General features: G+C 38.1%; 2 protein-coding genes across 3 annotated transcripts; one reads left to right on the top strand and one right to left on the bottom strand.

Moving 5' to 3' along the window:
• Positions 1–6,272: 6,272 nt before the first annotated feature.
• FSIP1 (fibrous sheath interacting protein 1) lies at positions 6,273–90,055 on the top strand. Of its 2 annotated transcripts, XM_082058787.1 has the most exons (13): positions 6,273–6,325; positions 7,386–7,517; positions 8,867–8,942; positions 9,958–10,056; positions 11,628–11,800; positions 12,730–12,814; positions 18,906–19,006; positions 19,726–19,833; positions 25,690–25,854; positions 33,381–33,518; positions 85,393–85,939; positions 89,240–89,265; positions 89,357–90,055. In XM_082058787.1, exons 2-12 carry the CDS (start codon positions 7,392–7,394, stop codon positions 89,260–89,262), a joined length of 1,641 nt encoding a protein of 546 aa, XP_081914913.1. In that variant the 5' UTR covers positions 6,273–6,325; positions 7,386–7,391; the 3' UTR covers positions 89,263–89,265; positions 89,357–90,055. The 2 variants fall into 2 exon arrangements, with proteins under 2 accessions (XP_081914913.1, XP_081914914.1); XM_082058788.1 differs by lacking the exon at positions 8,867–8,942 and having other exon boundaries at positions 6,315–6,325.
• A 5,676-nt stretch (positions 90,056–95,731) lies between these two features.
• THBS1 (thrombospondin 1) lies at positions 95,732–111,769 on the bottom strand. Its single transcript, XM_082057651.1, has 22 exons — positions 111,633–111,769; positions 111,386–111,477; positions 110,068–110,645; positions 109,429–109,504; positions 108,995–109,191; positions 108,707–108,832; positions 107,063–107,156; positions 106,564–106,737; positions 106,003–106,179; positions 105,507–105,680; positions 105,195–105,322; positions 104,917–105,069; positions 104,172–104,390; positions 103,492–103,599; positions 102,946–103,105; positions 102,465–102,583; positions 100,582–100,816; positions 99,989–100,216; positions 99,561–99,832; positions 99,057–99,154; positions 98,812–98,951; positions 95,732–98,120 (listed from the first exon to the last, which is right to left on the bottom strand). The coding sequence occupies exons 2-22, from the start codon at positions 111,450–111,452 to the stop codon at positions 98,113–98,115; spliced, it is 3,531 nt and encodes a 1,176-aa protein (XP_081913777.1). The 5' UTR covers positions 111,453–111,477; positions 111,633–111,769; the 3' UTR covers positions 95,732–98,112.
• Positions 111,770–124,797: the final 13,028 nt, after the last annotated feature.

Below are 124,797 nucleotides of genomic sequence, written 5' to 3'. Positions count from 1 at the left end.
TTCAAAGAGCCAAATTGCATAGAATTTAGTTTTATCCAATCTGGAAAGCGAGGCGTTTGTGGTGGTTTTTGACTGTTGAGACAAAAATACCTTTTTATTTCAAAGAAGACGTGTAAATTTGCTTGTTTATTTTTAGCAGATTGTGTCTGTCAATATTGAAACCTCTCACCATGAAATTAATTAAGGTGTTTTTTCATACCTGAAGAATTATTTAAGAATGTTTTCACTCTGTCTTACAACAGTTCATCCATGTGAATGTTTAAGGGATGTGGAAAAAATACACAGAAGCACATCTTTGCACCAAAAATTAATCTGTCTAAAATTCACAGCACAGCTTCTGTGCTAGAATTGTCATCAGAAAACAGTAATTCATGACTCTCTTTATGCAAGATGGAATATATGACTTGTAGAGCTTGATTTTTAACTTAATCTAAGACAGTGGTAATTTTGAATCACTGCTGCTGTCTGTTGGCTTGTTGTTCAAATTATTTCTACTGGGCAAAATGTTCTCCAGCATTCAATACGAAAAAAAAAAAAATCAGGACTTGTTCTTTATCATCACATTAAAGATAAGCAAAAGTGCTGTGGGGTTTTTGTTATTGTTGTTGTGTTTGGTTTTTTTTGTTATGATGATTTTTAACCACCACTGGTGTTGGTAAGATAATTGTTTTCTCTACAGATCATTGGTGAAAGAAAGTGAAGTACAAAGTAAAGCTGTGGGAATTGAAGAAGTGAAAGCCTGGGTTAATTTGGCCTGTGCAAATAGATTTAAAGGCTAAACCTTACTACTGGAAAATAAACTTAGAGGAAGGAAAGTTAAAACTCATTGTAGCACTCAGGGGAGAAAAATAGAAAATGGAGCTTATATTAAACACAGTAAGAAATCCTTTAAAAAGGGTGAAAAGACAATGAGGACAATGTCAATTTACTGTTCATAGATATCCTCAATAAATATTTTTAAATTCAAACAAACATCATGGGAAAAAAAGAAAAAAAAATAATGCTGTTTTGGTTTGCTACTTGGCAACAATGTATTTTGCACAATGGGATAAACTTCCAGAGAAAGCAGTTGTTTTCTAGAAACTTCCCAAGTATCCTACTCTATAACAGATCTCATTGTTATTAAGCTGCAGTAATTTAATGAATGCTTTTTTTCTGGTTTTAAAATACACATATAGATAATGTTCTGCAGAAAAGGCTGGCTGGATTTCTGTAGAGAGTTTTCTTCTATCCTGCTCCCTGTTACCTGGAAAATATTCCTGTGCCAGTGGCCTGTGTCTTGAAGAACAGAAAGTCCGGCTGTGGTTCCAGATCAGCAGGACTGGGACTTGGCAGATGGTTCCCACTAAACAGGAGCTGTCCCACAAGCTGCTGTGAAGATAATCAGCTCTGGAGGTGATGACATGTCCCACGAACTCAGGTAGTTGCTCTCATTCATGTCACCTGACATTCCTGAATACACATTTGTTAACACAAACCAGGATTTCTCTGCATGACTGTTCTTCTGCATCCTGAGGTTCCCCTATAATGCACCAAGATGTTCATTTACTCCAAAAGCTCCTTTGCGCACAGTACTTACGTAAGCAGTATTCTCTTTTTTGCCTCCATTTTCTGTAAAACTAAACCCTCTATTTTTTGCCTGGATTATATCCTAAACCATGAAAGAAGGTCCATAGACATATGTAAGATCTCAGTCTTCCGGTTCCCTTGCACCTGTCTGGTTGCAAACTCCGACACCGCACCCCACAACACTGAGACATTTCAGCACAACAGTATCTGCTTTGAGCTCCTGCTTCTTCTGTGCTGTTGGCCGGCAGAAGACAGGCATGTCACAGAAGGACCTTTCACAGTGCAAGTCAAAGCATGAAAACCTGGCTTTATTAAACACAATGGAAGTTTTACCATTGACTCTAGACTTAGCATTTTAGTTCAGCCTTGTGTCCTCAAATGACAGGTTACTACACTGTGTCACTATTGCTGATGGAGCACACTGCAGAACTCTGCTCACCACTGAGGGTTTCTGGAAGAGTTGGAATATGGCCCAAAATTCCTGGCTTTTTGCCCTTGACTTGGCACATGCCAATCAAAAGATATTGATACATAATCTGTCCTTTGCAAGAAAAGGGTCTGTTTATTCCCCTAACATTTAGGGGAATTAATATAATGAAAATTAGTTGTGCTTGTCCTGATCTGAGCACTAGAACTGTTACAGTCTACCTTAAAAATATTACCTGTGGTAAAGAAAAAGCTACTTCTCGTGAGTACACAAAAGAATATTTAAAATATCAAAGACAAATTATAAGCATTAAGCAGTCTTGATAATTTGCCCTCCAACCTGTATGAGACAATCAAAGTCTTTTGGCTACCTATTTGTGTATTAAAATGCTGTTCAGCAGAGGAGTATGATGATAAGCAGTAGCAATGAGAACAAGTTTTCTATATTCCTCCCGCCGCCCCCCTGGATTTGTGCTTCTTCTTGATTGGATTAAGGAGAAAAGGATAAATGAATTCTGTTACTATGGTGAACTGTGTTCTGAGTATCAAGACAACTTGTCTGTGTGTGTCTTCATCATGTTGTAACCTATCTTTTAGGATGAAAAGCACATCTTGGAGTGCTTTTCTTGCTGTGCCCTTCCTAAACACAAGAGTGTTCTCTAGTTCAACCTTTTTTTTTCCTTTAATCATGATACTTCAGAGAAGTATCTAGTTTATCACAGAACAAAACTGACCTGTTTCTAGAAAGGCAAAAAGGAAATTATATCCTTTTTTTCTGCTTTTCTAGTTCAAACTTCATTATAAATACACCTGCCACCTGTAACAATATTTGAGATTCCATAATATTTAATCATATTTACAAAGTTCAGTCCTCTTATAGGAGATGAAGACTCTTATGGCCCAATTTGCAGGATTTGAGATGAAGTCTGTGAACCCCTTGTTTTCCTCTCAGAGTCTTCTGGGACACATAGCACCCACAGATCATAAGATCAACGATGTTTGAGATATCCCTGCTAAGCGATTAAATGCTCTGCTCTGCACGGGTGTAGCCTCACCTGGAGCACTGTTCTGGGCGCCACAGGATGAAAAAGGTATTAAGCTACTGGAGAGAGTCCATAAGAGGCTATGAAGTTGGCGAAGGGTTTAGAGAGGAAGCTGTATGAGGAGCGGCTAAAGTCACTTGGTTTGTTCAGCCTGGAGGAGACTGAGACCTTATGGCGGCTACAGCTTCCTCCCAAGGGGAGGAGGGGCAGGTGCTGATCTCTTCTCTCTGGCGACCCATGACAGAACCCGAGGGAATGTCAGGAAGATGTGCCAGGGGAGGTTTAAGTTGGACATTAGGATAAGGTTCTTCCCACAGCAGGTGGTGGAGCACTGGAACAGGCTCCCCAGGGAGGTATCATGGCCCGAAGCCTGACAGTGTTCAAGAAGAGACTGGACAACACCCTCAGACACATGGTGTGAACTGTGGGGTTGTCATAAGCAGGGAGAGGAGTTGGACTCGATGATCCTTTCAACTCTTCTGAGGCTGTAGGCAATCTGTCATATGGGGAGCTGAGAGCAAGTCAAGCTCTGTCAGCTGTTAAGCATGTACATGATACTGTCTAAAGAAATAAATATTGGGGTAGTTCTTCCTAGCTGCTTTCCATACCTCATTATTCATAGCTAATATAATTCCTAATACAGCAGAAGCCAGATTTTAGTTTCGCCAGTTCTGAACTATTGTCCATTCCACTGCTTTCTCATGGTCATTACTGGCCTTAAATACTCAACTTGTGGATGTAAACATTCAGTCTTCTGTTTTTGCTTTAAATCATGATCTGCACTGTCTGGAAAGCACCACACATTCCAAACACCACTATGGTGTTGCGTTAGCAATCAAAGGATTTATGTTTGAATTTTAACATACCTGGAGCACAGCACTCTTAGGAAGGAGGCTAAAATACATGTGGTTCACTAGTGTATCTTCAGTATTAGTCTTCAGCTCTCAACTATAAACCACAGTGTATCATTACCACACTGAATACCAGGAAAAATTGTTCTTCCTTTATTGGCACTTCCAGAAGCATAACAGTGAAATGCCATACCCTGTAAACATCAATAAAAAACTCTACTGCAGACAGCAAGTACATGCCCCCAACATAGTAAGGTTTATTTTGGCAGAAAAATTTGTCAATCAAACCCTTATTTTGAACAAGATGTAGTTTGTTTCTTCAAACTGTTTCTTGTAAAAGCTTGCTGCCAGTGAAAGCCCGACTGTAACATCTATAGGTATCATAGGAAGTATCACAGGGGCCAGTAACGGTTTCTACAGTTTTTACATGTTAATTGTAACATGGGAATTAATCACAGAATCACAGAATCGACTGGGTTGGAAAAGACCTCAGAGATCATCGAGTCCAACCCTTGGTCCAACTCTAGTCCGTTTATTAGATCATGGCACTAAGTGCCATGTCCAATCTCAGTTTAAAAACCTCCAGGGACGGCGAGTCCACCACCTCCCTGGGCAGGCCATTCCAATGCCTGACCACTCTCTCTGTAAAGAATTTCTTTCTAATATCCAGCCTAAATTTCCCCTGGCAGAGTTTAAGCCCATGCCCCCTTGTCCTATTGCTAACTGCCTGGGAGAAGAGACCAATCCCCACCTGGCTATAACTTCCCTTCAGGTAGTTATAGAGAGTGATGAGGTCACCTCTAAGCCTCCTCTTCTCTAGACTAAACAACCCCAGCTCCCTCAGCCTCTCCCCATAGGTCTTATGCTCAAGTCCCTTCACCAGTCTTGTTGCTCTTCTCTGGACTCGCTCCAGCACTTCAATGTCTTTCCTGAACTGAGGGGCCCAGAACTGAACACAATACTCCAGGTGTGGCCTCACCAATGCAGAGTACAGGGGAAGGATCACTTCTCTTGTCCTGCTGACCACGCTATTTTTGATACAGGACAGGATACCATTGGCCTTTTTGGCCACCTGGGCACACTGATGGCTCATGTTGAGCTTCCTGTCAATTAGTACCCCCAGGTCCCTTTCTGTCTGACTGCTCTCCAGCCACTCTGCGCCCAGCCTGTAGCGCTGCAGGGGGTTGTTGTGACCAAAGTGCAGCACCCGGCACTTGGCCTTATTGAACTTCATCCCATTGGAATCAGCCCATTTTTCCAGTCTGTCCAGATCCCTCTGCAGAGCCCTCCTGCCTTCCAGCAGGTCGACACTCCCTCCCAACTTAGTGTCATCAGCAAATCACGTCCTATTTAAATGTGGAAAAGAAATAAAAGGGGATGGCATTAGGAAGGTAATTACACTCCCTTTATTAACTAAATTCCTTATTAACAGTGAATATTCAGGTACAAAACAGTCACCACAGTTTTAGTGAGTTTATTTAAAAGTCATTCAACTATCCTTGTTTACAAGTAAACACGATGCAATTTATTCAGGAGACTCCAGACTACCAAAAGGACCAATGATAATTCACAGCATAGATATATTTTTTAAAAGAATCAATAAAATAATTTTCTTCTGTTAAACACTTCTAAAATTGTTCCTTTACCGAAGTGGGAAAGACAACAGCTATGGGAATGATGCTATCACGAAAAGGGTTCCAACTCAGGCTACAACAACCTACAGGTTTCAACGCTGTTTCTGAAGGAGCCCCACGTTCCGACCGCGCTCCGCCCGGGCTCGGGGCCTCAGCCGGGACACCCGCACCCACCGTTTCTCCCCTAGATTTTGGGAAACCCAAGCTTTAAGCTCTGTATCTACGACCCACCCTTTCAGATGGTGTTCCCGTTATTTCGTCCCCAGCGGCGCTCCTCCCCGCTCCCGGGCAGCTGAGCGCCTCGGAGTCCGCAGGCATCGGCGCCTCCCCAGGGCACCGACACCGCCGTGCCCTGTGTCCCAGTGGCGGTCTAACCGGGCTCAGAGACCGACCCATGACCTCGCTGCCCGCTCCTCAGCGCTGACCAGCTCGGCTCAGCCCGACCCAGCCCCGCCGCACGGACGCGGCAGCACCACGGCCACGGGCGCGGCACAGCCCAACCACCTGCAGGGCGGGGCAGGAGAGGGACGCTGCTCATACGGCATTGCTGTCGGTCAGAACGGAGAAGACAGGCCTCAGTAGGTGACCTGGCGGCTCAGGTTTCGTCACCACGTGAGAGTCCTTTTATATTTGCATCCCTGGGAACGGCTAAGAAGAACTCGAACATTGTCACCCCCGTCCTGACGATGGTACCTCTCCAATTGAAAGCTAATCTTCTAATTATCGCGAGAGTTCGGCGAGTCGGTCGTCATGGGAACGGCGGCGGCGGTTGGGCTGCCTCCCGCGCTGCCGCCCCCCCGCGGTAAGGACGGCCCGGCCGTGCTGGCCCGGCGCCCCCGCGGGGTCCGTGGATTCCCGCTTGGTTCTGTGGGCGCGCCAGGGGCGGCGGCGCCTCGGGCCCCGGTTCGGGGCCTCCACCCGCCCTGTGCCGCGCCCGGGAGCTCCCGCCTCTGCTGGGGCTGCAGCACCAGCCCTTCGTGTGATTGGTGTACGGTGTGAACGGGCCTCTGCAGTGCATGAGCCTGAGGTTCATGAGTTGAAATGAGCAAATTAATATAAACTGCTCTTTTTCTTCTCTGCCTGCTCCCTTATGCTGTGTCGTGATGTGATGGGCCTGTGTATGTGACTCAGTTTGTCCTATTTCTTGTGCTGAAATAAGTTGAATTCTCTTGGGCACTCTGAAATTAATTACTAGTGCATGTCACATGCTCAGGTATTTAATTCCTGTGAATTCATGCAGTTTTTGCAGAGAACCAAGCATTTCTGTTGTTAAAACTCGAATTGGGACTGGGAGTGTGATTATTTGGATTTGGGAACTCCTCTCATTTAGAATTACTGAATATAAAAAGCTTTTGGCTGCTTTATTTGATGTGTTCAAGATGTCTATTAAATGCCCTAATTCTTTTGTTGATGCCAACTTTGCCAGTCCTGTGTTTTGCAGGAGGGTTGGACTAAGTGGTCTTTGAAGGTCCCTTCCAATCCAAACTATTCTATGCTTTTATGTTTATAAAAAACAAACAAAAAAAAAGAGCCGTGACATTTCCTTTATTGTGATATTACTTTTCACATTTAAGCCATTTTAAGTTTCTTTGACAATAAGCACATTTGAACACTTTGGCTGGCTTAATGATATAAATATATATTTGTACATGTGTTAAAAAGTGTTTACTTGAGTGTCAAGCTGGTCTGTACAGAAAAGACCTCTCAACATTGTATTGCTAGGAAGGATTTGAAGCTTGGTAAGTCTACATCTGAAAATCTGAAATGTGACTGGGCTTCTGTTGCTTTATTATGAAACTGATAGTTTGGAAGGTTGTTGGTGTGGGTTTTTTGTTTGTTTGTTTGTTTTTTCCTGATTTTAGGTCACAATGGATAATACAAGGGGGAGCTTGGATAGAATTTCAAGGCCTGCATCTAGCTCAAGTACTTATCCTAACGGTAGATCTTTAAATACATCTATGGAGTTATTAACACCAGAGCCATGTTTACCAAAGGTAATTATTTACATTGTTGGCGGGTTGGAAACTCTGTGCCTAATTCTTCTTAGTAGAATGCTGAAGAAATAAGATTCTACATTTTTAGCTTCATATAGAGTTCTGGGCTCTGCAGGTGTGCTAAGGGGTTACATGGAAGTTCATGAATGTGGGCTGCTCCTTATGCATGCATGGAATTATGTTTAATTTCATTTTTCTGATTATATGTTACTTATATGTTTGCCACAAAAAGGGCTATTCAGCACTACAACCTGGAAAACTTGGTTGCCTTCCTCTTTGTATTGAATCAGATTATTAAATAAATTCATTTTTAAGCAAAAAACATTTGAAATTCTGTCAGTAATGTGTAGACACACAGATATAGAGGCTGTTAATGGGTGAGCCAGAATGTGCATAATTTCACTTCCATCTCATTTGTGCTTTTAAGTTGGAATGAAAATTATTTTCCTTATTAGAAGAAAACATTTCATAAGTTGAATTTTTAACTACAAGGCTCTCCTGTGATATGTTTGAATCAAGTTTAAAAAACCAAAAGCATAGTATTCCAGGAAATATGTCAGCTCCAGAGATTCAACAAAATCCATCAGAAGTAGGTGTTTGTCTATCCTCTGAGAAAATTAGTATTGGGAATTAACTTAATTTTGGGAATGGGATATGTGATATAGTTCTTGGGATGTAGGAACTGGGATCTGACAATTAGAGATCTAGTTTGATTTGTTTAGATTAGTCCAGTTGTACTGTACCTCGGTTCACCTGTCTGTAGAATGGGATCATACCTGGGTGCTTCACAGAAGTATTAAAATATTTTTTAATAGATTGACAGTTAGGTGTTAAAGTTGACATCAGGTAACTCTGAATCCAGGTTCTGACCTGAACATCACTGGCTGTTGCATGAAAATTGCAGTCTCTTGAGACCGGTGAGTTAAGCATAAGCTTTTCAGTCCTTCAAAGACTATAAAAAACTCTATAGTGTGAGCAAGTGATTGGGATGCGATCTGGTGCAGAGCACCCACAGTGTCAGGAAATGGATGAGGCTGTCGTACACACAGACTCAGCTGGTTGGCTGTACCCTCTGCTGCAGCAGAAGTGGCATAAACACCTGGAATCACTTCCTAGCCTGGCAGTCCCAAATCTGGCAGTCTGTACAACAGTGAGCTTGAGAATCAATGTGATATCTAAGAAACATGACTCTTACTAGATCTAAAAATGGTGATTTTATTTAAGAAGTACTCTGCAGTCTTATATAGAATCATTGTTAGCCTTTGTGATAGTATGTGATTGTTGTGATTATCTTTTTCTCCCCTCAAAGATTTCTGTTTTTATGGTAGTAATTAATTTGCATTTCATAGGATGATTCACCCGTCAGTTTGGCTGCTAGTTATCAAAGAGGCAGTCTAGAAGACAGCTGTCCAGAAGAAAACAAAGGTGATTACAGAGAAAAATCTGATATCAAGGAAGTAAGAACAGATCAGCAAACCACGAAGGAGAGTTTGACCTTCTTTCTTCAGAAGTGTATACTGAATCCCAATGAGTTGTCAGCTGTGGGATTGACTAAAACTTGCTTGTGTTGTGGCTACACCAAATATCATGTTTGTATAGTCTGGGTAAAACTTTATTGGTGGAGAGAAAAGAGGATGCAAATAGGTAAAATTCTAGAAAAGAAGGAGGTTCAAAATTCATACTTTCACTTCTTTTCACTATTTTGAATCCATCTTTGAAAGAAATGTGTTATCACTGCCATTACCACTACAGCGTATGTCTCATGGCTTCTAAGCTGTGATGTGCACCTTGGTAATGACCTCAATGTTCAAGAGAAACCATCTGCATGTGTTTCATGGACCATGTTAGAAAGTGTTTTCAGGGAGTTTTTTTTACCAAACTTTTCACAGAGATCCTGATCATTTTCACAGAGATTCCTAAACACTTTTTATCCTAATACTGGCCCATCACTCCAAAAAAAGTTGAAATTATGGTTGTAAGTTATGGTATCTAACAACTGAACAATGCTAATACTAAAAGCATACTTTAAATATAAATATGCAAAATCTCATTTTAATGAAAGCACTTGTAGAAGTGCTTCAGATGGCATTTCTTTTGGCATTCTATAAATGGTAATAAATTAGCTTTCTAGAGCTTCTGGCTATTTAAAAACAGAGAAGCAAAGGCTTCACAGTATGTGAATCAGTGGGAAATTTGGGTACCTTCTTCATGACAGAGTTGGAGTCAAAAGAAATCACTTGATTCCTGTTCCCGTGTTCAACATGAGCCCTGATGTACTAGTAGGTATCATTGTTTAAACAGTAAGCACTGCAGAGGCTCCATGGTGACCCCTAACTGATAAAAATGTATTTTGATCTCTTAATTGTTATCATTTCCTACAGTATCTTTAAAAATTTATTTCACATCTGTTGTGAAAGGCTTTTTCCTGTGTTTTTTTCAGGATTTATCTCTAGTTCAGATTCTGGAGATGAGAGCACTGAAACACAGACTTCAAAATTCTGTGAACCTTCCCAGGGGACACTAAGTCTTGCAAAAGCAGGTATTGCTTTTCAGGTGTATAGAGTAAACAGTGCAATAAAACTTTTTCTCTTTTTTCCCTTCCCGCCCCCCTCTTCCCCATCCCTCCCCCTCTTGCCCCACCCCCTGTTCTCACCCCCTTTTCTCCCTCTTTTTTTCCCTTGTTATACTTCCAGGAGAGTTTGGGACCATAGTGTATTTATGTGTTTATAGTTAGAAAGAAATATTACCAATTGAAAATGCATATGTGTTGTGAAATTCAGGAGCTATTGGATTAATTCTTTATTTAAATATTATTTTATTAAAGGATATACACTTCCTCTAATGATATGATAGTATTTGAGTTTTACATAGATTTGATATATCTAATGAGGCAGACTCCAGGGGTGATTGTAACTAGTGCAGCAGTGCTGGTCACCCAAAAGAACAGAAATTGAATAGAACTCAACTTCAAAACTTCACTCAGTGGTTTTAGGTTCAAATCCATCTGCTGGGTTTGGGCCAGTCAAAGTAAGTGCTTTTTTTAATCTTCAGGCTTTGGAGCTTCCCTGGAGCACAGTTAGATTTGTGTGCTCTCCGCTTATTGTTTCACTCATTGCTTTTTATGGCATAAAGTAGACCAATGCGTCACAGTAAATGCTTGGGATCAATGGGTGTATAAATCATTTGACCTCAAAAGATTAGAAAATGAAAAAATATTGGAGGGCTCCAAAACCTGGAAGTCTGGAGGACAGGGACAGTGCTGCAAGTGTTTCCTCTACTCTTGCTATGGAAGCTAAGTTTGACCAGAAAAGAGGGTAAAGCACAAGGATGCTATAGGAAGGGACAAAGCTGAAAGTGATCAGAAATTGTAATCTGCATGTTTAGGAAAAAAGAGACAGTACAGAAATCTCTCTTAATGAAGTAATGGTAGTGTCCATAACATTTCACCATTTCTGTTTTTCTAAAAAACATTTCTCTGGAACTAGTCTCAGAATGTGATTTGGCTGAAATACAAGTCAAGACTCAAACTTCTGTAACATTTAAAAGTAGAGATACTGGAGAGTCTCTCTTAACCCCAGAATTATTAATTTTAATGAATGATATCTCAACATGTGTTCTACTAGTGAGGCTGAAGAAATTATTTTTGATTTTTAAGTTTATTTTGTCTGTGATTTTTGATGGTACTGTGGAGGTGTTGTCACTCTCCCAATACAAATCAAACAACCTGCCCATAATGGGGGGGCTCTTCCTCCCTCACACCCTTCTATCCAACTGCTACAGCTCAGAGTTTGATTCAGAGTTCTGTTAGAAAAATTTGTATATTTTTCCCTGCTATGAACAGGTTTAGAAATGAAAATTATATGTATGTTTGAGAATAATTGTATTCTTCTCTGTGGTTGTTACCAAATTACTTGTGTGTGTGTGTGTGTGGTGATGTGTGTTTTTTCTGTTTGTGGTGGGGTTTTTTTTGTTTGTTGGTTTGGTTTTTTTTTTGTGTGTGTGTGGGTTTTGTTGGGTTTTGTTGTTGTTGTGTGTGTTTGTTTTTGTTGTTGTTGTTTTTTTTAACTTGAAATGCTTCAGGCTAACATTAATTTAAAATATATTCTACAGCAAACTCTTCCAACTTGGAATATTCTGAAGAAACAGATGTAGATCCTCAGATTCAAGCAGCTATAAAGAAAATGAAGAAACTTGACACAATACTGGCAAAAAAACATTTTAAGGAGAGAGCAATTAAAAAACAAGGCAAAGAAATAAGGGCAAAGCTCTGGGAGGAACTTAAGGTTAGAAGCATTCTGCTTGTTTTATAAATAGTGTATCTCTGTCTTGCAGAATTATAGTATTTCACAGACATTTTTCATTAAATAACTCACAGTTGGCTGATGAAAGTGAAGAAATGGATCTTAAAAAGTAACTTTGAATAGGTTTTAATACCTGTTGGTTAGGCAGACTTTGAAAGAAGGCTGTGATCCTTAAAAATGGGTATGACCAATATCCAAATACACAGCTGTCCCGGTGTGGTTTACTAGCACAATCTTATGGTTGAGCTCATTACTTGCAGGTATGAAAAGGCGTGACAAGAGGTAATGTCTGTGCACCCAGATCTAAAAAGTGCTTATTCTGCTCTAGTGTAACTGTTCATAGACCCATCTATTTCAGTACTGTCTGTTATTGAGGAAGTCAGTGATGCCCCCAAAGACGGCATAAGAAACATACAGCACAAATTCCTTCACATTGTACCTATCCTGGTCTCTAGCAGTTAAATGTCACTTGAAGCCTTGAAACAAGAAAGTATTTCCTCTGAGGTTAAGCATTGTATAATTTACATGAATACAAAAGTCAGTTGCAAAAAAGACATGATGGCATTTGGTTTGACTACATCTCGTAATTTAATTTACTTTAATTTGGATTCAGAAACATATGTACATTACAAAACTTCTTTGTCTGGTGAAATGTGTCTCCATGTAAGAGATAATATGTAACAGAGGTTTTAAAGTTCCACCATGCCTTTCTCATAACTTAGGAGATGTTCAGGTAGCCTCAAGAAGAAAATTAAGCAGTAAGTAAACATTGCCACTGAGCATGGAATTTTTAATAGCGTCTGAGGTTCATTAGGCCTGATAAGCGGACAACGTATTTTGCTTTCAAATATTTACTTTAGAGTAAATATATACTTGTATCTGAATATTATTGCTGTATTTCTTTTGAGTAGTTTATCGGAACCACTGGAAGCCATGAGGAGATAGAAAACACAAAACTTTTTTTAACTTTGATGTCATCGTGGCAGGATACTGCTGGTAAGTAAGAAAGAGTAGCAAATACCCTGATATAATTATCCTGTATTTTGATTAATATTAATGTTTTTGTTGGTTACTATAAAAATAAAGCTTTAATAGCTTTCAGGATTCCCCAGGCTGGTATACCCAGCGTAGGAAAGGCAGGCAGTTAAAAAATATGAGGTGTAAAAATGTTACCTAGAAGCTCAAGGGATGTGGGCCTGGCCACATGTGCGTCTTGGAGAAAATTTTCATGTGGGAATGGGAGAGAGTTGGAAGGAAACAAAGGCAATGCCATGGTAAGGATGTCATAATAGGATGGGTCCAGAGGGAGGGAAATCCTGAGCCTTTTTAGAAATTGTTAACAAAAGACCTGAAGGAATGGGACCAAGTTATGATACTGAGTTATATGTTGGAAAACAATGCGGGAGGAGGTGTGCACAACCCAAGGTCTTGCAAGATGGTACAAAAAGGAGTATGGGTCATTTATGTCAAATTTGATACTGATTATGTTACATTTAATTCACTTCTAAAAGAATTTAGGATTCTGAACATGAGAGAGAATTTGAGCAAAAGTGATCATACAGAGTGTGATTCTATGGAAAAGGCACAAATATGAAACATGACCTGTGTTCTTTCAATCAGCTTTTTTCCTGAGAGTTCTAGGGAATAAAATTTAGGCTAGATGGCAGTTTTAAAAAGTGAAACTATGTTAAAAACATGCTAGCAGACTATTCTCAGGAAGAAAAGACCAGGAAGCTTAATAAGATAATTTCTGAGTTTCATCATGATATGACAATGAAGAGAAAAGTAGTCAAGGTGAGAATAAACACACTGACAAGAATGAACATTTGCATTTTAGTCTTTTAATAAATATCACTTCCATCTTAAGTAGCATTTAAAACAACAGATTTTATAACTGCATTAAAAGTAGAGAAATGACTAATGAAGGATATAGTTCTTTAACAGGAAAGGTAAATGAATAGTTAATGATACAGAGAAATGTATAATGTGATAAATAACAAAAAAATACTATGATCAAAATTACAGTGAACACCAGTAAAGTAGGTAGAATGGGAAAGAGAAGTTAAAAAAACTATTTAGAAATGTTTTCTCTACTGAATCAAAAGGACACAATTCTATTGGAATTCTAAAGCAAATGGTTGATATTCTGAAGTATCGGCAGTTTTCTTAAAGAATGCACAGAGGACGTGCATGCTCTCAGGGACCTGAAAAAAGAAAATATTTGGTATTTTAAAATCTCACTTTTCTTTCTGTGGCTAGATTCTTACTGGGGGTGATGGGGTGACACCAGAAGAAACTGTAGGCATCCTGCTCACAATGTCTTTATAGAGGGGGACAGGGGAGACAAAACCAGACTGAATTTCTCAAGATACACCGTGTCAAAACGGCTCAGGAGTGTGTCGTTGTTTTGTTTTGTTTGTTGTTTGTTTGTTTGTTTTGTTTTGTTTTTAAACTCTATTTGAATACTCTGTCTCAGTGCTGAGTTCTCAGAGATGTGTCAATCATCTGTACATTTTGTATCCTGTCTCTTATCTGTATACCTTGGTTGAAAGGAAACAGAATTGTCGTGCATTCTTCTTGGGAAGAGAACAAGGATTTGAGGTCTGAATGGTTATTGCTGAGCAAAAATCTCAGCTTGAATGTTGGAAGTATGTGCATGATAATGGTGGCAGTGTGTGGTTAAAAATTTCAACAGAACTTATTATTACAAGGTAACCTGCTTTTATTTTTATGCTGAAGTTTGGTTTATAATATTAAGGGAAGAACACAGAATTTCATATGGGTGATATTTTAAAAGTTTCCAGTAGATGTCAGGATATAGTAAGCAACCAGTAGGCCAGCAAGACTGTGTGGCTTCAATTCCTCTTATTTCAAAGGTAACGCCTTGTTGTAGGGGTTGTGTGCATTACACAGAATCACAGAATGGATGGGTTCTGGTGTACGGTACTGGTAAAACTCTGCATAGTTTAAATTTATGTTTTTCCTCCAGCTTGATCTTTATCTGGAACTTTCTGCGACATGCTAGTACCTTACTTTTCAGGTCTCATTTATCTAAATGAGTGCCCCAACAGCTGCCCGAGTTGATAGTGAAATGGAATGCGGTTCATATATTTTGCTTTTCAGAGCTTGAATTTGCTAAAGAGCTTTATTAGCTAAATTGTATAGGAAAGGTATTAGTTATAGCTTTTAATGTGGCTGTGAAATCGCACACATCTTCTGGGTACATAATCATGTGTCCCAGCCTCTCAGGCACAAAAAATCCTCTGATACACTCACAGTAGAAATGGAGATCAGGAGGTAAGTAAATGGCCTTAAATTCATTCCCCTGTGCTCTGTGTAACAAAATCATACTTTCAGTTGAGTCCATTAAACTTCATTATTCCAGGATGTTGGTTTTTCCATTATGGAAAAACATATTTTTCATACGTGATATGATTCTTTGCAATATAAATCCTTTTCTGTAAGTGCTAAGTGTATATACTGTGAGTTAATGTTCTTTTACTCCTACTTGATGTATATCAGTACTGTGACTGTTTTTTTTCCTTTGAGTAAATGAAACAGTTCTCACATGCTAGGATGTTTGAACACTTTTATTCTAGACTATACCCTTGACCTAAGCCACTTGGCAATCTAATAATTCATGCGCAGGCGGACACCAGCTGTGGAAACCTGGTTACTTTATTCCCATTCAGAGTTCTAGATGACTTGCCACATGGTGTCTTCAGAGACTTTTGAACTTTAAGACCTGGGGCTGTGTCTTCTAGAATGTAATTATTTGTCCCGTATGGGCAGTAGTTGTTAAAAACAAAAACACAGCCCTCTGAAACAGCATAATTATTCACAAGACACACCTTACACTTTTCCCTCTTCTTTATCTCTTGAGAAATATGGTAGTTATGTAACTCATCCAAGTAAATTACTTTAACTTTCATGTATGAAATCTTAAAGTATGATACACATGAGACTAGATCTTTAAATACATTTTAATTAAATTTTACTGAAAAAAATTCCTTGCAGTTCCCTTCCATGCTAAAGAAGATGAAATATGTACTTCAGTATTTCACACACAAATCAATCCAGAAGTTTACGATTGCCATAAAACCCTAATCAGGGTAAGGTCTATTAATTCTATTGTTGGTATTTCTAGATATGGCAAAACAACATGTACAATAGGTGGGTATTGAAGACTTGGCCTTTGTGGCTAGGCCAATGAAATCAGAGAAAACAAGGTTGCTTAGTGGAATGGCGACAGTTCTTATTTTTTAACAAATGATAAAAGAGAATAATTTTGTTTGTGATTTACCTAAAACGTTTTACTCAACACACTAAGAAAATTTTTACTGCTGGATTTATAAAACTTTTTTTCTTTCATTGCAAAATGGTGAGATGTATAACTGATTAACTGTAAAATGTATCATTAATTCTTCATAAAAATTCTTCAAAAAACTTGTCTTTGCTGTTATTCTAAGGTACTGTAACTCTCATTAGTAGGCTTATAGTCAAGAAACCATCTAAAAATATAGAGTGGTGCTGTATGCAGTTTCAACCGTTCTGTAATTTTTTTGTTTTCAGGAGGAATTGTATGGATGTTGTGAGAAACCTAAATCTTCAGACACCTAATTTTATATTTTGTTACGCTGATTATTGTAAAGGTGCATTGCTTTTATGGATTATGTACTTTCTGGCAAAAATCAAACATCTGTGCTGATTCTTTTAGACATCACCTCTTTATGTGCACTGTATAGAGGTTTCAAATGCTGGTAGTAGTGTAGTGTGTCCAACACTTCAAAATAAATTGAACTGTCCTTTCCCTATTTGAAATTCAAATTTGTATGGTTGAGTAACTTCTCACATGTGTTGTGACATAAGAAGAGTAGCTTCAGCTGCCCTTGCTGTCAGCTGCAATTGTTTATTTCTTTGTCATCTACCATATGTAAACAGAAGGAATCTGTCTTCCTGGTGACTGGTTAAGATGAGGAGGACATGATAAACGGCTGTTCCTCAAAGTTGAACCATTGATGGCAGCAGAATCTCTGCACTTTTTAGAATGTGGCTATGTTTAAAATTGTAAACCTGGACCTCAGCTCCCTTATTTTATCATTTGTCTTAGTCCACCAATATGCGACCTTAACTTTCTGTTATTGAATGTTTCTTCACACTGGGTTGGAGCAGTGCAGTGCTTTTGATTTCTGTGTTCCTACCATGTGTCTTCATTCCTCCCTTAAACTGAAGTTTGGACCTAAGCTTCCACCTTTACAATTTCTGAGTTGTGCTGAAGAGTCCTTGAATAGCAATGGCAGGATTCACTGCCAGTATTCAGGACTGCAGTGACTTCTGAAGCTCCCAGTACAGGCACAGTTGGGAGCTGCTGGTGCCTGCACTCTTTTGACATGTTCTACATTCTCCCAGTTTGAGAATGCATAAAATAGAGACCACTTACAACGTAAGAGCAACGAATTACCTAAATGGCATTTACTGTTTCTGCTCGAGGCTTTTGGTATGAATAGCTAAGACTTATTGTTTTGGTTGCTTTTGATTTCTGGGTAACAGTTGTTTTAAAGGCTGACCCTAACCAAGAGGAGCTTAACTTGTGAAGAAGAATGTATGGAGTTATATAATATTGCTTTAGCAGTCTCATCAAGATTTGTACCAAATCTACCAAAACTTGTATGCAAAATTTGTTGAGCTGCAGTCTGTCTTTTACTTACCCCTGGTAATATTCAGTGTATTCTTTGTCTCGGTGATCCATGTCTGTTCCTTCTTTACCTGCATGTTCACAGATGTTCTGTATGATAGCTCCCTCTCAAAAATGCTTATTCTGCAGATAGAGAATGATGTAGCTTAAAAGTAATGGTTCATATATGTTGCATGTTTTGTTGGTGTTTGATGTGTTTTGCTCATTTCAGGATACAACTTGTCATGTTTATATTGATTCATAAATTCTTATATTGTCCAGCTCCTTCATAGGTTCAAGATGCTACCTGGTAATGTTAACGATAGTTTGGGATGCTTTCAGTAGACAGTTGTGCATTTGAACAGTGACATGGTTTTCTTTTTCTTTTTCCAACACCTCAGTCCTTTAAGGTTTATTTGCAATTTGATGGTAAGTCTGATTGATAAGAATGCTGCAGAGTTTTTTGTCCATAGTGTGTAAAAGGCTGCATGGAATTTGTTTCATATTTTTTGGAATTTGCGTTCAAGGTACTCACTTAGAAAAAGATTTACTTCCATGTAAACTTCCACAGGCTATCTTCTGTCATCTCACATGTTAAATTGGATTTTTTTGTAGGCAGAGGCCACCCATTTTTCGAATCTCTACTTTCCAGAAAAGCAAAAAGTACCATGCCTACTTTTGAAGTAGTTTTTGGTACTTAGAAGTTGCTTGTATTTGCTTAGGCTTGTTATTTAATGTGATAAATATTTGCTGTTCATAAAGCAACTGCTGTTTTTGAACTGGTAAAAGTATCTTAAAACCTGAATATGTGCCCATTTTTGTATGATGGGTAGAAATCCATTGTTGAAAAAAACGTATGTGTGATACTGTCAGAATATCATGTGGCTGTTTAATAGCTTTACAGCTCTATGGCAAGTTTTATTTTTTAAACAAAATTTGTTTTATAAGCTGTGTTATAATAATATCAACTATATCATCTGTTCTTCAGCTGTTTTATTTTTAAAAATGTACTTGATATGTCTCCAAATAGTTCTGTGGTTTTTTAAAAAAAATTATTGTCTGGTTTTGTACTGATGGTAAAACTGAAACAGTGATAGGGTTTGAAGGAATGCCGTGGCTTTTAAAGCCGCCATGTTTAACATTTTTGAGGTCAGAAATCCAGAAGTATTTTAGTCTTTGCAACATTGATTGATTTCATATAATAAAAGCTGAAAATGAGATCAGATTTTGACAATAGTTATGCTTTAAATATAGCAATGTAGTTTGTATAAATAATGAAAAGAGCATATAAAAAGTTTGTCTATCCACTTTATATGTTTGTTAAAGATTTAAATGAGGTTGTTCTTACTACAGCTCTCATTCAATCAGAAAAAGAATGATAATAACTCAGCACTTTTATTCTTCAAACTTCAGATTATCCAAGGGAATTAGAAACAAACGAATTTCGTAGTCAAGCAGAAAAAATTCATAGCAAAAGTAAAAGCAACCAGGATTTCATTAAAAAGAACATTGAGGTAAGCATTAAAGCATAACATTATTAACATTTTTTAAAATGGTAAGTAAAAAATAGTACTTCTGGAGACAGGTGGCGTTTTTTTATCAGGAACACTAAAAGCTAATTAGGCATAAATTAAAAAATCTTGCTGTTAAGTGTGTTGTTTATGGCGTGATACTGTATAAGATAGTTCTCATCTTGGATGCTCATATTGAAACTGCTTCTACATACTTGCTAAAGAGTACCGGAAACTGAATTGTTCTGTTTGTGCCTGGCCGTAGCTTGTTTTGAGGGCAAATATTTCCTAAGACTTTCTTTAAATGTGTTTACCATTAGGTTAAAGGAAGATGTTTTTAGGTATAGATAAGGAGTAGATATGCAGGTTGTTCATGTATAGCCTGTCTGGGACCCTTATTTACAGAAGACTGCTTTCTGTCAGAAACAGATGCCTTGATTTTTCATGCCCCACCCCCCCCTTTTTTTTTTCAGTGAAGACATAGCGATAAAGATTTTTCATTCAATGAAAGACATCTGCCCCCCTCCCCTTGCTGTATCAAAGACTGTTACAAGATTATCAATTTATTATATATAGGCTGCTAGACTTTTCTGTCGGAGCAGTAATTTGGCAATAAGCAAGATTTGGATGTAAATTTCACAGAGTTTAAAAACTGGTTGGGTTCTGTTTGAGGTGATGGAGTTCTAAAGTTTGTTTATTTTTTCTTTTTGTAAATATTTCAGCTAGCAAAGGATTCAGGAAACCAGATTGTTATGCTTGAGGGAGAAAGGAAAAGGCTAATTGAACTTTTGAAAGATACAGAAGATGGAATTGAATTGCAAGGTCTTGAGGTATGGTAATTTTAATTTGTACTGCCCTGTTGTATTTGGTTTATTTTTACAGTAAATCTGAATTTGATTTGGTTTTAGTTCTACCATGAGCAACCTACTGAGACATGAAAAAAAAGCTGGACAAATCCTATTGGCTTTGTTTCCAAGACTGAACACCAAGCTTGCAGATTGACTTATTTATCTGTGTAAAATACTCATCAGTTAATGATATTGCACAGAGATGTTGGACTCCACTGACATAGTTTAGCATTAAAAAAATGCAGTGGAAGGCCTTTTGGTCTAATGTTGATCTGCTGCTTAGGAGAACTGATTTTTATTGTACTTTTAATTTCTTGCATATTAGAAGAACAAAGCTAAAGCTCAGTGGATCATTATTTAATTTATCTTTTGTCTGTGCATTTAAGAAAAAGTTCAAGTTCTTCTATTAGATATGCTTGTAACAGATTTGGCTTTATAATCTGACATAAGAGTGACAAGATGTTTAGCTAAAACAATTCTTCATCCAGCCTTGGAACAGGAAGAAACTGTAGGGAGAGGGTTGTGTGATTTTTGTTTTGTTGCTCTTTTATTTATCTCCTCTTGTTGGAAAGGTTGGTGTTTGATTAACAACACTGCCTCTTCTGTTCTTTCCTAATCAAGGCCATGTTTCCTTTTGAGGAGAAGGGCCTTCATTTGATAAACATCAGCATTTAAAGATAGGAAGATGTTTTAAACAGCTTTCTGTCAGTAAACATCATTGCCTTCTGGCCTAGAGAATAGTGGTGCCTTTTTCTTTTTTTTTTTTAAGAATTTATTATTTTACTGATTGCAAAAGTCTTCTCTCATAATATGTAGTTACTGGGTTTTTATTTTAAGCTAGTGTACTTCACAAGATTTAGAGGCATTTATGCAGAAGAGCTAATGCAAATGCATTGTGCAGATGCGATGTGTACCTTTTTTACTTTTCCACCAATTCTCAAGGCATTAAGGCAACGGGAAAGTACAATATTTACCCAATTTTTGTATTTGGCACATTTCACTATCATGCGGGCATGATAGAGGCTTTACTAGTTATATCAGATAATAAATAGATCACCACACAGGACATGCGTTGCTGTATGTTCTTGATACAATGAACAAGACTGGAAATGGTAATTTGTGGTCTAGTCTGTACTAGATAATCTCTTTAAAGAAAACAGCTCCTAAATCTACTGCCAAAATAGAATAAAAGAGAGGATAATACTTAGTTACTTAAACCTGTCTAGCCTGGAGATGGAGTCTTCCTCTCATTTCAATTATATTGTGGGTGAGGCATTTCCTGTGGCTGCCTTGTAGCAATGATCATGAGGAAATTATCAGCTAATGAGTAATCTAGACTGCTTCAAGCTGGCCCAGGTAACTGTCCAGCTGATGACCACTTTCATTGTATTTCATTCTGTCTTTTTAAAAGCTGGTGAAGCTACATTGGCTAAAGTAAATGTTTTGGAGGTTATCAATCAAGGCAGAGTTGGCAATGCTGTATGAATTCCTTTGTATAATATAATGGGGATTAGATAACTTCATTTGACTCGTACTACTAAATATGTCAAATGTACAAACAGCACTTCTCACTTTTTAGAAAAAGGGTTTTATGAGTATTTAAAGTATTTTAGAAGTACATATTCATGCTAATCTAATTGTCAAAGCTGCAGGGGTATAATTTGTTCCAGATGTTCCACAGTAATAAGTACTGACTGTGCTGTTATAAAAGTGTTGTTCTGAGTTAACACACAGGAAACATTGACAGGACAGAAGCTTATTTTCCAGGCAAAGCCATCTTGAAAATAAAAAAGAGAATGTGTGAGTCTGTTTAACCCTGGAGTAAAGCAACTACTGGGGCAATTTGGACACTTGCAGCATGGAATATGAGAGCATGGTGTATAGACACCGAACTGCAGCTAATGAGCCCAGTTGCAGCTTAACTGACTCCTGGAGAGATTTTTCTGTGTGTTTGCACTGTGCTCTTCAATGTTGCATTAGAGGTGGTCAGCATGGCATAAGTGTAGTACCAGATTGGACACTTGTGTTGTGATGGTCACTTCCACAAAGCTGGCAAACTTGTAGAAATATTTCTGAATTACTCTTCTGGAGTCAGGTCATATCTGGTCAGGTTTACCAGTTGTGTCATCATACTTGCATGAGAAAGCATTAGAAGAACGGATTTTATTTGACAAAAGAAATGACTCTTAAAAAAAAAATTAGTATGGAGGTAATTTATGACAGGTGTTTGGGGCTTTTTTTTTTCTATTTGCAATCGGTGTGCTTTAGGGTAATGGGAATGAACCAGGGATGACCTCATAGGAGTGGTATTGTAGTTGGAAGCTGATATTTCCTGCTCTGGTGTGGAAGTGGCTGCTTGAATAGCCAGAGGACTGATCTGGAACCTGTAAGGGAGTGGCAGACATGAATCCCTTGCAAAACAGATGTTGAAGTCTCAGGGCAAGGTGCTGGCCCTCTTTTGTTAGAAAAAAGAAAGGAAACCAGCAATAGACTCTTGTCCTCCCCCACATACCTGCCCTGCCCTCCTAAGGTCCTACCTGGTGTTTCTTTGTTGTCAGGACAGAGATATAATCTACTAGTGTCATTCCCAGTGAGTGGTGGTTGTGCAGACCTGCTTCCATGAGGGTGAGATGGGAGTACCAGGTTGCTGTGGAGAACCTGCATGTTTGTGAGTATGAGCTCATTGGTTTGGGTTACGTGGGCCAAGCTCACTCATAATATGCAGCTCTCTGTAGTATGAGCACTTAGCAATAACACCTGACTAACCAATATAACTATCAAGAGAAAAAAAGTCATGTAAATCAAGATCAGGAAAAGAACTCTGTGCTCTTTGTCTCTCCCAGTGCTTCTGTGATAACATACTGGGGCTCTAGAAGGGCGGCAGCTGCTCACTCCAGAGCAGTACCATTGGTTTCCTATGGATGCCTTGTTTTCTTCTTTGGTGATATATTGCAAGTGTCATATTACATCTCATACCCTCATGAGGGATGACCCAGGGAACTACAGGCCAGTCATCCTTACCTCCATCCCTGAAAAGGTGATGGAACAACTCATTCTGGATGTCATCTCTAAGCATGTGGAGGAAAAGAAGATTGTCAGGAGGAGTCAACATGGATTCACCAAGACGAAATCATGTTCAACCAACCCAATAGCCTTTTATGATTGTATGACTGGCTGGATCGATGAGGGGAGAGCAGTGGATGTTGTCTACCTGGACTTCAGCAAGGCTTTTGACACTGTCTCTCACAACATCCTCAGAGGAAGTGCAGGTAGGATGAGTGGACAGTAAGATGGATTGAGAACTGGCTGGATGACAGAGCTCAGAGGGTTGCGATCAATGGTGCAGAGTCTATTTGGAGGCCTGTAGTTAGTGAGGTTCCCCAGGGGTCAGTACTGGATCCAGTCTTGTTCGCCCTGTCCATCAATGACCTGGATGTAGAGACTGAGTGCACCCTCAGCAAGTTTGCCGGTAGTACCAGACTGCGGGGGATTGGTTCATACAGCAGAAGGCTGTGCTGTCATTTAGTGAGACCTGGGCAGGCTGGAGGACTGGACAGAGAAGAACCTAATGAAGTTCAACACAGGCAAGTATAGGGTCCTGCACCTGGGGAGGAATAACCCCAGGCACCAGCACAGGTTAGGGGCGGAGCTGTTGGAAAGCAGCACTGCAGAGAAGGACTTGGGAGTTTTGGTGGGCTACAGGTTGACCATGAGCCAGTAGTTTGCCCTTGTGGCTAAGAAGGCAAATGGTACTTGGGGAGCATTAGGAAAAGTGTGACCAGCAGGTTGAGGGAGGTTCTCCTCCCCCTCTACTCTGCTCCGATGAGGCCACATCTGGGGTACTGTGTCCAGTTCTGGGACAAGGGATTACTGGAGGGAGTCCAGCGGAGGGCTACGAAGATGATGAGGGGTCTGGAGCATCTTTCTTATGAGGAGAGACTGAGAGAGCTGGGTCTGTTCAGCCTGGAGAAGAGAAGGCTGAGAGGGAATCTCATCAATGCTTATAAATATCTTAAAGGCGGGTGTCAAGTGGATGGGACCAGACTCCTTTCAGTGGTGCCCAATGATAGGATGAGAGGCAACGGGCACAGATTGAAAGACAGGAGGTTCATCTAAACAGGAGGAGGAACTTCTTTACTTTGAGGGTGACAAAGCACTGGGACAGGCTGCCCAGAGAGGTTGTGGAGTCTCATTCTCTGGAAACATTCAGAACCCGCCGGGACACATTCCTGTGTGATCTGCTCTGGGTGAACCTGCTTTAGCAGGTGGGTTGAACTAGATGATCTCCAGAGGTCCCTTCCAAATCCAACCCTGCTGTGATTTTGAGATTTTGCTACAGGTGGTTTCTGCCATGGCATCAACCATTCCAAGTCTAGTTTTGGTCAGGCTTTCTCTCTTTTCACTCATTGTATGGAAAGTGGTTGTCCTTTTAGACATAGGTGCTGATTGTATTTCCTTCTTTGACTTGCACAGGAGTCTGTTGCTCACACTTCCTTCAGAGGATGATAGAGAGTAGTGTAGTAAGTTCCACTTTACTTGGACTTCTAATGTGCTGCTTGAGCGTATCCCAGAAGAGATGTCTCTGCATTTGCTGCCAGGCTTTGAGATGCGAGTTCATTGGGGAGTTTGACAAGAAGTGTTAAGTGTAGTTGAGAAAGTCTCGTTTTTATGCCTCTTGACTTGCATTTTTCTTTTTAAAAGTAAAAATATATTTTGCTGTGTCAAGTTTGCTATATGGTCAACTCTCTGTACAGTTCCTTGGACGTAAGCTGTAATAAGATGTCTCCACAATAAGAGGACAGTTATAGTGCAGTTTGAGGGCTGTGCTTTTCCATTTCAATATTAGTGTGGAAAATGTGAGCTTGCAGCATGTTCTTTATGTTTGCTGTCTTAGGACTGGTAGATCTGTGTCTGCCAGACACTTTCTTCTTCATCTCTATCCTCTGCACTATCTCGCCAAGGATCACAACACTCCTAAAATTGATTTTCGTGTCAGTGGCATCATGAAGTGATACTTACTGTGCAGCACTGGACAGCACGATCTTTATGCAAGTTAGACTATGTCAAGAAATTATCCCTTCAAAAGGGAGCTGGGACTCCTATATTGATCAAATTCAGAAACCACTTCAAGTGAAGAGCTTGCATTGATGGCAGGGAGCTGTGATTGGCATGGCATGGCATGAAACTCTCTTAAAGGTTTGGCTAACTTGGTTAAGAGGCTATAAATTGAGATGCATTAGTAAGGAAAAGGGGTTAGCTGTCCAAAGCGCTTCTTAGGCATAAAGAGAACTTTATCAAGGCAGCCGTATAACTTTCAGAAGAGCGCATGGGGAACCTGGGAGCTGGATGGTTGCTCTTTGGCCAGCTGGCATGGAGGCAAAGCATCTGGCTTCAAGCAATTTTATTTCAGGGCTTCTGAGTGGCTAGTCAGTGATGACACAAGCTTTTGACTTTTATAGGAATAAGTAAAATAATAGCAGAAGTCTGTTTAGGTTAACACAACACCTCTTCTGCTATTACATTTTCACAATGCATGTAGATACATGTGCTTTCTGAAAATCAAATGAAATATGTATTTTTAAGTCCATTTGAGTTACTGCTTGGTTATACTTAAAAATGAAAAAAAGAATGTCTCCAGTTGTTCTGTCCATATCTGCTTTTGAGTATGTTTGGTACATTAATATTGGCAGATTTCAACTGCATAATAAGATGGATGAAAACTTACATTTTATTCTTAAGTATGGTTATTTGAAGAATAAATACATTTGATGTGTAACTGCCTTTAGAGTCTGTTTCCCTTGGGAATAAGGATTAAATATTTTCCGTATCTTTCAATAGGAGGATGTATCTGCCTGGCTATCACCAGGGGAAGGATACACACCTGAACCGATGGAATTTCATCACCTCACTGAGATAGACATGAAGCTTCATTTACTATTATCTGATGGGGATTTTTCTGTCATTCCCAGCTCTTGCTCAAAATCTCCAAGCCAGATTTATCAGGTATATTACAGAACACAGCTTATGTTGTAGATCTCTTGTTTGAAGTGTGTGTTGAGATCTGATGTAATTGAAAATACAGCATGCCTCTGTATTTGTATTTTTTGCATTTTTCTTCAGTTATCATCTGTTTGTTCTCAAAATATATGTGTTAAAAGAATGAAGTGAAATCTTTGGCTATAGAAATCATACAGAGAAACAGTTGCTCTTTTGAGTGGTATATTAGTCAAGGACTGTCCTATTTTTAATATTTGCTGATTCCACACTTCCAACAACAAGTTTCATATGCAGGAATTGGTAACTTGGATGTTTTTAACTAGGTGAGGGCCTCAGTGGTTCTGTCAGCACAGTAACACATTATCCATGATAATTCATCTTTAGGAATTAGAATTAAGCTTCTTCTTACCTCAGGATTCCAAAAGTGCCTCTTAATTTATGATCCGAAAGATAAAGCAATTACTGGTAAGCAATGTTGAAAACTGTAGATAATAAATTGAAATTGTATGTTGCTCATTTTTTTTGGTCTTTGTCTTTTTCCCTTGCTGGCAGTATTAAGAACTTTTGGGGTGTCTGCCTTGAGAAACTATTGTTTGAATTTTGTATGTAGAAGACTCCAGTTCATGCCTCAGTAATACTGTTCCTGATATAATGGAGAAAATACAACATAAAATACCACAATTCCTATTTTGCACTAATTTGCACAAAACTTGTTTTCTTCTGTAAAATTTACGGTTTATAGACAGAGGCTCTGTAAGAGTTTATGTTGGCAAAGCTATGTTTTAAGTTACCAGTGTATGAGAAACATCTCTTTGAATGCCTAAAATAACTGTAGGGTTTTTCTCCTTTTTTCTTTTTTTGCTCAAGGAGTACTTTAATGTCATTTTTTTTGTATTGACTTGTTTCTGAACTTCAGGTTTTGTTTTACCTATAGTAGCACTTTCTATTGGTCTGACAGTTCCAGACAAGTCACATTTTGATGTTGATCATTTATTCTACTAACTGGGCTTTAATGTGTGAAACAGCGACTCCCTCTAGTGGGTAATCACTTACACAAATGAAGTTATAACCCAGTAACTTAAGGTTCACGGCCTGAGTTTCCAAAGATTGCTGGATCTTTTGTCCACTGCTGTGAAACATCAGCTTGAAGTCAGCGTAACTGCCTATCACAGCGAACACTCTGTTTGCAGACGTTTGTCCAAGTGGATGTAGCTTCCTTTTCAGGTAAAAGCTCAGAAGTATTTGAATAGAAACTTGCATTTATATATATGCTTATTGAAGAGTAATGCGTTCTCTTTTCAAGTAATTATTAAACTTAACAACCAAAAAGAGAGAGTCTCCATAAATTGCCCTTCATTAGTGAAAAGCAGTTGCTCTTTGAAGAACTTTGTATTGCAGCCTATAAAAGGCTTTAAGACATTGTAGTTCTGGGAAGCACTTACAGGATTCCATTGTCATTTTTTGTTTTGTTCAGTTAAACTTAAACATATGAGTAATTTTAATGAGAGCTACCAAACAATAGGACTATGTAAAGGTAGTTTTAGAAATTTAGAGAAAGAGCTGAACAGAATAAATACCAGTTGAAGTAAGTAGGGGGCTTTAGTTATTTATAACTGGATTTAGGACTCTAATTGCATAAATGCAAAACTATTACCCCGCCCCCCCCCCCCCCAAGACAAACAACAAAAACAAAAGCTCCCACTCTGCAGCCTCTGCAGCTAATTCCACAAGTGTCGTAACTTCCAGGTGCGAGTTGCCTCCAAAATCCCATAGGTACCTTTACTCCCACCTCTCTGTGTGTCCAGAGCTGCTTCTCTCAGCAGAGGACAGGATGTCCAGTGGTTGCCGTAATTTCATTGAGATCCAGACTTAGGGCAAGTCAGTGTTAAGTTCTTCAAGAAGCCTGGTTTGATTTGTGCAGTCTGATTGTATCTGGCACTCTGACACAACCAGGCTTGTTTATATTTACATAGAATTTCATCCGCTATTTTTTATTTTATGGTAAGTGGGAGAGAAAATAATTGCCTCAGCTTTTAGAAACTTGACTGCTTACTGTGGAGGCTTCGTACCAGGTCTAGCCTTTATTTCTGTGTTCTTGGTTATGGTTATTTTTGTTTCAGTAGGTAGAAAAGTCACTCTTCAGTTCATACATAGCAATAACAATAGGTCAAGTTCTGAATTTGGTTATGTGAGTTCATTCTCAACATTTTGTTTTCAAATTCCTACAACAGTTGCTTTTTCAAAAACCCATGAAGCAGTAGCTGGGAAATTAGTGGCTATGTTGAGTTTAGAGAACTTCCTGTCAGAAGGCATGAAAAATGACATTTTAATTTTTTTACAAGTAGTTATTTGAAGTTCATTGCTGCTCATGGTCTTTTTAAAACAGCCTTGGCTATCACAATCAATATAACCTAATATTGTTATACGCTGGAAATTTTAATGAATTTGCTTTTTAAAAAAACTATTATTCTTGAAGCATCAGTTCTGATATCAGAAAATGGGTGTGGGTGAGTCACAGAGCAATAGCATGATTTTTTGTACTGACTGTCTTTTGGAACCTGATGAAAGGCAACTGATACCTACCCAGAAAGGGTCTGAAGAAATAAACTGAATGATGCGTTTGCTAAAAAAAGGTCTTGTTTTGTGATATGTCAGGATGAATGCCACATGCAAGACAAAGGCAGTGGCAGTTCTGGTTGTCCGCACATTGTTTGGTTTAATTTCAAGTGTTTAATGACAAGATTTTCAACTGCTTCTTTAATTGACCACAGCAACTAATTGAGGAAGTGAACTGGCTATCAGCCCTGAAAGACTGTTATCCTGTGTTAAAATGCTCAGAAGTGGAACACATTTAACTTACTAATGGAGTGAAAGAAATATGCAGGAATTACCTTATTTATTAAGTATCACACATATTCTCTAAACATTGTGAGAGATTAAATATTTGTTGGTGAGACTGGGGATCTTTATTGTTCAAAACTGGTAGTGATCAGATGTTTCAAATAATTCATTTTACTCAGAGTTTCGGTTTAGATTGTATCACTGCTTCTCCCATAACCAAAGTCAATTCTGTAAACTTAATTGCTAGATAAAGATGTTGGCACAGGTGCTATGGAATGCAAATCTGAATGTCCTGCAATACTTGTTTCTTAGGAGTGATGGTGGCTGTTGTTGTTGTTTTTTAATTAAGGTGCCAGGAGAGGGCTAAAAAAATCCTGAAAGTACAGAATTTATTTTGAATGAGGGTAGTTGTTATGGGATGTTGATGAGTCTAGTTGTTACGGGAGTCTAATTTGGAACAGAATATCCTTTCCTTTGGAGAAGAGGCTGATTGCAGTGACATTGATCGTTCTTCTAAAAATCAGTACTGAAATTCTTTCTGATTTCCACAAGATGTGGATTTCATCTGTTGCGGTTGAATAGCGTATCATGCGTTAGTGATGGGGAACTCTGGGGAAAATTGTTAGCATGTAAATCATCTGCTTGAATATTCATTTGGAATTTTAGAAGTAATTAAAACAAAATTAGCTTAGAGTTGCATATCATAAAGCTGCACATTTTTTTTCTTCGAAGAATTGCATTAGCTATAACTTCCAAAATGCAAACACTTAATCACCACTGGCCCGGTGGGAGGGCTGCTTTCTGCCACTGGTAGATACTTTGGCAGGCTATAGGAACTATGCTCTAGCTCTGAAATCTTTAGCAACTGGCTTTAATTATCCTGCCATAGCTGAGCTGTTACAGAGGCACATACAGATTCATCTTTTTGTGCAGTGAGCCCAGCTGGACTCAAAATGCTTTTCCATGACTAATGTTCTCTTTTACATCGAAATGTTTTTCATCAGAACTGTATTTCTCTCGGAAACGTTTCTTTGTTCCAGTGCCAACTTAATTAAATATTTAAAATTGCTTCTGTCTTACTTAATATTTTTGGAGAAGAACAAATTAAGTTGAATGTAATCCCAGAAGAGACAGGAAAATGGTAGGATGAAGAGTATGAAGTGCAAGACTGTGTGTAATAAGTACCATTACCAACTTGAAAAACTGGAAAACTACCTGCAAATAAAAGGAAATTGAGATGTTGTTTTAAGAAACAATAATCTCTGTCTGCTTGATTGTCTTATAAAGATCATTATTTTAATATTGTATATTACCTTGATTATTTCATACCTGATTTGGTTTCTTTTATCAGGGAAATATTCTGTTTTTCAATTATAGCAGTAGACTGTAGTTAACAGTTTAAAAATAAATACTCAAAATGATACAAAATTCTGAAGATGCACTACTATTTCAGTTAAAGAACTCTTTGATAACATATGCACTGTGCCTCCACTTCACCAATATGGAAGATTTTGACAGGTATCTCTATTTCAGAGCATAGTTAGAAGCAGGTTAATAAACTGATCAGCCAGTTCCGTGTCTCAAGCAGAGTGTATGACACTAACTTTCATTAGGTGGGATTTTGTTTTTATTTATTTATAGAATTTTGGAGAAAAGGGAACACATAAAATAATTTTAGCCATTTCAAGTACTGGTTGTTTCTGTTTTGCTTGATTATCCTTACAGCTTTGGCTGTTGCTAAGTACTTATCTCTTCCCTTGTGTAGTGTAGCTTAACAGTTTTATTTTCTACCTCATCTTGAAGATTTTTAGATCTTTAATCTGAAATGGACTTCCACTACATGGTCATGCTATATAATTAAAACATAAAATGTTCTGAAGTATTTAAAAATCAACAGTGAAATGTTTTCCATGATATAATACTTCCTGCGTTTATTTAATGACATCTTGAGAAAAATATTAAAAAATTATGAAGTGGGAAAAAGTCTTTTCAAGGATGAGAGAAATGAAAATGCAAGAACTGCTGTGAAAGCAGCAGCATGATGCTCCACAGGGGGCAGATATCAAATAGAGTATTAGGAACAGTTATGACAGGAGTGCAGAATGAAACAGAAAGTTATCACTGTGGTGCTGTACACATCTGCTTCACTATTGTGCAGTTGTTGTCCCTGGATCTCACAACCAGTACAGAAAAATTAGAGAACTGGTTACCAGAATGCTCAGAAGCGTAGAAGGGCTTCTGTGCAAGGAGTGACTTACACAGAGCTTGGAAAAAGGGGCAAGAGGGAAGATGATTGAAATGTGATTGAGAGAATAAATAGTAACTTTTTTTTTTTTTTTGGTAGCATCTCATCTAAACAGACTTGTATACTTTTTGGATTTTAAAACAAATACTTTTTACTTTTGTTTTCTGGTAAATGTTCACAGTTCAACTTTTATCCAGTACACTCTGATAAGAATTGGTTAGGTATCATGGCAAGGATCAATATTCAGGAAAAATTTATGCAGAATAAAGTCATTATGTTTAGCCCAGTTAAGAATTGCTTTTGATAGAACTATATTGTCTTACTAGAGAAGCAACTGGGCTTAAAGTAATTTTGAGTGTGATAAAAGAAAAAATAAATTATGATACATAATTTTCCTAAAATTTGAAGAAGTTGCTCATAGGTGGTTGCAGCAGCTGAGCTGTCTGTCAAATAAAACGTGTATGCCTGAAACTATTTGAAAGACTAGGACAGAGATCTGCGTGAAACTTTGCTTCAGAAATGTGTGTGAAAAAGAAAATAAAAATTTGAAGGTAGTAATTTTTAAAATTTTATGACTCCTCTCACTGCCACCTTTTTAAATCTAGCTGGTACTGCTACAGTAATATTTTCATAGATGCTGTTTGCAGTTTGAGGTCTGTTCGTCATTGAAGGCTGAGTTCATGCATACAAGCCCCAAAATAAAATACTGGGGAGTATAATACAGTGTTTAGTGACTTCTCAGTACCACTAGTTGCATATTCATATAGGTGTATTCACAACATTGCTTGTTAAACTGCAGCTCTGATCTGTGCTGAGCACTAACTGCTCATGTGCCATTGTCTCTACACATGTGCAGATGAAAAGATTTGATCTAGAAATGTAATTGCAGAAATAGGTCTGTGGTTTTGTTGTTGGTTTTTTTTTTGTTTTTTTTTTTTTTTTTTTAAAGAAGAAGAAAAAATATGCTGCCATCATCTTCCTCCCTACCCTTCCATGAACAATTTATCTTGTACTAAAATCACTGGAAGAGCAAAGCTACAGAAAAGCATTTCCTCTTATTAGAGGGAGCTTCAGTTGTTATACTTGGAGCTGCTTTGCCAACTCTATATTTATGTTGCAGATAAGATATAAAGGTCGTATCTTTATTTCATGTATTAATAAACACAAATTTAAATAAGACTTTTAAAAATTTATTCTGCATAGATTTCAGTTATGCAGATTTCTTGCCAATGGGCATCACGTTTAATTAAAAAAACCCTCTCTCTGTGTTTAGTATCCTGGCTTTAGACAATATTAAGAATTTGGCCTTAGGTGGCCCACATTAAGCTTCAGTTCATTTGTGAGAGATTCTAGACATTAACAGGTGATACTATTTATATCTCTCTCTGTTACAGGGAAATTTGCTGGCATTTTGGTACTGCAGGTATTGATGAATGTAAATAAATATTCAAAGATTCATACTGTGTTAAAATAAGTTTATTTTCAGGCAACTAATAGTTTGGTTTAAATGTCAGAACTCAGAGGTTTATCTGATGTGTAGAAAAAGTTGTTTTCACTTGCTCACAGTTTTATATATAAACTAGTTGTAAATTTTTCCGTTGAATGTTAAATTGCAAAGGTTGTTTTTCTTTCCAGTTTGACACACTGCTGGAAAATTGTTTTATTTGTGTGTGTTTATTAAGATTACTTGAGCTGCTTCTGAAAATAAGAATGTATGTTCCTTTGTTTTTAATTGACACTTTTCCCCCCTCTACCATTATTTGGGTTCCTTGGGTTCTTCCATAGGATCTTTCATTTGCAAGAGAAAGTTCTGTTTTTTTCCAATTATGTCTTAACTTCACTGTTTTACTGATAATTTAGATCATTAAGAATTATCATTATGTGTAATATTGAATGCTGAATGTATTCAGGACTGATACAAACTTCAGAATCCAATGCAAAGCTACTGAAGGATGTGAGAATGCCTAACACAAATCTTTAATAGTGGTTGTGCATCTAACTCCAGCTTACAGAGAGAGAGTTACTTCTAGTTTACCATGATATCTAGTAAACAAAACCTACAGTCATTTCAGTTCTTCCTGTCCATTCTGGCCTAATTCTGATCCCAGTATGGTTAATAGGAGCAAGCTTTGAACCCCTCATTCAGTCTCCCCAATTCTCAGTGCATTTTTATTGTTGTAGAATTTAAGGATCAAAGTGTTAGCTCTGAAGGCTAAGAAATTCCTCTTAAAATGTGAAAGGATTTATTGAGATAAATCCAGCCTTATGTTTAGTTATTATATTTTAAAATATGCATAATGAAAATTATAAATTTGAGAAATGTGAAATAGTCACTTTATTCTAAACATTTCAGTGTTTTCCTAATAGAAATCCAAAGAACACTCATCTGGCTTTGAAGCAATATAAAGCCATATGTTTAACTTCTACCTATTCCTCCTTTTGTCAGGAGTCTTTGGTTTATGCAAACAGAAGCCTAGAAACAGTTCCAGGTGAAAAGGTTCTGCGAGACAACAGGGAACAACGTAATCAACAAAATCGTCTGAGAGAAATAGATCATCAGCTGAAATCTCTAGAGAGAAATCCTGTAAGTCTCTTATTTTTGTTGTATTTTTCTCCCCTCAGTTTGAAAACTTCGGAGGTTATCATACCACGTGTCTTAAAATAAAATTGAATTCAGCAACCTTGTGTAAATTCCTAAAGGAATTCCCAAAGAACTATACAAACAAAAGTCTCAAATAATTTTTCTTAATCTGGAAAACATATTTTTCAGTCGTAATGCATGTTTCCTATTAATATAATGTCTTTCAGAGTGAAAGAATATATTCTCCTCTTTTCCTGCCAAGAAGGGAATCCATAAACAATCATATATAAATACATCCTAAAATGCTTTTTTTTGTGGCTTATATAATTCAGTGTTTTTTGAAGGACTTATTCTGGCAGGAATGTTGTATACACTATGTCATTGTGTGATTTGGTTTTGGTGAATTCATTTAGCATAGTTGTGTAACTTAATTTTCATTGAATACATGAATTTCAGAGGTGCAAGGGCCTTTAAAATAGGAGCATATAAGTTAAATGGTAGTAAAAAATCGTTATTGTTTTAGAATAAGTGCATCACATCTCATACTTAGTACTACTTGGAGTAAAATTTGGTAGGGAAAAGGCAATTCAAAATCCAGGAGGATCTTATTATTTACTTAGTAGGCAGAAATTATGTTTATTTCTAAGAGAGCCAGGACTGACAACCTAAAACTTACATGCCTCTCTCAGGTAATATATTGCCATTGTCTTTCAGTAAGTATTATTTATTACATTATTCTCAAGTTACAATAAGGAAATTTAACTAAAATCTGGGGACAGGGGAACCTCAAGGCCTTCAGGAATCTTTTCACTCAGTTTTAAACATATATTGTGAACATGCTGTTTCATCTGTGCTGAAAGAACTACAAAGCAGCCTGTACAGAAGAGAATTAAGGAGAAAATATATAAAACATTTTAAAAAGGAATTCAAAAAGAAAAAGGAGAGTCTTAAGATAGTGCAGTTGTAATTTGTTTGGCCTCAAAGCCAATGTAGATATTTGGGTTTATGTTGGATGTCTCATAGATCTTCTGAAGACCACAGGAAGAAAAGCTCTTTCCTTGTTTAAGGGTGGTTTTTTTTTTTGTTTTTTTTTTAAAATAACTTTCTACAGAAATTTGAAGGTTTTCCTTGCTTAGGTGAAGGAATGAAACTTCTGAAAACTCAGAAGAACATTAGTACATTACTGAGCTGTCAGGAGCATTTTAAACCTGGATATATGTGCATACTTTAAAGATTTTAATATCTTTATTTAGTGCTAGTTTTCTGCTTTGAGATGAGAAAGCTTTTGTTTTTCCATAGAACATGCTATGTGGAGAAGACTAGTATGGTAGTGTATGAGGGACTGAGATGAGATGACAGCTGGCACAGGTAACCTGATGAAGCTGAATTTTTACTAGGAAACACCCAAGTATTTGGTACATTAACAAGAGACATCAGTATCGGTAATGACATAAAAGAGGTGTGTAAATGAAGAAGGTGGTGACTGGGAATAGTGAGTATGTGTTTAAGGGTCAGTCATGCTTGAACAACCCGATTGCTGCCTTTGAAATGACTACATCTCCTTTGTAGGCTGAAGGCCAGGGCTGCCACTCATTGGGAGTGAGGCTGGAGCAGGGGCCTGACAAGAACTGGATGAAATTTGTTAAGGACAAATGCAGAGCTCTGCATTAGAGGAATAACCCCCTCTACCAGTGCAAGGTGGAGCCTGGCTGGCCAGGGAGCAGCCCTGCTGAAAAGAACCTGGCATCATTGCGGACAATAGACTACGCGCAAGCCAGCAGTATGCCTCACAGTGATGAAAGGGTTAACAGCATGCTTGGCTGTATCAGCATGAGCATAGCCAGTACATTAAGAGAATTAATTACTCCCCTTTACCTGGCACTCATTAGACTGTGTCTAGAGTATTGCACCCAGTTTTGGGCTCCCCAGTAAAGAAAGATGATACACATGAGCAAGTTCAGCAGGGCCCAATGAGATGATTTGGGCCTAAAGCACTTAACTGGTGAGGCTGAGGAGACTTGGTTTGCTTAATCTGGAGAAGAGATGGCTCAGGTGGACCTAAGAGTACCTTTCCAATAGCAGAGAATGCATTACAGAGAAGATGGAGCTATCATATCTCTACCGAGTTACCTAGTGGAAGAGAAAGAGACAATATTAATAAACTGAAATAGGAAGATTCCAACAGGATATAAAGAAAAAACAAATAAAAAACCTCTGAGGGTAATTAAGAATGGGAAACAGGTTGTGTGGAGATACTGTGAAGTCTCCATCCTTGAAAATTTTGGAGGCCTGTCTGGACAAAGCCATGAGGCGTTTAATCTGGTCTCATAGCTGACCCTGCTTTGAACAAGAGATTGGACTAGAGACTTCCTGACACTCCCCTTCCCCAGCCTGATGATCTTTTTTTTTGATTCTACAAGGAAAAGATTCAAGAATTTTTATACATTTCTCAGATGGTAATCTTTATTGCTACACTGAAGAAAAAATAGTGTTTTTTTCATGGCTGTGCATTGTAGAAATTTGTTTCTTGTAAGTGATTTGAGTGTTTTTCATGTAGTCATAAAAACAAAAATATATGAGTTTGTGTCAGACCAAAAATGCATGTAGTCTACCTTTGGCTTGTGGACATCTTTATTCAGCAGCAGGTTTACCTTCTGCAGTGATCAGAGTTAGGACAAACACTGTTCTAGGTATCTTTTGTCGCCCTCAAAAAGGGAACTGCAGTGCAGATCACAGACTTCAGACAAGGAGACAGTGATTGTTTTAGAGGCTGTTCACTTGTGTGTGTGTGTGACTACAGTAAGGCAGCATATTTAGCTCTTATCAGTTCACAGTACCAAAATAATAATAGAACTTCATTTTGATACTCTGCTCTATTTTAGTAAACAGTTAAAATATGGGAGACCAATAAATAGAAGAATTCTGTGGACTTCAGTATATTGAATAGGTTACTGGGTAAACAGATAAAATAAATCTGTGTACTCTCAGATTTTCCCAGTCATTGACCCTTATATCACTTTTTGTCACTACTGACCTTGTTCATGAGGCAAACACAATCTGAGGAAATGTGTCTGGGAACAGTATGATGTTTACAGCAGGCCTGGGAAATGCAGTGGGCTGCTGACTCACTCAAATATTTTGTATATAAATGGGTCAGTTCCAAGTCTTGGTTGGGTTATAACAGTATTATTTGGTATCACATTGCATGCACACTCTTGCAACATACCACACAGTTGTTTTTTGGCTAGATTGTGTGCATTTAGAACTCTAAATCGATAGACTGTCAGGTTAATTTACAGTGTTGATAAACATAGAATATGTCACCTATATCAGTGTGTAACTCATGGCCAGACTGGCATTGCTGAGAGCCAGGCAGCGCCTGGTAAGGCTTCTTCAGGAGGATGTACCGTGTCTTCTTATCAGTTGCTGCTGTGTAGCATGACTCTGAGGTCACAGACTATGGATGTGAAATATTTGTGTATTAGGTTATCTGTGAGATACTTTGGTTGCCAGTGTAAATAAAGAAGTATTAGACTCTGAATGAAAGTAGTTTTTTTTTCTTCTAACAGTAAAGTAAAATATATAGCAATATACTTTCTGTGTGTGTGAACAAAAAACAGCCTTCAGAAAATACTGCTTTTTTAAATGAATATTTTAATGTACCTGATACCTTCTAATCTTATTTCTGCCAAGCAGAGTTATAACTAGAGAAGATAGGAAAAAACCCACCATGATATCTCCTCCTAATGCAACGTACATAATTGTATAAATTTTTCTTATTTGGTTTGGGAATGTCTAAAAGTTAGATAACTCTTATCCAGCGTGGCTTGGGTGCCTTGTTTCTATACCAAAGTAACATTTTGACCATCAATTCTGTAACAGTGTTAGCAGCAAAACTGCCAGGAAACTGTGTAATGAAAAGCTAAACTAAATTCTTGGGTTGAGGAGGGGAGTACGTAGGTGGCATGTTTCCAGAATAATTTAACGGTATCTGGAAATACTGTGTGTTACTCAGTAGGTGGCACTCTTCACTGTATGTCAGAGGGTGAATGCCCAGCCGTGGTTCTAGGGGACATTATTACTGGTGAAAACGTTGCCATTTCTGTGGTATAAAATACAGGTTGTGAGAGATTGCTTCTCACTTTTGGCAAGATTCCAGGTGTGCAGCTTTTAATGTTCAGTTATTTTTCTAGGTTAGCTAATTAAATTGTCTCTTTAAAATTCACGTTGCATTTAAATTTCTCTGTTACTCATTCCTAAACAAATGTAGTTTACTGAATAAAATTGGAAATAAATTCTCTGCTCTGAGTGGAGGAGGTGTTTTGTCAGCATTTAGGAATGTTATTTCTGAATGTATGGTTATACTGGGCTTTATAATTTTAAAAGATGTCTGAGAGATGACTTAAAAATATACTTTAAAAAAGTCAATCAGATAAAATATTTTCTTGGTTTTGTTTCTTTTGTTTGTTTAGGTTTTGTAGGTGGAAATTACGGATAGTTATCTAAGCAGAATTTAGCTCTGTGTGTTAGGGAGTAAGTTGCAATAGGTGTAAAGGCTACTTTATTAATAGTTATGTGTATGGTAGAATGCTGTATTTCTTCCGCTACTGCAAAATGAATTATTCAAATAGATTTGTGTAAGGTTAGCTTTACTCTGACCTTCTCTTTAAGGGGGAAGAATACATTAATCATATTTCTGGAACAGGCTATTTAGTAGTTGCAGGCTTCTGAAAGATAACGTTTATGGAATTCTCCACTACACTTTACCTCATGTATGCTGTGAGACTTCATGGTTTCAGCTAAATCTGGAACTGAGCACACAAAGCAAAGCTGGAAGATAAGACTTTAACATACTTTACAATTGATATTAAAACCAGAAAGTCTGTGAAGTATTATGCTTGAAGTAATGAAACTATAGGCTTTGGAATCTGAGTTCCTCCTTTATTTTAAAAAATGGTCCCCAGTGAATTAATATACTAAAGAATGTATTGTATGCATTGTGAATTTTTAGTCCAACAGAAATGTATCTGCACTGTGGTTTCTGGGACCTTGCTGAATTTCTTTTAGGTTTTAGTTTGACCTTAGTTCACTTGTTCTTCATTTGAAACCATGGCTGACTCTCTCCACATTCCTTCATCTTTCAGTTTCCTGGAAACCATTGAGCTTATCTTTGTTTTGTGAATTGCATTGTTAACTGCTGCTTCAAAAAAATGTTCAGCTGCCAAATGCGTGTTGCTGAGCATTAATGAAAAGAATTTTATATAGAAAGAATAATAAATGTAGTTATCTTTCAATGGCGGTTTCTACTAGTTGGCCATTTGTGATGATCCAGTAGCAAGTTTGATGTGTTGAATTTCTTCATGGCAGACAGTAGGTTTAAATGCCCATCCAAGCAAGCTGTTAAGTAAGATAGTTTCACCTTTGGCTGTATGTGTCTTTATTTAAAATGTCTTACACTGGAAGCTGATTCTTTGCAGCCAAAATCTAGCCACAGATGCTTGTTTTGGGGGTTTTGGTTAAATATATACATGCAAAAATACTTAAAATGCATACTGGATATATATGCCTATAATTGTGTGTATACACACACACGTATAAATATTGTTAGCTCTTAGCATGACTGAGATGGATACTGACACCTACTTTAAAAAATAAAAAAATCTGCTTACTTGCAGTAAATATTTTAAAAACATAAACTAAATATTTTTTCTCTAGTCCTACATTTAAATTTATCATCAGATGTCCATACATCTCTAGGAATTGTTTTTTCACAAGCTTATGGAATCTAGTGGCCAAGCACAATATGTGATTGTTAACTATTGAGATTTTTTTTTTTTGTGTCACATAATATGAAATACACATTCTGTTATCTGAATACCTGAACTTTGCAGGAAAATGAGCAATTGGTGTGGATGATGCAGAGCAAAAATAGTAAATGTATCTATGCTGTCAAAGTGCTTTGGTTACCTGTATGTCTTGCTCCAAAAGACATGATTCTTATCTTCTTGAATAAGATAACGCATATCTGTGGGGAAAGAAACCTCAGGATAAAAATAATTGTTGTTTAGTGCTGGAGAAATTGTCACAAACCATTTCATAGTTTACTCTGCATCAGGATGAGGAAGGGGGTTGTTGTTTTACGTTATTCTAGTTTTTTTCCTGAACCTGACTGAATTCAATGCAGCTGATCCTGAGTCTCTATTAGGCAACTTCCAGAAAAGGAGAGCAATTTGTTCCTGACTTCTGCCATAATTTATTTCTTCCCTCTTAAAGGGAAGAAGAGGGCAAGATAAAGTCCTACCATATATTTGGAGAATAATTTGTCAGCTAGGCAATTCTGTAATACGGCTTTCATTACAGTTTCTGCAGAAATTAATTGCTAATACTTCTGAACACAGAAACATAGGCATATTTTTTGCCTACGCTGTGCAGTGGTGGTCCTTCTACATTCTTCTGACATGCTGTGCCCTAAAGTATTAATAGCAAACATCTTTATTTCAATTCACATAATATCATGTAGCGGCTGGCTTCTGAATAAGCATATGCTTGTCCATGGAAGTAGGACGTGTTTAATAAAACATTTTCATAACACATTTCATGGCACCAAATAAAGGCAAAAAGGACAGTCTATCTAAATAAAGTTGAGGTTTACCACTTTCTACATTATTCTTTCAGAAATTATCTACCAGGTCCTAAAGCTGATTGCCAAGTTGTTGCCAAACTTCAAACAGATCTTTTTTATTCAACTGTTACATGAATTTGTTCTCATTATGTGATTGTACAAAATGGTTTCAGAATGAAATGTGCTAGCATTTCCACCTGGGAGAAAATATTAGTGTGAGAACCTTATTTTCTTCATATAACAGCTACTACACACATAGAGAGAGCAATAAGATTAATAACAGACTGATAGAATTTAAATAATTCGCTCATGATTAAAATAAATATCCTATTTATTGATGGTTTTTCACAGTACTGTGGACAAGAATGAAGCAGCTGCTAAAAGTCTAATAAATAATTTGAGAATTGTAAATTGCATTAAGACTTAATAGAATTAAATATTTTTGTATAAATGTTAAATTTTTAATACCAAATGATATTAAAATATGAATCAGTTAAAATCTTGATGGTGCTTCTAGTTTATATGGAAAATTACTAACATAATATTTATGTAGATACTGGAGCCAATTAAATTGAACTACATTGATACTGTGTATGAGAAATCATAGAATAAAACTGAGAAACATCTCCCTTCTTCTCTCAGCTAATTTTGAACAAAGAAAGCCTTTCTTTTTTTTTTTTTTTAATTGTTCTTCTAACCACTATATTCGTTCCCACTCTCTTTCACCATATCTTGCTTATGCTCTCATTTTCTTCTGTAGAGTTGAGCTTTCTCAACTTTTTTACTCTACTATGGTGATTGCCGTCTTAAAATAACAAACAGACCATCTTTGACTACTCACCTATCGTGAAATTCATGTAGTGCTATTTAAAGTCACTGTTCGATCTGCTTTCTTTTTGTGTCTCTAGTATGATTTAAATTTAACTGTAACTGCACTACTTAATTGTCTTTATTTATAAATGGTGTTTGACACCAAGTAGATTCTTACTGGAAATGTGTTTTATGTTAGACATGACAGAATTTATGAAAACTGATTGTTGGATGGCAGCTAAACAGTAGCCAGCTGCACTGTGTCACCCTTCCTTCCCCAGAGGAAAAAGGAGGAAAGACTCGTGGGTTGAAATGGAAACAGATTAAATAGAATAATAATTAGAATAAATAACAATGTGAATATCATAAAATATGCAAAGCTATACAGATATACAGAGCTATACTTATGCGCTGGAATGCACGCTCCCAGTAAGGAGTGCCAGAGGGTGGACACTACGAGTGTGACCTGTCCTTTTAAGTGGTAAGAGTTTCATCCGTGGATGGTTCGTGGCTGCAGAGATACAGTGATTTCAAATTGAGTCCATCTTTTTGAAAAACCTTGTACTTACAGGTTTGTCTGGGATTTTCTCTTCTCCTTTCTCTTCCTATGTTTGTACAACATCTATCATCACAATCCAATGCAATGACTATGGTTTGTAGCTGCGGTGATATTAAAATAAAGATTAACAATTCCTCTGGTTAGTACAGGTGTCCACAACGTAAGGTTTTCATCATTGAAGTATTCATGCCCTTTTGAGGCAAGGAGGTGTTTACTTGTTGTTGCACTTCTCTAGTGGCAAACCTAAGAGTTCCTCATTCTTTGCTGCCAGTTAGCACTGTTCTTTAATCTTTGTAGAAAAGAAACCTTAAAGAGAAATAGTTGGGAAAAAGCCTCTGTTTCTCTGCAAGTGGTGTACGGGAAGGCTGTGTTTCTACTTTGCCCTAAGATGATACATTCAAACTAAGAGAAGAATAAAATAGGGGTGCTGTGGGAGAAACCTCCAAAATGTACTTAGGTGTAATTTATCCTTTGTGGTGAGTATTAACATCTTGATCTTTCGATAAATAGCATGTAAGTGCATCTTTCCATCTTAGGGTTGATGGTTGTGTAATTTAGACTCTGTGATAAATATCAACCTAGAAACTTTTTGGCTGTGAATTTATCTTATATATGTGCGTCTGCATGTCTGAATGTACAAACTGGGTAGTAAAGCTTTAATCTTTTATTGGAACACTTTAACTTGTTAGGCGAGGCTGGATGTGTAACCAAACAGCGTCTCTAAAGGTGAAGGATGTAAAGCACGTAGCAGATGCTCAGGGTGCTGATACTCTTGTAAACTACATCAAAGTATTTGACAGCCACATGGGGCTTCTAAGCTAAAACCATCTAAAATGTCCTGTGCGATCTCTTCTAGGTGAACCTGCCTTAGCAGGTGGGTTGGACTGGATGATCTCCAGAGGTCCCTTCCAACCCTAACCATTCTGTGATGCTGTCCTAGCAGAATGTGTCTTTTTGTTGTCCTATTAAATTGTCTTTATCTCAACCCACGAATTTTACTTTTTTTTTTAATTCCTTTTTGATTCGCCTCCCCATCCCACTGTTGGGGGGAAGAGTGACTGAGCAGCTGCATGGTACTCAGTTGCCACCTGAGCTAAACAATTACAGTCCTTTTTGGTGCCCAACATAGGGCTCAGTGGGTTTGAGATAATAGCAGATTAACTAGAGTGCTTTCTAGGGTTTGTAGCTGTTAACAATTGTGGGCCACTATATTGATTCATTTGTTCTCGATATTAGTTTATCTGATCTGCACTGTGTTCATGTCTCTGTTGTACATGTTAAAGATTGGTTTTGGCTTTTGCAGTTTGCTGTGCTCTGCAACAATTAGTGATGTTTTGCCTGGGAGATTTGTAATGAAAACACTGACCTTGATTTGTTATTGAAACACTATCACTGAATGAGCTGTGAGGTATGCAAAAAGATTTTGGCCATTGTCCAGGTGAATGCATTGTCACCTGGCTGTTCTGATGCTGGGGTAATGGGGCCAATAGTCTGGAATTGGAAGGTAGGGAAGCCAAGCAGCTGGGATACTTTGCTGGGGAATAGGGCATTGACAAAGTGATAGGAAAAGGTGCACAAGTCCTCAGCCTCTGGAGTTGACTCCTGTAAGGTATGAAGGAAGGACACCCCTTCAAGGAAGATGTTACCTGTCACCCAGGCAAGTGGACCACCATGGAGAGATGTGTCCAGTACCTGAGGGAATTGGCTATGCTGGAGGTGATATATGATCACTGTTTATTTAATGGTAGGACTCAATGATCTTAAAGGTCTCTTCCTGCCAAAATGATTATATGATGACCTGAACAACAAGCAAGTATCCAAAGATCCAGATGAAGTTAAGTGCACGTGGTGGAAGCATGTACACGTGGTGGAAGCATGTACAAAGCACATCATTGTATCCCAGCTCATTGGCATTAATGTCCTGGAAAGATGGAGAGGGAAAAATAATGAATAAATTATCTGGACAACTCTGGCAATACAAAGAAAGTCTATCTTCTTCGCTATTGGCCTGCATCTCAGATGAGGAGAAACTGGGAGGTCCAGCAATTTGGAGAGGACATGCACAACTCCCCACCTATATGGACCGGTATCTCAGCTATTAGGTATAAGCATTCCTCTGCTCAAGAGAGAGGATATAGTGGGTACAGACCACAGTCCACCCTGTGGTTTTACCTGTGTGACCATGGAGAGGACATGAGGAACTACGATGGAAAATCTACCTCGACCCTAGGGGCACAGGTGTGTGAGTTGCAAGGAAAAACAATTACAAAAGGGGTTTCTTCCAGGAAAAACATCACTCCAGGTCCCAGCAGGCAGCTCCCCAGATGGAGTAGAAGGGCTGATCTTCTATCTGGTCCTATGGAAAGAACTTTTGATTTGTATTTACAAGAAATAACAAATACTATGATCAGGCCAAGAGGGGCCCTGCCTCCAGCCACGTGGAAGAGAGGGATAACTGGGTTTATTGGACTGTGTGGGTTTGGTAGCCTGGCACATCAGACCCCTAGGAGTCCAAGGCTCTAGTTGACACCAGTGCAGAGTGTACCCTAATGTCATCAAGCTATAACATGGCAGAACCTGTCTGTGTTTCTGGAGTGACGGGGCATCCCAACAGCTGACTGCATTGGAGGCCCACGTGAGCCAAACTGGGAATGAGTGGCAAAAGCACCACACTGTGACTGGCCCAGAGGCTCTGTGCATCCTTGGCATAGACTATAGCCCAGCAGAGGCTATTTCAAGAAACCCGAAAGGCTATTAGTGGGCTTTTGGTATAGCAGACTTGGAGAGGGAGGAAACTAAACAGCTGTTGACCCTACCTGGTGTCTTGGAGAACCCTTCTGTTGTGGGGTTCCGGGTCAAAGAATAGGTGCCGATTGCTACCACAGCAGGGCACTAGTAGCAATATCACACTAAGTGAGACTCCCTGATTCCCATCCATAAGCTGGTTCATCAACTGGAGAGCCAAGGAGTGATAAGGTGGACTTGCTCATCCTTTACCAGTCCCTTGCATAAATCTAATGGAGAGCAGAGATTAACAGTAGACTATCATGGCCTGAATCATTTTGGTTGGAAAATACCCTCAAGATCATTGAGTCCAACTGTTAAACTAATTCTGTCACTAAACCATATTCCTAAGAACCTCATCTACATGTCTTCTAAACACCTTCAGGGATGGTGACTCCACTTTCCTGGGCAGCCTGTTCCAATGCCCGACAACCCTTTCTGTGAAGAAATGTTTCCTAATATCCCATCTGAACATCGCCTCGTGCAACTCGAGGTCATGTCCTTTCACTTGTTACTTGGGAGAAGAGAGTGATGCCCTCCAGGCTACAACCTCCTTTCAGGTAATAGTAGGGAGCGAGAAGGTCTCCCCTCAGCCTCCTCTTCTGCAGGCTGAACAGCCCCAGTTCCCTCAGTCTGATTACGGAGTGTATTTTTTAGTTATGCTGCACAGGGCAGGCCAGTATAAAAAATGCCTAGGAAGCTGGGATATCCCTTTTCCAGAAAATCTTTGCTTAAAATATTCCACTTCATTAGGAATCTGAAGAGCTAAGGGTGTATAAACTTTTGATGAAAAAAGTACATAGATACCTAACATTCTACTACTGACTATTCATACGGGTTGCCAGTTTGGCAGAGTTGGGCATCTCGTGGCCTGTCTCATGCCTAAGTCTGTATTTTTCCTTTCCAGACTGAGCATTCCTTTGTCTATGGGCTCTGTTTGCTAAACACTCTCAAAGCATGCCAGTACACCCAAGTAGCCATAAATACAAAGCATGTTACCTGTCGCGATCAAGATTATGCCGATTTTTCTTTCAGAAACACAACCTAGGATGTTAACATCCATCTTAGAGTACTCCCCCATTTTCTTCAACCTCAACAATTTCATCTCAGTAGCTTCATCTCCATTTTCCTTCATACAATAGAGTGACCTAACTGCTATATAATGTTTTTGCAAGTTTGAGAGGAGGGAGGACATAATCTCTCCAGTGGTGAAATTAAGATATTAATCCAGGAACACAAAATTCAAGCCAAACCAGCATAAATTAGGAGGACAATATTTTTCTGTGTCACTGATGGGCACAAAGCTCCTCTGGAGGAAGAGGAGATAACATTCTGAACACTGCTTGTACAGAGTTTGATTCTCGTATGCAAAATGCATAAAAAGATTATTGTGTGGGGACTAGGAACTTTCTTTTGGCAGATGACAGTCTCATTGTTGATCTAAAGTAATGGTTTCTAACACCATGAATTTTGTTTTTCCTAGTGCTTTGCTTCAGGGTGGTGGTGAACAGAGTTTCTGTTCATACTTGCCTATATCTTTGCCATTGAAGTCTCTCATAGAAAGGGGAAACTGAGACACAGAAATCACTTTCTGGGCATGTACTTTCACAACTATGAACAGCAAGTGTAATCGTCATCACACAAACTGATCGTGTGTACCTAAGAGCCATGGCCACATACTTTATGATAAATCCTTATCTTTCACACAGTCCTCTCTGATTCTGAAAGAAGCCAGGTTGTAGGTTCTTCTCTTTGGCTCTTCTCTGCTGTCTGATTTAGTTTTGGTTTTGATTTCTCTTCCCCCCCACCCCGGCCTTATCTCTTCATTTTGGCACTGTTCTGCTTACAAATATTGAAAAATGTACATTGGTGCATAATTACTGCATGATAGTGATCATTCTCTACATGTTTTCACTTATTGAGTACTTGTGTATGGAGATATGCTTACTAACTGATGTGTTACCTGTAGTTCCACCTATTCAGGTAGTACCTGAAAAGAAGCCCATTGTAATAAATTGGCAGTGAGGATACTGAGGATACTGACTGTACTCTCTTAGAAATGTTTTCCTCTACTTCGTAATATGACCCACTCTTATTTTTGTACTCTGCCAATTATGTTTAGGAGAGAACAGGTTTGAGTTCCTTCTGTAGAAGATGTCCTATACTTTAAAATTATGGCTTAAAGAGTACTTGCACTATATCTTCACAGTTAGGTGTTTTTTTTTTTTTTTTTTTTTTTAATCTATATATAATTTAAAGAGTAAACTGAATAATGTAGTCAATTCATTTTCCCAAATGCAAAAAGCAGTCAAATTACATCTCCATACTAAGAATCTTCATTTGTATGCCCTCAGTGACTGCCCTTTTTTTAGAGCACCTCCACGTTCTTCACATGGTTGTCTTCATTTTCTGACATGCCAGGGGCTCCCCCTCCCTTTCTGGTGGCATCTAGCTGTTGTTCATATCTTGGTCATGTAGTCTTTTCTGCCTTAGTCATATAGTCTTTATGTATTTGCTTAGAGCGTATACACTTTTCTTCTAAGTGAAATCTTCTCTAATGCCTTGTTGCAAAGCAGTGTAATTATACTGTGGTATATATATGTATTGAACACTAAACATTCATTGCTAAGATGAATATTTAAATGTTCTGAAAGGTTTCGTGTTCTGTAGTGTTCATGGAGAAGAAGATTAAAACTGGATAACTGCTTATGCAAACATGAACATGTGGTTGTAGCAGACCTTTTTTCTTCCTAGCTGCTTTTCTTTCTGTAAATCAAAGCTTTCCTTCAAACAAATCTCAAGGGCAAGTGGTGTCTCTCAGCAGGGGAGCCTTCCTTCTCCAGGAAACAAACATTTTGTGCCTGTCGTCTGCTGGAGACTTGAGGGTAATAGAAGCTTATTTAAGAGAGTGCTGGAAGCTCCCGTTTTGTTAGGAGCAGTCCACAGGACTTCACCATTTTTGTTAAAGCTGTGTGTTTTACTTTCTCAATTTCATAGAATCCTTTTATTAGAGAAGCTCTTGCCAATGTAGACTTTTGCAGTTAGTGCTCTTTGTAATAACAAAGATTCAGATATTAGGATAAGAAAATTTGCAAATAAATATAGCACATTTTAAAATTTTCTTGACTTATCATCTATTTAACAACTATACCTGTGTAACTGGGAAAGTAATTTATTGCTAGAATTGTCACTCATATACAGTATCTTGTACTATTTTTCATTCAAGATAATTGACTGGGGAAATAAAATCCAATGTAAATAAGGACAAGTGTTTTTATTACTAGTATTTTTAGGGACAAAGCTAGAAAGCAGTAATGATGAAAGTGACTTCAAAATGATAGAAACAGGCAGCTAAGAATTTTTAGTGTAATAAAGCAGCAAATGAACAGTGACCTTTCTGGTACTGTATATAAGGGAAGGCATTGTGGCCTATGTTTGTATGAGGAGTTTCAAGTGCAGCACGATTATGGATTCAGAGTACTCTCTCAGAAAGATGTGTCTTTAACTTGAGCTTAAATAACAATAATAACCTTGAATTATGTGAATTCAAGAAATGGCAAAAGTTAGTTTTGTATAGAACGTAAAGAGTATGGGCTGATTTGTGGAGAAACAGTAGAAATATTAATTATGCATATATTAATAAAACTCTTTATGAATGATACACGTAGAGTGTAACCTGTAAATAGATTAGGAGGATAGATGTGAAGCATGGAGAGAAATAAGTGGTGTGTAATCAGTTAATGCAAACAGTCATGCAGATAAACACCTTTCCAGTTGTAAATAGTAAGAAAACTGAATTTGCAGTGTTTGAAATTATTGCATGGCTAACTTTGACAGCCGGTTTGTTCTCTTTCTCGTTACTAAGTGACTTTCAGTGACTGTCTAGTTTCTGAAGGTGAAACAGTGTTTCTTAGTTTTGAAGTGATACAGCTATGAAATAATTTTTGATTGTAGGAGGAAGAGGGAGAATTTGTGCTATGTGAATTAATCTTGTAGTATAAGTTTTGATAAAGAAATGGCCTTTTAACTTTTATTTATTCTTTGTTTTTCAATTACACATTCTTCCTTATCTGACAATTTGTTTTTTAAACCTTTATAATAGAATGTTTCTAGTTTGTTTATGAAGCTTTGGTACTGAATCTTAGAGTTTCAGGTGCAATATATTAACACTAAACAAATAAAACATAGTATTGGAAGTGGAATTGTTAATATCAGCAAGAAAATCAGTTGCAAATTTAGATTCCTTATATTAATGACATTTTTATTCTCATAAAAATTAATGGAACGTAAATTAGATTGAATTTGTTCTATTGTTACCTGCTATAGGAATTATTATTTTTTCTTTTTAATGCAATTGTTGCTTAATAAGAGGATGTACTAAGTAGGAAAAGTTATATCTGTATCTTGCTTGTTTTAGTGCCAGGGTTTCACAACAGCATTTAGCTACAGAGATGAGTGGGCAAATCTTTTCATTAACCTCCATGATTATGCATCATGCCCTCTTCATTAAATAGATCTAACAGGGAGAGAAGCCAGTTGTTTCTAATAATTTTCTAGTGCTTTTGTGGTTTGTATACTTCAGTGTTCTGAAGGTCGGATAGAACTACCAGACCATAAAATCCAGCCAGCGAGAGATCTGGAGCTAAGAGAGCTCAAGGATTTATTAAGTGATGTGAAACTCTATTGTTTTGTGCATGTGTTACATAATTGCTGTCAATGCAGGGCTGTTAAAATTCCCGACTAGTAATAACACGAATACCATTTTATAGCTTCAAGAGGAGATAAAAGAAGTTCCTTAGTCAGCACTTCAACAATATCACAGCACATGTCAGTCGTATTATTCTGGGGCCTTCAGTTTTGGCAGATGCTCTCCATTCTGGCTGCGGTAATTACCATATAAATTAAGCAGTGAAATAAGCTGAGTGCAGCCTTATCCCTGCTGCCTGTAACCAGGTTGCAAGTACTGGGGTGCGAAACAGGCATAATTCAGGCTGATTATATTTAGAAGGCCACATTTTGAAATGCTGGGCCTTTATCTCCATTCAAGCCAATTTTAAAAGTAAATTGAAGCTGTTTATTTGCTGTGCAAACAGAAGGATCATTCTTTCTACACAAGGTATTCTCCATAATAGCATTCCAGGAATTAGTCTAATCCATCCAGGTTTGATTCATAGCCACTAATTATATTTCAGCATACATTCTAATGCTTCAAATTATATGTGTCCTTACTTTAATTAGTTGTAACTAGTCCTTAAATTGGGAGCTTTGCACTTTTCTTTTATGTCTAACAGGCTTTACTTTGGATTTTATGGGATTAAACTACTATGGAAAGTCTAGGAAAGTGAGCTGAAATGAGTGATGGATTTGTTTTCTTTTGCTTTGTGTTTTTCCTAATTCAGTTAATTCTGCTCATTTGGGAAGTGTTAGAAATTTTTAAATCAAGAGTCTCAATGCAAATTCCTCAGATAACAGGGATAAACCAGATATTTTCCTCCATGTACTAAGTAACTGTATGAGTCAAGAGTGGGCAAAGAAAATAAAGATGATGTGGACAACCAATGCTTTTTAACATCAGAAAAAGTGTGATAGAAAAGCCTTAAAGGAAAAGAGCGTGTTACATATTTCAGCCCCCGCCCCAATATTGCATTGCAGAAGTCAAAGCATTTTAGAGAGCTGGATATGTTATGAATGATGTGATGGACACAAATTAATATGGCCAGGTCTTGGTGGGCTGGTGATAAAGCTGATGATGTAACTGCCATAATTTGATTTAAATTCTTATTTTAAATTTGGTGTCATGGACTGAACTAGAGCAGAAACTTGTGCCGTCGGTGTTAAGCTACAGTTAATTATCTTTTGCTTTACTAGACTATTTTCTTTATAGTTAAAATGTGAATTTGCAAAACTGCTGCTTCAGAGATAACTTTCAATACAATGGAAAGTAAAATTAGGGATTTTGATTCTTGTGCTTTCCACCTCTAATGGATAAATTACAAGATATTATTTGAAGTTGTTTCATTTATAGAAAGTATCTTTATATCCAAAACAAAAAAAAATAGAGTTCACATCTCAATTTCTAAGGTACTTTTGGAATAAAACTTTTTCCCCTGTTTTGGTGATTTTCTTCAAGTATAAGATTTGGATTTCCTTTAACATTCTCGACACGGAACTGGCAGTGTAAACAGTGAAACAGGACTGAAATAATAGGATTTTTAATCTTTAAATATCAGAATTGTACTTAACTATAATAGAAATTAACACCAATGGCAGAACAAATTCCAGCTCAGCTGGAATTTCATTATTCCTACTTAAACTTCTGTTTGGTGTCTGGTATTTCTTTTTGTAACAGTGTGTGTGGTTGCTGGTGTTGTGTGGTGGGTGGTTGTTTTTTTGTTTGTTTTGTTTGTTTGTTTTGTTTTTGTTTGTTTTGTTTATGTGTGTGTGTTTCTTTTCTTTCTAAAGATATGTTTCTTAACAGTTGACTTATTTTTCTAACTAGCAATTTAAGTAGTTTTATGCAGCACTTCAATGTCTTTTAGAAACAAAGGTGCTACGTAAAAATAAGCTGTTACTTGAATAGCTTGATTTTCAATTGTCAAATATTTGGATTGCCAAATATTAGGGTAATTTTTATGTGAACATGCTGAAAACATTTTTATATAATTAAACAAGGAGAAGAGGCACCTCCAATCTACCAGACATATGGTACATGACATTAAATAACTTTTGCGAGAATCCTGTCTTTTTCTCATTTTTGTTAAGTCCTTTCTGGAGAGGAGAGAGAATTATTACCTTCATTAGGGCTCTTTTCTGTTTGCGTTTTCTTAGAGATTAAATTTATTGAGGCATGCTGTAGTCCCACAGAATCTTCAGAGGATTCATGGAGGAGTATGAGTGGTTATAGGGATCTGCCTGGGCAGAGTCATTTTAAAATTTAATGCTGAAGTTACTGCTTGGTTTTGATACTCAGATCTTTCAGTAAATGTCTAGTTTAGCAGCTGTGCTTGGAATGTCTGGTTCGGTAAGATCTTCATGAAAGTATTTTCTATGCTTGACAGAAATAATCTGAGAACACAGCTAACAGTGGATAAAAAAAATGAATTGATGCTGCGAATACAGGAAGGGAAGACCTTGGTTATCCATTGGACATGTGTCACAGTTAAAGTTTGATATGCTGTTGATCTCGCTTCACAAGCAAATATGTACAATAAAACAATGCCAAGCTACTAATTATATTGTACTACTTTACTTATTATCTGGATTTTTGCCAGGTAGAAAATGATTAGGCTGAGTGTTACCTGTACTTTCACAGTTGACCTCCCCGTAATCCCGTGGAGGAGAAAACAAACAAACACCTAAAAACCATGGGAAATTAATGGGGAAAATGTGTTTGAGTATTGGCAAACTTAATATTGCTTATGGAAAAACTGCATTCCACCACCATTCCACTCTTAAATGTTAATTCGCAGCTTTACTTGTCATTCCTTTACCAAAAAGACTTGTAAATACAAGTAAAATACTTGTTATGCCTGACACTGGCCATGAGTATTTGATGCGGGTATCCAAGACATTGGTTGAGCCTATTACAGTAACTCCAGAGACTAAATTATTTGCAGAGTGCTCTTGACAGTTTTAGCTGTTGCTTTTTCTTCTCTGCTCTCTCTCAGGTTTTGTTTCTGTTTGGTTTATTATTATTTGTAGTGCTTCTCTTTGCATTTCATAGTGTGCAAGTGGCCTAACCATACTAAGCAGGGCTATGGCAGATCTCAGCCCCTACTTGTAGAGTTAGGATGATAACCACCTATGGTTCTGTGCTGTTCCTCCAGTCAGTTTTGAATATAGAGTAATATTGTTTACTTTTATAAATTCTGTTGAGCATGCAAATAACTGGAAACAAGTTTTGCTATGAGGACAATAGATTTTAATGTGCAATTTTGATCTTGATTTATAGTTTTCCCTCATTTTGTTTCTAGAACACAGTGCGCAGCAAACATTTTCAATTTGTTCTTAATCTTAATTTTAAACCATTTTTGTGGTTCACCCAGTAATGACTTATTTGAAACTATAAGCTGCCATGTGGTGTGCAAAGCCACTAACTGTATAAACTTTAGGTAAAATTAAGTATGTTGGTAAGTTGGTATACTCTTTTCGTACAGGATACCAGAATCTCATGCAGAAGTGCAGTGAACTTAGTTATATTTTGATGAAAACTAAAGAGAACATTCAAGTTATGTGTTAATTTGTCTCCATACATCTTTAGGTCTTACTACGTCATTTTTCACTGTAAAAGACAAATTGTTGCCTTAAAGCCTACACTCCTCTTCTAAATGTGACCAAATGTGATGTAGTTAAAAGGAAACAAACTACACAAAGATGACAATGACTTTGATCTCTTTAATACAATGAAGCTGCTAATGTCTTTAATAGAAGTTTTAAGAGGGTAGAAGCAAGTAAAACAATATAACATAAGAATGATATAATATGCAAGATTGAAAAATGTCCATTCTTGTCAGTTTCATGGTACAGTGAGCTAATTTAGAGTTTAGTGATTTTAAAAATCGGTCCAGCCGAACTAGGTAAACATTGTCTGTAGGGCAGCATTTCAAGTGCAGCCTGATTAATCATTAACACAACTTTGTGAAATGAATGCCCCCTGCAATGGGTTTGTTTCATCTACACAGCAGCCTATTGTCAGCCACAGCTGAGAATTGTAGGTAGTTTTTGCTTTGAAGCAAAACATGCAATTCTTGGTTATTCGTTATTGCAAGAAAAAAGAGAAAAATTCTTAAAAATCACATTTAAATATTAATTTGGACTGAAACTGCAGGAATGTTCATTGAATCATTCTTGCATAGCTGCCTGGTGTAAAATGCTTCAAAGCAGTTAGCATTTATGTTTCAACTTGATGAACTGGTATTACATTTGCACAAAAAAATGCAGTCTGCAAATAATTAAACAATAATTAAAACAAGAATAAACTAGATTTCTTATAGTACCAAGATCACAGTTTTGAAAGCTGATGTTCTCTCAGCATTTTGACTTTCTTTTCATCAAGAAGGGGAAGCCTCCCCCAAGTTTTCTGTACTTCCAATTCCTTCGCAAAATTTCTATGTGCAGAAAGCAAAGTGGCTTATGCATGTTGCTCTGCTTTGAAGTTTTTAACTGTAGATGCAGAGTGTTGGGCAGTTGTCAGAAGTTCAAAGAGGGAGATTCCTTGCATAAGATAATTTATAAGTCCATATATTCATTTTTTCCATAGGTAATCAAGATTATTTTCCTGAATAATATGGTAATTCATATTCTATTAAAACACTACATCTGTTTCAGATAAGATACATATAAGCACTTAAATCATTACAAGAACGATCACTATAGAAAATCTTGATGTTATGTAAACAACTGCACAGTGCAAAAAAGTGGAATTGATTTAGTTTAATGTATCTATAGTCCTGCACATACATTCCTGTGCTGTCTGTGAAGGGTGTTTGTCCTTGGGCATCAGGTTGCCTAAAAGGTACAATAAAACCTCATGCACTTTCATTGTTTGTGCTTGAAATGTTTAAGGGCCCTGCTGAAGTCTAAGTCAGTTTAGGGTTCTAAGGTAAAGCTGGTCACCATCTGTGCTCATGACTGCTATTAGTAACATGAAGAAGTCTGTTAGACTGATTTTTTTTTACCAATTTACCTTTTGAAGAACCAGAAAGTAGAGAGCTGTCCTTTCATTTTGAGCAGAATACTGTTATTCTATATTTTGAGTACAGGATGAGTATTATTGCTTGGATAAAAAAGCAACTCTTGCATTCTCAGGCCCATCTAGTTTCAAGGAATGTCATTTATGTGGTAATTTCCTTCAGCATCTATTGCCTGTCTAAATCCTGAATGAATCAAATGGAATACATTACCTATGGCACAGATTTTAAAATAAGATCATCTTGAATCTCTCTTGGCGGGGGGTGGGGAGAGATATCCTGATACCCTGCTGCTTCTTATGCTTTCTTGAAACTTTGTAAGTTAGTTATTCAGAATTACTACTTCTTTTGAAAACCAAGAATTTTATTTAGATATAAACTTACAAGCATAATAATCTTTGCAGGTATACCAGCTAACTGTTTAATGAATTATGATCTTTATGGGGTTTGGGGCAGAGTTTATCATAAATGTTCAAGCTAGAGAATCAAGAGCCTTATTCTTTGTTATGTTTTTGTTATTGTTGTGACAAAGAGCAGAATGTCTATTTGGACCAAAAAATTCAAACCAAATTAATTTTCTTGAAAACATTTATTTTTTTTCCTCTTTGTAGATAACTTGTGTTTGACCACAGTAGTCTTCACAATGAATTCTGGAATAGAAAACTAACAATAATAGAAACAGTGGCCTTGTATCTTGGACTGATCTAGTGAGCTGCTAATGTACAATTTGTTCAAAACATCACAAATATTTTAGTTCAACATAGAAAGTATCAGATACATGGTTTTGAAAGAAATGAAAATAAACTAAATAAAAAAATTGGTTGTTCCCTGTGGTATGGTTGTGATTGAGAAGGTTTTCATAGAATCATAGGATCATTTAGCTTGGAAAAGGCCCTGAAGATCACTGAGTCCAACCACTAACCTAACACTGCCAAGCCCACCACTAAACCATGTCCCTAAGCACCACATCTACATGTCTTCTGAACACCTCCAGGGATGGTGACTCCACCACTTCCCTGGGCAGCCTGTTCCAATGCCTGACAACACTTTCCGTGAAGAAATTCTTCCTAATATCCAATCTAAACCTCTCCTGGTGCAACTTGAGGCCACTTCCTCTTGTCCTATCACTTGCTACCTGGGAGAAGAGACCAACACCCTCCATGCTACAACCTCCTTTCCGGTAGTTGTAGACAGCGAGAAGGTCTCCTCTCAGCCTCCTTTTCTCCAGGCTAAACAGCCCCGGTTCCCTCAACCACTCCCCGTCAGATTTGTGCTCCAGACTCTTCACCAGCTTTGTTGCCCTTCTTTGCTTCTGAATCACTTCTCTTTAATAGTAAAGTTATCAGTAAAATAAAATACTGTGATAAGTGAAAATGCATATGTAGTGTTTGAATGTTAATAAGACTGCAGATGTGCAAAGCATAAGGAAAAAGAACTAGCCACTGAAAATATACTTAGTACCATACTTCTAATACTTCTGATACTTAGAACACAATGAATGATGTATATGTAGCTTAATACAGTATCTGTTGTATATTTTTTATTTTTTCAGAGTTAATGCTCAGGTTACTGTTTTTGTTGGAAAAAGTGAATATTGGTCACAAAACTATTAAAGCTATTATGTAGAAGGTGTTAGAAATAGTTTTGTTCTTGAGTTGCCATAATTCTTTTTTTATTCTGATAGCTTTATCAGGATGATTCATATAAAAAAGTAAAGTAGGAAATGTCCTAGGCTTATTTTCCATGGAAGAAATAACAATATATACAAGTCACAGACATGTTCCTCTGACTTTATTGTTTATAAAAGCAGGATGATGGTTTGTCTCAGGGCTCCTGAAATGTCAGTACTTCATCTCTAACTTTTGGCATCCTTTAATTGTGACTGTGGTTTGTTGATATGTATCTGCACAACAGTCTTTAATGAAATGTGAAACCTTGCTATAAGTGGGGTTTTGTTAGTGTGACAAGTAGACTAAACAGTGAAGGTGATTAAGTGTTAAGAATTCATATTGGATTTCAAAGTCTTTTACTTCAGAGAAATGTTATTTAATTCACTTTCATATCATATACGAAAGATATATAGTAACGTCTTAAAATATTTCTAGACATAATAGTTTCCTTACTTTTGTTTTCAATTGTTTTCCTTGTCCAGTACAAACATAATAGCTGTATTTAAAATATGTAGTCAGTGTTTGTGTATTTGGATGCTTCTGTGGTGTAGATTGTTATGTAGATGTTTCCATGATGTATTTTACTTGTATTTACTGTGAAGCAGTAAAGGAAGTAATTATGTTTATTATAATCATATGCACATGCTTAAGATTGTTCAAGTACACAAAGTTCATTTTATTTATTTCATATTTTTAGGGTTTGTCATTCTGTCTTCACTATTTAAATTGATATAATGAAGCCTGATTCTGCAGGTCCATGCTTGTAATATGAATTCAAATAAATATTCGTGACTGGATTTCATTCTGTGTACATTGAGGATTAGACCTGTAATTTGTATTACTGGAAATTATGAAAGAGACAGAAAAATAACATATTCATTATTGTGGTCTTTTCCCGGGAGAAATTTTTTTCAAGTACTTCAGCAAAAGTTTTAGACCATTTCAGATATTTCTTAACATAGCAAAAATACATACTTCTAGGAGAGTGCAATTCATGGTTGCATATAGTAAGTGGAATACTTTGATTTTTATTTTTTCTTTATGACAGTAACTTAATTATGAACTTACTCCTGTTACACTAAAAACTGGACAGAAATGATATGATGGGCCTATGTGTGAAGTTTGAGTTTTGTGTGATTTTAAAATTATTATTACATGAGGTTTGTTCATGTATGTGTGCATTTAGATGCATATGCTTGCTCAGAATGGTGTCTCGCCCAGGCGGGCAGCAGAAACCAGGGCTGAATTTTCAAAACACTCTTCTGTCATTCAACTGTGCGCAGCACACATATGCTGTGTGCAGAGTCATTTTCTCATGCAAATTAATGTTTGCATATGCAGTTGCTGCTTTTAACATAGTAACGTGGAGATTTGCTTTCACAATAGGAAAGAGCCTGTTTTGTATGCATAATAAATTAGATGCATAACTCTAATCATGTGAAAAGAGTTTTTGCCTGACTAGATGAGACATTGCAAGGTAGTTGTAGCCCCTTGAGATGCCTGGCTGTGACAACAGCCAGTGAAAACAGTGAAAAAGACAGTGAAAACAGGGTAGATATTAATTTGTTTCCATTTTGGTCATTGTCTGTTATATTCAGTCATTTTGTAAATCTGACTTTAAAAAGTTTGTTTTATCTTTTTACTGGTCAAGAAATATCAGTCTTCTGATATGTAAATTGTATCATTGCTTAAGAAATGGTTCATGTGCATGAATTTTGTGTAAAAGAATAAGAAACTTTCTTGCTATAGGTGTATCGTTTGTCTGGATGTGGTTTCTACCTACACTGTTTAGATGTACTATTACTGATCTACTCTAAGACCAACTGTTTTCTACTTTTATGGGAAACAGATGGAATGTCTGGAATTCCACTTACAAAAAGGAATCTGTATCCTGCTGAGTAATGGCAAGATGGTTGTCTTTTTTTTCTCCTAACTGCAGATGTAAAATTCAATACCAAAGGCATGCAAAATATTGAAGGTGATTTACTGCCAAGATTTAATATTGTTTCTTAAATTACATAGATATAAGGAGTATATCTGTCTGCAGCATTAATTTCAAGAGATGTAACTTAATCTTCTGTTGAAGAAAGAAAATTCTAAAAGGAAGACCTAAAAGTAATGCATTTAAATATTTTAATTGCTTGTATTGTTAGCATTTTTGATTTTATGTATTTGTTGCTGTTTATAAGCATCTGTTACATGCAACTGTAGCTTCTATGACTTTACCAAGTTGAGGTGTTTCTGCACATAACATTGCAAACCATTGCTGAATGTGCTTTTGTTGATGTCAGCAGAAACTGGAGGTACTCAGAAACTTGTTGAAAGATGTACCTTTATAATATTTTTAGGAAATTTAAATACATTGTTCTTAAGTCTTAAATATCAAGCACTTAGGAAAACAGCAACAGGTCAAAAATGTAGATCCACTTGCATCACTAACTGTAATATAAATAAACAGTGCATATATAACCTCTTCTTATGAACTAGACATTTTTCATTATTTTGAGGAGATGATAGTTGATATTTACCCAGCAAAATCCCTGACATCTATTTCATTGATAGCATTTTGTTGGTATTATTTCCTAGTTTTCAGCCTTCTTTCAGAGGAAAAATGTGGTAGATTATGATGATGTTGTAAATAAAAATATTTAATTGAACACAATTTTTATGTTAGCAGATACCCAATTTTAAATTTGAAGTCCTATATATAAACTTCTGAGCACTTTTTTTTTTTTTTTAAATATCAATGACGAAGAGACAAAGAAGAAAGACAACTTGTTGACTACTGTTCAGAAGTACACCATATAAATACACGGCCCATAATGATGTTTTTTGAATTTAGAAGGAAAGCTTCAGAAGCAGTTTTTGTTTTGGATAAGCACAGAAGTACTCGCTCTCATTTTTTCTACAACCCTCTGATTGCAGAAATCACAATGCAAATCTGTTAAGGACATCTAGCAGTTTGAAAAATCCCAGGTCTCTATGAAATAGAGTTATATCAAATGCATTTTTTTCATGCTGGGAGAACGTTCAGATTTACAGTATTATTACTTGTAAAGTCTGGGTATGAAGTGCTAGTAGAGGATCACGGTACACTGCAGTGCACATTGCGTCAAATTTCTAGTAACATTTGAGTACATAAACCCTCTGTCTTCTATTAATGTTTATATTGTTTGGAATCCTTTTGATAACATCTGGGATTTTTACAAACATCAGGACTAAAAGTGTGGGAGAACGATACTTAACCTGTGCCCATTGTATGTCTAAATTCCAACACTTCTTGACTGAAGAAGTAGAAATGAGATGTATGCACTGTTTCAAAGGGAGAAATGTGATTTCTGAGGCTGAAGATTTTTTGGGGTAATTAAAACACACAACTCATGCTGAAGTCGTTGGAATTTGGTTATTCAAGTTTTATAAATCTCATTGTGTAGGGTTAAAGAACTTGGTTTCTAGACATATTTCTTTGTGTAATCGATAATGATTCTATTAGGACTGACTTACTAATTCATCTAGACCCCTGTGCTCAGGCCAGAACATAGGTACTCAAGATTGCTTTATGCAATGATTTTTTATAAATATTGCTCTCAAAATTTCTTATTGCCCTTCAACTGGATGATTTTCTTAATTGTCATTGACACTAGAGATCTTTATATTTATTTGAAATTATAAATGGAAACATATTTGTTGCTGTGGTAAAAAGGGGAAGAGAGTTAACTTAAGGCTCGAAATAAAAGTATGTTTAAATATAGAAGTTATGATTACTGAATCCTTCAACAAGGTATAAAAGCCTTCGTATCTAATAAATCGGAGCCATTATCTGTTGCAATCATTTTATGTAATTCGTTTGCTACTGGATTTCGGAGAATAGTAGAACAGTCTTTTTGCAATTATTAAAATTTAAAATCCTCACTGAAGGTCAATCCAAACACACCACTTGCCATGTTTCTTTAAAACACAGCACAAATCCCTGTTTGGTTAAAGGTCTGCTAAGGCTGTATACGTTTACTCCACTCGTAGGCTGCAAAGCTTTTGCATTCAGGAAGTTTTTAGCGGCCATTAGTGAGACTGGATCGAAAACCAGGTGGCAGAGATGAATAGACAACATCTGTGAACAACGCTTTTTGAATTCCACATCACAATACCTACCCTGATGAGATTCTTTTCTTCATACCGAAATAAGAATTAAATAGTGCACAGTGGATCACTGAATAATGCTTTAAGAAATACTAAAAAAAATATGTGAAATTATTCTTTTGGTATCTCTGTTTCTTTGTTGTCTAAATTCAAACTGTTTTTAATCCTTCAACCCCTGTTGTTTCTTGCATTATTGCTCTCAATGCACCACACATTGTTATTTCTGCCCAAGTTCCCTTCAATGAGGAGGGCTCGCTCCATTGTCACTTCTAACTTCATGTTGTGAGAAAGTATTGTATGAACTACAGAGATTATTTTTTTTGTTTTATTTGGAGTACTTCTGTGATTATTAATATAGCTGTATTTTGCCTTGCTTCTCTTCAGTCTTTGTGGGCATGAACCTGCAACTGGGTACTGAATTTGTTATTTGTGCTGAATGCTCCCCTCTCTAGAATATGTGACTCCAGGGGAGGAAAATTGCTCTACTGTGACATCAATTGATGATATTGTGTTGTAAAGTAAGCATGAATGGCAGAAACCCAGCCAATCAGAGGAGGCATGTAACTTCGCGTTCTTTTGTTGCAATAGTGAGAGTTGGTTTAAACTTGATGTAAAGCTCTGGTTAGTGCATAAAATTCCAACACTTTTATTTATATATATATATATATGTATTTGTATATACATACACATATGATTTAGCTACTAATTGGAGATGGAAGTAGAAACGGACACTTTCTTGAGAATCTAGATTTTATTTAATTGTGGGCTTCTTACCTTTTATGATATATTTCCGGAGAACAGGATGAATCTGTGCAGCATTATTTACATAGGTGACCTAATTTTGTTCATAGTGATTATAAAGTACAGTATAAAAAGCATTCTTGTCAAGTTTGAAGAAGATGCCAAATTGGGAGCAGGCGGAGATGACACACCACCAGTCAATACTCTTGAGGGCAGGTCTGCCTTCCGAAGAAACTTTGGCAGGCTGGAGGAATGGGCCAACAGAAACTTTATGAAATTCAGCAAGGGTAAAAGCAAAGTCTTTCACCTGGGAAAGAAGAATTGCTGAACAACAGGACAGGCTGTGGACCTAAGGGATGGGAAGCAGCTCCACTGAAAAGGACCTGGGGGCCTGGTGGATGGAGGATCAAGCTGCATGGAGCCAGCAGTGTGCCTTGGCAGCAAAGGAGGCCAACAGCATCCTGGACTGTATTCACAGGAGCAGAGCCAGAAGAGTGAGAGAAGTGATTAACACCTCAGCTCAGTGCTTGTTAGACCACATCTAGATTTTTCTATACATTTTTGGATGCCCCACTTCAGGAAAGACATCGCTATATAAAGGGTGAGTGCCACGAGGATGGAGCCAGGCTCTTCTCGGTGGCAAACAATGATAGGACAAGGGGTAATGGGATCAAGCTGGAACACAAGAGGTTCCACTTACATTTGAGAAAAAACTTCTTCTCAGTGAAGGTGACAGAACACTGGAACAGGCTGCCCAGGGAGGTTGTGGAGTCTCCTTCTCTGGAGACATTCAAAACCCGCCTGGACATGTTCCTGTGCAACCTCACCTAGGCATTCCTGCTCCAGCAGAGGATTGGACTAGATGATCTTTTGAGGTCCCTTCCAATCCCAAACATGCTGTGATACTGCTGTGATACTGTGAACTCCAACAGAGAGAAATCTGGAGGCTGGAGCACTGGCCCTTGTGAGGAGAGGCTGAGGTAACTGGACTTGTTCAGCTGGAAGAAGAGGTGGCTCCTGATAGCAACCTACCAACACTTATAAGAATCCAGGCTCTTCATGGTGGTAGAACAAAAGACTATGGGCAAAATGTGAAAAAAAAGATTCAGACTGGATGAAAGAAAGAGGTTTTTCATAATGATATCAGTCAGGCAATGGAACAAGTTGCCCAGAGAAGTTTTTCCATCTGCATACTTGGAGATTTTCAAGACCCCACTGGATAAAACCCTGAGTAACCTCGTCATAATTTTCACTTCAACAAGAGCAAAGATGAAAGATGGTTCTGGGTATCCTGAAGAGTAACTGAGGGCTAACAGACCACCTCTGCTAACTAGATGAAGTTCAAGTCAAATTGAGAGCTTCTCTAATATGACAAAGCTAAAACCAGAAGCAAGAGGTTAGGACTCTGAGCACATGTTAAATGCCAATTGAGGAACTGAACAACTGCTTCTTTAAATGTCTTGGATTTGCCTTTTGGAGGATTCAGTTCTCCAGGTGTTCACATAATCTGCATACGAATAAATGGGTGGTCTTAAAATCCACTGAACAACTTAACATTTGATATTCTTCAACTTATTTCTAAAATGAGAGTTCATTTTGTTATTTATTTGGAGATTTAATTTGATATAAAAATAGTTTCAACATTAGGTTTGTTTACAATAATTGTTAAATTCTCTGCACAATTGCTTAATATTTTCTTGTTTAAAATGATTTATCTTAATTTTCTATCTTGCTTTGTATTTATGAGCACTAAGAGTGTTCTTTACTACGCCTTTTGTTGCTGTCCACTTTACAGTTTTTTGCTTTTCCAACTTTGGGCAAATTTCTTTCCTTTTTGAGGGTAAACTTGTATATGTATAAAATGTATTGCTGCATTTCAGCATGTTTACTGGAAACAGATTACTTCACAGGCAATTATTGCCTTTCTCTTAGAAATAATTCCTATTAATCTAAATTTCTATGTCTTTAATTAATGGAAGATGTGTTTACAAGGTGTCAGTCAGTCCACGGTACTTCGTTTTGTGTTTTGCAAAGGAAAGACTTCATGTTTGAGTGCTTGCCCATTTATCTGTCAATAAGTAGTTGCTGAGGAATGCTGCAAGGCTCTGCAGGTGCTATTTAAAAAAAGAAAAGACTGTACAGGTACTTGAAACCCATGTAGGGTATTTTCCAATTAAATCAACTCTTACCTTATTTAAACTTGAATCAAACTTGATAGTTGCCCTGCTATTGATTGTCAGCCCTAGAACATTAAGAAGGTGAAAACATATCTAGCAAATGAGAGCCAAGTTGGATAGGAACATCTTTCCTCACATGACTACATTCATGTGTTTATCACTGTTTTTTATTTATAATAAATAAAGATTTACCCCCAACTCTGTTTTGTAATACTTCTAAACCCTACTGACTTCTATTTTGCTTAGGCTTCATGCCTGGCACTTAAAAATCACTTTTACTGTTTCTTACCACATTTAACCAAAAAAACCAAAGCAACCACTAAATGTAACCCTTCACAGATGTTAGCAGGGTTATAGCTCAGTTGTTTTAATAGAGCACAGCAACAGCTTTGTTGCAGGAAATGAGGGCAAATATCTGTTCCAGTGGAAACTATGGGAAGAATTTAAATAGAAAGAATATTACCCAAAGTAGAATTTGGTTTTTTAGGTGGTAAACCTAATACCTGTTTGCTTAAAGTACCAGGGGATATCTCTAGCACTGTTGTTAAAAACCTCAATTTTAGAAAAGACTGGTCATATTACAGAATGTCTATATGTCTCTGTAGGACAAAGATCTATTATTTATTCACAGTCAGCTGAGTCATGAACTAGGAGTTAATCAGATCTCTCTTGTACAAATTGAGTTGAAGCTTATTCTGCTTATAGCATGCAAGATCACACAGATGGTAGGTTTCTTTTCTGCTGTATTTCTGTCAAGTGATATTAAATCTTTGAATTTGAGTATTTCCTCTGATGGTATCCTGAGGTTTGTGATATCCATGTGTACCTTACTTTAGGAAAAAATATGAGTATAATTTATTTTATTATCACTTCAACCATTTATCTAGTGGAGTGCCTTAAGGCTTGGTACTGGGACAGTACTATTCAATATATTCATCAGTGATTTGGATGAGGGACTAGAGTGCACTGTCAGCAAGTTTGCTGATGACACCAAGCTGGGAGGAGTGGCTGACACACCAGAAGGCTGTGCTGCCATCCAGCGAGACCTGGACAGGATGGAGAGTTGGGCGGGGAAAAATTTAGTGAAAAGTAACAAGGGAAAGTGCAGAGTATTGCATCTGGGCAGGAACAACCCCAGGTTTCTGTATAAATTGGGGAATGACCTATTAGAGAGCAGTGTAGGGGAAAGGGACCTGGGGGTCCTGGTGTGCAGCAGGATGACCATGAGCCAGCACTGTGCCCTTGTGGCCAAGAAGGCCAATGGCATCCTGGGGTGTATTAGAAGGGGGTTGGTCAGTAGGTCGAGAGAGGTTCTCCTTCACCTCTACTCTGCCCTGGTGAGACCACACTTGGAATGTTGTGTCCAGTTCTGGGCCCCTTGGTTCAAGAAGGACAGGGAACTGCTGGAGAGAGTCCAGAGCAGAGCAACAAAGATGGTGGAGTGGAGTGGAGCCTTATGAGGAAAGGCTGAGGGAGCTGGGTCTCTTCAGCTTGGAGGAGATTGAGGGGTGACCTTATTAATGTTTACAGATATATAAAGGGTGAGTGTCACAAGGATGGAGCCAGGCTCTTCTTGGTGACAACCAATGGTAGGACAAGGGGTAATGGGTACAAACTGGACCACAGGAGGTTCCACTTAAATATAAAAAGAAACTTCTTCTCAGTGAGGGTATCAGAGCACTGGAACAGGCTGCCCAGGCAGGTTGTGGAATCTCCTCCTCTGGAGACATTCAAAACCTGCCTGGACACATTCCTGTGTAACCTCATCTGGGTGTTCCTGCTCCAGCAGGGGGATTGGACTAGATGATCTTTTGAGGTCCCTTCCAATCCCTAACATTCCATGATTCTGTGATTTAGTCTTTCTAACCATTTTGGCATCTTTCTCAATAGTAATAGGTGATGTGAGTGTTACCACAAAAAAAAGGCCAGGGTATGGCTGATGTTTTAAAAAGAAGTTTAAAATAAACTAACAAATTTTTAGCCCTCTTCGACACGACAAAGCAGTACCTTTGTTAAATTATTAAGTCTGATTTATTCTTTTGTATTCCCACTAATTAGTGAGAGAATTACAATGAGAATTAGTCAGGTTGCAATATATTCATGAGTACATCCACTTCCACAGTATATTCAAAGAACAGATTACAGCTGGTTAGAAAATTTTGTAATGTCAGCATTAACAGGAGAAACTAGCCACTGCAATTTCTGATCTCATCAGAAGGCAGATTGTATTCCACCTCTAACTGCCTGTTGAGTTGAAGAATAGCTGTGCTGTTCAGACAGGAAGTGAAGATGAAGCCCCAGCATTTGAGAAAGAGGAGTTATACCTTGCCAAACACAGGGAAGCCCTTGAATCTGCATTGCGGAGGCACCACAAGATAGTGGTGGTTGATGGTTTCATCCTGAGAGCAGTTAGGAGACTCACCAGCCTGAAGTACTTGTCTGGCAGGTGAACTGCTGCTTCCTGGGATTTTTGATGGGAGGTGTTGCTGAAAGGCTGAGAGTCATCAGATGAGCCTTGCTCTCTGCTTATCCATATAGGTTGCTCTTGCCAAGAGTGCTTTAATGTTTGACTGTAGGATGATGTTTGACAAGCCATTAATAAAGTAAGGAGGGGCAGAATGAGTGATGGAAATCCACAGGTAAGCAGAAATGGCAACTTGGAGATTGGTCTGCCAACCAGGGTGGATGTGTTTCTTGAGAACTGTTGGGGTGGGGGCCTGCAGGAGCAATAAATAGATTGGTAGATGTATGTTAGATAAGTGTACTGTTGCAAGAACTATGCTGAATAAATCATGTAATTGGAAATCTTAATATATGATGAAGGTATGTGACACAATTGATGTGATTTGGTGAGAACTCATATGAGTGGAAAGTTACTGCAATGAGATATAGCCTTTTCAAAGACAGGCCAGAGAATCAGGAGGAAAAAGCATATATATATATATAAAATTTAGAGCAACCTAGAATTATTGAATGATCTGGTAAAGTCTGAAGGGAAAACAAGGTAAAGTCAAGATGAGCAGACTATGAATAAATGGATGTCACAGAATTTCTTACAAGTTAGAGCTGGATGCAGTCACAGCATGGCAGACAGTAGGAACAGGGAAACTGCAGTCCTCGCGGGAATTACTTATTACAAGACCTGAAGTGAATATGCCACATAAAACTTATTATGGGGAGGCTACAGATCCTTTAGATTATCAGTGCCTGTGTACCTGTAAAATGCTGAATACAAACCATTGTACACCTGAAGGCAATCCAATTACAGTCACCTGTGAAGTCTGTGTAAAGCATTCTCAGGTGGTAAAGAAGAGAATTAAGATAAGCATACTTTCATTAAAAGAAGATAGATCAATATGCACTGTGTAATGTAATTTATTCTTCATGGCATGTTAACGTTGCCAAGTAAATTTTTTCTTTGATGTATTTTGTCTTTTATTCCATTTCAAATTCTGTTGCATTTGAAAGCATTAAGTCTGGATTTGATTCTTTGAGCAGTCATGAAGCCTCAATAAAAGTTAAAAATGCTTTACATCTCAGGAGTTGCAGTATTACCTTAACCTGAGACCTGGAATTGGTTTCATAATGTGAATACCTTATTGTTCTATAATGAATCACTTAGGAAAAAATGTGCCCCTGGTACAGAACAGTATTTCCCCACCTTGGTACAGACCAGTATTTCCTGATTCATTAAATAGAATTATTGGGCTACTAAGGCACAACTAGTAAATTTCTCATTATCAAAGAGAACTTGTAGAATTAGTAATCAGTGAGACAAACTCCTCATTTTTTGTACCAATATTTAGCAAAGGAGATAGGGAGAAAAATCAATAGGGACAATTAATTTATAGTTTTGTGAATAAGAGCTTTCAGTCAAAGCTGAGAGTCTTAAAATGATCTTTGAGCTATGTGATTCACTTGGATTTCATGATGGGATATAGCAACCATCAATTTAGTTTATATTGCGCAGATGTCATGTGTCTACACTCTTTTACTAGAAACCTCTGGAGTTTTTCCTGACTTGCAATCTGGTGCTTGTTTTTTGTGGTTGAATAAAGAAACACTGAACTGGAGGAGGTTGTGGCTCTTAAGTCACTTGCCTGTACGCTGTGGGAGCAGACATGATATTTAGCACAAATCGTGCTTTGTAAATGAGCTGCCCTTAAAACCTTCTGGAAGAAAAAAAAGTATATTTGAGGGTAGTGATGAGCAAGACTGGCAGAGAGGACCCATTGTCCTGAGCGGGTTGGGAGATGAAGCCGAAGTATGCAGTTTCTGTATGGAGTAATGCAACATCAAGAATGCGTATTGTATCACTGTGTGCCAGCTCCCGCTCTAGACAGCCCAGGGATCTGACTGCAGCAGTGGTGCTGAGCCTGATGGTGGAGCTGTCATTAGAACGGAGTCACCATGGCCTGCAAATGCTGTCTGGGAGACCCTGAATAGATTCTGTATCAGCTGGCCTGGGCTGAGTGCTCTGTTGCCAGGGTTTTCCTGCTAGCAGCTGTTTTTGAGATTGTATATGGATTGACGAACAGCAGCTGTCCCATTGGACGGCAGTCCAGCCACGACTTCAGACTGGCATATGCATTTGATATGTTTGACACTGAGCAGTTTTGTACTAAAAAGTTCTTGGTGAATGTTTAACTTGACAACAAATTACAATGTAAAACTCAGATGAATTTCATCCACTCTTTCATGTGCTTACAATTTAAGATGTCTGTCTGTTTTTTTAAGCTTTGTTTTGCTACCCATCTTATGTAACCCAGCAATGGGCTGATGATTTTGGTTTTTTAGAGTAGTCAAGCAAATAGCAACTTTAGCAAGCTCACAAAAGAATGTAAATATTTGTGAACAAAGTGTTGTTAAACTGTTATGATGATTTACTGAGACTGTTAAAGGAAAATTAATTCACTTGGTGTTAGAAGATGAAATGTGAGATAGTCTCCCTTGTTCTTATTGATGGTGGCACATATTGTTTCAGTTTTTTAAGAAAGAGCTTTAAAATCTCGTGGTGGTTAAGAGTATTAAATTCCTGGCATTGTGTGAATTTTTTTCAGGCACTCCTTTGTAAGTATTTCAAGTTTATTGTAGTTTAACTAGAATCAGAATGCAATTAGTGGAAACCAGATCACAAAGGAGGCTTCACAAGCACTATTTTAATATCTTTTCCTGCAGAAAAAAAAAAAGAGATGGGTACAAATCGAAATATATGACATTCATTTTAAACATAAGCGAGAAAAAATACTGTAGGAGTGATTGAACACTGGAACAGCTGGCTGAGAGGTTGTGTCCATCTTCAAAGAGAGTCAGAACCTGACTGGACACAGCCCTGAGCACCCTACTCCAGTTGACTCTGCTTTGAGCAAGGTGTTTGGACATGGCCATCTCCAGAGGTCCCTTCCAACCTCAACTATGCTGTGATTCTATGATTTTATATCTTATCAAATGTGTTCATATTTTTGAAGAAATATGACTAAATATTTGATATCTACTTACATTAGCTTCTTTGAAACAAAAGATTTTTTTATTTCTCTATTTTCTAATACTTTTTCATTGTTTTATTGCATAGCTGGAAAGATATACTCTATTGATTTACTGTTACATTCTGAATAAAAACTAACAATCCCGGTATTCTTTATGTTTCTCAAGAAAGGAGGAAATGCTTTAAAAGCATGAATATGAGGCTTTTGGGTGCCATGCGTATAGACAGCATACTTCACATCTTATTTCTACAAATTACATCATGGTAGTGTCTAATGATTTTGGCAAGGTTGGGATAAGGTGCATGTCTGAAAATTGTGAGTGGATTTTTGTCTAGGCATGTTTATATTTTTGGGGGGTAAATAGGTAAATGTGCTGGAGGATATATATGAACCCCAAAGGTTTTGTGTTTTACAGGAAAAAAAATCCCCTCAAGCAGGGAATACAAGTAGATAATTAATACTGCTTTACAAGAATTTTACATGTAGATGTCAAGGAAGGTGATGAGCAGGAGGGTCAGACTACAGTGGGCCACTCTGTCATGGTTCTGAAGGAGCTTGCCCACAAGCCACCCCTTGAACAAGCCAAAATTAGAAAGGAAAAGAAGTTTTTGCCCTTTATCTTCTGCAGGCTATGAGTTCCTTGATGCTATTAAAAGGCCTATCATATAATCTCACATCTGGATATTGTCTGTGGCTCTACTCAAGCTCCTTGTAGCTATATGACAAGAATACTGAACTATGCAGTTGCAAAGAGCACATCAGTATACCACAGCATTACTGCGTGGTGTTTTCTATCATCTGAATTGTTCATATGTTCAAAATGTGCTTTTCTCTTCAGATACTACTGGAAAAAGTGCACGCTAATTGCATTCAGAAAGCTTGCTTTGGCACTCGTCTTTAGGAATGATTTTAGTGTATTTAGTAATGCGGTGATTTTAATGACAGTTCTGTACTTTTATGGTGTAAGACATACTGTGCAATAAGGACTATGTAGATAGTTGGCAATCATAGGATATACAGCAGTCAGGATTAAATAGCAATAAAGGATTCACTGAACTGCACTAACAAATCAGACGTGATTACAGTCTGTGTCAATGCATATGCAGAGATTAGAAGATATGTGCTGGTGAACAGGCTCTAGTCCATTTTCTTATGTTATTTTTCTTTGTATAAGTGAAGAGAAAATGATAATATATGGTCCTAAATTATATGAAATGTTTTATGAAGGGAGTAATAACTGAGGAGGTTGAATTAAAAGTTCCTTCATTTTTATGATGTATGTTACCTTGCATTTTTAGCTCTGTTCATCAGTGTTTTCCTCTTTCTATTATTTTTTAGTAATCTTACCTTTACATGATTCTCAATAAAATGTTTTACTTTAATGTTCAAATAATGTAACATTTAACCACTTACGGTGTCCTACTGTTTCTAATTTCTGTTTTCAGAAGAAATACAGAATCTAGTTTCCTCTTCACTATTTGAGGTTTTTTTGTGCTTACTTTTCTCAAACTCTGTTTTTTAACCTGTAATCTCGATTTTGCAATCACTTGTATGAATAAAAGCACATCATTGTGCAAAGTGATTTGTAGGTCCGAGTTCTCGTTCTGAGCACATACAATATTGCATAGCTTCCCATATTAGCATTCTTTCTTGCCATCATATGATTTTTTTTTTATTTAAGGAACTCAGAGCTCTCGAGTCAAGCTTTTTGACTGAACCATTTTGTCCCTTAAATAGCAATTTTTCTTCAGAGAGACAAACTGGGATACAGTAAATGGCTGAACAGAAAAACTTCAATAGAAAAGCCAGGAATATAATTTGGATGGTAAACATAATTTGCCCTGTTATGAGCACGGTATCTTTGGTCTTTATTTCATACGTAATAGAACTTTTAGAACTATAGAACTTTTAGTAGATAATGAAGTTTAGCAGGTTAAACTCCTCCTGTTTAATTTGCAGCAGCTTCAGAATAGCTACAGGTGTTTTTTAAATTCAGGACCAGGTTCGCTTTTGTGTTAGGACAAGATATTGAATAAAGCGGATTATTAGTTCCCTGACTCTCAAGCTGTTCTTGTCCCAAGGTGTGTTGGCATGTCTTATGCAGGGCTCTGACTTCAGACAGGCTGGTTTCATACCACAGCTATAACCAGCTGTGAGGGTTTGGAGCAGGGCAAGGCTGTGTCTCCCGTCTCTGTCAGGGTGCGCCCCTGTTTGCCCAGGCGGTGCAGTACCTGGCCCTTGGGGCTGTCCAAAAGCCGAAAGATGCCCCCAGATAGAACTGTCAACCAAGTTCTGCTCATTGGAAATGCAGAGGCTTCATTCAGAGAAGGGAAGCTGTCCTTTTAGTTCTTATCTCATTGTATTTATTGTATCAACAAATATCCACTGCTCTTTTTCTTTTTCTCTTTTTTTTTCCTCCTCAAAGTAGCCTTTTGAAGTTTTTAGTATGAACCTTTTTTTCCTGTGTCATGAGAAAAATAAATCTTAAGTTCCTCATTGTAGAAAGTATCAGGATCTTTGATGAGTCTTCTTATTATTCCTGAATTTTTTTAAAAGATGAATTTTTTCCATATGGTTCACTTCATGAACATATGGGTCTGTTTTGTGGTTTTAGGAGATGCAGAGATCCAGATTTTCTCTTCATGTCGTAGAGTCAAATATTGGTGTGGTTTTTTAATTATATAATTGACTACTTAATACTGCAGAAAGGATTTTGCATTATATGCACCCCCTTCACTTACTAACTTATTCTTAATGCTTTATTATTTTGTACTGTTGTCATTTGCAGGCTCTTCCTGTGCCCATCCAGATATTTCTGGTTTTGTGAATAAACCAATAAGTGAGTAGAATAAATTCATTAGGGTGCGTGGTGGGCTTATGCATACATACTTGCACACCCTCACCCCCACTCCATGTATATAGATATAAAGCAAGTGAGTAAGAGATACTTAAATCATTGATTCCTTTTCATTAGGAAGACTTTAAAAAAATATTTAAACAACATATGAACTGCTACCAAGCAAGCTCTAGGAACATCGTGAGAGAAATGTGAGTGGAGTGGCTCAGCTAACTCTCTGCCCTCCCATTATAGGCAAGTCAGTTAAAGCTTTATTGAGTGAATGTATGTTAATTCCTGGGCTTTCTCTGCAGTTCAGGGTGAGGATTATGTGGTTTAGAATAATATTCAGAGCAGCCAGTTTACTGATCTGGGAAAAGCCTAAGGCTAACTTATAAGAGTGAAAAAAACCCCCAAACCTGTCTGGACGCTCACCCTTTTTGGAACTTAGGTATTTTTGTAGGATCCAGTCAGGTGCCTTCGTGTTCTTCAGATCTAAAACCCAGAGGAATTTGGTAAAGCTAGGCACATTTGAAACATTTCTGTTTCAAACAAGGAAGAGTTCTTCTGATTTCTCCTTTTTTCTAATGGTTCAAACATTTGCCTAGCAATGGTAGAACTAAATTTAGTTTTTTGTAAGCCCACTGTTTCAAACTACCTCTATGATCTTCTAAGAGAAAACCATCCATCCCTAATAAGCTATAGAATATATTCAGTGTGGTACTATTCATGGCTGTCGTTGACTCTGGGTTCTATTGTGTTTGTAAAGCCACAAGGCAGGAACAAGTTGGTTGTGTCTCCTGCCAGGCGGACTAGTGAGATCCACAACAATTCATTGTTAAAATTCCAGAAGGAATGGGTTTCTGAGGTCTCTAAAAAGGATAGAATATCCACTGTGTTGCTCAAAATCACGATATGTCTTTCTTAATTAAAACCTCTTCATTTTAACATTTAGATATAGCTCTCAATTTGTGCCAGTCAGGCTGGTATGCACACGCATAATCACGTTGCAGAGGCCATACTACTACACAGCAATATTCTTTCAGGTTGCAGCTGTATCTGATCTTGGTATTTATATAGATTTTTGTGTTTCTAACAACAACAGGTTAGATATTTATGTATGTTTTTATTATTGTCAATAACATTAAAAAAAATCAGATACTTAGAACTTCTACCTCTTCTAGTATGCTCTTATTGCATCTTATACAGTATAATAATGCTGGAATGCTGCTAAACTATGTTTTCAGAGGTGTATCTCTTTCTATGGATATCTGTTATACTTGTCTTAGCCTTATATATTAACCGTGTTTCAATCAGAACGTCAGTATGTTAAGCTCGAATAATTTGACCAGCTATCCTGAAAGTTTAAAACTTTAAAAGTTTGAAATATTAAAAAGCTTAATGAAAAACCATGTTAACCTAAGCAGTGAGTGTCCTTGGTTAAAGAAGTTATGACTTTTAAATACTTACCATCCACCCTAAGCTTCTACTTTTTGTTTTAAAAAATATGATCCATTAATTTCTCAGTGTATTTCAACAGGAACTCTCTATCTGAATTAGGAACTTTCTGCTAACTGCCTGGAAGATGCACACGAACCACTTGACCGTGCCATTGCCTGCTGATTCGGTAGCTGTGATTCCACATAACCGAGGGTAGTGTAGTGTCCTCTAAAACCAACAATGTCATCATTAATACATCAGAAACACAGCTGTGAGCTTTGTTTTTTTTCTTTTACCAAAGCAGCCAGCCAAAAACATTCCAATGTGCAGTAAAGAAAGTTCCAAGCAACTGGGGTGCACCAAGCTTTGTGTTTAAGCCATTGACCTTGTAATGTGATCACACAGACTTTTTGTAAATTAATCTTTTAGATCTTATGAGTGACATGTGAACTTTGACTTCATGGGCAAAAGGCAGGCTCCAGCTCCAGTAGAGTCACCTGGATCCCAAATGCATGATACATTTATGTAACTTTCTTTTGAAAAACATGAGTCTCTTGGTGCTTTCATGTCTTTTACTAGATTTGTTTCCATTTTGTGCAGTGGAGTATATAATTGAGTATAAATGGGATTTTCCCAAATTTCATTTAAGAAAACTTTTTAGCTATTCCTACAGCAATTATACAATTCAAACTGCAAAACATTAACTTTTCTGTGAGCTATGCGGAGCTGTACCATTTTACAGTTTGCTAATTTGTTTTTTTGTTTCTAGAATTGTATTGATTTCCCTAAAAATAAGATTTCTTAGAACCATTGTTTACACAGCTGTTTTAAATCCCGTTTTGTATATGAGCATGTTCTGCAGAAAATGTGTGAAATATTCAAGCACTAAAATACTCCTATTTCATCAAGACATCATTTTTTTAAACTGTGAATCTTTTTACTGTAAAACCTTTAGATTTCTTCATGACCACAATTATTTTATGTCCCTGGTGTGGGAAAGCTGGCACGCTTAGTCGAGGCTATTTGGGCTACCTGTTTTGGTGTATCTCTGGCGCTTGGCTGGTGGCGTTCTCTTTGGCGATGAGGAGTAAGTCCAGGAGCCTGCCCAGTGTGTCTGTGTCACCTGCCAAATGCCGTCATTGCCCTTGGTTCCAAGTGCGCAGCCATCTCTTGTTTACCAGGCGTGGGTTGACCCGCAACGAGTAGGTGAAGGGAAGGAATCAGGCGGATTGCAGTGTTGTGTTAGGTACCTACTGGCCCACAGCTTCCACACTCAAATCAACCTCCTGTCTGTGTAAAGTGAGCGAAGGCTTTTTGCTTTTTGTCTTTTTACCTGTGCTTCTGATTACACAAACCAGGATAATAACAATGAGGAACTGCAACATTTTTTACTTTTCCAGATGTCTTTGTTCAGGGACATGAGAAAGAATCTCAGAGTGAGAAAAAAAGCAACAGAAGGTGCTGAAAGGGTTTTTTATTTCTAAGGCCTAGAGAACTGAAAACTACTATAAACTTAGTGGCAGAGAGTAACTGTGAAGTTTTTCCTCATCACCCCAGAAGAAAAGAAAGGAGGTTGGCTCTCCCACCCGGTCTTATAATGTTTCTAGTTTGGCAAGGACATAAATGCATGGATTTTTATTATAATGATGCAGGAAATTTATCATGCCAGCAGAAATATGATCATTGGTACTGTTGCACATTTATGATATGTGTTAGACAAGCCTGAGGAAAAACTGTAAGGGTTTTAATAAACAGTCAAAATTAAGGTTTAGTTTAACAACTAGTCCTTCTGAAGAGTGAACTTTGTAGTTAGGCAAGAAATAAATATTATCAGTTTGTATTTCTGATTTTTTTAAAAAACAGCTGTCAAACATCAAGTAATAATAATAGATTAGCACTGGTTTATCCCAGTTTTAGTTTTTTTATCGTGATGTGGTAAATGCAAATTTTCTGGTGATGTATATTTGAATGCTTCAAGGTTTAATTCCTGTTCTTGTACTTACTGAAAAGATATCTGTCCCCCACCCCCCAAATAAGGAACGAGTGCAGGCAGACTTGAAACTCCAAATCAAATGTTTTCCCTGGGGCAGTATTGTTCATCATGTTCTTCCTAAATGCTTTTGGGTTTTCATTCTGAATGGAAATAGAAGAGCCAGATGCAGGTATCTTATTTCAAAATACTCTTCCATTCTTTAGAAAAGGACTCTTGATTATTCTCTTCCTTTTTAAAAAAATGGTTTTTTCAACACTCCATAAAATCTGTCCATGTTGACAAGCACAGCTGCAACCTCACATTTCCTGTAGAAACTTTGGACTTGCCCTGTGCCAACAGGCCCCACCAAACACTAAAAGAAAAATTCTGTATCAGTTCTTTCGCTGACCTCCTATAAGCAGAAACTGAGATGTGATGAAACTATTCCTACCCTTACTCATTCATCTATGCTTATGTACAGTTATTTTTCTCTAAAAGGCAATGACAATTCCGTAGATTTTTAGATGGGATATTCCTTAGTGTGTGTAATTATTCATGCCATGAACTGGAAGGATCAGAAACATTTAATGAGAAGTAAATGGAACTTTTTTAAAAAAAATTTTTTAAAGAGACTTAATAGTCCTGCCATTGCGAGGCAGGATTCCATATTTGCAATTCACATAACTACAAATATTGCCAACTTCTCTGTCTTTTTTCCCACAAGTTGTGTAATTTTTTGGTACTGTTAAAGCTGTAGGTTTTTGCAGTGCCATAATTGCAGTAGAATCTTTGCTTCTATTAAAAAAAGACAAAACCAAGCCTTTCCTTAAAACTATAAGAATTAAAAAATCAATACAAGAAAAAAATTATAGTTTCTGATATGCTAGACCTCCTATTTTTGGAGAGGTGTCCTGGCTCTCGGTGTTTGAGTGCTTGCATTGGCCAGTACATGGCAATATGTACTTGCTCTTTTATTGAGCTTGTGGGATGAACTACAACAACGAGACAATGAACGCCAAGCCAGCGTGATACATTATGGGTCTTGTTATTTAAAGCTAGGTGTCTTCACGATTCCATACTTCAACAGATTTATTAGAAACACATTTATCGAGAGTAGTGTCTTATATACCGTTTTCTAATCCTCTGTGATTTACCCAGTTTCTGTTGTAATAGTGATCTCTACTTCTTCTTGCTTAGTATCCTTTGAATTGTACTGTCAGAAAGGCTTCAGATTTAAAACAGTAATTTGTAAACAAAATTCCAAGTATTCTTTCTTTAGATTTTAGCTGGGTTGTGTTATGGTCTGAGGTGCCGGTGTCTCCACTGCCTGGGAGGGCCCTGGGGAACATGAGTTGACATTAGCACAGGGCTGAGGCTCTTGATTTAAGTGGCATGAACGTGAAACAGAGAGGGGAATGCTGTCATCTGTATTTAGTGCAGAGTCATAAATGCTGTAAGAAAAACACATTGATAAAAGAAATTGCATGCTTTTTTTCCTTAACTTGGATAACTGAGATTGTACGCTACCTGTATTACTTCACTGTGGGTTTCTGTATCTTGTTATTCCACATATAGCAGAACTTCCTTCATATCATACTTCCAATATGGGAAGAAAATATTTCCATCTCCAAAATATATATATCCCAGGTCAGGTTTTCTGTATATATATGTATGTTATATAGAACAAGTCGGTATTCAGAGGTACTTGTGTCCCTAAAGAATATCAGCAAATATGGTCTGAATGCCTAGAATACATAAGGTATTATTTTGTTCTTTTTTAAGCTTCTGTCTATAGTTACTTTTTGATGTGTCTTTATGGCTCACTGCTCCTTGGGCCAGTCCTTGTTTTCAGTGACACTGAGCTCACACCGAACTACTTAGGTCACCTCGATCACGGTTGTGGCCTCCCTGTTTTCCTTCTAATTGGATGGAGGCATTTTGTTAGTTTTATTGGTGTTTTAGCACTTGCAGCAAAGTTTATTACGTTATGAAGAAGCAAATCTTCGTGCTCTTAGTATTATTCCTGTTCATATTTTCTGTTTGTGTAGTAGGGTACAGACCTGCAAGTGTTCTTAAAAGATGAAGGTACTTTGTTGCAGAGTTTTGAAATTGCTCTAAGATGATGCTCTGGTACCATTATGCTACATTGTATCTATTTCTTGGAAAAATAAAAGCCAACATGACCGAAAAGAGAAAAAATAAATGGGTTTTTGTAACAGAAAACAGCTGCAACCACATCAAGGCATTTTTGTCTACTCCACTGGCTTTGCAGAAAATTAAAGCCACAACTTAATAATATTCACAGAAGATATTTTTATGGAATGAAATCTGTTAAATGCTTAATAACAAAGAGTTAAAAACACAAACCATGATGTTTAGGAAACTTTTGAATGCTAAAGAGCCTTGATTGCAGAAGTTCTGCTTCTTCAGCAGAGGCTGGAAAAATGAAATTCTTATTCAGAATGAGAGATTGTTAATGCCAGCTGAGGAATTTGTGTCTTGTGTTTTTGCACACGTTCAGTGTGTTCAGTTAAAACAAACTTGCTTTCTAATCTAAGAATACTTGAAAGTGCATGAAATCAAGTGCTCTAAAACCAGGGAGCAATCCATTTGTTGAGAAAGATTTTAGAAATGAGAGAAAAAAAAAATATATAGTGACTCATATACAGTACAATGCTTAGTTTTTTTTATCTACAAATGCAGTAGATTAGATGAGCTAAATGTTGAATTAATCTGAAGTTAGAAGAGCTAAATTCTTGCAAAACATCTGTTGACAACCTTGGAGCAGATGGATTTTAAATTCAAAGTGACTTAAAGCAGAGACTGTTATCGTAGTTTAGTGTTTAAATCAAGTGGGGGGTTACATAATGATTTGTGCAGCTTTTAAAATTCTTAAACTTTTAAATTATTTTTCTGAAGAACATTTGACTCTTATTGTTTAGTGAGTACTCAGATGAGTTGATTTTCAATTAAATACACCCATTACATTAAGTTGTGACCTCTTCGCCCTGACCAGGAAAAGATACTTTATGCACATTAAATTACATAGTTTAATGTATGTTTACTTAGAACGGTAGTTCTTAGCTTTTGTTCTGATAAAGGTACGGAATAAAATTTCTTCCTTTGTTGATTCCTGCTTAGTAGAAATTTGTGCCGTGCTGCTTATGAGGGGGCTGGAGTATTATTAATTAGCAAGACAACAGTGTTTGAAAACTATTGAAGCTTTAACTGATACAATTTTATATTATACAATATATACAAAAGTCAAATATGCTGTACAGTTATAACTAGGCTTTGGATCTTAGGGCAAGAGGTATGAGAACACTACAAACACTGGTTGCAGTTAGGGAGGAGAATAGAATAACATTATAACATTTTAGGATATCTCTTGAACAGATTCAGATTTCATTATGATGTTTGAAATGTTTAAACCAAAACCAAAACAAACAACCTCTGTTTAAAGCTACTTGTTTTCTTCTAAAAGGAAGTATTACCTGCAGTTAGTGGATTGGTCCTGTTGCTTGAAAAGTCTCTGTGATTTTAGGATACTAGATCTTGCATTTGTTTTTATTACTCATCAGAAGATCAAAACTAGTTCCTTGCATTTTCAGCTCCTATTTAGTTTCTCAAATTCAGATAAAACAGGATTGAAATAAAGAAAACAGTAAATTCAAATGCATGAAACATCTCCGAGTACCTCTGAAAGAGACTATAATTACCAGAAATTGGCTTATCAATTTATTTAACTCAGCAGGCTCAGCTGCTTAGGTAATAATAATTCCTAGCCACTAACAAAGAACTCTAAATAACTTGGTTTTGTTTGCATATAATTTATTTTGTGTGTAATAGTTTATGTTTTAGGAAGGTCAGACTTTACCAGATTTAGCCAGTTTCACATTCACCAGTATTTTAGGAATGATCAGTTAAACAGGAAAAATATCTCTAAGTTAATTTAGAACAATTTCTATTACCCTTTATTTGCTCTTGTATTTAGGTATTATACACAATATATAAAGAGTTTCCTTTGATGTTCTTTGTCAGCTGCATCCTTTGTTGTGTAAAACCTACTATTCATAAGTTAATTTGGTAATAAAATATAAGAGTTTTTTTACCAGTTTTACTTTTTCGTAACAGTAAATCAAAACTCACTTAACTTTCTTTTGTAATGTGGTGCATAAGTCTTATGTATATTAGTTCCTAAAATGACAGAAGCAGCCAGCATGCTAATCGAAATACATCTTTTAATGAGCTATATTTGATATTTAAACTGTTTAGGTTTGAATCCAATATTGTCACTGTGTGACTTTTTCAAATTTTGTTTCCTAAAGTTACCTTCTCAAAAATTTAGATTTTGGTGTCCATGGGTGAAAACTTTGTTGCTAATATGCAGGCGCCTAGAAAATGTTTACAGCCTGTGGATCAAAAGCTACCAAGAAAGGAAGCTACGATTGAAAGTAAGCTCCAGAAAATGAAGGATAAAAAGTAGGACTTGTAGCAATTCAGAAATAAAGCTTTTTGGATCTTTAAAAGTTATAAAATTATTTCCATATGTTTACAGGAAGAATTTCACACAACCATCAAAACCTCTTCACTTATATTCTAGTGTAGTACCATGCAAACTCTGTCTGTCCGTAATGTACCTTAGTGTCTATGGTATTGAATGAGAAGAAAGAGATTGTAAAACATACTTTAGCTTCCTTTTTTTTTTTTTTTCTGTCACCTTGAACATCCATTTGCTTTTTCTTTGTGAATCTACAGGGTGTGGCATAGCTGATGAAGCAGTTTTTCATTATTTGCACATTCAAACCAAAAGCATTTGACTGGATATTTTTGAGAAAGACAATAACACGCATTAAGGCTTTTTGTAATGACTAAAATATGCATGTTTAAATTACTTTTGCCTGCAAGAACTTGTCATAACTATTTTTGCTTGTGTAACCTGTAGGCTATCTTAAAAATCAAAAAGAAATTAACTGCTGCAATTACCATGTCTCTTCACAATTTTCGCCTACTTTGCTACTCTAAGAGCAAAATTGTATGAACTCATGTCCCCTTTTGATTTCTTTAAGATTTCTCTTTGTCAGAGAAAGGGGAAAAAAACCTTCAGGGTTGTTTGTTTTTTTTTCCTTCCAGTTTACTAAGGAAGTTAATTTTATCATTTTAATTTTTTTTAATGGAGATTTTATATGATTCCATGAGTCTGATAATGGCTTTGATGTTGTGGTTTGAATGGCTCATGATGTTTTCTTTTCAGTGATGCTGCCAGATGCCCACCAATCTCTTTTTTTCTGGTACTCCTGTTTTCTTGCCCTGATGCTTCTGTCCTTTCTGCTTTCTGGCTTTTAGCAGTAGCATCTGCTACAGAAAATTGACTCAGTGGAAACAAATAAGAGAAGGGAGAATGTAACCAGCAGAAGGAAAGACAGCAGGAAAAGAGCAAAACCAGATTTTCTCCTATGGCTCAGGAATCCCATTCATTCTTAAAGATTTATGTCTTTCCCGAAAAAAGCACAGAAATCCTCAAACCCACCCAAACTAGACATAAGCACAGAACCACCACATGGTAAATCATCATTGTAGCACAAGGAACTCTTAGTTTCTGAATCCATTGTTCAGCTTCCAGTCTTAGTTTTTAACACCGCCAGATCAATAAATGCTACTGTCCTCTCCAGAAACATGCTCATGGAATTGTAAGCGTGTTTTTGATCTACTCTAGTTAAGTTTTCTCTCGTTACATTCTGAAATAGCCCTTCTGAAATACCATACAGAGAAAATATTAGGGTTTTCTTTTACATGTGTTAAGCTCCTTCTTCTAATGTAGTGTTATTAAAACAAGCACTAAAAGCCATAACGTGATGTGCAGGACACTTAAGAAGTTATATTTAAAAGCAGATGTACTGGGTCTGGCGGGGATGGAGTTAAATTTCTGCACAGCAGCTGGTATTGTGCTGTGGTTTGGATTTGTGACCAAAACAATGCCGATAACACATCTGTGTTTTAGCAGTTGCTAACCAGAGTTTGCACAGCGTCAGGGCCTTCTCTGTTTCTCACTTTGCCCTCCCAGGGAATGGATTGGGGATGCGCAATAGGCTGGGAGGGCTCACAATGAGGCAGATGACCCGAACTAACCAAAGAGATGTTCCATGCCACATGACATCATCCACAGCAATAAAAGCAGAAAACAGGGAGTTGTAGAAAGTTATGCATCTTTCACTCAGGAACTGGCTTGGCATTGGTCTGTCCATGAGAGATGGCGAGTGATTGCCTTAGCATAATTTGTTTTGTTTTCTTTCTCTCTTTTTTCCCTTCTCCTTATTAAATAATTTTTATCTTGACAGAGAAGTTTTATTCCTTTTACTCTTCCTTTCCTCTTCTCCTGGGCCACTGAGGGATTGGGGGGCAGAGTGAGCGAGCAGCTCTGTGGTGCTCAGCTGCCCGCTGGGGTTAACCCACAACAGTCTCATAAGGACATATTCCCATAACTTAAATTAGTTTACAAGTTATGGACACCAATCCTGACTTTTGTGCTGCAAAATAACTTTGGAAATTGTAAAAAACACTTCCGCAATGACACGATGTGTCTGCTTTTGTATGCGGCATATTAATAATATACCACAGTAGCACTGACTAGTACAGTTCATAGACAAGTGCATTGGTGTGATGCTTAAAGGTGAGACCTTGGAGTTGATGGTGCATGTTGAGAAGTGTGGAGATATGTGGCAGGAATTGACTTTTCAAAGCAGAATAGGGTTATCTGAGAAATAAGTCAGGAAATAACTAAAACTTGCAAAACCTTCCTGTGCTGATATGTCAAAAATCTGAATGTTGGCTCAATAGATCAGTATACTCTTAAAATGGAGCCTTTTTATCAGGAAGAGAGCAGTTACATTAGAATAGACTGTTGCAGTCCTACACATCAGTAAAAATCTAAGTAAATTAGGGCATCCAAGTAAATTGTTTCAAGCAAATAAAGTATCATGAGAACTGTTGATTGCAATACTTTCAGATTAAGCAACAAAATATATGTGTTTATAGACATGCCAGCTACATGTATCCTTAAATAGTCCTAGCTTTCTAGTGCTTATTCATTTAGTGTGTGTCATTTTATTATTATTTACTATAATTAGAAATAATCCTGACATATTAGCTTTCTCCCCAGGCTAAAATCTGATAAGGCCTTTCAGTGTTGGTCTGTTTCTGTTACTCTGCAGTTGTGGAAAACAAACTTAAAGCTTTGAACTTGCAAGCCCTTGGTCACAGCAGGTCTGTCCACAGCGATCTACAAGTTTGCATTCCTACCACATGCAGTAAGGTTTTCTCTATAGACCCATGTCAGCGAGGAATGCAGCAAGGAACAAGAAATCTTCAGTCAGAGAAGGGCCACAAGTGTGAGAAAAACTAGACGCACATAAGCAGTAAATGTCATTAGCAGGCTCCTAAACTGCTGTCTAGGAATTAGGTTTTTTGGATCATTAATGGTAAAAAGCCTAGGAAATGAGCAGGACTCAGTGTCCTATTAAAAATTAGCCAGAACAATTAAAAGGTTTTCCAGTTCCTAATGGGAACCAGACCTAATAGCTCATTTTCCTTTGTCTAGTGTGCTGTTTCTGCATTTTGAATTACATTAATTTTATGTCCTTGTATTTTTAAAGAAATATCTTGAAGTATTTTTTCTGCATAGGAGTTGTAAATTATTTACAGTGAGGGCAGTGAAACCTTGGGAGAAGTAGAAACTAGTGTCTCCCTAAGACTGTGTTACTGATTCCAAGTCTTGTGACTGTGAGCTAGTGCAGTTAGCTGTGACAGGATTTCTTCTGGTGTGTGTGAATGTGTACTTTGCAAACTTCTAATGCAGATGCTGTGTTATGTGATCTCATGAGCTGAAATGCTCATGTGGTTGCAAACATACGGCCTTTGATTTCAACAGCAGCCTTTCTGCCTTCATTCCAGTGAAGATTTCTTGCTGCTGAGTGGATGACTGCTGGCGAGTTAAGAGCTGTCTTCTCCTCTACTGTGTGTTTTTCCTTAACCCTAAAATTACTTTGGCACAAGAAAATTGCAATCAGTGAGCCTTTAGTAATTTAAAATGTAATTTTTCGAGAGGTATGTTAGATACTTTCTTCTTCCTTATTTCTGCATCCTTGCAAGTGTGTCTTACAAAGCAATCCAAAGGGAGCAAGAGATAAAGAAAGAACAAAAATAAGTGATGTTTTACAGTCTGCTTTGCCTGTAGGGCAGCCACTCTGGAGGAAAGCAAGCCCATAACTTACCAAACTTTTTCAATCTATAGCCTTAGGCTCTAAATCTCACCACCTCACTCTCTGGTAATAATCAATATAATCTATGAACTAATTGTCAACAGAAGCCATATGATTTTCCTGAAGGTTAAAACAAAAAAGGACAAGGAAAAGCAGACTGCAGATAAATGGGCTGGGACAGATGATCTTCCTCACTACATTCATTTTGTACTTGGTCTTTCATTTACACCAGATGCAGAATTCCTCTATGCAGTGGGTGAATTGCCCTGTCATTAACATAAAATTAGCTCCAAATGATCTTGGCCAAGAGCTTTGAAATGTGCTACTATAGAACCACACACTCAAAACATGTAGGAATCCATATGGGTTTCCAGATGTGAGAATCTTCAGTGATACACATACAGTTATGTTCATGTAGCATAATATTCTGCTCTGTGGAAATACGCTCAATGCAGCTGTGCTGCCAGTAGTGCTTTAACTATGTTACCATGGTGCTTTGCCTGGGTGAATGCATTTTGTTTCTTAGAGTGAGTCCATTCTAATAATGACTACTTGCAAACAGACATTGTCCTGCAAGTTACAATACTCCTTCAAGAAATGTAAGGAATTCACCGTGGGCCAGTAGATTAGATTGAGAGTGAAAATTTGAAAAATGCCATGTTTCATGTTTGATTTGTCACGTGTTTTGCTACTCATTGCTTTTCCCTGTCTGACTTTTTTTTCATCAGTGAGTACTTTCTGCTCTAGGATTAACATTTAAAAGCCTGAGAAAAGTTTGAAGAGGTCATAATATTTTCTGTTACCTAAATAAGTGCTTAAGATTGTGCTTTCATTTTTAGTTATCAAAAGCAAGTTGATTGATACCAAGATTAGCTGAATCTCGATACAATTACCTGATTTCATGGTCATCTATTTAAAACCCTCTACACACACAATGGTAGTTTGTTGATGCTCTTTTTTGTTGTTGTTGAAAAGACCTTAATGTCTCAATTTCTTTAATGCAGTTGTCTTCTTTTGTGTGTTGGAAGTGAACTCAAAGTGTCTTTGGGAAGGAAATTAAATGAATGAATGAAAATAAGGTTGAATAAACCTATAAAATTGTTTACATATATCAGCTAGTGCCTGAACTGTAATCAGTCTATAGTAGCAGTTATTAGCTATTAGTAATGTTTGAACATGTAAATACAGAATGGTGACTGAAAGTAACCTAAAATGTCTTTCTTGTTGACTTTGTAGTGTCACCTTTTAAATTTTAATAGCCACAAGAAGTTTTACAAATAAATGCTGTTTCCTTCCTGACTGAAAACTGTCCCCATTCATGAACATTAATAATCAGTTTTCAGGCATAATCTGTGTGCTAATTAGGCTGCAATCTTATCAGGTCATGAACATCAGTGTCATTTCATGCCTGTTAGTTGGATAAGAGATCTTCAGGAAAAAAAAATCAGCTAGACATCTAATGCTTATCTTTCCTCTGAAATGACAGTAGCTCCATGCTCTAGCACAATGTAAAGTAAATTCTGTGTAACAGTCAATGCATAGTGGATAAAATTGTTGTTTGACATAAATCACTGCAGCGTTAGGCAGTTCCTCAGATTGTCAACTGATCCTTTGCCTCCTGGAGGCTGGTTAAAGCTGAGGTTTTGATGGTGGAAAGCATCTTTTTCCATTAAATGTAGCATAGTGTCTATAACATTAATAAAATATATTTTTATCTCATATTTCATGGGCAAATTTATTATGCATATCTAAAATATGTCTTTTCATTATAATCTTTACATTGTCAGGGAGTATTGTGCTTCTCTATTACCAAGTAACATGAAGGACTGTAAAGGCCAGAAGTAACTCCCCATTGCAAAGCTCTCTCAGCAAAATGTCCTTTGCTATTGTTTACCTTTACCAGCTACTATCAGTCATTATGTTTAATATTACGTTTTAAGAAATGCCCAGTAAAGGAAACCTGCATGATAAAAATGCTGGGAGTCTGCTGCTATCTGAATAAGACATTGACTGCAAAGATACATCTCTGAGCCATCCAAGCAGTGACAGCCTAAGAAAGCAGTAAAACCATCATAAAAATGGGGCTTTCTTCTGTCACATGCCATGGGATGTGCTTGATGTGGTAGGTCCTGTAGCTGAGTGACTGATTTGCTTTTTGTCACATGGTTGAGATGCAATGTTGCACTTCTACCGTGAGCTGCTGAGAATACTTCAGTCAATACGTGACCACCTTTGTGGGCTGGTGCTGTCCAAAACAGTTTTTGACTCCAGTTGCAACACCCCAACAACTGAAAGTCTTTTAGCAGTGTGTTGTTTGGCTTTCAGTAACTAAAACCTTCAACTGTGTGTGTCTGTATGTATACACAACAGACCAAGATCTATAAAAAAGTATGTGCTTTCATAATGGAAATGCAGTGATATCTGGTGGAAGACTAAGCAAAATCAAAGGCTTTTCAGTGCCTTGTGGACATCACACTTCTTTCCTAACTTTCAGCGTCTAATCTATCTGGAACCTAGTGAAGATGTTACATATAAGGTGTAATTGTTTAAATATGTATTTAAACTCAGTGTGAACTGAAAAATATTGATACCAATTTAAAGCTCTGCCAGTGCTTTTATATCTCTCAAACTGTTTTATAGCCCTGCTTTTCATTAATTATATTTTGACAGAAGAAATTCTTGGCCTTTTTTTTCAGACTGAAGAACAAATGGGCCTCTCTGAAGAGCAGCTTAAGACCCTTCTGGAAGAATGTATGCAGCCTCGGAGAACAATAAGCAACGTTACCATGCCAAAGTCTCAGGAATCTCTTTCTTGTGGATTAAGTCCCCCTTGTTACACAAGTCAAGACTCCACTCTTCACTCCACATCTACTCTTTCCAAAATGTTAGTTGAAGGCCATATTGTAGGGATGTTAACGGCTCAGGAAAAGGCTGGACTTGCAGACAAAAGCTTATGTGTTAATGCAGAGAGTGAAATCCCCGGCTACTATGTCAGCAAAGCATCGGCTGATAGTCACTTATCAAAGGACTCACTGGCCCAAACAGAGGAGCCTGATGACCTAGAAGGTTTACAGAAGATGGGAGATAAGAGTATTACTGAAGGTTACTTTATGTCAAGAGCACTCAACACAGAAAGGTTGAAGAAACCTCCTTTCTTGGGTGAACCATTATATTGCATCAGCGTGAACAATGAGGCATCCGCAGAGGCTGACATTCTCAGCATACCACTGCAAACCAAAGGAGGTGAGACTCTTAACAGCCCTTTCGAACAGGCTTTTGATTACGATGAAAAAAGCCAAGCAGGTTCTCACCAAAGGTATGCGCCAATACACACTGATTATTATGGTGAGGCAAGGATATACTTCATAAAACATTAAACCGTGCCAGAAATAATATACACAAAATAACAGAATGTTTATTAAAACCCTTGTGCTGACATAATTGTCCATAAGAATAAGACTCTTATGAAATATAACACTGATATTGATTAATTCTGTCAACTGGAAAATAGTGTTGACAACACATATGAATTATATTTTCAGTAGCAGAAAGTCATGTTCGGTGTTCCCTGGAGAGAAACTATTCTCCCAGTAGTTGGTATAACAATTTACACAAAAATCCAAGTGTTTCTTGAATGTATTTCATAAGGTAAACTAGGTAGTACAGAAAAAAAAAAATGACCTAGGTATGTTAAAAATAAATTGCTTTCAGGGAGTTTGAATTTACACATAGAAGATAATAAAATTAATAAATACTGCATAATTTCTATACATTACTTTTAATTCAGTAAAAGAAAGAATAGACTTTGACCAGCAAAAAATTATATTTATCCACTACTATAAAAAGATTTTGAAATGTAGTTTTTGTGCTACATAGTGATATTGTAATCTATATGTACATTTAGATTTTTAGCCTAAACCCACTTCTATTTTTAGAAAGCAAACTGTTTAAATCAGATTTTAGGTATGTCCATCTATATCTTTCTTTCATGAAAGCTGTGACAGTATGAAGTTGCTTGTGGTTGAAGTGCTGTAGTTTAATTGTATTAGAAATCAACAAATTTAGCTAGATTTGTTAAGACAGATCTTTGTTATGCTGGTAATCCATTCTGAATTTTGAGAAATATTTTTTTCATGTTCATTGGTAATTTAGAAGAACATCCTAATACCTCTTTACTGTCTTATGATTTCTTAATTATGATCACAGCTGTTTCTTTGATTGTTCATACTCAACTTTCCTACAGTGAAGGGAATGTTAATTTTTTTTAAGCGATTCTACCCATCAGAAAGCAAGAAGGCTTGTGGATGTTTTTTTACACCTCCAGACAAACTTAGTATCAGCACCCACCTGCTATATTTGCCCGTTATGAGATTTGTGCCGTAGCTGCAATAGGACGAAAGTAGAAATACAATACCTGGAGAAAAGGTTTGGTGGTGTGTTTTTTTTTTTTGGTAGGTTAATTTTCAGTGATAAAAACTTCACATGCCAGCTTTGCTCTTCACATAGATACAAGCGTCAGGAGAGTGGAGTGAGGGAAGAAGGAAAGTGGTCTGTCCCAGCGGAGAGTGGGCTGGCACTGGTGGTGATGGGGAAACACCACAGAAAACCAGCTCTGCCAGGGGCAACCTGGTCTCATGTGTGTTTAACAGGACTACATGCTGCACCACCAGTCTTCTTCAGCAACCAGTTGAGAAAAACTCGAGTTTATCTTGCTGCCATCACGTGAATCAAAGTTCTTTAGTCTCAATAGATGTAATACAGTCAGAGCCAAGTGTGACTCAGCCCCAACTACCTTCTCTCTTTATGGATGTATTTTAAGATGGGATGTGTTAAATCAAGCAAAACACCACACTGTAGCCACTAGGTAGTGAAGTGAGCAGGTAACTGCTTATACCTGTCGTGGTAGACATTACAGGATGAGGTAATTTTATTGCACAAGAGAGGAAGGAGATTTCAGCTATTAAGTACATTTCCATGTGGTGAATCTCATGGTGAAGGTCTTTAAAGTGAGTTTGTTAACCTTTATCACATAATAATTTAAATATATTTGAGTCCTAATAATGCGTTGTGTCAGAGTAATGCAATGGGATGTTTTGAATATCTATTTTCAGTAGTGGCCAAGTAACATTCAACCATACTAAAATCTGTATGGTTAATAAACATGTTGTTTTTTTTTTTTTTTTTTTTTTTTTTTAGGGTTAATGGTCTTTTTTTTTTTTTTCTGGAGGGAGAAAAAGAAGAGTTCTGATTTTTCAGAGTCTCAAAATATTTTCATTTTTACTAAAAACAAAACCAAGGATATATTTACAGATATTGCAGCCTCGTCAGGCATTGAGTCTTTGTGTCAGTGTCTGATTTTTAAAAATGGTGTGAACAGGTAATCTTTAGGCAGAATAAAAGTAAGTGCAAAATAAAACCTACTTCTGAGGTTTGTAATTGTTTAGCACATTAGTGCTAAATATTTTGCAGTTATCTGTAAGTAAGTTCCAGTTTCAATTAATTATATTTGGATTTATTGCATTTCATTAATATTATTCTAATGCTAAAACATACATGCAAAATTAGCATTTAAATAGACATCAATCTATTCTTACTATTTTTTTCAACATACTGCTTATGAGAAAGTGTACAGCGTAAAACAGAAAACCATGATACCTTCCATGGAATTAATTTGTTTCCCACAAAGGTGACTCAGTTCTGTATTAAGCAATTAAGCCTGGCCATAAGCAAAAGGTTGTGATGTTCATCAAACTTGAAAGTTGCTTAATGTATTCTATAGGTAACTTGTTGTTAGTTCAAACATGATTAGATGTGTTAATTGTGTTGAGGAATGGAGACCCAGCTGGAATCCAGTTTAAGGCAAATGCATCTGCAGATGAAGGTGTGAGAAGTGTCAGGTGTTATTTTTACTTTTAAGAGACATGTACATAGTTGAGTTTTGTTACGGTCTTAATTTTAAAGGGCATTTAAACATGTATGCATAATCTTCTGTAAATGTTTTGATTTTCTGGCCGGCTACATGTGATTTAAACTCCGTACAGTGCTGTGTAAGCAAACAAAACTCTGTCTGTCTGAAACTGTTTTAGCAGAATTTCCATTTTGCCGTCATTATGGTACTGTAGTCTGTGATATAGATTTACTTTAAGACATTAAATTATGTATTTTTTTCAGGAAAGCATAATTATTAACATAACTCACATATATATATATATACTTATGTATATATCTGAAGGAAACTCCCATGTGCCTTCAGAGATAAGTAATTCCTATTTCTTGAAAGAAGCAGTAACTTACATCAGAGTCATATGCATATAAATATAGGTGATGTTTACTGAGATAAACAGAAGCCAGCCATGCCCACGTACAGGTATGAAAAGGCTGTTATTTCTCAGTTGTGTGAGGCAATTGGTAATTATTTACAGCTCTTTTGGGGCCTACGTTAAGTTTTAAGTAGAAGTTTTATCACAAACTGCTGTTGGTTTTTCCTCTTGCAAATAATATTGTGCTTGCAGCAGTTCAGCATGATTATTTTCTTTTTTGCAGATGATATGAAGATTGAAAGTTGAGAGGTGAGTGATTGTATGCTACTTTACACAGCTGTTTTTCTGAAAGTGTGATTCAGTCTGTCACTGATATTATACTGATATATTATCATTTCAGGTAACCTGAAGGGAATGAATTATCATCATTGAAAACTATTCCATGAGCTGATTTATTCTTAAGAGACAATGATTATTGTCATTATCCTATGTTGCAGTTTGATTTCAAAATAAACTCTTGCAATTCATTAATTTTCCTGGGGTGTTCTAATAAATAAATGTACATACACGTTTGTGTAGCCGTGTGTCTGATAAACACGCATGTCTTTGTTTGTAGAAAACGTAAAATAAAACTGGCAAAGTTAGGTTTCTACTGATGAGACTTCATTAGAGCAGATACGATATATGTATAATAATTTTCTTCCTTTACCCATTATCTGCTTTTTTTCCATGAAGTTAGTGTAACCCTGATCTCCGTGGTCCCAGTGTAGTTTGCTGGGACTTGCAGCCTGTCTGACCGCTGAGCCTGACCAGGGAAGGACCCAAATTCGGGCTCAGTTCCCTTCCCCGGGGCTGTTTACTGGGCAGCTGGGTAGACTAAAGGTAAAGACTTGCTCAAGTCCTGTGCTGGACGGGCACATCGGCATCGCTCCGCTCAGCTGTGTCCTGTGATCGTCCTGCAGACACCTCATCCTCTGCTGAAGAAATACGTAACTAAGTGATGAAAGATTGTGGTCCCTTGTGCTGGTTTGCTGCAAGTAAAAGTGAAGGAGTTCACAAATTTGCCCTAGCAGCTTCTGGATTGTGAAACCTTATAGTAATGACAAGCTGGGGGGAGGCTGATACAGCTGGTTTGTGTTTAAGATAAAAATTCATTGCAAGTTTTTGCTTGTCTTCTCTTCAACTGCTATTTCTCCTGAATTTTCTACTTATTTTCTGAGCTGATGGTTGGTTCTTTATTTCATGCACTGTACTGTCAGAATAGGAAGGAATTATTAAAAAAACCCATGGTTCTCTTGTAAACATTTTTTCTTTCCTTGGGGGAGGGAGATATTCTAGCAAGGAAAACAGAATAGATTTTCCCGCTGCAAAACTCTTATTTGACAGAAGCTAAAAGGACAAATTCTCTCCCAGATGCTATACCAGACATCAAACATTCAACAAGAGGATGGGTATAATACAATGTTTACTACACAATGGCTGCGTTATGGCACAGGGTTTTCTTGACCTGAATGTTTAAGTTAATGCACATATTGGCCCAGATTTTAATCTCATTTATGGAACTGCCAGTGTGACTGGATGTACACTCCTGAGGAACTGGTAATCATGTGGATATAACTGGTCAGAATCTAACCTACTTTCTTTTAGTTAAAAACGTAAATGGGATACTATATTTGCAACAAGCAAGTGATATTTATTGTTTTATTTTCTGGTATTTTTCCTTGTTTTGCAACAGCAGTAATAAATCCATGGTGACTGGACGTTCTGCATAGTCCCATTGCCCTGCTTCGGATTGCTGTAAGCACATTTCATGGAGCTTTGCAAATCTCAACCAGATGTATTTCTTATCATTCTTAAAAATATTAAGTCTGTGTCATAATTTCTTTACAACAAATATAATCAAAGCAATTCTGACAAAGGTTTTCCAAGAGCATTTTCTGTGCCTGTATGATATTCATGCACTGTAATCTTTCCACAGTCCAGTTATTTTCACAAGGAATTCAAGTTTTGTAAAGCCCTTCTCAAAAACAGTGTTAAAGTGCTCAAATAGTTTTTGAAGTTCTAAGTTCTGTCTAAGATTATATATATTATCTATACTATAATATATATTAAGAGAAATAATAATTAGTTCTTACTTTTCTGGTCTCTTTTGTCATCCTAAATCTGTCACTGTTACCAGAAGACTTTTCCCAGCACCCTCAAGGAAGAGCCTGTTGCTGACTCAGCCTTACAATATTCCTGAAGCCAGAAATACAACTTTTTATTCACATCTGGCATTCCAGGGATAAGCAGGCAAGTTTGAATGGCTATTGACTTGAAAAGTGTATCCCAACAGGAACTCTTATTACTTCACTTCAGGTCTTGGAAAGGGCTGAGCACCCTGCACCAGTTGTCGTCACTGCAAACTGCAGGGACCTGCTGCTCATGAAATGCTGTTCCAGAGGTGCTCAGGGTCAGTATCCAAACCCAGAGACCATGCCAAAAATTAGTGACATAAAATGTATCCGTGCTTGGTTTCTACTGCATATTAAATAACAGGTTCTTTAGGAAGATTTTATTTCTTGCTTATGTTACAGATGAAATATCAATTTAAGCCTTCCTTTATTTATTTTCAGTTTTAAGTAAAACTGTAGGAAATAAAATGATTTTGTAAAACCTGTTCACTGGTATGAGGTACAGAATAATGGAGATATTATATAAAATATAGTGATAAAGTAATTTGCTGAAACATCACCAAAATCAGGGTAAAAGGAAGGCTGAGCCCAGGAGGATTCATAGGTTTTTCTTTATTTTTCCAGTGTCTCTGGGTCATGACCTGCAATAACCCCTGTCAGGCTCGACACTAGAATTCCAGCTGCACTGGAATGTGGCGGCTGCTCCTCGGGGACTGATGCAGCAGAGATGATTAAGATATTTAAATGAATTTTTATTTGTAGCCTACCTCAGGATTTGGAAACAGATATTCCAAAATACATACCTTCATTCAGCATAAGTTGTATTTGGTAAAAGATTCTGACAGTTTGCTTCTTTACAGTCTTTCCCAGCTCCATTCATCCTAAAACACAGCAGAACACAGGAGACTGATTTTTAAAGTTATCCCTCTGACTTTTGGGCTTTGAGATCTGTTTTGTATTGAGGAATAAGAAATTTCCTGTGTGTATGCAGGTCTCTGCTGGTTTGTGTTCCTTATTTTAGTTCCCACTATGAATTTACAGCACAAGATAGATAATTTTGTTCCAAATACTTAATAGTTATGAAAGCATCATACCCATGAAGAGAAGATTTTGGTGTGATTGCATCTATTTGCTGAGCCATTCTGCCATTGTCACTGAGACTCCTCAGTCCCACACACACAGTGCTGGAGCAGCTCTTGGTATTGATTTACTTGAGTGTATATTTCGATGCTGCATGGTTTCATGGTTTGCCCTTTTAAGTGACAAACTCCATTGTGTTTTCCTCTGAAAGAGGGAAATAAGGGCGGTTCAATTATTTTCATGGACTGTATGTGTATATGCATAAGTATGTATAAAATTTATGCATTATCTTAATATATATAGTATAATATACTATAGATACACCTATTTGAGTAGGATGATTTAAAGAACTATAGTGTTGATTTCAGTATACTGTAATGGTATGAGAAGTTCAGTCCAAATTTACAGTTATTATGCAGGTTTTGGGCAGCTGAGGATCTTTTCCATTTCAAAGAGAAGGGACAGACTAAATATCCTGATTAAAAAAAAAAAAAAAGGAAAAAAGAAAAAAGTTTGTTGACTATAAACAACAATGACAAAAGGAGTAAAGTTATTCTTATATGTCCTGAATTCGAGTTCAAATTAAAGTAATTGTATCAAGATGTATAAAAACTTCCACTTCCATCAAAAACAAAAGAAGAGCCCCACAAAATTCTCAGCCAAATGCTTTTTTTGAAGCCAGACGATGGCTGGTGTCTGCTTTGTGGCACTGCAGTGCTTGTTTTCCCTCTCACTTCCCCAGCAGAGCTCCTGCAGAGTCAGTGGACATGCTGAGCACAGAGTGAAAACAGGCTGTGCAAAAATTATCTGCTGCACAGATCAGAGAGGAAAGGGCTGCTTAAACATGTCACCAGAGTAGCCAGCACTGGTCTGGAAGTGCGAAAAAGTATGCCAGTAATTCACGCGCTAGAAAGGCTGCAATTTTACCCCCAAATCAGGGAGGGACATGTGAGAGGCTGTTTTTTGCAGCTCAATTTCTGTAGCTTCAACAATGGGAAGAAATTTTATATTTTATTAAAACCCACTGTTTTCTAGACAAATTGCAGCAGATAATATGAGAATGCACCTCCTCTCTTCTGCTGCTTAAAAAGGCTTTCTAGACACAGCTTTAAATGAAATCTCTCACTTTGGCTTTTTAGGTGCAAAACCTGCTACACTGTTTATACTTCCAAGAGTGGCTCCTCCCCCGTTACAGGAGAGACCCCCACCTCTGGGAATCGCACGATGTGAAGGGCAGACACAGAAGACAAGGTGGTTTGGCAGATGCTTTGGGAAATTGTTAAATTAGGAAGGTTTTTGAAATCTAGGAAAAATAATAACTGTGTTTTTTTTTTTTTTTAATTTTGAACAGATTTATTGCAAAATAATCGCTCTTTTATTTGTAGCTAGATTTAAAGGTCAGGAAAACCGTTTCCTTTTTTAAATAGAATAGAGGCGCTTGAATACTACTAATACTATAACTACAGTTATCCAATTATACGTTTCATTGAGGGATTGGCTGGAATCCAGGTGCAGTAGTTAGAAAAAAAGGCTCCCTGTCATTTAAGTCTATGTGAAATAGTTCACTGCTTGCAACTGAATCTGCAGTTCTTAATCTATTATGCTTTATAAAAAAGCACACTGGAACGCTCACAAGTGTGTATTAATTTATAGAGTGCTAAAGTGCATTAATAATTTTGATTTATAGGCAGGTATTCTGTATTTAGAACTATTTTTTTTCACTTGCAAATTTGCTGTCTTTTTCTAGAAGTACTGTTCTATGCCATTCTTTTCTTGTTGTTTGCTTTGTATATTTGGTGTGCATAGTTTTGGTGGGAAGGGTATTGCCAGAGGCATCCTACCCTAATTTTGCAATAACAATAAAATGGTCTCTTCATACGCATTTTGTGAGTGGAGTCATCAAGGGAGACTGACGCAGCATCTAAGCAGCACTCAGTTTAGCTCTTGTATGTGTTGCCTAGGCTGTCAGTTCTTGAATTTGAACGCAGTTGAAAAATTAAATGATGGCTGTGCTTCCTGGGTTATGTCTAAATTTGAAAATACAAATTTCTCTGTGATACTTGCTTAATTTTATGGATTTTCTATGGAAGGTTTTCTCTTTAAGACTTTTGCTTGCCAAACACTTCTCTAATGAGTTCTCTTCCTCTGCTCATAACTCCACTGAAATATTCATACAACTTTGTGCACTTGCTCATTCTTTCTCTCTTGCGAAAGACAAGAAATAAGAGCTAGAAGTCACCTTGTGGCTATACTAAGATGCTCTCTCCTATCATCTCAGCAGTCCTTTCGAAAATGTATTTATGTTGAAAAGCAACCAATTACCATAATATGGACTTCACTACAAAGTTATGGCAATATCAGTAAAGTACCCTATTGTCATTAAGATGCAGATTTGCTACAGTTATCTCAGTTGTTATCTCCATAGGTTACCAATATCTACAGGTTAAACTACTACACCTCTTGAACCCAGGTTTGATGCAGATAACCACTTGAAAACTTAAGCTACTGTATTTGCATGGGCTCTGAGAAGAGCATGCTAGGGTAAGAAAACATTGCACTCTCCAATAGCATGAAACTCAAAGACTATTTATGTGAAAAAGTTGACCAAGTTACCAATAACACCAGCAGTGGCGTGTATTGGGTGGTACACTCACGTGTCCCACCAGGGAGCTGGGAACAGCATGTATCCTGCAGGCTTCACCTACAGAGTTTTTGCCGTGTGGAGTGCAGCTGTTTTCCATGCTCTTCCCATTTAGTTTTTCTTTGACAGTTGTTTCTTTGGGCAAGTGCGGGCTAGCTTACCTCACCTGTACATCTTGTGTCCCTTTGTATTCATACAGCCCAAGCAACAAGCGGGTGGACTTAACGTATGGGTTAACACAAGGCATAATGGCTTGCCTCTATTATTCTAAGGCATATATCAGCCCTGTTTCAGATATTAAACTGATATAAGTTACACAAATGCATGCAATAAATTAGCATGAAAGTTTGTCTTGGGCTTGGACAAGGTCATTGGAATGGGCTGCCAAGGGTATCTTCCCCCTCATCAGCAACAAGTCTCTTTTTTAAACTCATATCTACATATATCCATATGTAGGTATATCTGTTCATACAGCTGATTTGCTTTATAAATCCAGAGTATCATCTCATACTTCCTGCAAGCACAGCAAAGAGATTTCTCCAGGTAGGAACTTTGTTTGGTTTTCATCATTTTTGACTCTTGGTGTCCCTGGGAGGAAGAGAGTTTGAGACCAGAACTGCAGGACATGTGGTACAGCAGTCCCAGATAAGATCAGACTGTTTACACTGATGGTGCACTCCTATAAGAGACCACCACATCTCTCCCCAGAGAAGTGAGACAGACAATCCTGTCACTAGCGAGGGCAGTGGAAAAGAACAGGTCAAGACTGCCCGGGTCCTGGTGGCAGGAATAGCTGAGCTGTATGTTAGTGTATCAGTGTAGTATATCAGTGTACTACAGAAGTAGTACAAAACATGAATAAAACTCGAGCACCAAGGCATAAATGTAAATGTCCTTGTTGGTTTATTGTTTTTTGTATGTATGTAAGAAGGTTTATTGTACAACTTACACAACTTTAAAATGGAAAATGGTTAAAAATGTTTACAAAAAAGCATGTTCTTAGAAAATTTTGCTAGCATAAACATTGGGAGGAGGGAAGCAAAAAAAAAAAATCTTCAGTGTGCAAACATTTTATAAAAATAGAAATACTAACTCTACAGGTAGCATTTCATGATAAATTATTTAAATAGCATATCTACACAATTATGTGATTAACTATTAAAATGGCAATGAGAAAAATAATTTATAAAAATACAAGCAATGGTATACAAGATGACTGGAAAAAATATAACACAACATTAGAAACTGCATTTGACATTTTTTTTTTTTTCCAACACCATTTCCTTACTGGGAATACATTTTCTGCAAAGAAATTTTGACTATGTACAGCATTAACTTCTTAGTACTACAGTAGCTTTAAAGTTTGTTAGACATTTGAACTCTGCCTAATCCAAAGATTTTTCTCAGTTACACAACAATGAGGTAATATTTGTATGTAAAACTTTCACTGTTTTCATTTATTTTCCTTTTCTGAAGAGACAAGGAAATATTATAGGTATAAGGATGCAGCCCCTTCCATTGGGGAAACCAGTCTTCTGCTAATGTACATCAAGCCCTCTCCCTCTTTTGCAAGATGCTCCTGAAATTCTATCTGGTCCATTAAGAATTCATTTTGTTGCTGCACATTGCTAGTTACAACAATTAGTGTGCAGCAGCACAAACAGCTGGTTTGAACAGTCACTGACTACACTCATCATGATTCTCTCCGCAGGCTCCTCAGGGCAGGAATTCCGGTTTTGTGTCTGTCCCACTGACCAGTGGTCAAGCACCGCAGACACCTCCCAGCACTGAATCACCGCTCCGCTGGTGACTGGCATTCCCTTGTCTCTAGTGCTGCGGACGGGCGACAGGAACTGCCACCATCTACAGGGACTTGCATTTTTGCCATGCAGAACGGCTGCCTGCCAGGCTACCGACTGCCTCGCACAAAGAAAGGAAAAGTCAACGCTGAGCTCAGACTGAGAAAAACAAACATCCCATTCCCCACACCACCACTTTTCCCTGCACCTCAAAGCCTTTGTGGGAAAATTGCTCTTTGTAACAAATACATCACCCCTATCTGCTCCAGACAAGATTTTTTTTTCCCTCTCAACTAAACCCCCTCTAGTTTCAATATAGAACAGAGTTAATAAATAATCTGTATTTACAATCTTACAGTCATAAAGACTTGTAACAATGATTAGGTGGATAGTCTTGACGCATTTCTTGTTACTTTAATCAGTTCCTCAGTTATTATAACATCAAGGATAGGTAAAAATAAATATTTTTTACGTTCAGTATTTTATCTACAGGCCCCTTCCCCTCCCCCTCCAAAGAAGTGAGGGGTTTAAAGCATCTATGGCATGTAGAAAAGGAATGTTTTCATTACTATTGTTTTTGTGCCTTTTTAACCATAAGAAGTGAAGCACGTGCTGGTTTCCTGAAAGTCAGCACAGTGCTGGCTGAGATGGTGGTGCTTTCTGGCACCATATCTGAAAGGAAACATTTAAAGGTAAGAAAGATCTGCATCTAATCAGGAAAAAACAGAATCTAATTGTAAATCCCAGTTCTTCCAAAGCTGGTGTGATCCAGTGTGCCAGTTTTTATCCTCTTTCCCCCTCCCACCATTGTAATCCATTTTAGGATCTCTCTTTTGTCCTGTGTAATAGAGCAGCTGATCTAGCTCACTATCGACAGAGTAAAAGCCTGTGTTTTCATCTGAAAGATATGACATACAGAGCAATAATAATTCCTCCAAGTTAAATGGATGTAAACCAAGGTAGCACAGCCATCATTAAAAAAACTCTTCTCCGCCTTAAAATAAAAAGACTTGGAGTTCACCCTCCCACCCAAAACCCCTTTTCCCCACACAATGAAAGGTCTTCAGTTTAAGTAGTCCATAGCACATCCAAAGATGTTCTTTTTACAAAATGCTACTCCATGGGACCTCCAGTTAGAGAGGCAGTGACACTGCACTGTGATAAACAGCAAACAAATGTCTTTCCTACTGAAAGAAGTGTGCTTGTTCAGTGAAGGATAATTCTCATTTGCAAGACACATTTGTTTCCTTCCACTTCAGCAGAGGTCAGATACCAAGTATGTTTTCACTTTCATTCTCCCAAAAGCATTCTCTTGAGGCAGGTCATGTGTTTCGAGTCCACATTTACACAGAAAGAAGAAAGGAAGGAATAATATAACGGTCCCAGGATTTGTAAGGCTAAACGTTTCAGAAGGTGCAATACCAGCATTTTAAAATAGTCCCTGGATCCAATAACCTTGTGATTATGGATCTGTGAAAAAGAAAAAAAGATACTTAAACTTTTCTGTGTATTAGTATTATGCATGATTATGTCTAAGACATTAATCGCTAGAGACATTTGTAAAGAACACACTGGTAATGAAAACAGAAAGTGTTGAGGTACTCTCTCTTGAGTTAACTTCAGTCTAGCCTATGTAATTGTTAAATAATGAAGTAATAATTTAAGAAGACCGGGGCACCTGGAACTGGTCATACACACTTATCTCCAATGAACTGGAAGAGTGCAACATATGGGCAACCTTCTACTTTGCTTGCTTTTAAGGAAATCAGGTTTCTGTATGTCAGACTGTACTCTCTTGCTTGCTAAAGTCAGTAATTTGTATTTTCACCCTGGACTTCATCAGCTGTGTTGATTCATTCTAGTCAGCATTTTAAAGGAGATTCAAGTTCCAGATATGAAATATCTTAACATGGATTTCAGATACTTTGAAATAACAGTATAGCAATATACTTAGATTTTATACATTTAAACTTCTAACTGTGAAGAATTTATAAAAAAGGTGTCCTCTTTCTGCCTGCAGAACTTGCTTGACATCAAGCCATGAAAGATCATAGATGAACTTTTCCTCTTAGCTCTTATTTCCTGATCCATTCTATTTTTCTTGAGAGCAACTTTCTTGAACCAATTTATATAGATCTCTTAAATACAGTGTCTCCCTTACCTCTGCATTCATATTTAAGATCTGAGAAGAACACCATTTCTTGAGAGAAGACAAACAATCCTAGCCGACCACCAGCATAGGTTTTATCGTAGATTGGTCCCGAGTCTGCCATGATTTTCTTCCCTTCATACATTACAACCCTACAAAGAGACAGTAGGTCAGTCATCTTTGATAAACTTCTGTCAGGTTCTACAGACACCCACTTTCCTTGTGATAGTTACTTAAGATAAAAGGATGATGCTCACCTGATGTAACCAGTCTTTGGTCTATGGCTAAGACGCCATCTGTATGCAGTGAAGTCTTTCCAGCCTATGTGACGAGGGTCATGCCACAAAGTTCTCACCTATGAAAGGATAGTTTTTATTAACCAAAGGGCTATGATAACACAGCTATTATTTTGACATGAAGGTGCCTTGATGATCATGATTAGTAAAGGCTTAAAGTCATTAAGCACTGTAATTTGGTCTTTTGAAATCAACGGTATTTAAATTTACTTTTAAATAGGAAACTACTCCACAATTCCAGAAACAATTGATTCACTGCTGCTGACAAGCCTGTCTGCAGCATACAATCCTGTTAATTTTATACAATATTTTGCATGACTGGGGATCATTACAAAGTTACTGGTCTTGCCAAGAAAACCATGCCAATCTGATCAGCGTGTGCAGAGCCCCTGTAAGTGTCTAACTTGTTGGAAAAACAGCCCGCTTTACAGTGCACAGAGTAGGTAATCCAAGTGCCACTCTTACCTGGCCAGGAGTGTTGCCTGTGTGCCACAGAGCATTACGAAGGTGTTCTCCTGGACCAGTGGTAGAATTCACAACTTTGATGGAGAGACCTGAGTAGCCTTGAGCTTTGGTTGGTGTGGAGTCCCAGTAAGACTGAGTGATCTGCTTCCACATGACAACATAGAAACGACTGCTAGATTGGTAGCCAAATACAAAGCCAGCATAATCGTCATCCCTCTCTGTATTGATGAAGAAGGTGCCACTGAAGTCCACAGCATTGAATTCATCAAAACCTGAGAGGGGGCATTAAAGGAGAAAATTTTAGGCACGGTTCTTTTGTGGTTATTAAACAATTCCTTCATAGTGCCTCAGGTTCTCCCCTCCCCCCAACCTTAACCAACAAACAAGCAACAGTGTAATTCCTGTTAGAGTTAAAATTTTTCGCTTACCGACTGCAAGGCCAGGGTCACAGTTGACTGTCTGAACCAGTTCTTTGCCCTGATGACGAACCACCCAGTTTGGATCATTTTGGGATGTTCCTTTGGGATCCAGGGGAATCATCTGGAATTTTCGGAAATCAGTTTCACTAATGTCCACATTTTCAGGGCAGATATCGTCAATGTCTGGCACACTGTCTTGGTCAAAGTCATCTTTGCAAGCATCTCCACGTCCATCACCTGCAGGACACAAGTAATTTCACCATTATATCACTGTTGTTTGCTTCCAAATCTCACAACTTGGAGTTGAAATCTTAATTGCAGATCTCTGACTGCCCAGGTCCTGGATCAGGCACTACAGAAACCACAACAGCTACTGTATAATATGCCCTTTTATTCCAGCTGCTGATAGTAACTCAGGAACAAGTTGAATATGTGGCCATTTTTACATTGTTTTTTTTACACCTGAGGAGCACTATAACAACAGTACAGACAATTATTTTTGTTACTTAAAAGTTTTTTTCCTATCCTAAATAGTGTCAAAAAATATAGCAAACTATTGGAAGATGCTCTTAAAAACATTACTATAATACTGGCCACCTTACCATCAGAATCAGCTTGATCTGGGTTGGCAACCAATCTGCAGTTATCTTTGTCATCTGGGATACCATCATTGTCATCATCATGGTCACAGGCGTCACCTTTTCCATCCTTATCATGGTCAGCTTGATTGGCATTGGGCACATAGGGGCAGTTATCAAGATTATTTTGATGGCCATCTTCATCTATATCCTGGTTATTGTCGCACTGATCACCTATGAGGTCAGAATCAGTGTCTTCCTAAGAAAAAAAACACCAAAACAAACATTTAAAAAACCCAGTTAAAAGAAGTCCAAAATGCGAGCCTTAATAGCTAGAATTAATTGGGATTTCTGCTTGCTTTAGCAAGAGCAAAGAGGGATGTAGTGAAGTATGAGGATTAATACACATTTACTTAGCTCTGCCTGTGTTAACTGCTTTGGGGGCTGCTTTAGTGTTGCCCTGGGTTTAGCTTGGATCCACAGCAGCAGAAAAAGAGTGGTGATCAGCTTCTCCCATCTGTCAAGTGACTCTTCTGTCACTAGTCTACCAGACCAGACACAGGGTCCTTTACCTCTCACCTTCTCTAGCAACTCCCTGGTTCCAAGGGCCAGATAAGGGAAATGCTACCCTGTACTTAGCCAGTAGAGACTCTAACATTGAAATATAGTCTACCAAGTCTTGATTTTACAGCTACCACACCATACCATAATTTTCTTCACCATAAAAGCGTTAATGCTTTTGATGCTCCCTGACTCAGTCAAGACAATTATTCCTTTAGTGGCCAAAGATCGCATGAACTACTGTTCTCTCTGCTCATGTATTTTAGCCAGCCATTTGTTCAGGCAGCTTCTGAAATAAGAAAAACAATCCAGTCATCCCTAAAGCTGCCCCAAGGCTTAGTCTAGTAGTCTTGTCATCACTGGTGGATGGCCCTGGTGTTGGTGTAGGCAGAAGGCATACCACTCAGCTTCAATGAAATCTACTATCTTCACTTCTAGAACTTTATTAGAAAAGTGTTTGAGAACCTTTAGAGAATTACATTAAGATTTCAAAGTGTTAAGAGAAACATTGCCTGTAAATCATGGAGAAGAAAGTAGAAAGGATCTTCAGGTGCTTTCCATCCTAAGGTGGGGAAGTAGTAAAGCAAGATACAAAGACTAAGACATTTTATATTACCTGTTTAAATTCTTCAAGTAACACTTATTTTAGGCTACATGACCATACTACACTAGATTCCACTAATTTGCAACTGCTTTTCTAACCTTTCAAACATTCCAGTTATGTCCCTGAAGCTATTAAACTTAAAGCCTGTACCATCCCGTCAAAGCTGTATCTACCTCTGCCTTCAGACATTTTTGAACAAGCAATTTGTGAGTCTGGATTCCACCCAGATTTTGTGAAGGAGAGTTTTTCAAGTGTCAGAATACACCTCTTCCTTGGAAAAAAGCAACCTGTGCTGCATTCAGTTTACCAGTAGAAATGTTATTTTGAAATGCAGCTGTTTCAGACTTAAGGACAAAGCTTAAAGTGCAACTTTGTGTTTAAGTGAACACATCACCGTAGGCTATGAACAGTGTAGTTCCTACCTACCTAGATTTCATACAATGCTCCCAGGACTTTCATATCCTTACTATGAGAATCACTTCAACTGACAAACCTACAAAATGTTTAGGAGACTAGTACACGCAGTAGTCTCCAAGATCTTCACTAGAGTTACTTTTCAGAAAATACCTAATGGCTGTTTGAACTGTGAGGTCGTGTTATTTGATACAGGCATCATCTGGCAAATTAATAAGAATGATTGGTGACAAGTCAAAAGAAAGCTGTAACCTGTTCAAATATTTTCTACAATATACTATACTTTTAATAGCATCCATCTTCTATTGATATAATGCAAATCCCCTACCTGGTCAGGATTGTGTTCCAGAGGACAGTTATCACATTGATCTCCAACACCATCCAAGTCTGTATCCCTCTGGTCTACATTGTAGACATATTGGCAGTTGTCCATTTCATTAAGGACCCCTGAAAAATTAAGGAGAGTTCATGAACATAAGTCAAACATCTAAATACTGCGAAGGACTGTATAAAGCCACACACTTTTAAAAAAATTTCTGAAAGCATTTTGAGCAGCTTTTGAAAGCTTTGCACCTTGACTCATCACTAGCTCTGCCAAACTGTGCCCAAAGTGCACAGGGAATTTCCATTAGCTATAACTGCTACTTTAGTAGTCTTTGCGTCCTGAAACCACCAGACAAAAAACAACCAAACAACACCTTTTGTGTGTTCAAGGATGAAATTCTGGTGGGAAATCAGTGGTACATTTGGTATAATTGATCAACCCATGATTAGAAAACCATCTAAAGGAGTGATTAGAGGCCACCTACCATCTCCATCAATATCGACCGCACATGCATCTCCTTCTCCGTTGTTGTCAGTGTCTGTTTGATCAGGGTTGTGATTGTAGGGGCAGTTATCACAGCGGTCACCCACTTCATCCCTGTCATAGTCATACTGCTGTGGGTTGTAGATGAATGGACAGTTGTCCTGCAAGAGCAAGAAAGAAGTCAAGCTTTGAAAAGCATTAAATTAAAGCTTTAACCAGATTCTGCTTATGCTTGTACCACTATATGAAAGGAGAAATGAAAGGCAGAAAAGTGTTAAAACTAGGAAGCTTTCATCTCAAAATGCCCCATTGCCTGCACAAGTCTAAGAATGACCAAATAAAGATTAAGATTCACTTACAAAGCTCAGTCAGCTGCAGAACATTTGTCTGCATAGTTATGCATATCTAAAGGCTTTTAGGATAGCTGTCAGTGCCAGAAATTTCCTATGGTTCTCTCTTAATCTTAAGGTCAGAAGCTAGACCCCAGCCTTAGGAAGGGGAATGGGAGAGCTACATTCTCAAAAGCTGTTCTTTTGTGTTATCTTACCCGGTCATCAGGAATACCATCATCATCGTCATCATTGTCACAGGCATCACCAATCCCATCCTTATCATAGTCTTCCTGCCCAGAGTTGGGCAGATTAGGACAGTTATCCTAGAAAGGGCAAAGCAAACACGTTTACTCCTGGCATGATTACAATAGGGTTTTAAGCAGGTAAAATCTAATTGTTGGGCAAAATCATAACACCTCAGTCAGATAGGTGTTATCTTACTGCAGCTCTCTCAATTTTATCTAGTCACTACTTTGAGGGTGTGTGTTGGAAAGCCACATAATTTAAACCATTTTTAAAACAAAGATTTGGCTCCTTTTGAGAATCTTACCCCTGTTTTCTCCCCTAGAAGCAGATATTATGTCAGGGTAAAGCTGATATAAGTATAGCCTAAACTAGATTATTTCTAGAATATTTATAACAAACATTCATAATTGTGTCAGGCTTCATTTTTTACCCATATTGCTAGAATATCTAAATCAATAGCAAGGACCTCCTAGCAAAACCTTGACAATGGTGTACATACACACAAGGGTATTTTACCAGATTTATTTGCAGAGAGGATAGCTTAATAGCACTAATTAGATAGAGACTCACTTTATATCTCAAACAAAGTATTTTGTATATTTCTCAGCTAGGCTGTAATAATGGTAGATAGAAAAATGGGTAAACTTACTTTTTTACAGTGGTAAGTGGCATTGGCAACACAAACAAGATTCTCATTTGGCCATCCATCCAAGTCAGTATCTTCTCCACAGATTATGCCATTGCCAGCATAGCCTGGTTTACATTCACAGCGATACATGGGATCACTGAAGTGCCCAAGGTAATTGCATTTGGCATTCTTGTTGCAATCATGTGTTCCATCTGTGCATGGATTACGTGGCTTGCAGACCTAGGGAGACCACACAGAAATTAAATTCACTGGAAACATCTTTTTATCCCTCGCTTTTCCCCAGAGATTCAAATAAAATATGGAGAATACATGCTTGATTTAATCAGATCCTTCAATCAGACAAAAAAAAAAAAAAAAAGGAAAAACCTCATACATTACTTTGTTCCACTCTCCAACTCCAGTAGCAGTCTTGGCACTTATTTTTCTTGTTCAAACTGTATTTATCTTCAAATGGAACTAATCACTAAAATACCTCTAAGGCACATATTGTTGGATCATAAGTGAATACTGATTGAATTACTCTCCTAAAATAATGTATAACATCTGAACCTGCCATAGTTGATTTTTTAAAACTCATTTTGAACTCCAGTAGAAATCACTTAATGCTCCACCTATTCTGAATCACAGAGGATGGTGTTTCGTTAAATGTACCATGTTCTTCTTCCCTGAAATGCATAGACGCTTTCTGTTGTCTAGAAGCCTTCTAAGATTTCATAACCCAGAGCAGTTCTCAAGCTGACAATACCTGTTTATTAGCCGTGGCATCCTCAACACTGCGACCAAATGGTTGTGTCCCAGTGAAACGTGGTGGACAAGGCAGACAGTTGTACCCAGGGTCAGTGTTCTCACATCTGTGCACTCCATTGAAGACAAAGCAGGCATCAGGAACCTCTTTGCACTGAAATGCAAGAGTTTGAGATAAAGGAGAACAACAGTTAGTGTTATAACACACCGGGATTTTATTCTCTTAGGATTCGTATTTTCTTTCACTACCTTTCAAGAGCCAAACTCTAGTTTTCTTACCTCATCAATATCTTGGCAGTGGACACCATCACCATGGTAGCCAGCAGGACAGTCACCACACTTCCAGGAGCCATCAGGGGAGCTGGTACATGTAGTCCCCGCAAAGCAGGGATTGGACAGACACCCATCTGAGAAACAAAGGAGAGAGCATCAAGATGATGGACACTTACCATGGTGCTACACTACTGTACTTGGCTGATATGCTGGTTTAAAATATTGGTAACTTGTGTTTTACAGACTTATGCCAATTTTTTTAATCAGTATTTTCAAGATTGTTCATGACTTCAGATGTTTGAGAAAATGGATACTCACCAATTGGACAGTCCTGTTTGTTGCAGACCTGAGTGCCTTTAGCTTCACCTACACAAGTCTTCCCACCATACTGAGGCTCAGGATTATTGCAGAGACGGCTACGTTTTTGCAGTCCTCCTCCACATGTCACTGTGCAAGCATCCCACGGAGACCATGGTCCCCAGTTGCCATTAACTAAAGGAAGAGGGAAGGTAGAAGAGACGTATAGCTTTAAATTTGGTGGTACAAATAGTATCTATCTGACTAACAACTATTACTTTTATAGTAAGAGCACTTCAGACATAAATGACAGAATTAATGGACTCCATGGAAGAGTTATAGAAAACAGTTTAGTTTCATCTAAACAGATCAGTTTCATCTGAAACTATCCTTGAGGTTTCACCTAGCCCACATCTAAGTTTAAAGAGAGAGGATTACTAGAAAGATTATATAGCAACTACTCAGGAAGTTCACCGTTTAAGCTACCAAATAGTAGTTACCACCTGGACACACTTACTTGGGCAAGGATCTTTCTGGCAGGATTTGTTTTCTCTTGCCTCACCCTCACAAGGTTTGCCATTCAGCTGTGGTACTGGAGAGTTGCAGAGACGAATTCTAGTGATAATGCCGGTGCCACAAGTGACAGAACATGATGACCATGGTGACCAGTGACTCCAGCCACCATCTTGTTTAACTACAAGAGAGAGACATCTGTTATCGATAGAGTTTCTGAAGAACAGACTTCAGCTGCACAGCACCTAGGACATAGCCAACATGAGAACTGTGCAAAGACTCCACATACATCAGATAGCCTCAGCATCGTCACAGCTCAAGTTGTTTTGTCACTAAAGAAACTGCATATCTAAACTGGCCTCAAATCTCCTGGAAGCAGTGCCCAAATAGGCCTATTTACTGCATTAACTATCTGCTCCCCTCTAACTAATTAACACAAGTTCTTAAAGCTAGAAGTCAGGGCTCCATCCCATTGACAGGGCTACATGGGAATTTTTGGTGTTAACATTAAGCCAACAAAAGCAGCCTCTGTTTTATTACTGGTGTGAGCAGATGAAGTACTTACATCTCTTATCGCACTCCTGAAGGTGGCATGTCCGAGTCTGTACAGAAGACCCTTCACAGCGGTTATTGAGACTGTCACAGGATCGGCCTCTCTGCTGAATCCCATTCCCACAGGTCACAGAACATGAAGTCCATTCAGACCACGGAGACCATCCATCATCTGCATAGTCGCTAGCTGCAGAGGGATATCGCTCCAAATAAGAATCCAAGTATGCATTTTTCTATAGTCTTTTCTCCCCCCGCCCCCTCCACCAAAAAGGACACAACTGTCCCCAAAAGCCACATAAATCTTCCTTTCTTGTACAAGATAAAGGCCACAAACTCAAAAGTTTCATTGCTTACATGCATCACTTAAGTGATTAACCTCAAAGAGGCATTCAGGCTAAACTTACACCAGTGATGCAAGGTTATATCCAGTTGTGGCACACTTTAGAGCAGCCTGTGTCTATCTAGATGAAAACAAATGCTATAGAAACATGAAGGTATTGTTAAGTACTTACGCCAGCATCGGGGGCAGCACTCCCCATCAGGCACAGTGGCATTGGAACAAGGCATGAGAGGACAGGACACTTTCCGGCATATAGTGGCGGAGTTCTATAAAGAATTGTGAGAACCACAATAAGCAAGTGGAATGTAAACGACGTCTGGAGCCTGGTTAAGTGATAAAGAGATCTTTTTGCAGCACTTAAAGACTCAATAGCACATCTAAAACAGACACTCTTGTATTTAGAGCTAATACAACTCAAGGCTACTCCCGGGTATTTTTAGTCAAACTTGATCTCATTCAAATTTTTACCCATTATTTTTCAGTCAAGAGCAGAAGTATTGGTTTTGCACAAGTTGATCAAGAGTAGCTACCAGATGCTGGCCAGACTAAAAGACTATCATGTGATACCCAAAGTATAAGGTCAGACTTCAAGGGAATGAAACAAGAATGAGAAGCCAAATTTCAGTTAATATGGATTTAAGCTGATTATATGGTAAAGATAAAATGAGTTTAGTGGACTCTGCTCAAAAGCCATGAAATCTATAACTTATACTTAGAGGTCTTTGATCTTTAAGCCAAGCAGGCAGGGTAAGAACACCCACCTCCAATCTCAATGAGAGCTAAAGGGCAGCCTGGAGTTTTGCTTCTTGAAGGTAGCAGCTTGGTTAGGACACTCATGATTACTATTTTAATCTCCCCAAGCAAAAGACTACATTAAGGTAATTACAGTTAACATTGAGTAAGAGGGTTGGTTGGAAAGAGGCAAACACAGAAGTCACAGTATCATTTGCTGACTACAAGACAAAAAAACCCAACAAAATGTAGAGACCTATAAAAGCAAAAGCAGGTCTTGGTGAGGTGCTATGGATTGCACATGTACAAATACTCAGCCTTTAGTTTGTAAGCAGCAGCAGGCTACTTAACCCATTCTTGCAGACTGGTACTCCAAGATGCTTTTATTAACGTATGCTTATAATTAAAGGGAACAAGCAAAGAGTTTAAAGAAACTCTGAAACACAAAACTGTATGTTTTGGTGTGCTTTTACGACCTTTCACAGAAGCAAAACTCAAAGCATAAATATCTTGCCAGGTGATCCTGGGATTTAAACAGCTAAACTGAAATCTGGAAGGGATTGCTGCTCCATATAATCTGTAACAACTAATAGGACACAGCTAGAAGCAGATGTTAGACAAAGAAACACCTTTAAGTTTAAGAGCCTTTACTGAGCACTAGAATGTCTTTTCCTACTAAGCCAGCAGGAGGTTCAGTGAGGACAAAGTGAATCCCAAGTATTCCAGGAAGGAAAGCTGATAGTACTATAAATTTGTTCTATTGATGCTGACTTCCAGTTTACTTATGAGTTTATATAAAGAGTACAGGCATTCCCCAAAACAAGGAACTAAACGTGCATTAACAGCTGTATCAGAGTGATACTTTATATAGCTTTATACAGCTGTTGATGCACTGCTGATATAACACTGTATGAAAGCTGCCTTTATTCCAGAGATGTAGTAGGATGAAATAAACTAAATAATTCTCTGGATACTTTAGTATGCTCAGTCCAGTGTAGGATTCACTCTAACAAATAATGTAATTTAGAAAAACTTCAGCTCATTAACTTATATACAGAGGATTTATGAATGTAAGGAATCTTACCTGACAGGTGCATTCAGTGCAGCTGTCAATGGTCCACTCTTCTTTATTTTTGTGCAAGATTCCATTATGAATGCATACTCCAGGAGTGATCTGGACCACTTTGGCAATGAGTTCATTTTCTTCAGTCTTGCAGGGGGAGAGAAGATATTTAGAAGTTAATACAGAAAACACCCTTTTCCACAACAGTCATAAAGTTGTTACTGTTTATCCAGGTTGTCAATGTACAGGTTTTAATTCATTCACTAACTGCCAGTTATGAAAGGTATAATGAATTTAACCAACACTCACCACTTTGCGAACTCTGTCTTGAAGTGTTGTAACCATGGACCGGAGCCCTTGCAGTTCCACAAACATATTTGTTAGTTCATCACAGGAAAAACCACAGACTGCTTGGATGTCCTTTGTTTTATGGCCAATGTAATTAGTGCGGATAGCTGGGCTGGAACCATTGATAGGGTTGTCCAAAGTAATGATTGCATTAGTGGCTAAAAGACAAAAGCATAAAGTAAATGCATTTTTTACCATGTGCATTTATCATTCCAGGGTAACACCTGCTAAGCAGCTGCCACCAGCTTCATTAGGGTGCCTGCAGAATCTTATTTCTTACGCAATATGGATTTGCGTGTCAGCATACCTCTGAGTTCTGTTTCAACTTGTCTTTCTAAGGTAATGAGGAATCTTATTTTTAATAGGTCATTGGATTCAAGAGATTGCAAACTTACAGCTGGAGCAGCCTTTGTTCCTCAGGATAGTTTCCAGAGTTGTTCCAAACACAAACCGCACATTCTGCAGCAGTCCCTGTGGACAGAGGAAGAATTACAGCTACTTGCAGTGACTGCAAGGGAAAGGGGTTCAGCTTGCATGGAGAGAGCTTGTAGGCATTTAAGGTCACATAAGATCATGAAAAGTCATTGCATGACAGACAGATGGCAAAATGAAATATGTTGCTCTATTCTCCTTAATGATAACAAGCCCTGTTTCCTAACATTCTCATCCTTGACCACAAGGACCTGGCAACTCTCCAGGCAGGAAGGGAAAAAACCATGAATTCCTGAATCTCATATAGGAAGCTGAGCAATGAAGCTACAACTATGTGTCTGGAAGCTTCAGTGCCTTCTTATTGCTGCAGAAAGTTCTATCCCTGCAAATCTGATGCTTCACCCTTCAGACTCCATTATTAAGTTTAGAAGTTTAGTAGATTTAGAAGTGGTCCATATCAGATGTACACAAATGAGACAGCGGTGGAACCCTTTCTCCCTATTACCCATGTCTTTGTAGCTTTTTAGGCTGGTTGAGCAGCTAACGCAACTTCAAGGCAGATGACTGACAACACAAGGAAAAAACATAAGTGAAAGTCTTACCTGGAAGTTGTCATTGACTCCTCCTTTGGCAATACGGAGCCTGGCACTGCTGGCCAGGTCCCTAGTGAAAATGCTCTGGATGGGGATGTCCAGTTCAGCATTCTCCATTTTCTCACACCCCACATAGAGCTGAGCCCGGTCCTCCTGCACAAACAAGGTGATGTTCTTCCAGTGTCCTGTAGCCAGCAAGGCATCCTCTACTGACACTAACTGCTGCTTGCCATCACCAGAAAGACTCAGGTCCAGGGTGCCTGCCTTGCCATTTGATACTAGACTGAAGACATGGCCAGAGCCATCCTTCTGCTCCACAGACAGCAGCGTGCCTCTACTCTTCTTGGCTTGCCGAAGATTGGCCAGGAGAATGAAGCCCTTCTCAGCATGGATGGCATCTAATAAGTCTTGGAACTTGGAGTCAGGGACAGCAGGAATGCGACTGGCATCTTCAATGCGGTAAGCAGGGCTTGAGGGTTCTGGTCCCTTCACCAGGTGCACCCCGGGTGCCCGGCGCCCAGCTCCCTTCCGGATGAAACCGATGAGCTCAAAGAGATCGAAGACACTGTTATCATCACTCCTGGACTCTGCAGGGAGACCAGAACAAGCATCATGAGCAAGAGAAAAAGAAGAGTCTGAGCAGATACATTTCTCCCAAGATTGCTTAACATACTGGCTTGTGGCGCACACCACGCAAGGCACAGCGCCTCGTGTAAGAGCGCGGCCAGTAGCTCCGGTGGTTCAGCAGTCCCACCAGAAGCTGCTGAGTGGCAGCACATGTGCATTCTTGTACAGGAGCCAGTCGGCACAGGAGTGCCAGGTACCCACTAACTGACACACAAAGGTAGCTGCCGTTCTAGCACCTCGTCGGACTCCAGCAGAGTAGAGATAGACATCAGGAGTCCAGACTGCCATATTCCCATGCTTGAATAGAGCAAAGTGAGCTGGCTTACTCCAGCTGGGCAACAGCAAACACAGTAACAGCTTCACTATAGCACCATGACAGCAGCCTACTGCCCCATTCTTTCTTCAGCCAGCCCCTACATTGCCTTCCCCTTTCCTGTGCCCAACACAGAAGTGGACAAGCTATGTGCTCAAGACCTGGAGACTATGTTTCTCTTTCTGCAAGTTACACAAATGCCACACCAGAGATAGTCTCCTGTCCCCAACCAGATGATGCTCAGGTTAAAAAGCTTTTGTTCACTGAAAGCTTTGGAGCTCTTCACCAAGCACAAGTTCACTGCCCACATCAAGAAGTGTTGTTTTGTTTGTTTGGTTTTTTCTCCTTCCCTGACCGCTCCGAGTATCAGCACAGAGCTGCGCTTACCTGCGGTGCGCTTGGTCTCCGAGACGCTGAGCATGAGGAGGAGAAAGAGAACAGTCAATGGCCCCATGGCAAAGGTCTTTCTCTGAACCAGCCTAGGGACAGACAGAAGGAAGAAGGTCACGTACCGCCCAGCGCACCGACCCCATCGTTCCCCGCCGGCAGGACGGCTGTGCAGCGGGGACGGGGCAGTTGACCCCCACTCCCCGCAGGGGACAGCGAGCGCGGCGGGAGCCTCTTCAGCACTTACCTCCGGAGAGAGCGATGCGGGCGGGCAGGGCCGGCCTCCCACACCTCCGGCTACCGGCGACTAATATCCCGGGGCGGCGCTGGCTGTCGGGCGGAGCGGCGGCTCCGGGCGAGGCTGCGGGCAGCACGAGCGCTCCAGGGCACTGCCGGCACCCGCCGCCGCGCGCGCCTTTAAAGGGTGGCTCGCATTCCTGGGCGCGCGGCGGGCCAATCAGCGGCGGCGGGGCAGGAAGCGGGAGGCGGGCGCCGGTGGCTCCGCGGCCAGAGACAACTTTCCACAGGGGCGGGACGGGACGGGACGGGGCTGCTGCGGGTCCCGCTGCGCCCCGCTGGCTGGGGAGCGGGCGGCAGCGCCGCTTGGGGGCGCCCCGCGAGCTCGTACAGCGCTTGTCTGGCGGAGCCCGTCGGCCGCCCTCCGGCCCCGCGCTGGCGCCTTCCCCGACAGCAGCGGGGAGCCGCGGCGAGGCCGTCAGGGGTCCTGGACCCCCGAACCCGCGGTGAACCGCGCCTGGCACCCGCTCCGCGCCTGTCCCGCTGCCCGCCCGGCGTCCCAGCCCTGCCCTCCGGCCCCTTGGCTCCTGGCCGCTCGTACTGGCCCCAGACCCGCGCAGCGGCGTCAGCCTGTCCGGCCCTCGCTGTGCCCGCCAGCCGGCCGTGCCCCTGCAGCCGGCGGGCACCCCGGAGCCGCGCTGCGGGGGCGGACCCGGCGCAGGTGTCCGCCGGCCGGCGGGGCGCAGGGAGCTTGTGCCCAACGCCGCTGCCTCCGGCTGCCCCGAGTCACTTAGCGAAAGCAATCTTCACTTAATTAACTTAATTAGCTTAATTAGAAGTTGCTCTTCTGGCCTAGTGGTGACAACGCACAGCACACGAGACATTGGGCCCACGAAAGGGAGAATAACATAAATTCGTGTTAGCTCGTTGTGTCCAGTCTTGGGAAGGGCACGGGGCGGGTGTGGGGGAAGAGAGGGTTTGGGGATAGGGGAGCCTGGCACCTTCTCCTTCCCACCCCACTTCTCCTGGTCACTGGGGAATGGTGCATGGGGATGACCCTCGGTTAAGGACTTCCTCACGGAATGAAGTGACTAACGCTGTTCTGCTGCTGAGAATCTCCAGCAGCAGCTTTGTTTAATGAACAAAATGATTAATGCTACTTCAGCCAAGAATTTCCCACGTAATCCGATTTCAGGTAAGAGGAAAGCTTCTAAAGGTTAAAAAGGCAGGTTCTCTACGTCATGTCGTACTCTGTGTGACCAAAAGTAACTTGAGTGTGTCAAACAACTTTGAAGTAATCAAATTCCAAAAATGGTTAATTCCTCTGCATTCCCCGGCCTTTGTATGCTTGGCATGTGCTCCTGTGGAAAGCCGAGTGTCAGCGAATGAGAAGGCTCTCGTCAGGCGATTGCGTGTGTGGGGAGGGAAAATCGGAGTGAGCTTGGCAACCCCAAGCAGTGACTGAGTTGGACTCTAAACTGAACTTTGTAAAACACATCAGGCAATTGGACTGGCTAATGTATGAGAAGGTGTTACTGCTCTGCAGATTATCCCAGGAAATGCCTTGGGAAATTCTTGACCCAAAGAACGAGATAGCTGCAGAGTTGTGTATGTTAGGGTAAAGCCAAAATGATTGTCTGCCCTTTTAACTTAAGAGATAGAGTGTACCATCTGAAGTAGACCTCTTTATTGTATAATGATTCATAGAAGAAAATCTTTAAGTGTCTCAAGATAAAAAACTGAGAGAGGAGAGAAATGATGGTGATGATGAGAACCCTGTCAGGAAAAAAAAAATCAGTGAGAGAGCAACAAAGAGACACTGACTGCTCCTACCTGGCCAGGTTTAATTCACAGGTAATTCTCAGTGGTTAGCCCACTAAGCCCTTTACATACCAGTGAGTTTCTCTGATGGATTGTCTCATGGAAGCCAAAGGAGCTGCTGCTCCTGTGAGCTTGTGTCTTGGAGCCTGGGATGTTGTCTTCAGGCTTTTCTTCATGTGGCAGTAAGTCAAGTTGAGGTTAGATTTGAAAGGCAGTGAGAGAACCTCAGAAGTGTTTTTATAATAAGTGAGGAGATTTGGGCCAGCAACCAGGAACCATCCACTTCAAAATGAAAAAAAAAGTGTCCAAAGTTTATCTCTTATTTCATCCAAAGGTGTGTGGATGAATCTGTAATCTCTTATCAGGATACTCCAGCTTGATGGGTATTGTGAGATTTTGTAACTTGGATCCATCTTTAAATTTTAAAGAATGCCTTTAAAACATGGATTCAACTTTGAACTATCTGATTACACCAGAAATACACCACAGTGATTGAAGTCAAAATCTGACCCATAATTTCAGCACGTCCTACGCTTCCAAGTTCAAATTCTTATCACAGTGTGTAAACCTGGCTTTGGTGACTTCTGTGGAGCTAACACCAATTTATACCCATGTAGCTGATGCCAGAATTTGACATTAGTAGGCAAGAGATGACTGACTTGTTGAAACACTTTTAGTGGAACTTACCTGTTGTCATTTGGATGTGTTCAAGAAAGTGAACTCTGTTAAAACTGGTAGCCAGGTCTTGGGAGTGCATGGATGTTTTATGTGCTTAATCCATGGTTTACTCTCTTGCCATGAATTCCGGAGTCACGTCCTTTTCCTTACTTTCTTTTGAGTTCAGGATCCTTTTATATTTTGGTTGAATATTCATGGCAGATTGTATTTAGACATCCAAAGTTTCTTAGTATTGCTTCAAGACTTGTAAAGTAGTTGAAAAAAGTAATGGACATTCAGTAAGTATTTGGGAGAACAAATGGTTTCATCTCCATGAATGTAAATGTGGTCTCATTCCATTTTAGTCGTCTCAGACTTCGTTATTGTGTTCATGATACCCTCCGAATTTGGATAATTAATTTCTATTGCAGTACCATGCATTTAATCGGTGATATATATATAGAAGTAATCTGGACTCTTGCAGTTATTGTGCACAGGATAATTTTGCTTACTGCATAAAGCCTTAAGTGAAAAATGTCCAATCTTTTTATAAAGTCTTTATTAACTTGAACAAACAGATTAATTTTCAGTGGGAGGGATGGAACGGAAGTATGGATAAGAGTATGGCTTCTGAAGTGCCAATGTCGGAAGTAAAATCTCAAGAAATGTAGAGCTGGATCTTCAACTCGTCTGAACTGAGTAATAGCTCGCTTTTTATACTAGTTGAGATTATTTTGCTCCCTTCTTGCAATCAGTGTCCTCTTTCTTCATTGGACTCTATGATTGTGAGGGTCTCTTCCAACTAAAATGTTTCTACGATTCCATGAATCTCAGTGGAAAGCTGAAGAGCAAAGCGAATGTGCTATCATATCATATATCATATCATATCATATCATCATAACACATCACATCATATTGTATCATATTATATCACATCGTATCATATCACACAGTGTTTCATGTCCATAAGCATAATGGTAAAGTACAAGAAAGAATAGTAGATCTGTAAGGACAATAATACGTAAATTTAGAAAAAGAATCAATCAGTGTGGTTTCAAGTATGGTTTGATTCTAGGGCAAACTACAAAGAAATGCAAAGTAGCTATAACAGAAGAAGTGAACTTTTCTCTAGGTAAGACCTGCTATCTAGAATGTCTTTATGATGTTATCCCCTAGCACACAGAAAGAGACTTATTTTTTAATTTAAAGTTACATAAATATAAGAAGGAATCTTAATAACTTATGATGAAACTGTAGTTTAGGTGTAATAGGAGGGACAGTGTACGCTGGAATGATGCTACTGAAATGCATGGTATTAAAACAATTCACATCAGTTTATCACATGTTTTAGTCACATAGAAGGAGAGCTTTAAAAGTATATAATATGCCTTTTATTAAGGTATAAAGTATATGTATAGAAACATATAAATATATGAAATATCAACTTCATGGCACAGCATTGAAGATACAGAGAGTTGAGTTGTTTATTATTATTATTTTACAATTTAGCAGAGATCTAATCAGTTTTTAAAATGCACAAAATTGTTTTGGTTCATTGTTGGTGGAATTCATTTTGCCTGCCACATGGAAGGTAGACTTTTTCTTCCACATTTGTGGCTTAGGTCCTTCCTCTGTTAAGCAGAATCTTCAGATGATCTCATTTATTTCAGGGTATGAATCCTCTCCTAGAGGTGCTCTGTGTTTCCTAAAGGAACAGCTAACTAGTATAGTTCTAGTGGCTAAAGCCAGATGAGAGGGACGTCACCATTTACGACTATCTGTGGCATATGCTCTGTTGGTGTTCACTGTGCTGCAGGAAAGACGCCAATGGTTTGCTTCCAGAGGAGACCGATACCTGTTGGAGGAGTGTGGGTTTGAATGCAAGGCAGAACCCGTCCCCTCTGGGGTAGAATCCAGGTCATCGTTGTTCAGCAAATCTATGTCACGTCTGTGAAAGAGTCACTCTACACAAATTACAGTTAAAAACATGTTTGTGCGTATGTGCTTGACAAGGATGCTCTGCGTATCTGTGTTCTTTCTTTGCAGGCATGTTCCCTATGCAAAGCACGGCTGTAAGCTGCATGCATGCACAAATCAGATTGTATATTTTTTGTCTTTGAAGTTTTTGCATCAAATGCAGACCTGTTTTCCTATCAAAAAATGTGTGGGAAATTGTGATGTCTGATTAATGGATAGCTAGCTTATTGAGCTGAGCCTTAACCCCTCAATAAGCAGAGATGTTTGTAGCTGAATTTCTTCTGAATTACAAAGAGTGCACAGCACATTTGTTTACTATTAGATGGATTTAGGGGTTGGCAAAAGGTACTTCAGTTTGATGTGAAGAATATGCTTTAAAGGAATTAACTGTAGTGATAGGATTTTCTTACAGGAGTTGCATACAGTTTTGTACTACGGTAATACCAGAGAAAAATTGAAGCCGTTCAATAATTTTTAAGCTTTTCTTTCCCAGAATGAAAAAGCATTTCTTTTTAAGAAATAGTTAGGTTTTGCAGTATGAAGCAAAAAAACCCTGACACTCTATTCCTGAAACTATAAACGTTTGCGGTACTTCAAAGTTGGAGTGTGTTTCCTTTGTCTAAGAAGGAATAAAGAGGAAAAAAACTAGTATTCCCTATCAAAAGGCTTTTTCATGTACTTCCTTTGTCAGCAGTGGATCAAAGGTAACCTTAGATATAGGCACCTAGTCTCTGCCCCAGTAAAGTATTTCCAGTGAGTGAATTGTTAGAGCATGTATTCAAATTCAAGTGCATGGTAGAATTTCATCGGTTTTCAGTAGAATTCAGAGCATACTTGTGGACATGCGTTTTCAAATGATTTAGTCAGCAGAGGTGAGCATAAGTACCTATGTTTGTACATTTATATAGTGGGGCCTTTGATCCCATGAAGTGAACGAAAGCTGCTCATTTGCATCTCTTCACAGTCTGTGTCGCAGTGTGTTTTTGTGTGTTGTAAACAAGCATCTGCAGAGTTTATATTGCTCTCAAGATAATCACAGATGAAGTAAAAAAGAGACTTAAGTTTATGTTCACCTATCAAACAGAGCACCTCTTGTCTCCAGCATTTAATTTTCATTACACAATCAGGCAAGGCTTGATTATACACAAGACAGAACATAGACATTTTACCACAACATGAAACCACTTTTGAACAACATGCCATATCACATACAAACCTTTACTCTGTTCCTTTCTTCTTTTAATTAGGCAGAAGCAATCAATTATTCATGGGTCCAATAGATCAGTCTTAATAATGTCATTACCTAATATTGCATAATATCTTTTAAGCATCAGGGAAAAAGGCATTGAAAGATCTGTGCAATACATAACTGGGTGTTGCTGGCAGCCATGTGGTAGAGAAAGTGAATAACACGTATATTAAAAAAGGACTGTGCTGTCATTACACAACTTGAAAGGTATGTATTTAAAATAACCAGGAGTAGTGATGAATAAACAGTAATGTGTTCCTGAGAAGGAAGATTATGTTTGTGCTAGGAAGTGATGTGCCTGAGAGTTTCTAAGATTGCTTAAATATAGTGTCTAGAAGGGACTGAAATATAAAATAAGAAGCCTGTTTTGTAATTTCCAAAGTCCTCCCGCTGTTACCACAACATATGTAGCTGTCTGCTTTTTTCTACTTTCACGAAAACTGCTAGAGCATCATATACTAGAGGTTATCTGTGTGAACTTGGTTTAGATTAACAAGATAGGGCAAATGCTCAGCTTCACTCCTTCACTCAGCTTCACTCCTGAGTGAATAAAAAGTATGGACATTTAGTAATTCCTTTATTCTGCACTAGTATCTGCAGCAGTTTGACACAGCAGTGGTTGCACAACAAGCACATACAGAGTAACAGCAGACACTTTAGGAAGAACACAGACTGGAAGAGATTCTGTTTCATGTTGAGGAAGGAGACTGAATAACAGAATTGCCTGGTATAGTTATTTGCAGGCTTTTATTACAAACAATGCCTTGGGGGCAGGGAAGTAAGATGTCTTGCCAAGAGATTATTTTGAGCAAATAAAATGATCTGTGAAGTTTATGACTAAGAATCCTTGACACGCCCCAGTTGAAACTCCCATGCAGTTTGCTACTTAATGGAACCGCAAGCTGTGTAGTGTACATACACGAGATGGAAAGTGCATAGGAAATATGGACACATTTCTTGCAATTTCAGATTATGTCTAGCCTTTTCTTTATCCCAGAGGTCATAACAACAATGACGTATCCTGTAAAGCCTTTCTCATTCCTGTAATTTTTAGATACATTATTATTATTAGCCCTGTTGAATTGCTTACATAAAGGAAGACTACTGGCATGAATAAAATTCTTCAGGATCAGGTTTTTATGCTGCTTTATTAGAACTGCAGCCTGTTGTGACTCACACCTTCTAAATTCAAGTCACATATAGCATAATACCTATAGCAATTACAGTCATCTCCCAAATTGTGTTGTATTACTACTGGGAGTGGGAGGAAATTTTGTGAAAGTTGTCTTTGCAGTTTGTTTAATATCCTAGTATTGCCTAGCTGCGCAGCATGTGGGGTAGAGTAAGCTGTTCTGGAGAGAGTCATCCAGGAGATAAACAAGTGTGATGTGTAGCACATGCCTCCTTCTCTCCCCTGAAAATATTCAACTAATATTTCCTACCACCCAGCTGCCTCTACATTCACTGAAACAAAACTTTGAATATCTGAAACAGGACAATCTGGCAATTCCCAGTAACATTAGAGAAACCTGATCATTTGAACTTTAGTGAAGAAAGCTTCCCATGGCTCTTTTGAAGCTAAAGGCTTTGTCTACAAAAAAGAACTAAAGCACAATCACTGCTCCACAACAGTTTTGACTAGTGACTCTTTCACTCAGTATTAGGGAAATCCTCTAGGAAACATGGGACATGTGGGCTTTAAATTCACAACCCAGCATATTATTTTGCAGTCTCCATTTGTGAGCAAGCATCTTGGTCTAATGAACGCATCAGTGGAAATAGTCGCTAGGACTTGAGAACATAGACGTCCAAATTACTTTATCTTTGATTTGAATGGAGTTAGTAGGGGTAGATTTTTTTTTTTGCCTAAATTTTGTAAGGAATAGAGACATATGTGATCATGATCTGTGTCTATTTGACTGTATCTGTGTAAACGACCTCTCTCTTTCTCCACACCTGATAATTTTAAATGTGTTTTCAAACACAGTCAAACACAAATTTGGCAGAGGAGCAGAAGGAAGTTCTAACAAGTCACGTGAAAATTGGCAGCTGGGTAAAGAAAGACAACCTAAATTACACAGGTAACGGTGTCAGTCAGTGGCTTCTATGAACTTGTCAGCTGCCAGGTGGCCACTCAGCTGCTCCATCCATGCTTTTTATTTGCACACACTCTTAACCAGCCCTGATGTTTGCTTCTTTATTCCCAGACAACATGCAGATGAAGTTAGCAGGAAACTGAGGGCATAGAGTAGATAGATGAGGTTGTCAATTTGAGAAGGAATGAGGGCTGTCAAATGGCATGTCAGAGCACAAAGATATGAAATGAGAAGATACGCAACGTGGCATACAAGCACGAAGGAACCCAAACTTCTACTTGGTTTTGTAAAAATTCTGTGTTGTAGACAGTATTCTAGAATGAGAGCAGCAATGTGAGGGAAAAGAACAGAAAAATGGGATTGAGATCTCAGGTGATTATTTGTTTAATCCAGTCTTGTACAATAAACCAGACTCAAATATAACAGACTATCCCATAGCGATAATTGACCAATCTGTTTTTGTAAACCTTTTATTCAATAAAATTCCACAGCTTCTCTACACAGTTTGCTTACATCTCTCTACTTGTAGAAGTACTTTCCCAACATGGCTTGCTTTATTGCAAATTGCTATGATTTCTTCTTGTCCTTCCTTCAGTAGACGTAGATCGGTCACTCTCCCTTACAAGCAATCTTTCACACGTGAAAGCCTGCTATCATATCTCCCCTCAGTCTCCTAGACTAAACAAACCCAATTTCTTCAATCTCTCTTCATAGGTCAGATTTTCTGAACTTCTTCTCCTCCACTTTGGACTTTATCCAGCTTTTCTTTAGCTTTTTTAAAAGCATTAAACCAAACCTCTTATGCAATGAAATGTTTCAGCCTTAATAAGACTTAGTGGAGAAATACAATACTGCCTTTTATATAGAATATTCCTGGTGTCATATGCTGGCATGACAGTGGTTCACTTTTTCTTTAGTTTTACAACAGTGTCATATCATTAATCTGTATTCTGCCTGTGGTTTAAAACAGACCTCAAGACCTGTCAATGATTTTCGTTGTCTTGCCAGTTATTTTCATGTTGTATTTGATTATCTGGTCTTCGCTGTGATTAATTTTACCTTAGCTATTTTGCATACAAAACTGCTTATAGGGTAGAGCTCTTTGTATGTGAACATGGTTTTAGCCAACTTTGTCAATGTAAGTGAAGACCAAGAATCTGATATACCTGCACAGAGCAAGCCAGGAAAGCTTATCTTCTGTTTGGAAATGATTATCAGTGTTACAGCATTTATTACAGAAGTATTCAAGAATATTCTTTAAATATTTGTAGAGTGTTATAGTGTTCAGTTGCAGAGGTGGAAATTAGAGGCATGAAGGTTTTGACAGTAACATTTTCAAAACAAGATAGTGCAGGTTTTGTGTTCCTGCAAAACAGGCTTGGATGTATCAGCCAAATGTAAGTGATTTGCTTCCTGAGAATAAGCCTGATTTTCTGCAGTGTTGAAGGCATCCAAGCTTGAAGGTTGGCTGGAAAATTTTGACCAAAGGAACCTATCTGAAAACATCTAGCCAGAGCAGAAACTGGAATGTAATTTGAGTGTCTGTATCTACAAGTACACACTATCTTATGTCTTGGCAAAGGGTCTGAAGTAAAATATACAGCCTTGCGGCAATGCTTATTAGCTGAGGCACAGCACTAACCGGCAGCGTCTCTATAGCGCAGCTGGTGCACGTCTGGCTGGCTCAGGCAGTGAGAGGAGTTAACACAAGACTGTCGCCACTGTCCATTTAGGCAAACACTGAATCTTTGTTTTCAGTCTTATCCTCAATGGGTAGATGGAGCACGGTACTGCCTCACGCTGGCCACCTAACATTTTTCACAAGCGATAAGCGTCAAGATTTGAAGATACCAACTGCAATTTTCTATTAGGAGCTTTTACCTACCTGAAGTTTCCCTGTGCAGAGTGGTGCTAAATGTACGTATTAAAAGAGCTAATTCACCAATGCAGAGATACTCCCATAGATTGCTAACTCTGGCATGCATGTGTGCACATCTCGTATCCTTGCTCACATTCACAGGCATGTACAGATTCAAAAGGCGTCACTCTTGATCCAAAGTGCCTATCTGATTTTTTGGACATTTTTAATTCTATCTTCCTGTTTTCTCTCTCGTAATTGAGTTTACCTATTGAGAAACAAATGTAGGCACTGTGTGAATTCCAGTATACGTATTTTCCCCTTACAGCCCTTCCTAGTCCATATGCTCCTATACTCCATATGCTAATAGCCCTAACAAAACCAAATGCTGCCTTTGTGACTGTGAACAAATTTTTTGCCATGCTAAAGAGATAATATTATTTAACATTCAGATGCAAGAAAACCAGAACTGCTAGAACATATTTCAGAACATGAACAATACTCACAAGCCAGGGATAAAGTGCAGCCTCCAATTCACTTGCAGAAACATAAGCAAATAAAGTATGGATGTATTGCATTTAATAAAGTATATATCCTCAGGGAGAGATAAAGAGTATTTCTACTTTTAGATAAAAATAGACAAAAAAATATTAAAATCAGGAAGGCATTTATTTTCTCGGGTTAATAAATCTGCGTGTAGCTTTTTAGTTCGTCATTTGCTAGAAACTGCCCCTGTATTGCTGAATAAATCTGTTTGTGTTGCTCTGTGTTTGACAAGATGTTTATTTCTGAACCAGTGATTCTCCATACAACATAACCACTGCACGAACAAGTAGGAAGTCATGTTTAATCAGAGCTTTCAGGAGACAGAAACTGAAAAGTCAGTGGAATGTATGATTGGTATGACAAAATAGACATTTTCTTTCACGTCTTCTTTTTTTCTCTGTTGGAAGACGTTGTTTGATGTCAGGTAGCCCATGTAGGCTGAAGGGAAAAAAAACACGCACAAATCTGAACCCCATTGCCCATAATATGTTGAGGAAAGGCATGGTTGTGGAGGAATTCTCTGAGCAGCTCAGGTCTCTGGATTTTGGAAGCAAGAAACAGAATATATGAAATTAAACTGGAAACAGGGATTTCTGTGCACCTTTTTGCACCCCAACCTGCATGACCATAAGATTGTGAGGGAGGATTAGCTTTAACAAATTAGAATGTGATAGTTGTCAGATGTTGCTGTACCAGTTATGACCATGATTTTGGCACCTGACCCTGAATGAGCTAACTGCTATTGACTACATCATGATCTGCATGTTTTTCATGCATGGTAGATTGTCAGTCAAAACACTATTTTTTTGTCTGAAATGACATCCTTATTAAGAGGAACTTATCGCTAGCCACATCTTTCCTTGGTGGAAAGGAAACATGAGAAGTTTTCTTCATTCAAAAAAGATGTTCTGTGTTTTGAACTTCATATGTAAACAAGATATTGAGTATATTAATAGGTTAAAAAAGACTGTATAACTGAATACGTACGACTGAAATGCAGAAAGTATATATATAAATGTTGTGGGGTTTTTAATTGGCATACCACTTGTAACCACAAAAGGGAAATTTTGACAATATTAATAATGCATGCATTGATACATTTATGGAGGGAATGCTAACTCATGTATAGTAATTCATCTGCTTGTAGAGCCTGTTGGCTTATTACTTTCTCCCTGTAAACAATGCTTTAAGAACTCTAGCTTGTTGTTTCATCATGCAAGGATGTTAGCGACACCAAGAGTATTTTCATTTATTTCCTTTTCATAGTAAAAGCATTTTTATAATTGCAAAACTCCTCTTTAATTACCATTGTTATTTCTACAGTGGGAAGATCACTCTGTTTTGGAATGTTGTTTTTGTACTTAATTCCTTGTCTGCTCAGCTTGTGTAATTCTACATAGCCAATTATTAAAACATAAACTTGTCTAGCAGCAAAACCACCTCAGAGGTTTTTGGTTAAACATGAGTAACTGTAAAGTCAGGTAGGCAGTGAAAAATTTGACATTGAGTGGGAAAAAGGAATGGGAGCATTTGGTGGGAGTACAAAGGATGAACAGCCTACGTGGCTGGTCCCTGCCATTCCCTTGCTTTGGCTGCCATGTGGCAAGCCGAGTCAGTTTTCCATACCTCAGATTACTCATCTCTGCAGTGAGTACCATAGCATAAACAGTAGGATAGTCATGAAATACATATAGCATATCAAAGATATGATGCTGTTATGAATTCAAAGACGTTGAAAAATTATCTTTTTGTCAAATAATGCATCACTTTTATAGATTCCACCAGACTTCTATTTTTCCATTTCTGTCAAAAGCCAGCAGAAAAAAAAGAGGGTAATGAGTTGTAGGAGTTCTTTACAAAACTGGTTTAAAAAACAATTTAAAAAGCAATGCTGCTGGCATTGGAAGGGGTGAGGAGGCTTAAGCTGAACTGCACTGCAAAGTTTAAACCTTATGTAGGTGTCTGGAGTGAGGTAATGAGACATGATCAAGAACTGAAAGCTCAGGGAGGTGTCTGGGAGGTGGGAGAGTGGAAGATGACTTTCAGAGAGCAGGATTAGGTAGAAAAGGAGTGGGCCTTTCCCCCCTACCTCCCTTTTTAAAAAAAAAAAAAAAAAAATTGTATGTAAGCTGTTTTGTACTTTGAAATGCTTTACCTCTCTTGCACAAAACCTTGCACGGGGAAATAGTTTCGATTAAAGATTTGACAATAGTGATGAGCCTGCAGCTTTTTGCATGCTTTATATTTTCAAGGCAGAAATTAGTTGCTATACTCAGTCCAGAATTTAACTGGGTCTTTTGCAGGCTTCTCATTCTGAATTCTCTGCTCAGCTCTAACTGCCAGGCTACTAACTGCCAGGCTACTAACCCCCTCCTGGGGTATATCTTTAGGGGTTCAGAGAGTTACCAATGAGGACAGGAATAGCAGCTGTAACCAGCAGCCTGGAATGTGATCCTGAAGGACAATCTGAATCACGCTTACAGGAGCTCTTTGTTATTGTCTCCTCTTTTCTGAGTGCTCATATAGGATGTGATGCCAAGAAAATTACAGGGAATGATACTGGAGTGTTAATCTAGTAAGACCAGAAAGCTTATATATGTGGTTATAGTGAACCTTTTGTGACCTCATGGTTAAGTGACAGAATTAACTTTTTTGCTGTTATTTGTATTTTGCTTTGGGTTACGTTCTCTTTCCAAGTTTTCACTGAGAAAAGAATTTGTTCCTCAGATCTTAGTCTTCAGCTGGAAATGGAACTCATTATTGAAATTCTAGAAAAGAGTTTGGCTAGATGTATTATGTGAAACTGTAGTCAGACCGATTTATCTGAAAAACCTACCACAGAACAGTGAGTGATGTATAGTTGGGTCTGAAGTAAGACTGTGCACCCTAAACTCATAAAATGCTGTAATATTCTCATGAACCTATGGATCATTAGGTTAAAAAGAGTATCTGCAGCCATGTGGTATGGGAT

The sequence above is a fragment of the Streptopelia decaocto genome (assembly GCF_964273445.1).
Source record: "Streptopelia decaocto genome assembly, chromosome: 7".
Taxonomy (NCBI): Eukaryota; Metazoa; Chordata; class Aves; order Columbiformes; family Columbidae; genus Streptopelia; species Streptopelia decaocto.
Note: the sequence above shows the minus strand (reverse complement) of the source record. Positions and strands in the feature narration are given on the sequence as shown.

Excerpts from the sequence above, each read along its gene's own strand:
- FSIP1 (XM_082058787.1), top strand. The coding sequence starts at position 7,392 with ATGGATAATACAAGGGGGAGCTTGGATAGAATTTCAAGGCCTGCATCT. Across the intron at positions 8,943-9,957 it reads CTGTCCAGAAGAAAACAAAG|GATTTATCTCTAGTTCAGAT; the intron begins GTGATTACAGAG and ends TGTTTTTTTCAG. Across the intron at positions 33,519-85,392 it reads AATCTCTAGAGAGAAATCCT|ACTGAAGAACAAATGGGCCT; the intron begins GTAAGTCTCTTA and ends CTTTTTTTTCAG.
- THBS1 (XM_082057651.1), bottom strand. The coding sequence starts at position 111,452 with ATGGGGCCATTGACTGTTCTCTTTCTCCTCCTCATGCTCAGCGTCTCG. Across the intron at positions 107,157-108,706 it reads GCACTGAATGCACCTGTCAG|AACTCCGCCACTATATGCCG; the intron begins GTAAGATTCCTT and ends AATTCTTTATAG. Across the intron at positions 99,833-99,988 it reads TGACCCTGGCCTTGCAGTCG|GTTTTGATGAATTCAATGCT; the intron begins GTAAGCGAAAAA and ends GCCCCCTCTCAG.